The 144,179-nt window shown below is 36.7% G+C and overlaps 1 protein-coding gene across 2 annotated transcripts; it reads right to left on the minus strand.

Annotated features, from left to right (window-relative positions):
* Positions 1–24,367: 24,367 nt before the first annotated feature.
* Positions 24,368–80,531, minus strand: PRKX (protein kinase cAMP-dependent X-linked catalytic subunit). Of its 2 annotated transcripts, none has more exons than XM_059839711.1 (9): positions 80,103–80,531; positions 54,128–54,296; positions 49,826–50,089; positions 42,990–43,109; positions 37,140–37,235; positions 33,591–33,648; positions 31,452–31,529; positions 28,528–28,676; positions 24,368–28,114 (listed from the first exon to the last, which is right to left on the minus strand). In XM_059839711.1, exons 1-8 carry the CDS (start codon positions 80,284–80,286, stop codon positions 28,551–28,553), a joined length of 1,095 nt encoding a protein of 364 aa, XP_059695694.1. In that variant the 5' UTR covers positions 80,287–80,531; the 3' UTR covers positions 24,368–28,114; positions 28,528–28,550. The 2 variants fall into 2 exon arrangements, with proteins under 2 accessions (XP_059695694.1, XP_059695695.1); XM_059839712.1 differs by lacking the exon at positions 80,103–80,531 and adding an exon at positions 79,453–79,498.
* Positions 80,532–144,179: the final 63,648 nt, after the last annotated feature.

Below are 144,179 nucleotides of genomic sequence, written 5' to 3' on the forward strand. Positions count from 1 at the left end.
TACTTTCTGAGATATTGATCCTTTTAAAAACAACGAGAGAGAAAAGAAAACCCTCAGTTTAAAATTTTCAGAATCAGACAACCACTTCTGTCTCCTGTAATAATAATCTGAATTCAAAAAACTTCCTTCTGCTGAAGAAAGTCAGCACATAAACATACTAAGAAACATCCTGTAAAACAAGGTATTATGTTCATTGAGCATCACTCTCAGTAAAAACAACTTTAAACAAAGGCAGTACCAAATGGCAAAACCATCATAAACTCTGTCTAGCCACACTTTCTTAACCTGAAATACAAACCTTCAGTTTCCTCTAAAAACATCGGAACAATTTTATTTAATCCAATATCAGTAGAGGTGCTGTTGGTCCCTAACCACACACATAGTAAGGAGATTGGAAACTACAATGCAGCTTTTCAGAGAAAAGCACTGGTGTTTCTATGTTTATATGAACATCTACCCTCAGCCCTACCAAACTTAGTTTGAATAAGTTTAACTGGAAACATTTCAGTGCCTTCAGTGCAGTTCAGCATATTTGCAAGAGCAGAGGACTTGGTCATGGAATGCTGATCAACAACTTACGTGACAATATTTTTAACAACTCATGAAGAATAATTTTTATATGACACCTAAGACAATTAGAAAATCAAGAGTCCTTTTCCACAAATAAGAGAAAATTACTGCATAATGACAGTTCAGAGATCCTGGGTGGATGCCCTTATAGAAACTACTTAGGGAATACTCCCAGAAAATCAACAAATACACTGATCATCAGAGGTAATTTTATGAAAATTGCTGGATTTTGAAGACTGTAAATGTTCTCATTCCTTTTGTTATTCTTTTGGAGGCCTTGTTTCCTCTCTTTCCAATTTCCCAAGTTTCAATGAAGGGACATCAGAAGGTGAGGCAGTACTTTCTACTAAAATACCATTTTCTGGATGGCTTCATATAAAACAGGCAAGAACTTATTGCTAGCAACAATATCCTAACAACAGACTCTTGCACTTTCATTCCCCCAGCTTTCCCCTTGATGTAGACACATTCATCTGCCAACTGGTCATTCAAATGGGAAAATTCATTAGAATATGATTTATAGTGCATCCACTGAGATCACATTCATTACTATTCTTGGGAGTTATTTCAGCAGTATAAAGCAGGCATCATGCTGACTTACCCTACACCAGTATGTTTTGGGGTCTATTGTATTATTAAAGCAGTGGAATGTAGTAAAACCACACCTATTTTAATGTTCATATAAAATATTCATCTCTGTTGGATAAAGGTTTTCATTTTTAATGCTTTACATAACATTCCTAACTTTAGTGGCAGAGGCTATAACTCAGGTTGTTTGAATTTATTTATATTTTTTCAAATGAAAAGAGATTTTCTCTTTAGTTTCTGTAAAAACAAGCAAAACTATTGAGATGTCTACAGCTTCTGTGCTCAATAAGAGTCAGAATGTCTGTTTAATAAAAAGGCAGATTTGATTTAATATCTGGTTTATTAAAAGTACAGTTGTCAGTTCTCAGATACAGGAAGGTACCTTAGTTCTACTCTGGAAAAAATACAGACATATATCATTTCCCAAGAGCCTGACCTTTGTAGGAAGGTAAGTCAACATCTCTAAGAGATCTCCAGAATCAGGGGCTCAAGGCCGTACTGAATGCTAAGAGGTCACTTCATCCCATCAGGGACAGAGACCAGCTTCTCTGAGCACTGTACAAGTACCTGGGTAAGGAGCCCTCCCCTCTCTCTCTCCTCTCTGCTTGAAGCTGAGGACGCCTGGGCTTCTCTCACATAGCTTAAGGAGGGAATGAGTGCAAAAATCCCACTCAGCAACTGGACCACAGATGCAGAGAATCTGGAGAAGGGAATTAGAAAAATCCTCACCCTTTCAACTCATTCCCAAAATCCTGATCAGGATTTTGTAGCCTTTATGCATTACAGGCTCCCATTCAATCAACATCAGACAAACATCAGGAATCAAACTATAATGATGTTAAAATTAATTACTTTCTTTTACCCTGTAATTGAGTCTATCAATTACAGATCATGACAAGCAAGGATTTGAAGCTAATGTTTATGTAGAATTGGCCTCCTCTGTGTATTGTGTTTATTTTCTCCACTGGTATTTCCATATTTATGTGCTCCCTTTATGTGGCTTTCTTATCTGTGCATGAGTGTAGGCTGTGGACTTTCTAGGGTGACACTATTTTTATATGAAACTTAGCAGTAAGGGTATAAGCCAGGATTTGTAGTTCTACTGCAATGAAAATAAACATTATTAATAATAGAATTTAATGTTATTGATTTTTCTAACGTAAGAACCAAAAAATTGATTTCATAGACTATTCCTTTTACCAAATGTAGTATAACCACAGATTGGTTTAGTCTCTGACATGTATACTCTTGCATGTGCTGAGATTCCAGAAATATTACGGTAAAGGACAGGTTGTTTTTGATTTCTTCAAGTTATTTAATGTATTCAACCCAACAGGATAAAAGGAATTTTTAAATCCTGTAATGTACGTCTGGTTCTTTACATAAAACTCAACATCATACAACTGCATCTAAGGAATTTACGAGGTAAGAGGGAGTTTCAGAAACTTGTTCTGAGATAAAGCTGTCATGTTAGGAGAGAAAGATAGCTCAATACACACACATGTGGTGGAAATGTGGCAGTATATCTGGAATATGTCCTCATAAATACCATTCTGTACTGACTGGGTGAAAAACTCTATAACATCAAAGGATGCTTTGGGAGAACACGGTTTCTAGGAAAGAATAGATTACTGACTTTGGAGTTTAAGTCACAGAAAAAAATGTCAAGATGAGAAAGGAAATTCTTGATACCTTGCAATGTACTCAGATTACCTAAACATTCCTTCTATTTAAAAACAATTGCTCTTGAATAGGTTTGAGTTTCCAGTATTGCAGTATTGACTTCTGTACCTTTTCACTATGTATGCATTATCTTGGTCATTCTATTTAAAAAACAAATGACATGGAAGAGTCTGGTAACAATATGTCTAATTTGTATTTCATATTTTTTGCAATGTCCTTCTTGCAGAACATGATTTTGTAAAGGAGGCTGGTGGAGAGCAGGTCAGAAGCTCTGAGATGGGCCTGAGGAACTCTAGCACAATGGGGTCTCCTTGGGGGCGATGGTAATATAAATAATAATAAAATTATAACAATTCTGCCTGCCAGGCTTCCTTCTTCAGGATATTACTGCAGCGCATCTGAATGTGCTTTGACCTGCCTAATGCTTTTTGATTCCCTATTCTGGGAACTATTTGCTCCTTCATGCATATTTCTGACTTTCTTTTAGGAGAGACATTAAATGATTGAACAGATTTAACCCAATTTTTGGTCAGCAGCAGTCAATGAATTCGCTGAATATTTCTTTTTGCATCTTGGTTTTACAGAAGCTTCAAATCTGTCAAGATAAAATCCTATACAAAACTTTTCCTCTGAAATCTTGGGAAAGTCCTACTTTTAGTCACTTACCTAAGTATGATCCAGATGCAGCTTTTGTAATACTTATAACCAGAACCTACCTTTAATTAAAACCTTATTGCAACAACAGAGAAACAGTGGACTTTTCCACCCAGTCAAGTGGAATCTGCACATTTTGTTTCATAATTCAATTTTTACAGTGCCCTTTCCAGAAGAGACTCTTCTCTTTCCTGTCTGTCTTTGATTACTGCTGGGCTGGTGCCACCATCATGGTCTGTGCACCGCAAGACCAAATCTGAATTTTTGCAGCACAAAAGAGTGGGTCCAGCTCCTCAGTCACTCCAGACTTGTATCTGACAGCACTTTGGAAGCACAGACCTTGCACAAACTGCCAATAAAAGCCAACCTTCCCAACTACATTCCTTTGAAAGCCACTATTGTTCTCATTCATGATTGAACAGCTCAGCTTTCATTTCAAATGAAAAAAAAAAAGAAGTCCAGGCTGCATTGAACAACTTCCAGACATTTCCTATGCCCTCAGAGCATGTCAGTACTATTGTAAGGCTTTTGAGTGTAGCACCCCTGAAATGGTGATGGGTTTTTTTGCAATAGGACAAAATCTCTCTGATTAATGCCAGCACAATATTTCTATGGTCTTTTAAAAGAAATTTTCCGTATGTATTAACTTGCAGAATTGGAAAGGCAGAGCAGTAAATTCATGCAAGGCACAATTTTACTGGCAGACAAATAGATGATGGATTAAATCTGGTGTTACTTCAGCTTCTTCAGTAATGAGACATTTTCATTGTGATCCCAAATTGTTTTTCTAAGTCACATTCTGGGCTTCAAGACAATGCAAGCAGTTACAAATTATTTTCATTTTGCTCAGTGTTATGCTAGAAAAACAATGAGCTCTGGGAAGATGTCATGAATGGAAGTGTTTTTAACACAGACATCTTGGTAGCCTTTTTCATCTATTTCTTGATTATGTTTCTTAATTTATCCCTTTACTAGAATTACTACCTAAAAATAAACTACAAACTTCCAGTGGGCTAAACACCAAAAAGAGGGCATGGTCCTTGCCCAGGAGACATTATGTTGTAAAACACTAGGCAACTGGCCAGTCAAATTAGTGAGCTATAAAACAAACATCTGTATATTTTTAATATCGATATATTTTTAGAAAAGGTATAACTTGCCTCAACTCCTTTCATATTCTGACACATGTATTTTAGGGAAGGAAAAATAGGGGTAGAGATTATTTATATTACACACAGAATCACAGAATGGGTCAGGTTGGAAGGGACCACAGTGGGTCATCTCATCCAACTTCCTTGCTCAGCAGGCTCAGCCCAGAGCACAGGGCCCAGGATTGTGTCCAGATGGTTTTTAATCATCTCCAGTGAGGGAGACTCCATAAACTCTCTGGGCAACCTGCTCCAGTGCACGGTCACCCACACGGTAAGGAAGTTCTGCCTCATGTTCAGGTGGAACTTGCTGTGCCTCAGTTTCTGCCCATTGCCTCTTGTCCCGTTGCTTGGCACTTTGAGCAGAGCCTGGCTCCATCCTCTGACACCCTCCCTGCAAGTCCTGACAGACATTGATGAGTCCCCTCTCAGTTGTCCCTTCCTAAGACTGAACAGGCCCAGCTCCCTCAGCCTTTCCTTGTCCAACACCCTCAGTCTCTAAATCATTTGTGTTGCTCTCTGCTGGACCAGCTCCAGGAGCTCCTTGTCTCTCTTACCCTGAGGGGTCCAGAGCTGCTCACAGCACTCCAGATGTGGCTTTGCCAGGGCTGAGTAGAGGGGCAGGATCATCTCCCTCGACCAAATGCTCTTCCTGATGCACTCCAGGATTCTCTTGGCCTTCTTGGCCACAAGGGCTCACAGGTTCATGGACACCTTGTCGCCTGATGTTAATTTAGATTTTGTTCATATTAAGAAAACCCCAACTCACTGCTTTCTCTATGATGAAGTAGCAGAAGTGGAAATGCCCAGTATCTGTGGGCAGGTCAGAAAGTCTTTGGTGCTTTACTTTCTAGAGGAAAAGGGAGCAAAATACTAATGCTTCCCTCCATTGTGCAAGGGAAAAAAAAGTTAGATTGAAATAAAATTATTTTAAAAATCCAACCCAGTGAGTAGGAAAGTATTTACATGAAAATATTAAGTAGGAAGGTATCTTCAGTCCTGCTTCCTGGTGTTTAAGTGCCTTTTTTAATTTAAAAAAAAAAAAAAAAAAAAAAAAAAACCCAAAAAAAAAACCAATTAAAAAACAAAAGTCTCTTCTAAATGTGAGCCCAGGCCTAGTTTTTCATTAAGACTAGTCCAGGGAAGGTATAAAGAAAGAGTGCTTCTCTTGGGCACTTCTCTCTCTCCTGTACAGAATTTCCCTTGGTACTGGAGCAGTGAAAATCTCTGTCCACTTAGAGGGATTCAGACTCAAGGTTCCCATGAAGCTGGAGGAAGATGGGAATCCAGAGCACACTGATAGGACATTCACCTGGAAGGCAGGAGTCTAGCCAATGATTTATTTTTGTCCCAGATGACAAAGCCCAATCCATATCCCCAGCAAAGGTCACTCCTAAAAACACAGACCCTCAAGCAGGAGATCCAAAAGCCCTGTGGTGAACTAATTTAGCAACCCAGAAATCAATCCCAACACTTAGGAGGTCATTGGAAGCACCTGTCCCAGCTATCTCTGGGATTTCACCACCCCCCTCCCTTTTTTGATCTAATCAGCTGCTTGAGATAACAACTTTGTTACACAAAATGGAAAAAATTATCATGTCTGTTATCTAATGGTTTTGTTGTTCAGCATTTACATTGAAAGTCATAAAGAAGGATGTCCTTGTGGACCAGCTTTCTTCCATAAAAGCAAATAAACTGGACTACATGCCTCGTTTTCATTAATATGAAAGGATTTTATACCAAGTGAAAATAGCATAAATTTGACTTTCATTAATGGTTCATTTACTGGAAGAGAAGATACTGTTTGTTCGCATTTGACAAGAAGAGAAGAAACTGAGTGGATCCTGCACAAACTGGATGAATATTCTCTCTAAAGAAATACTAGGAAAGCCAGGACCCACTGTTTTGGGCACAGTCTTATTTAATCTAGACACTCAGCAAACATCTGTAAAATCAGTCCCTTGGACAGCATTAGCAAAAAGCATACTAATTACTGTGACTGCAGGGGCTGTGATGGACCAAATGTGCCTGCCCTGCCTAGGCAGTGGAAGTTACATGTCTGAGGTAAAGTGGCAGCTGAAGGAAAGTTTGTACAGCTCAAGAGCACGTGAAGCTGATGTAAGTTCTGTCATGGAAGGAGGTGCAAGTTGGCTGGGGAAATCTGTGTGCAATGGGATGAATAAGATCTGCTATCCTGATCTCTCCAGACAAATAATATAGTAAAGCATTGTCTAGATCCATCTAAATTTAACATGAGGGGTCCTTATTGTTTTTACTTTGTGGATTAGCAGTGACCATATCCAAACATCCTCTTCCCTCTCACTCTTTCCTTCCCTATTGCCTGTTTCTCTACTACAGCTGGGAGGAAACACCTCTTGGTCCCACAGGACTGTCCACTGGGTCACACTGCACTTGTCCAGGGCCCCTTGCCCCAGCTGAAGCTGAACACACACATCTTAGAGGTGTTAGAAGACTAAAATATATGGGCAATGGTAAATAAAGATCAGGCACCAGGAAGCAGGGACAGATGGAGGAAGTGTGTAATAAAATTCCTTTCCTGCCACCCACACCCAGCTCTCCTCTAGGTGCTGGAAGGGGATGAAGCCTCTCTTTCTTGTTCTCTTTCTCTCTTTCCCCCTCCTTACCTCCCCACCTGGACAGACATGCCCTGGCCACTCTCCCACCAGAGCAACCTTCAGCAGATCCTAGGAATCGTGCTCCCAGGTCACTGGCACATGTGAGGGACTGGCCTCTTTCAGAAAATCCTGCTGATATGTGGCCAGCCCTTCTACACATAAAACTCTGGAAGTTCCTAATGTGTTCAGCATGTGCAAACTGATTAAGTTCTGACTACAGGGAAACGTAATCGTCTGCATAGAGTTGGAGGTAGTAAGAGGAGAAGTTATTAAACATGGTTTGAGGGACTTTATTAGGGCCATAGGATGGAACTGAGAAGGCAAACACTTGAACATATGGAAAAGCTGCCAGACAATGAGATCAACCCAGTATGAAAGACTAGTTCAAGGAGGTGGAGGAAACCACATTTAAAATTAGACTTAACACTAGAAAATGTGCTGTGGGGAACACGCCTGCCTGGCAGAGATGTGCAGAGCCCTTTTCTCTCCACACATAGCACCCTTGGGTCTGAAAACAGCCCCGAGAACAACAGGTCCAGACTCCAAAATCTGAGGCTTCATGTCATCTCTCTGATGATCAGAAGAAAAATCTTTTTAACATATGTTATGAGCTGCTGGAAACTGCAGCTGAGTTGGTGACAAAGATGGGAAAACCAAACAAGGGATATGAGGCCATCTTTGCCCTGATAAAGGCCAAAGAAGATATTACAGGATTGTGATGTTTATTTTCAGACTTGACATCACCCCTGTCTTTGCCTAAAACTTCCTATGCATCCAGTATTTTCTGGGCAGAAAGGGGGTGAAAGGAAAGTAAGATGTGTGAGATAAAAAAAGAAAGTCCTTAGAATTATGTCCAGGGTGTGGGAAGTTCAAGAAATATATTTTGCTTTTCAGTGCAAGGGAAAGAGAGCTGTAGGGAATGTCTGGCATGGTTATTTTTACAGTTCCATGACTATTGCTAAACACAGTTTTGTAGACACCACTGGCTGGAAACACCCACCCACCAACTACATATTTATTGTGAAACCAAGGCAATAGCAGAAGGCACCAGGGCTGCTGTTATCAAGTCAGCTGGGAACACCAGCAGTTCTCATGTCCTCTCAGCAGCCAGGCAATCCTGGAGATCCAACTCAGCAGCAAAATCTTGCTTCTCAGCTGATACAACACTGCATATATGGGACTAAGAAGGCTTGAATTACTGTCAGACATTGCCTCAGGACACAAAGATGCATGGATTTTTCCATTCTCTTTTTATTTGCAATCTCTCTGCTTAATCCCACACAGCAGCTTCAGTGAAACCCAATAGGTCACTGGTGGGCTGCTTCCCACAGCTCCTGTTCTCTTCCTCTGCAGACAGTCTCAAAAGGAGCAGCTAAAACAGGTTTAAGTGTCTGACACACAAATACCAGAGAAGAGCAGAGGTTTGTGTGGATATATTAATGGGCACATTGATTTGCATGACTGAATAGTGCTTTTTAGGGGGTAAACACAGAAATGGCTACAGCTGTTGTTGCAGTTTGTTATTTTTGAAGGATATTCTGGTTTTAGAACTAAAGATTTTTATTTCTGAAAAAATATCTCTATGGCTCTATTCTATATGATATTGCAGTTTTACACCCTCATATGTGGTCCCTCGGGGGTGTCTTTACTCTTGCACAATTTTAATGTAAAAATCAAGAATATTTCATTGTATAAACACACACCCTAATGAGGCAAATTGAACTATTTCTGTTTCCAAGCAGCTGTTCTGTCTCAGAGTCCTTACAAAGCAATTACACAGTTGAATATAATGTCTTTGATGCTTTTTCATTAAAAAGTCTTGGCTAAAACATTCTGAGTTTGTATTTATCTTCATTATTGTTACAGACTTTGGCAGCAATACACGAGGAAATCAAATAAGGTCATTTTCATTATTTCATCCAAATGATAAACATTTTCATCATGTGGCTTGGATAAAATGCTGTAAGTACAAAGCTGTGGGGAGCTGATGAAATACTTATTAATCACAACATTGAAAAAAAAGACAGGTGGATACTAAAAAACATTCAGGATTGTGAAGCTGTGTAACTTCACAGTTGAAAAAAACCCCAATAATATTTCCATTAAATTCAAACTTTTTTTTTCTCAATTATACTTCATACTCAAATGCATAGTAAAAGAAAGTCAAGAAACACTACAAGTTTGTGTTTGTTTTTCTGTAAGGGAAAAAAAAAAGCCAGTGTGTGTTCACCCCAATCTTTTGAGTTACATTTTCAGACACCCTGTAAATGCAATGGATTTGTCTTCACTTTAAAAAAGTCTGAAATACTGTTACAACTGCAGAGCACCTTCTTAGAAGGCTGTTTTAGGAGAATTATCTCAGCTGTCCTGAAGCCTTTGTTAGCTCAACTCCATCATATTTCTTGCTTTTCATTATATCTTAGGTGGACATGAGCACAAGCTACACGGTGCCTTTTTTTTCTGCTGTGCTCCTGCATCATTTGTATTACCAAAGGATCAGTTAGAGAAAAAACAGGCTTTGGAGGTCTGGAGTCTTGGATGGCAGGCTGAATTTGACCATTTAAGTGACCCCTAGCAAGTAATTTAATTTTGCACATCAGTTTTCTGTTGTAACTGCCATTTTTAATATCCAGGACACTGAAATTTCTGGGTAAATGACACTTTTATTAATTGTTTGCATGACTCACATCTAAGAGGCCTGGTCACACAGTAAACTCATCTGCATTGACCACAGTACAAAACTGATAAACACACATACACAGGCTGTAAAATTGTGTGTTAGGGGCAGAGTAACAATAATCCATAATGGCAAATAACAGTAAGATTAGCTGTGTTTATGACTCTTGCCCATGATTCACAGAAAATCCTGATGGAAGCAGAGCTTTGAAAATTACACAAATTGATGAAACATCCACTAAAAATTACTTAGTCACAACAAGTTCCCCACTCACCAGCAGAATGTTTTGACAAGCTGCTATCTGGGATATCTGAGGCAAGGCAGCTGTTTCCAGTCATCCCCCTCCACAGTGAGCTGTGCATGGAAAGTCTTCAGTGAGTATGTGTGGAGGCAGTGAGTGCCTACATGATATCACCCTGAAGTGATCAAACCTCTGAGTTTTGTTCTATCTCATCAGCCTTTTTTCATTAACTAAGCCAAATGTCATATTCTGTTACCCTAGTCCTTCCCATAAAAGGATTATAGCTGTCAAGTTTATCAGGATTCATTTTTTTGCTAACAATGGGCAGATTTCCTTCTCTTTGCAATATAAGACATTAATCTTCATTTTTCTACTAATCAGTCCAAGGATTTTAACACTTAATACTTCATGCATGGAAAGCAAAAGAACTGTCAGCATGATGTAATTAAATTCTCTCTCATTGACCCTGAACATATTTAACAGCACCTCTTCCAGTGACATGATTACAGTAAATTGGAAAGAAAACTTCCAAATTCAGTTGGATCTTCTGAATTGTAACTGCATTCTTTATTCCTGAATCCACAGCTGTCAACACTCCTGTTGAGATGTATTTAAAGAACCTTCAAAGAGTAACAACTACATACCCATAACAATATTAGGTAGAAAATCCTACTTACATCATTGTTGATTTGTTAGATATCAAAGACCTTTCTGCAAAATGTCTGATTTTCCACTTAGAACACAGTATCCAGGATTTAATCAAAATAATTTAGTAGATGTCTCTCTGCTCTACATCCTCAAGGACCAAAAGTACACAAACAGATATCAATTGCAAACGTTTCTGATTAGAGATACTTAGGGGAGTATCCATGTCCCAGGCCATGGGCTTCAGAAAAATTAATACCATCTCAGGTCATTTAGAGGTAAGATTGAGGAACAGATATAGAAAAAAAAATACTGGTGCAAGTTTTAAGCCTTTCTGCCATCCTCTCACACACAGAGAAAGATTGTCTTGGTCCTGGGAGAGTCCACCCTTCAAGTTTGAGAGAAAGCCACATGGTATGACTGTCACAGAGATCCTAAATGAGGACTTTTCTTGATGCTATTTCCTTAATGTAACTAACTCTCAGTTTTAATCCCTACGTGTACAGGATTGCACAGACAATTTCAAACTGAAAAAACCCAAGCTTTTTTGTTTAGTCAAATGTTCTCTTTCACAAGGCAAATCTTCCATACAATGACAGCTGGAATCATTGTATACACCAAAAAACCCCCTGCCAATTTTGTCACTGAAAATAACTCCGAAAAGATGCTGGTTTGCCATCTGCATCCTCTGCAAGTCCACATCCTGACAATTGATTTATCAGAATTTCCTTCCTTCCATGAGCAGCACTGACCATGCACAGCTTATTCACCAAGCAAGTGAAACAGAGGACCTGCTCTTCAAGGGACCTCACAGCTGAGCAAGAGCAGCCACCCTTCTGATTCACACCAGCAAATCTCTGCTCTCCACAGAGGATTTCCCTAGACTTTTTCTGCTAATCAAAGTATTGCCCAGTGATAATGTGAAGCAGAAATGGAGGTTTCTTGGCTGCTGGAGGCAACCATGATAGCACTCAAGGTTAACATATGTTTTTGCTCTATCAGCAAATTATCTCAGTTTCCACCCCCTAAATTTCTTATGCCAAAGGAAAATCAGACAAAATCAATGTAGCAGATATTTGAGGAGTAGAGTTATGTTTTCTTTAACTTAGGCACCATCAAGAGCTCCATCCAGCTCTGGCACATCCATCTCCCCTTACTGCTGTGAGCTTTTTGGATGGGCAGAAGGCATTTTCCTCTCTGCCTCGCTCCACAGTGTGCTCAGGGCAGAGTTCAAGGCTGTTTTATGCTTCCCCAGCCAGACCTAGGAGCTGGGCCTGGGGCCAGGAGTCCGGCTCAGTGTCCAGAAATGTGATTCTGATTTGGACTTTGTGATGGGTGAGGGAGCTGTGCTGGCTTTCCTTGGGGAAGGAAGGAGTTTGGTCTTTGTAACACAGTACAAGTGTAAACCCCTGGAGAATGCCTTTTGAAAGAAGGGGCTTTGACCAGCCTCACTTGCAGCACTCCAGGACCTGCAGCTGTAGCAGAATTGTGTTGCATGTAAGTGCTGATCATCACTGTGCTCACAGCCATGGAAGGGCACAGCAACTCTTCCACATAGATCCGAGAGCAAATGATCCACGCTCACCTCACAGCTGTTTGCTCCTGCTTTGGGAGAGAATTAGAAATACGTGGAGAGCCAGGAAATGGGATTTGTGCTGGTATCTTGCTTTTCCTTCTCTCTTGGAAGCTATTGAGTGTGGAAGAGCAGAGAGGCAAGCAAGCCCCCTTCCCATGAGCACTGTCTCGTTGCAAACTCAGCTGGATGGAGACAGTCAAACTCACTAAGACAGAATGCCAAGCCTTGGCAACACAGCTGTAATTATTTGAGCTGTTTGCATTTTGTTTATTTACTTGATTGCTATATAATTACAAAAATAATCTGGTTTTCATTATTTATTCCTTATCCTTTCAGTTTCCTCAGGAAAGAAAGGAACAAAACAAATTTAATAAGCCAAGACAGGGACCCACAGTATTTCCAAGGTCTTCTATCCTACAGGCTCAGGAATAGAAAGAAAGCAAATTCCTAAGTGCTCAACCATGAATTATGACTACTACAAAAGTAGGTAGGATGTTGAGAAAGAAGAGATGTGTGCTTCCCAGACAGACTGGTTTACCTTGCACAGCAATAATCTCTGGTTTGGGGATGGAATGCTAGACTCCTTACCAGGCTGCAAAACCCCATCCATACTTGATCCTTGCCCCTATAGCATCACCTAGCTTCAAGAAAAAGCATGGTGAGAGATGAGAAAATAAACAGTTGTCTTTGAACTTCTGTTTTCTTTTTATATTCTGGTTAAATATCCACTACTTTACAAAAAATAACTTAATTGGGAGACCACATTTTCATAGTTGCCTTCTCAATCTGTAAGAGAAGATTTGAGGCTTTCACTCAATCAGACTGAGGCATCATTTGATCAGGTCTGTCTGCCTACCTAAGCTCAAGAAATGAGAGTAAGTTACTCCCCACTATTCCAGTTTAAAATCTATGCTATTTCACACAAAATTACCATAATAGATAAGTTTATTTAACTCACTATATGATAGAATAGTATTCACTAAAAACAAACAAACAAACAAAAAAAAACCAAACAAAAAAATCCAACCATACCCCCATCCCCCCCCCCAAAAAAAAAAAAAAAAAAAGAAAGTGAAAGGACTGCAAGGAGAGGACAAGAAACTGTGTATTTATATTTGCAGCCTCCAAAGCAATAGCCAGGGCTTCCCAGCAGGGCAATGAGCTTTGCTGAAACAGTGGCAGCAGCCCCCAGGAGCAGGAGCCCTGCCTGTGCAGTGAACAGGACTGCAGCTCTGCAAAGCTGCTTGAGGTGAGCCAGGTCTGTTTTCACTCCACAGTCCTCTCAGAAGAGGGAGATTTTTCTGCTGACTGACCCAGGCTTTAAGAACAAACTTATTACTAGGGAGCAACTTGCTAAAAACCCTTAAATATTTTTACTTTTTAAGGAGGATGCTTTTTCATCTGAGTGAAGGTGAATGCAAGGCAAATGAAAACTCTCCATTCAAGTTCTTTCAGCCTCATTCTTTTTTAAATTAATTTTGGCTGTGTGACAGCTTCCCTTTCCTCTCCTGTTGCTTTTTCAGATCTCATTTTTCCCCCCACAAGCTGCCAGAGCTCTGTTTTCACTCTCTGGCTGTTACTTCTTAGTGCAAACCCCAGATCACAGACTCTACCCCACAAGCTCTTTTTCCTTTCTTCCCCTTGGACTGTGCTTACAGACTCTCATCTTACTAAAACACAGTGGAAAAAGATCACTCCCCATTTTGACTCCTGTGTTTATGCTGCTGTTACAGAAAGTCTGTGGAGAGGCAGAGAAGTTGTGTGGCTGTTTGGATCTGCAGGTTGCACTCCAGGATGCTTTGACCCCTCCACCACACTCACAGAGATAAAAGTATCAAAGAATTTGAAGTACTCATTGTACGGATTTAAGGACTGATTTGACCCCAGAAGGTCATTTAGAGTGACTGTCCTGGATATCCACCTGGAAGGTACAAAGCCTTGGCTCAGGCTGAAATAGGTGACTCAGGCTCCCTGCACTCGTGTCTGACAACAAACAAAATTCCAGTGTACTGCAGGCCTTCAGAGTTTCTCCCACTATTTGGATGTGTCTGTAGGATACTATGGAAAGATCATACTGTGACAGGTCTGCAAAAGCTCTTTACTGGATCATGGCACACTTGTTGTACGTGAAGATGACACATTTCCAGCCTCTTGAATCACACCTTTTAAAGACTCCATGTGGGACCTGGATATGAAAATATTTTGGTGCATTAATAAAAGATTTTCTTGTCTGTGAAATCATGAGGCATTCTCATGAATCAAATCACTTGAATCACTTTGTCCTTAACTTCTCTACTTCTCTCCCAGCTACTTCTCTGTGAGACTATTTAAAGCAAAAAAAAAAAAATAGAAATTTTGATTCAACTTTGTTTTGGGTTTTTTTTTTTTTTTTTTTCCTTTACATTCTCTGGTGCTAGCCCACATAACCATACATTTTTCCCCTCAAAATACCTGACTTATACATTCAATTTAGTAATGACAGTTGAAATAAATTAAAACAGAAATATTATGATGTAACCCCCTATGACTGGCTTACAGGAGACAGACTTGTTGACATACAAAGAAATTGATGTTCTTTAAGTGTTTGGAAACTCCTAAACTATTATAGGAGAAATAATCTTTCCAATCTCATGACCATGTTCAAGTATTAGCCAAAATTCTAGACATTAATGTGATGACAAAACTATTTTTCAGAGAGTAAAGGCAACCAAAAAGGATAGCAGAGCATAGCAACATCACAGCCTTCTTAAATCACAACAGAGCTACTTTTATGACCTTGGCCGACCTGAATAGGGAGTCTTTAATGGTTACCAAGTTAAACAGTTGCATAGTTTTCATCTGGATAAACCTACAAGTGTCACTCTACGCTAGAACTTCTCAGAAAACACCTGAAAGAAAAAAATAAAAAGAAAAAAAAAGAAAAAAAGAAATAAAACCCCAAAGAAAAACAAAATTACCCTTGTTTTATAAAATAGTCCCATGAGATGCTTCCCAGTTCAATTCACTATGTTTTGTATTATTACCCTCACTGACCCAGTGAGGCTGTATTTGCAGACATAAATATCATAAACAATATATTTCAATTCTGTGATATTTTTCAGATCACAAGAACATGACAAAAACTCTTGAAACCCCCTATACTCCAAGTCTACATTTAATGTCCTAAGTCTGTGATACCTCAAGTGAGCAGACACAGCCCCTCCAGAACTGTGGAATCTCCTTTTGTCTAAGGACATTTTGAAGCTCCCTGGCCATTTATTTAAATTCTTGGGGCAGAGTTTCCATCTCCTGATCCAGTTACATCCCTTCTTTTAGAATCAGAACCATTGGGAGGAACCAGAGCCCTTGGTGTGTGTCAGTGGATGCTCTGCTATCTTGCTGTGATTTTGTTGCTGGGGATCACAGTTCCAGCACTGTGATCAGCAGCACTCGAGGGCAATGTATGACATATTCAACACACTGCAAGCTGGAAGTGCAATTGGTTCTGTGTCCAGTAGTACAAAACTACTGAAATGTTTTTAAGAGTTCATTTAAATAGCCTCATTTTAAAGACAAAAAAAATTTACATACTGGATTACAAATTCATGCTTTGTTTGTGAGAAGAGAACATTCTGTGATCCTTGACTAGAGGGGTTCATGGGGGAGCAATGCATGCCAACTAACTAAAGAGCCCAAATTCCCATCAATTCAAAGAGGAAATGGGAGAGGAAGAGAGTTTTGTTTTCCTGCACATCTTTTTAAGATCAATTCTTTTAACTCCAAATTTAGAACTGCTTGGAACTAAGCCCAGTTGAAACAATTAAATGATTTACTATTGTTTAAAAATAAATATGACTCCAGAGTATACTTTAAAAGTACTTCTGTGGTTATTTTATTCCTTTTTTTTTTTTTTTTAATTTAGAGGGAGAACAATTCTCCCTCTATACTTCTGTCACCAAAAGGACAAAGAACAACTCAGGCTTTGTTAATTAACAGTGGAAAAATATTTCTTGAGTTTGAAATGATTTATTAAACTATTACATGGTATTTCAAAAGAGGAGGATTAAAAAATATATGGTGTTACTAATGTATGTACATAAACTGATGCTTAAGTAAATGAGGAGTATATCAAAGAAAGGCATGACTTGGAAATGGCATCAGTTTCTCTCTGTTTTCAATTACATGTATTCCAGGCCAATTCCCATGGCACAGTTTTCAGGGGAGGAGAAAATAAGATGTACTCTGTGCATTAGCAAAAGCCAAAATATTAAAGGGAATTCTTTTGTTGACATGAGGGCCCCTGCATGAGCAACATGGAAGTTGTACATTTGGGGTGTTTGAATAAAACCAGGTGGGAGCAGGCAAGTCTGTGTCTTCAGACCTATGGCCCAACTCTGTCACCCAGCCCCAGGAACAGATGTGAGGCTGCTCCAGCCTTCGTCCTGAACACCCTTCCCTGACCCAGGAAACCTCTTTCCCAATAGGTCCTGCTGTGCTTCATTCCCATCTGCCTGGGATAAATGTTGGCTGGCAAGTCAAACAGGATCATGCTTGGGCTCTGTTTTGTGGAGACACATTCCCTTCCCACACTCCAGCCAGCCATGTAGGATCAGCATTTATTAATCAGACAGACTATGTCTGGTGAAAATACAAGCACAATGCCACAAGATGTGATCATTTGTCAGCTTGTCCCACCATGACAGAAAGAACTGGCTGCAAGTGAGTTTCTTGTGAAATTTCTCTGTCTGATAGAGGCGTGTTTTGCACAACAACCAGCACTCTTTGGGTTCAGTGCACACCCGCCAACTTGTGAGCACACCAGCTTTTGTCCCTCAGTCTGCAGAGAACCGAGTCCTGCGTTAACTTCAACCTGCCTCTGCAATCCACAGGAAGGCCACACTAGCTTTCAGACTTGAGAGAACAGAGGTTGAATGGCATGGCCATTTAGAACACCTCTGAGGTAAAAAGATTTATTGACTACTGGAAACTCTGGTTCTACACATGGAAGTCACTGAGGTAACAATTTTTTACCATGAACTTGCAGACCAACAAAATAATTTTTCTTCCAAATGAAAATTCAAAGCTGTCTATAGACAGCAATTTCAGCACCACCTTTAATCAGGACTTGCTTGTCATGAGCAACTAGCGTGCAGCAGCTGGCACCAACACATGGTCCTTTTCACAACTTCAGACCTCTGTAAAGTCCAGAGAGGTTAAACAATCCTTCTGTAGCATTTGAGAACACAAGGAACTGAACAAAATTCATACTTTGTCATTTTGACTCCATTGAAGTTTAAGTTGTGAGAACAATTAATTTTATTAGTAATAAATAATAACATTATTAGTGGCTGCTTAGAAAACTTTAAAATGGAAAAAATATTAATCTAAAAAATAAATACTTCATTTTTCAGTGAAATACAGAAAAAAAAGGAGCAGTGTATATTTTACTTTCTCAGCTTTTGAGGATGGTTCTAAGAGTGTCACTTAAGAAGAGTACAAAATACTGTTTTGTTGCTTTGGCTCCAGATGGCTCTGCCTGAGCAGGGGTGCCGGGCCAGCTGACCTCTGGAAAGCCTTTCCAACCTCAACCACCCTGTGCTTCTGTGAGATAGTCAAGTGAAAGTCAAAACTTTCCCTAAGTATTTCCTCCCCCTGTTCAAATTAATCCACCTAATTTGATCCTTGAAGTCCTGAGCTCCTCTGGTGTAACATAAGGTACTTGCATGAGATTCTGACAGAAAACTTCCAAACCCAAGGATATAACACTTCCTCTCCCATTCCCAAGACATTGCTGTTCTTCAGTTTCAAGTACTCTCTCCACCCCTAGAAACTGCATCTGCCTTAAATCAACTACTGCATGGGTGGTGGAGTTTTTTTAGTTGGTTTTGGTTTTATTCTCCTAGAAAGGGATACAGTATCAAAGGAAATAAGCACTGAAGATTTTTATTTCACATAGTCCTTTTTCCAACTTGAAAACATTTAACCCCTGAGCAAAGAAAGGCACACTGCCTAAATGTGCTGTGGTGATACCAGGCAATAAATGCAATGCAGATATATTTTTTTCCCCGCTTCTTACCACAGCTAAATATTTGCTCTGCAGTGTTACATTTCTATTAGGGCATTTTGTAGAAGGTAAGGTTTTCACATTACCCAGACACCCTGCTTTCCCAGACACTTACATACAGCCAGCCCTACTAACTTCCCACTATTCAAAACATGCAATCTGAGGTAACTTGGGTAAATGGAACTATTGACATTAATAGGAGAAATCTTACTTATTATTTTATTTATTATTCCTTAAACTTTGCATCTGTAAGGCCTTGTTTGAAAGCATTTTAATTTAAACCCTTTTAAATACTCTACCATGACAGGATGTGTTCTCTCTCTTTTGTTTGTCTCTTTCTCATTCATTGTCTTTCATGTTAATTCATTGTTTGAATCTGAAATGTATTGCTGCTATCATTCACAACACCTTGAGAAAAAAAGCAGGATCAGGGATTTTTTCAATAGAATAAACAGAAGTGAACTCCACTGAATGTCACCCTCGGGGCAACAGGGAAACAAGTATGAACACGAAGCAAGCACTTGCAAAACATCACAGGAAAATACAGCTATTGATTCCTTTAAAAGGAACTAGCTAAGAAAAGTAAATGCAAGAACTTTATTGGCAATATATGAAACTATATTGTAACTCAGAGCTGTGTCTCAAGGTGGCTTTTGTTTTAGCTTCCAATATATCATATGCATATGGCCCCATGCAGAGAAAAGAAACCAAAACCCAACAAAACCCTCACACTTTTGCACAACATATGTTCTAAATGTCATTGACTGTTTCTATATTCCTCTTGCAGATTTTCTTCCTTTAGTTGCTTGAAGTTATGCCAATCTCAGATCAACTAAAGAGATTTAGAGAGAAAACTTATGGAAGTAATTATTTCAAGTAGGATGACATCTCCACTCAATGTACAGAATACACTAGAAGCTTTAAGACAATATAAGGTAAATGACCCTTCATTTGCATTTTTTATTGTATTAATTACTATTCTTTTTGACAGTTTGAAAACAGAAAATGCAGCATACAGACCACAACAAATTAAGCAGCTTTCAGTACTGCTCATGGTTTTGGCACTGGCATGATAAGAAAGTCGATTTAGTTTTGATTTTTAATTACATTGACAAAAATAATCTCTTCACTGTTTGATCATTCAATCTTCTTATTTTATATTTGGAAATATAAAAAATATTCACTAAATCTTGTCTGTCACCACAAGCCCAACACAAGTTTGTTTCCTAGACTCATAAGTTATCTTACTGAAGGCTATTTCATTCCATGAATCAAAAGATTTTTACTCCACAGCAAACTCAGAAGCCGAGAACTGTCTTGTATTGGCACCTTCCATGTGTCACATAAATAGATCTAAATCGGTAAAAAGCCCCATCTTTTAAAGCTGCAAGGCCTCCTTTGCTTAAGAAATGTGACATCACATGTCAAAATTCAAACCATTTACTATTTCATTAAGATAGTGTAACAAAAAAAAAAAAAAAATAGGGCTAATAGTGTTACCTCAGCTGCTCCTTTTGAGGTGAACCTTGGTTTTGGGGGTAATATGCAAGATTTTATACTTCTATCAAACATACTTCAAAGTGATACAAGAGGCATTTAGAGTGACAACAACAATCTCTTCTCGGGAGGCGACTCCCAGCACACCCCAGTAAAACCTGATGCAGAAGAGAGGACAAGCTGCTTAGGATCACCACAAGCCAGAGAGCAGTTTTGAGAAATGTCCTGGACATATCCCAGCTTCACTCCTGAATACATTCCTGTAGTGCCATAGCTACACTTTTTCTACTACATAATTATTGACAGGTTGGAAGAGAGGAATTGAAGAAAACTTCCTCTTTTTATTCCTCATCCAGTAGCTTCAAGTGTTAATCCCCAGCTGAAGAATTGAAATCAGCCCACTTTCAGGATACTTGTTTATTCAGACAATACTACTCTATTTCCAACCTTAAAATAGTTTGCATCCTAAGCTTTGGTTAAATATCTTATTCCTAAACTGAATGTATAGTCTTTTCTTGTTTGGTTGCCAGTTCAGTGTATTAATTAAAATTTTAAACAAATTAATGCAATAATTTCAAATATGCCATATTTTGCATCTAAAGAATCGGGAGCCACATTAAAAGAAAAGACAAAAAAAAAAAACCAAAACAAAAACAAAAGACCCCCAGAAAATTACTGGCAAAATCTTGTCTCTAAACCAGACTTCAGATGTTTTCAAAATCCAAAACCAAGGGTCAGCAAAAAAACCTGACTCAAGAGGAATGGTCACTCATGTTCTGATAGACTACCTAGAAAATCTATTTAAAAATAATTATTAATTATTATAATTATTATAAATTTTCCTCAATAGCCAGATGGTAACATTAAACAATAGATTCAGTCTCTAACAACATTTGCTTAAGTGATTCACCACCACACTTTCCTTGTTGCATCATCAAGATTCTGCTGGGGACTACATGTGTCACAGGAACTTTATGTAAATATTTGAAGACAGGTCCAAAAGGCACTGTTAGAATTTTATTTTACAGAACATTGCAATAGTCTCACTCCCTGGTGGCAAGTACCTGCAGAGAATAGAAAGACTTCAGTCACACTCAGCTTTTGAAAACTCCTTTTCAGATAAAGTAGGTGGAAGCAGTGCTTTGATCCAAAGTTCAGGTGCCAGTGGGGAAACATTTCTGACAGATCAGCTGGGTTAGCAGGCTCACTTACAGCTGCTACATGGATGATGGCAGAGTGGCAGGAGGAGCAAGTGCCTTGGCACAGGGCTGCAGTGCTGCTTTAAGGCACAGCCCAGTAAGAATTCACAGAAAAATTAGAGAAAAATAAAAGAAAAATAAGAAAAACTCTAAATCTGAACACATTCAAAGAAGGAATTAATTAATCTGAAGAGGGTACTGTTTATGGATAACATATTTACATGAGATTGCTGTTCCTTGATAATGCATTTACATTATAAACTGAAAGCACAGCTTTATTAACAGGGAAAAAAAATTACCTGCTTCTGTTTACTTACCTGCTTATTTTTTTGCAAAACCTGCTAGTAGAATAGGTAAAAGCTTGATCAAAAACTAAGAACTAGAATAGGTAAAAGCTTGACCAAAACTAAGAACATGCATCAAAGGAAACTGGTTATCAATACAAATGGAAGACATGCCACTTGTGAAAGTTTTATTTACTCTAACACAGCATAGCAGAACTGCTTCACTTCAATGGTGCTTCACAGGCATCTTGATTTAGAAGAGAGCCCTAAATTCATCTGCATTTTCTCTGTAACTGATAAAATAAAAGCAGGCTGAAGAAGCTACTAGATATTATATATACAATATGAAACACTCCATATTTTTGGCATTTGTTCACCAAACTTCAGAAGCACATAATAGCACAGAATATTTTACTTTTGTATTCCAAATCAAAAACTGAGCTCTCTAATGCTTAACTTCTGAAGTGCTGCCATTGTAAAGTGTCATTTTTTCAAAGCTGCTCAAAGAAGAGACCTGGTCCTTCAAGGTGAAAATACTTAAGTTTAGGCTCTGCAGTCTCAAGCAAGCTGCTGTTTTCTTATGTGAATTGCAACAGTATTTGCAATGAAAGCATGGCTACCTCCTCTGCACAGCTTATACCTGGGCAGAAAATCAGGAGCATGATGATTGTAAAGACTGTCCTTCTCCAACCAAGGGATTTTAGTATCAAGGATTCTCTAAACTAGACTGATTACTGACTTAAATTGAAATAAACTCTGATTCCCAAAACCACAGTTTTTGATACAAGATTGAGAAAAACAGGAATTTTAGCTTAAAAGCCAGCATAAACCTAAGCAGGTACCATTTTTTCTACAACACTTAGTGATAGAACTACAACACTTAGTGATAGATTGCATTTGCAAGTATGTACTGGTCAGGCATATCAAGTTGTTTCTTGAATAAAAGTCCAAATCAAGCGTGGTTTTTTTTTTCCCCAAAATATTTTTCTCCCATTAATTCACCTGCTTTATTGCATTGTCCAGGATAGGGACAATAAACTGGAAAGACAAATTAAAACAAAAAACCCCCCAACAAACAAAAACTAAAAAAAAAAAAAAAAAAAAAAAATCTGAATTTGGTTAGTTGTTTAATCTGACACCAACTACACCAACTACACTTTTAAAGGTATCTATCTGTACTCTAATTATGTAAAAACCAGTACAGTAGAGATATACCTGCATGGCACTTTTGAGTTCTGCATACTAGAAGTAAGACAGTCCTACATTTTTGGTGCTTAAGGATGCATATCAGTTTTGGGATGTGCCTCAGTGGTCAGAGAATTCAGTGGCCTGAACTACAGATGCAGTAAGAGATGTTAGACTCTCAACAGCCCCAGCAACTCATCGGCATTGAAACAAGTGCAGTGAATCAGACAAACCTACCTTAAGTCAAAGCTGGTATAATAGCCCCACTGACCTGCACTTTCACAGGATAATAGTTTGAAATATGATTGCACAAAACTGGAATAGTATTTGGATACATGGAAAATTGTACAATTCAGCTTGTTAAAATTTTACAGTATTTCTGGTTTCAAGGATAAATACAAAGCTTGACATACATTCATATGGGATGTGATTTTTTTGAAGGTTAGATGTAAAGGGGGCATGGAAGACAGAATGGAGTTGTCTTCTACTGAGAGCAGCAGAAGAGCCTGTTACTTTCCCTGTGAAAAGCCACCTGAATTCTGCAGCTGAGATTGAAGCAGCTGGCAGGAGTTTGCATGAGGAAGGGCTTGATTTGTGAATTATATAAGAATTCACAAAGTACTGGGCAGGATCCAGATGTAACAATGTCAGCTGCTTTCTACCATTCTTTACAGTATCATACCTTTAGTGGTCAACAGTGGGTCACAGAACAGTGGGCTACTGTCAAATGCCATTTTAAGAGTGTTTTGCCCTAAAAAGGCCTAATGAAGCATGAAGTGAGAGATTTGGGGGTAGTGAACTAAAACTACCTGCCCTGGATGAGTGAAAACGTCTATTTTAAATGGCTTCTACGGAAAAGATAAAAGAGTTAAATGTGCATTCAAAAAAGATGTAGCACTCAGGACAAATGAACAAAAACTCAGCCACACGGCTGGGGTATGAACAAAATAGAATTTTGTTTGGTATCTTGTTGTCATTCAGAAATTTCCTGTGTTTTAACTGAAAAGTTGTTTTGATTCATGACAAAGACATGACTAAAAGCTTGCCAGGGCTCATTGCAGCCTTATTTCACTTTCCACTGGCAGTCTCTTGAAGCACATGACATAGTAGTTTACAAGGGAAAAACATCAATGCACAGAATTTAGAATGAAGTCAGCCAGAAAAAAAATCCACCTTTAAAAAGTGAACCCCTAACAAGCCCAAACTGCATCCAGTAGGTTCTATGACTATGTAATTAGCACCATATTATGATACCTAGGTGGTAAGAAATAAAATCCATTTGGCCCAAGATAAGGAATTTGAACAGCTAAACAAATTTTGTTAAAAATGAACTTTTCAAGTTTTGATGGAAGATGAAATAAAGGGTAAGTCAGGTAGACAATGTAAGAATATTTTTTTAATGCTTAAAGAAACTGATTGAACTGAGTGCTCCGGACAGCGTTCGGGTCATTGAGTTGTGAAAATGCCAAAGCAATTAGGTGCATATAATCAAAGTTTAATGAGAAGTTCAAATTAGCACTTTTGATTACTGGTGCACTACCTGAAATGGTTTTGAAAATGTACTTTTTGGTGCTTCTTCAACACCATCTGAAATCTGTTCCAATACTTGCATCTTCTTCTGGAAAGGCTTAAAAGGTGAAAAGAAGGAACAGTTGTTTTTCTGCTCCTCTCGTCTCCCCTTCACCATTTTCTTGGATGAAGAACCCAAATCTCCTTCCAGCATAAATGGAAGCAAACTAGGTTTAAACATTTGAAAAGATATAAAGGTTTATTAAATGAATCCAGATTTGACAGATATTACATTAAATTAAACAGCAATAAAGTTTTACTAGGGTTTATGTACAGATCACAGTGATTTTTCATTGTGCAATGAGGGCTGACTTTGTAACTTTAACAGTACTTACACGTGAGCTACAACAAGCAACCAGCAACACACAACATTAGCCCAAGTGAACCTCGCAAGTTGAGCAGTCCAAACTGATTATGCAGCACACAAATGCCTGCTACCACTATCACTACTTACTACACAGCAGAGTATTTATAAAGCAGTCAAAGTTTGCCATAGAAAAGTGCAAAACATGGGAAGTCTGTACACAGTACAGTACAAAAAGGAATCATGCTACAGTCATTGAAAGCTGAAAAATAATTCTATAGCATAGGAAGCACTGCATCACAACTCTTCTGAATGGCAAGCAGATGGGCTGAGGAACAGCCATATCTTCATTGCTTTCAAAACTGTAAAATCCCTGTTTATCCATTTAAACATAGTTTAGTACCTATATTTGATCCATAACAATGACTTTCTACAGTGGAAGATCACATTAGTTAAAGCTCAGTAGCACACATACTCATTGATCAAGCTCATTTACAGGAAAATCTACAGCATGTTCTTCATTGAAATCATGAAGCATTTATATCATTTGGTTACAAGGCAATTGAGTTTACAATTCATGTTTATCACTTAAGACCTCAGATTGGGCAATTAAAAATATATATATATATAAAACTCAAAAATAAAGGTTGTTTTTTTAACGTTTAACATTCTTGTTCACTGATGTAGATTATCAAAGGCCTATGGGCTCTCTTGCAAGACAACAGTCCTTATGCAACAGTCTAAATGCAAAAGAACACATTAACAGAAAGAATCAAAATAAAATGAACTTCAGAGAATACCCTACTTGAATAGGAACTAAAAAATCTTTAGTCTTCTTTAAAAAATCCATAAATCTAGAATTCCTAGTGAGTGTTTACCTGTATGAGCACTCAGACAGAACTACATTAGCGGCCATGAAGTCCCAGTAGAGACTCACTTGTGCAAATAAATAAAACAGCCAGGTAATAACACCTCATTAAGTCCAGGACGGTAGAGAAAATAACTGATCTCTTAAAATAACGCTTCAAAATGTTTTGGCTTTATGTTTTACTTCAGTATTTTAATTTTAAAAAATTAAAAGCAGTTTTGTACTAGAAAGCATGCTGACGAGGTCAGTAGTTAGCTGTATGTACACATGGCTCGGAAACAATGTAAAGTCAATGGATTATCATTATTAATAACATTGTATTCACTTCCTTAGTCTCCATCATAATGAGTGTCAGTGCATCCACTGCCAGCAATGGATAAGAGTCATAAAAAGAAAATTCACTATCTCCTGTTGTTCAAGCATTCAAAACTTCTAACTGCCACTGTGGCAAATTACTTAATTTCGATTTAATTTCCTCAGATCTGAAGACTCAAACACAGAGCAGCTTTGAAATTTCAAGAAAAATCCTATATTTAGCACACTTTCTTGCAGTATGTAAATTTTCAAATAATAAATTGATGTATGTAGAATTCAGAGTCCATAAAATACCATACACTTACACATTAAGAAAACTCCCCAACTGCTTGCTCCCCCTTACACAAAGTAAGCTGTGTTTTATGTGTTTCAGTTTTTCCAATTGATTCAGAATGACTAATTCCACAGATACAAATATAGTTGGCTGGGTTTTCCTGGAGAAAACCAGGAAAACCATTTTTCCAAGAGAATAAGGAACTTACACTAGGTTAAAACTGTAATTTCCTATGGATTGTTCTGTATTTCATTATACATTCCTACACAATATTCAGTGAGTGGCAGCTGGGGCCATCAACTTGCATAACATCAAGACAGCTTTGTGATATTTCAGAATTATCATTTTGAAATATCCTGATTTTATTACACATTGTGCATTTTTGACAAGAGTTACACAATCTCTTTTAGTAAGACTTGCTTTATGAAGAAATAATCTAATATCCAAGAAGTTACAGGTTCTCAATAGCACTTCTGTACTATTTAAACAAAAAAAATTGAGATCGCTTTTTCACAAGGAGACTACAGTAACAGATCTGCCATAAAATCATAAATATGGTAATTTCAGTAGCAATTACAGGATTTAGTTTAGAAAAACAAATCCTTGGCCTACATTTCTTATCACTTTCAGATCAAAAATGTGGAGAGTAATTTTTTGGGAAAAACTGTCTGTATGATCTAATTAAACAGTATTATGTAGAGCCATAAGTCATAGTAGAAGAACTCCAGCGAGCTGATATGTTCTGAGTAAAAAAAAAAGGGTCTAAATATGGTAATTTCACTAGAAGTTATCTAAACCAACAACATCCTAAAAAATATAATTGTGTTTTTTGTAATTGAAGCACTTCAAAATCAACTGCCTTATATTAAGACAAGTATCACAATATGTAACATGAAAAAAGCCCCTACCAAAAGAGATTCTGCCTAGTATTCAATCTACCTTTGTGTTTCTGTGCATTCATACATAAAGATATATACTTATGCACATACTGATATTTAGTGCTACTTAAAATTAAGTGATATTGCAAATACTTCCAAAAAAGTGTGCTCGAGCTGCTAGAAAGATGTTAACACAGGATGAAAAAAAAGACTGCATCTAAGGTTTGAACTCTGTTCATATGAAATTGCTGGCAGCAGGGACTAGGACATTTTCAAAGAGGAGGAACAGAAAAATAAGGCTGTACTATATATTCAGTCTTCCCTCTGATATTCTGAAGCATTCAGAATTCAGCAGTCAACAAAAACTATTTCACTAATGAAAAAGATCTGTTATGGCTTTACATTTGAAGAAGATAAGCTTGTGAGGGAAAAACTCCTGTCAGAGCCGGGTAAAGCCCTTTTATCAGGATAGACTGACTTGCATGTTTGCAGTGAGTTTTCATGTGAGGAATCTCATTTCAGACAGTATATAATCACACAAAACTTGGTTTTCAAAAAGACATAATTGTAACAGAACTTCATAAATTAGCCATTAAGATACATCTTGAACAACAATAAAACATGCCCTGGTCTTTCTGCTTTCAAGTACTATGGTTGTAACTGTGAGGCATTGGAAATTTTAGGTACAAATCTTTTTAAAATGTAATTATTTCTGTTTTTTACAAAGAATTATAAAATGTATATAAGATGATGAAAAACTCATTTATCCTTTTTTAAGACTTTTATTCCTAAAGAACTTCTTGAAAAACATTATTTGAAAAATAAAAATCATAGACTCTGCAAAGTACAAAAATTTACATCTTTGCACAATTCCTGTGCTTTAGTTGTACTGTATCCATTATATACATATATACTAATTTGTGCTTTTAATTACACAACTTTAGTATAAACTTATAAAATTAAGTCTATGAGTTAACTATGCAAAAAGGATCTGGGAATAGCAGGAAACTTAATTCAACCATAAGTTAAAAAAAAAAATCCTAAAAATATCATTTTAGTTAGTCTACTTCAGAGCAGACTATCATTATCACAATTTAATAAACTAAAGTCAAATGTTTACAGCAAAAAAATTATTCCTGCCTGCCTCCATCTTTTTTGACATTTACTAATACACATATCTGAATGCAGTATCATTCTTAGCCACAAAGAAAATCTTCCTTTATATTTGAACTCCATTGTTCTTCAGACTTGCTCTTAGCACTTCAATTTCCTTCCAGTTTCTAAGACAAAAAAAAAAGAACACAAAACTCAAGGTGGACTATTTGAACTCAGTAAAAGTATTAACCTACCACATTTAGAGAGACTATCCAGGGTACAGAATTAAACTGACAATCTTATTCCTCTAGAGTCTGCATTCTTAGCAGTAAAACACTTCAGTTAAGAACTATCACATTTCTGTACCTGTCAAATCAATCTAGGTATTTCTTTTTACATATTATTAAAAAAAAAATTAAGGACAGAAGGACTTAAATATTTGCATGCAAATAAACCTTCATGAATGTAGGAAACTAAATCCTGTGAGGTGATTTTTGTCACTTCAATCCATTATAAGTCAGAAAATGTAATTTCTGCATACGGTTCTCACTCACAGGTCTGCAATGTTTTCAAGGGCACTCTTGACATTTGGACATACCTTGTTGAGTGTAGATGTTACACTCAGAAGTTCTTGAAAATTTCTAGATCTTTAGGAGGTACCGGAGGTGTCTTGTTCCAGTCATCTTCAGGATAAGCTTCAAAATTGGAAGTATCCCCATCATTGGATACTTTGGGCACTATGGGAGGCTAGTTAGAAGAAGCACAACAACAATGTTAGTAGTTTTCTCAATTAGCTCCTCTCTATCATACTATTCTGTAAAAGATCTATTAAACAAATGGAGTACAGATTTACAGTTCACCTTTTCCCTAATAAGGAACAGCATGAGAGAGAGAAGCTTGTAGCAACACATACACATTCCAACTTTTTGTCAATTTTACACTTAAATAATGTGGTTAAACACACTTAGATAATTAATACACTTTATATAGATACCTATTTTATTGAGCACTAGCTTCTTTTCAACTAAGAATCTTCATAGCAGCATGGGAAACTGCTACCATATTGAAGGAAAAAAAAATAGATTGAAATTACTAACTTCTGTCTACCAACTGTGTTTTTTCTTAACCTAGCAATAAATTCAAGCAGGTAGAGAAACTGCTTCACCATAACTCATTTCACAAGGATGGTTATAAAAGCATCTTAATTCAAACAACTGTTTTGATGAAACTTGAAGGTGCCAAGAGAAGTATCAGTTTATGTTTGCTTTCACAGAGGACCCTTTCAGTTTCTAGTATTGCTCATCAGTTTCACAGTATCTGTAGTTTTAACTTGTCTGAAATCTAACATTAAGAATGCTCTGTGCTTCTGGCCACAGACTGAGATAAGAGATCCCTTCAGGAACATTTAATTAATTGCAAGTATTAATGAAGGGGAAACCCCTTTTGGTCTCTTAAAGGACATTAATCTCTCTGTCCTCTTCTCAGCAACTGAGAGCTTAACTATCATGCTGAATCCAACAGAACACTTTAGAATGAGAAAACTTTATGGATCATCACTAAACTGGCTCAAAGTTATACCATAGACAGAACTATAAAGTACAGCAAATTGCGATTCCGCATATCCTCAAAAAGAAAAGTCTGGCTTCCACTAGCTCATGAGAAATTATCTGATCTTTTGGGCTTTTCAAAATGATGTCATCATCAGTAGGTTTTCAATGGGAAAGACAGGTCCCTGTACGATAGTATTTCTAACCTTCAGCCAAAAGCAGGAGTCCTAATTTTGTGTCTGGAAGTCACAGTAATACTGCCCAGATGCTGAAGAAAATGTGCAGAATCTGCTCTGCCCCTGAGAAATGTCTGCCCCACTGTGTGTAGCACCTGGTATCCCTCCTCCCTATAAGCATTTTGGCAGAAAAAAACCAGTTTTGTAAAGTGGCACACACAAAGAAAAAAACAAGAGAGAAAGGATGATTAATGAAACAATTTTCTCCCTTTCAGCCATTGCTATTGTTTATATGATATTGATATTTAAGATCTTATTCGGATCATGAATCAATGCATAATTTATACAATAGACAAATTCACACTTTTTACCAGGAAAATGGAGCATTGTGTGCATTATTTCATATTTTCAATCTCTTCATCAGTATGAAATAATGAAAACAAATTCTGAAGAATATAGCTGCCTCCATAAATAACCAAGTAAAATTCTTCACATCCCTACTCTAAAGTTTAATTAAGTACCACCTCATCTTCTACCATCATAAAGATTAAGAAACAAGTTTTGTATTAATAATAATCCGAATGCTACAGTGACTCTTTTTAGATTAATTTCTAAAATATAAATGCCACACAAAGGATGTTTGGACCTGAGATATTTGATTGTACATCTAACAATAATTTTTAATACTATTTGTTTTTTATTGCTTTGCTCGTCATGAACTTCAGGGTTTATATATTATTAAACAGGTCGTCATCTAGTTTGTGTTCTTTGCAGGTTTCAGTAAATATAATACCTAGAAAAATGTGACTTCATTACAATGAATATACATAAAAATATCAACTGGTTGCAGTAATGATTAAAAATAAAACAAACTTACACATTTAAAACATATTTTTCTTAAAGAGAAAAGTCATCTACAGCTTTGTATTAGATATTGTTTACAAGAATACATCAAGAACATTTTAATTTTTTTTTTTTTTTTTTTGCGAGTGCTCAAGGTCTCTACCTGGAATTTAAGTGCAAGAAACTAAAGCAAAGAAAAGAAAAACAAATGTTTGATTGGTACTTGATTGACTGCATGTGATAACTTGACCTCTGCTACAGAAAAACACTGCTGTAAGAAATTGTACAAGTTAGAACTCTGAGGAAGGAAAGAAAGAAGGCAGTTTTACTTCCAAAGGACTTTAAAAAGCATTTTGTACTGTTGATAGCTTTTGCAAACATCTGCCATCATACAATATTAGAATTCAGTGCTATAAAAAAGTCTGTTGGAATTACATTCATAAATCCTTCTCTTTCACCTTCCCTAGCCCTCCTACTCCCATGTGCTTCACATTTTATTAAATCATTTACCTGAATTGAACTCGGCACAAAAATTTAAAGCCCAGAGTAAAATACTTCCATACACATACGGACAAGGGAAAAAAACCCCAAAAACAAACTAACAAATTAGCAATCCCCTCCACGTCTCCAAATAAAAAACCACTTACAACAAGTAATCACTTAAAAAACCCTAAACCTGAAAACTAAATTCTGTATTAACAAATCATCTTCAGCAATTTAAAGCATGGATTTTTTTAGACAGTTCGTATATAGACAAAAATGCAAACAGACATTCATACAATTAACTCCACATTGCAAAAAGGCAAATATGCATTTAATTACTAAGTGTGCATATAGACATGTGGTTATACACACACAAACACACAGATGCAACAGCCAACAAACCTTCAACAGATCAGCTTAAATGAACAATGATTTCTCCTTGTGATGTCCTATACAGTATTTGCAGAATGTACCTTTAGTCTCCTTTGAGGTACAGCATCCCAGTCTATAGACCTGAACCATCGATGTCTCTTCACATCATCTGCTCCATTCTTTAGGGAAAGAAATCAAAATAACTATTTTTCAACCTACAAATATGCCAAACCATGTATTTCATTATAAGGACTGGGATATCAGGTCTATCCTTTTTTTCTTTCTTTCAGGTGATAATCATTAAAAGATTCTAAAGGATAAATTCATAGTATTAATTCTCCAGTAGATCCTGAGTTCCAGCAATAAAACCCAAGTAATTTTGATTTGGGGTTTCTTTAGGCTTTTTTTAGCATTCTTCTGACACAATGGAGATCAAACACAGGCTTTAAAGTACCCACAAAACCATACATTACAGTCCTATTTACTTTTGCTTTCACCAACATTTTAGAGAATGCCTTTTATTCAGATATACTTTCTAATTCTTGCACTATAAAAAAATAACTGAGGGTTGATGGTGCTTTAAATAAAAATGTCTGGGGAGCACTTTTTTTTTTAAATATTACAGACATTTAATGCTGACAGCAAGAGGTTCTCAGTACTGTTACGAAAGTAAATATATTAAAACATTTCTTTTCATTCTAGATATACAGCTAAAGGTGTATTTGCCTTGTAATGATTATTCTCTCTGGGGTTCCTGTTTTATTTACGTACATAAGAAACAAAAATGTCTCTTTTTTTCATGATTAAGCTTGTTTCAAGCACAGACTTGTTCCCTATGCATTAACCACTGGGGAAAAACAGCTGGTTCTCTGCCTCAGGCCTGATCAAAGCACAGCACTTAAGACCATAACATGCACAGCTCCACAAAACCAAGCACTATCACACATTTGGTTTTTTCAGATTTACATGGAGTGAAACTATCCAAGCTCATAGCCAATGAGGCATCAAGGAGAGCAGTATCACGTAGTTCCCCCAAAAGCAGATTTGACTGAATGTTTCACCAGAAAATGTTTTGTGGGATTTACATATTTTCAAAACAATTATGACCATGGAAAAGGATCAGACACAAGTCTGACCTAGTGCTCCCATCCCAAAATCTGCTCTTAATTAGAACTGTTTTTGATTTAAGAATTTTAGTCAATTGTAGGGAAAACCCCAAAACAAACCTAAGCAACCATGGACTAAAAACATGCCCAGAAACAACACAAAACCCAGACAAACACATATACCAAAGTCCATGTTTGAACAAGTCAAGATTTGCTTTTGTTCTTGTTTACCTCAAAACTGTCCAAAGATATAAAAGTTTTCACTGGAAAATGAATTTAAAAATTTTCAGCTTAAGAAATCCTCCTGAAAAAGACTACAAAGGATTCTGAAGGATAAGAAAAAACATTATTTCCTGTTTTTTCTTACCAGTCTAACTTTGTGCCATAAAAAGGCTCCAAAAGAAAACACTGGACAGTTGGTTAAAGCATTTTTATTTATATTAATATGTTAAGAAAACCCTGGATAATTGTGCACCTTTTACCATCTTCACCTATGTTTACCATTCAATGTGCTTTGGGCCAAAAAAGCAAACCTCTAACATCCCTTCCCCAGAGAAAAATTTTAGATGCCTCCAAAGAGAAAGATTATACAAGCTAATTTCAGTATCTATTGTCTTCATAAATTTGTTTGGATCAGGTAAATAATTCTTCCTGGTGGAAGAGTATTTGACTGTGCTTAATCACTCCCACCAAGACCATGACCAGGTATCACAGAATTACAACAATCCTTATACTTTTAAAACAATTTTTAAACTTCAAGTTTGATTAGTGGTCCTTTTGGGATTAACACTGCCACAGAAAAAGAACCAAATGAGCCAGCACACTGCACTGCAGGACTGCATACCATGTTTCTGGTCCAATCTAGGTTTCCACATTAATGAACAGGATGGTGGTGAGGAGAGAGGAAAACCACCATGAAGAGTAGTATTAATCCAAATAGGGGAATGATTTTCAGAAACACAGAAATACACAGGTTAAACTTCACATTTAGGATTGCATAACCTAAGTAATGTATGGGGAAATGTATGTGTTTCATGCTTATAAAGCCAAAAGCTCTATGAAGAACTGGTCTGTGTCTTTCCTACAGAATTCTTTCAACCTTGTGCTGTGTTACACTAAAGATTTTACACTGACCTTCATATTTCCTAGTCGTCTTGTTCTGTCAACCACAAGCAGCTTCTTAATAAGGTCTCTGAAGTAGAGAAAACATGTTCTCTGTTAAACAGAAGTAATTTATATTTGACTTTCAAGTGTTACAGAATATAGACATGCTTCCCTTTGACCATTCATTTCCTCATATTTTAGGACATTTAAGAGCAAGCAATAAAAAAGAATCTAACAGAATTCTTGCAGATTTCTTTTAAACTCTTCCAAGAAACACATGAAAAAAACTCTCTCTCCTCCCCTGCCCCTTTGCCAAGTAGCACCATTCTGTTCTTTGTATTTTTGCATTTTGCTTGGCATTCCAAATCTCGAAATGGGTCTCCAATCTGTTTGTCAGAACTCAACACTAATATACATTAAAAAAGCAGATAAAGATGAATCCTCATCTTCATGCTAAATATCCAGGGAAACCATGGAAGAGCTAGTCATCTGCTTAAAACTAGTAACAACTAAAATTTAACTGAAAACTAAAAGCCTCACAGGCTCATTGAATAGTTCCATATAAAAATAAATCAACATTTTAAAAGATTAAAAGAAGTTTAGAGACAGAAAACTCTTCCATATTAATAGCAAAGTACTTCAAATATTAAGCCCCAAACAACTAAACCAAAAGTATCATAATTTATGGAATTAGCTTGATTACTTATGAATTGAAAGAAAAATATTGCTTCATATTTCTATAAGCAGTTACATTTTATCTCAAAGATTATTTTGCTATTTGATTTTAGAAAGCTGGCATTCTGGACTAATTGCATGAAGTACCAATGACAAGAAAGAACCAAAGTTTAACCATCCTTATTTCTACAATCTTAAATATTCCTGAGAGATGACATACAGCATGAAATGATGGAGATTAAAGAGTATGGCTAGTTCAATTTTTTAACAATATCAAAGGTCAAAAAAAGTCAACTATTTACAGAAAAGAACACAAACACAACAATGACACCTGCCTCTCTCCCTCCCTACCTGTAATGTCTGTCTCCCAAAAATAGCATTGTGTCACCTATCCTTGAAATCACAAAAGTGTGTGCAGAAAGAATATATTAACTGAATATGCTAGACTGTTTAAAAAGCTGTTGCATTTGGCAGGAATATAATTCTAAAATTCAACAGGAAAAAAATTAAATTACCAGATCTATGAATAAAAAAATCCAAGTAGAAAGCAGTTTTGAAAACTCTTGTGATTATTTCAGACAATAAATGTTTAAATTAGATTAAATCATATGACCAACTCCTTTCACAGTCACCTTTGCAGAAATATCCCTTTCTACTTCACAAAAAAAGACCATTCATTATGGAAGAGGCTACAAGGAGGACTATAAGCACATTTAAAACAGAAGTAGGACTGAAAAGAAATCCAGAAACCCAAGGAGAGATTCACAGAGTTTATGGCCAAAGACATTTCCCAATTCCTAAAATACCAGAAAAAATTTCATGGATGATTCTTGGCTTGCTTCAAAAATTCATCATAAAACAGTTAAAGGATGAGTTTACTTGCTGATATAGTGTTGTTACTAAATATGGTACTTGCTGCTTTGGACCACTGAAATATCCATTGAATTGAAACAAATAATAGTTAGTTTAGTAGTTCTTTGTTATATTGGTTCTAAAAAATCATTTAAAAATTATGTTAAAATTAATTCAATAGATATGCTGGTGTATGTTTTTGAGAATCAAATTGTACATGAAGGTCTCTGCAGAGCAATAATCAGTAAAATGCTTTAACATTTAAAATTTCTTTTGTAGGTTTCCAAAACTGGCTTTGCAAAGAAAAGTTTAAAAAAGCAGTAAGGAAGAGTGACATTCATGCATCAGGAGGGAAAGCAGAAGTGGTACAAATTCAGAAAGTAAAGAGTACAGGAGGGTGATAGGTGAGTAAAAAAAGGTAGATGCCTGTAAGCTCAGGCAGCACATATCCCTAGGGAGAGAAGCATTCTCAGAGTTCAGAAAGAGAAACAGTTTTTCTGCCTCAGAACAGAGAGTTAAAACATTGTATAGCGCTAATACCTCACAGTCTGGATCTGATAGGACTCAAGACAGCCTACTTTCTGGTTGAAATACTGACTTATTGTAAGAAGAGAGAGAAAACAGATGGGTTAGAAGGTAAGAAGTAGACTGCCTTCATTGGACAAAATAATCTTGGCACTTGTTTTAAAAGCTAATGATGCAGAGATGTTCAAGGACTATCCAGTTCTGCATGTCGTGCTTTAAAAGAAGGAAGAGGGGCTGACACCCAAGACATTGTGTTCACAACTCACTGCAGAAAGCAAGTGAAGCCACAGAAGTAGTGTGGCCAGCAGGGAAGAACAGTGATTGAGCCCCTCTACTTGTAAGTGCTGACCACACTTCATGTTCCTGTGTCCAGTTCTGGGCCACTCACTTCAAGAAAGACATTGAGATGCTGGAGTGAGTCCAGAGAAGGGCAATGGAGCTGGTGAAGGATCTGGAGGGTAAGTCCTACAAGGAGCGGCTCAGGGAGCTGGGATTGTTTAGCCTGGATGAAAGGAGGCTCAGGGGCAACCTTATTAGTCTCTGTAACTGCTTGCACTATATTGGATGGGTTGTCAGTGATGATAATCTAATTTGAGGTGTTCCCCCTTCTGATCACAATATTATAGTTCAGTGCACAGAATACTACAAGAGATCATCAGTTTTCTGTCCAAGACCAATTGGATTAGGAAGACCAGACAATGAGAGTACACTAAACAGTGTGGAGCTAGTAAGAGGAAACTGCTACAAAGACACAAAAATATGAGACACTAGTCAGCCTAAGGGGAAGCAGACATGCTTCATTCAGTGCATCCAGTGATTCAGTGGAGGCTTAAAAAAAAAAAAAAACCCAAAAAAACCAAACTTTCTCAAATGATCAGTTTTGCTTGTATCTGTTTACCCAGTAGTGAAAGTAAGCAAGAAAAAATTATTTCAGTTATGGAATTTTTGAATAGGAAAAAAATTTATTTCATCTGCAATACACTTTTAACAATTGCTAAATACTGAGAATTAAACCCACATTACATGTGTATGTAATAGTCCATATCGAATTGGGCCTCTGCTATCACAAATTTAAGTTGACTTTACACTAGAACTTCTGAAGTACCAGAGTTCGCTCAAGTAATTATGCTGAGAGTAATTTAAGTGGTATGTATCTACAGACAGAAACAGTTTAGTGCTCTCTTCCTGCTCTCCTAATATTTGCTCAGATTATCTTCTCATATTTCTCCTCCTGACCTTCTTACAGGACATGCCAATGGGGTTTCCACAAGGTGGAAAAGCATTTAATAACCCATAATACACAGAAAAGACAGTCAGATATTATCTTACAACTGTATTGCCACCTTGAAGTCTACCAAAGATGTAAGTTTATTTGGACTGAAAGTGTAAATGTAATATAAAATATTTTCCAACATGATGTTTCAGAAAATCAGAACCTGAAATCAGGTCTTCTAAAAATATTTTTCAGAAACAGTGCTCAGGAGGTATTTAGAATAGAAAAGACAGTGTTGGGAGTCATGGACTTACTTTACATATAAATCCAAATGCCTCGGGAAATCTATTTTGCCAGCAAGAATCTTCTGATATATACCAAATGGATTGTCATCAAAAAATGGAGGAAACCTATTTTAATACAGAAAATTTTCAGATGTTAGAAAAAGAAGTTCTAAAAATTTTATAAGCAATATTATGTTATAGCAATTCCCCTCAGAAATAATTGATTATGTTGTTCTTTTTGGTAGGACGCCATCAATCAACTACTATCTTGAAGAATAATTTAAGACTGCCATTGTAAAACAGAAAACATTTTTGTATGCAACACACTGAATGCAGAATTAAAATTTAAATCTAACAACAGAATAGAAAAATAAAATTGCTACACAATTGCAGTAAAAATATAATTTACGAAAAAAAATTCAATGTTAAAAGTAAAAAATGCTTTGCTTTTATCTCTAAAACCCAGGGATATACTCTCCAAAAGAGCATTACCATTTTTGATCTTGTCCTGTAACTGCCGGCACACCCTTATTTACCAGTTTCTTTCTAAAGTGTTAAAGGACCTTCACATGAATACATTATCCAGTTCAGTTATTTGTTGTATATCTTGAATTAAAGTATATGTTTTGCTAGATAAGGTTTTTGAAACAGTCAGACTGCTCACAACTCTCCAAGTGCAGCTGCCTTTCTGTGTGGGACAGATAAAGTTTTCATTTCATAATTTTCCCCATGATGAATAGTAAATTAACGTGTAATTAAAATTCTACATTTATGTCTTCTAGGAAGTTCTTCATGAAGTTATCAGCTAACAGAGAGACAACTTCTTGTTGTACAGCTACAGTAAGAATTGAGTTTTCTACTGTGCTTCCTTTACTAGTACAGTACATCCCTGATGGCTGCAAGAGGCGCATCAGTACAGACAGTACAGGCAGCAGAGCCCAAGCGCTGACAGCTTTCTGAGTGTCACTCATGCTCTTAAAAGTTACCACAGGAAACCTTCTAAGGGAATGGAGTAACTCATTCTGTAATCTCAGTCCTGCTCTGCCCTCCATAATATGACCAAAACAGCCCTCTTACTATGCTTCCACCTCAAAATCCCCACAGAATTTAAAAAACCTGCAGCTTTTAAGTGTTGACCATATTGAAAGCATCCAACCACTATTACAGTTTAATTAACATATTTTCATATCTCCCTAACATAATTACTTTCTCAGAGGACCTAACTGTGTGCATACATACAAAAATACAGTGCTTGTGGCTTTGCAAATCACTGATAGCACAAAAACAAGGATGAAAACAAAATTTCTTCACTTCAGCCTCTTTTTTTTACTTTATAGTAGTCAAACTAGCTTATTCTTCAACAAGTAATATACATTATTTCCACTATATTTTCAGAAGTATTGATTTATTTATTATTCAGCTGATGATCAAGTGGATTAGCGCTCCCTTTGAAATACTGTAAATTATTCAAATTCCATCAGAATAATTAAAGGTGTTTGTAGGCTTATGGTAAAAAAAACATAATAATTCAAAGCACTGAAAAGCATGACTAAACTATCTGGTTAGGGAAAGACTACAGGACATTTTTTGTTGGTGTTCAGAAAGTTAGAGTACTTTCTTCATGAAAAACAATTTCCCAGCCAACTGGAAAGTGGAAGAATCTCAGGAATAATACTTGTGCTATTAAAAATTTCTGCTTTGACACTAAAGAACGAGATAAACATGATTGCTATTTAATATGCACAAGTTTTTCCCACACAAGAAAGACTATCATATAGTGGTTTTTTTTTCGTCAAGCGACATAAATATCATTCACATTCTCCACAGCAAGTTGACAAATTTTCTACTTATTACCTATTAGAATCCATAAATGTATAAAGTAATTAAAATGATATTTTTAAACTATGTATTAAAAAGCTACCAGCTGCAGTAAGCAGATTACTGTACATTACTGAGATGTGAAATCAAGAAGAATAGAAGTACATATAATTTTTTTTCATATTTACATTGCATTGTTTTAATTTGCTTTCCCACACTGACAATCCAAAATTACTACGTCTAGAGTTCTTGTGAAAAATTAAAAATCACTGTTGGCTGTATAGTAATTTGATGGCAATTAAAGTGCATTTGAACTCTATGCAAAATGACAACAGCTTTAAAAGATTGCAGAGTTTTCTCATGGACAAACCAAGTAACTTGATTTGAAGGCTTTTTGTAAATGTCAGTCTTCAACACCGCACAGATTTCAGACAAAACAACACAAGTATTGTGCTGGAAGCTACCTAATAAATCAACAAAAATCCCCTCGAGTTTCAGACTTTCTTCACACCACAACACAAATACAAACAGCTGCCTTTTCACCAACTGAAAAGAAGCTACAAAATATCATCTCTGTAAACGGGAGAACAGCTGCAAACCATTCCTTTTGCTAACTGAAGCATAACAATGGCATGGACATAAGTTTCCAAGACAGTCTGAAGAACAGAAGTTGTAAAACCTCAAGGGAAAACACACAGGTCTGAGAATATGAAACTACAGACAGGAACTATTAACCTACCTAAAATGCCAGACCCGCACATTACATATAACAACCAAAGCAAAAATAAAAACCACAAATCCCATATTAATACACAAAATTCATGTTAGCTGCATATCTGATAACAGTACATTACAACCTAAATTATCTAATGTTAAATAACAAGTGTATTTTTCTTTGCATTAAATTGCAACAGAACTCATTTACTCAAAATAAATAGATGTTTTTGCCTATACAGTTTGTTTAGCTTGTTTAGATTAACTCAATGAATTTGGTATTATTCATCTGTTAAATTTTCTTCTCACCTTTGCTTCTCCCTGTTCCTTCCCCTTTCTATATCTTGCTATGTTAAACCTAAACAGGACCTTGCCTTAAACCTAGTTTGTGCAGAAGAAGAATTCGATGGGCCTCTGGAGATTAAGTTAGGGAAATAAGACACTGTGAAACAGGAAGGTGTGGGTTTGTTTGTTTGTTTTTAGAGAGGCCATTTCCTTACACACACACCTAACAATTCTTTTCAATTGCTTTTGGGTTTCAGAAAGACTAACTTCAGGAAATAACTATCAAATGTCTTACATTAATTTACTTGCAGACAACAACTTGGTCTTGAAGTCAGGTTTTGTTCACCTTCAAAATATTTTCAGATTTCTTATATCTTCTTTGAATTTCGAATGATAAAGTTAACTAGGACTGCTGCTGTAATAAAAGCCTTGATAGTAAATATCTAGCCAGATCTTGAGCTGGTGAGGAAAAGTTCTTCAAAACACTATTGCCAAGAACAGCAAAAAGTTGATAAAATGCTAAAAGCATTCATTCATTGTGACAACCTTCCCATCTAAAGGAAACACCTACAAGCCATAATCCCTGTCCTCCTTTAATCCCCTAAAAAAAAAAATCCTAAGAAAGTAGTATACTCCCATCTTAAACAGGCCCAAATCAAACAAAAAAACCCCCCAAAAAACAAGCCTCAAAACACAAATATCCCAAACAAACAAGCTTGTATGGAGTCCCTATTCCAGCTTTGGAAAATGACTGAATGCTGCTGTGTTTAATTTTTTAATGTTGGATACAGTCCCTATCCAAAGCAGCACTCAATCACTATGAAGAGCATGTCTATACAAGTACTGCAGTAAAAAAAACCTTAGCAAATCACACACAGCAGACAGCTGCTCTGTCAATCAGCCTATATAAAACCTCACTTGACTTTCAGGACAGTGTAAGCTATCTCTATTGGTTAAAAGCCCCTAAAAGCCAAAGTGTTCATATTAAGCCAACATCCTCCCATCCCCCCCACTCTGAAATCCAGGTCTCATCCTTTGAGCCAGACAGTGTCATGACACAGAAGATCCTACATAGAAACAACAGCAGCTGCTCCCTTTTTTAATGAACAATATATACCAGTCATGTTTCAGCAGAATATACAGAAGTCATACTTCAGCAGCCTGCGGTCTTGAGGTCTCAATGACTCCAAATATCTTGCTTGATTGCCACCTGTAGTCAGTATGTTAACTTTGCAAACCACATTTCCATTAGTGGTCTAGCGGAGAGAATCCTCCCAACATCTCTGTAAGGCATGCATATTAATAAGATCCAATATCCATTCAACACTGAGACCACACAGACCTAACAGAGAGTGGTCCCACTGAAACCCATGGCAGGAAGGTAAATCACAGCTGGGTGACTGCAGCACCAGCGCTCATATTACAGCCCAGACACTTTTATCTAGTCTTCCTGCTGTCTAAGACTAAGATTAGTGGCAACAAGCTTGCTGAGAATCTCTTTTTTCTCTCTGAGAAGGACTCTTTGGACCAACTTGGGCTGCTCACCTTACCAGAAAAAATGGAAAAAAGGTGAAGTCTGGTCTCTGTACAAATCAGCCTACATAAATAACAACTTCATATTGGATCAGTCAGCCAAGCCTGCTTGGGTCAGCCAGCAACTATCTTTATTGCTTTTCTGTCTACAAATTACCACGAGATTCAAAGTCAATGCATTTGCAAGCTTTAGGGACACTAAGAAAGCAAGCAGTGGGTAGCAATACTGTGCTCGGTAAAGTTGTGCTGCTTTTGAGTGAACTTCACAGCACTACCCGCAATGGATTCAGAGCTCTGTAAGTGACTACCCATTCATCAGGGGAGCTACTTGCTCACGCAAACTTACAAGGTCGTCCAAACAAAGTCACTTTGAAATTACAGAAATGCACAGAGAAAAGGATTAATAAATCCAAAAGCAAGGACACTGCTTTGATCATTCTACAAGACTGCAGATTTATAAGGAAAGGCCACAGAGGACACCTGATGCACCCGGGGACCAAGAAGGTGTAGAGTGCACTGAGCCAGGTACCAGGCAAAAGGTATGAAACTATGAAGAAGGTAGAACTATGAAATCAAACTGACGAAATATACTATGTTTCTTCAGAAGCTATGAAAGCCTTGCTTTCATCTGCATTTGTCCGATAGCACCCACCACACAAACCTTTTTTCAAGTACCCTCCACCAACACAGCCAAGACAAAAAAAAGGAAAAGGAAAACCATACAGATCCCTTGTGTAGCACACAAGCACAACTTCACATTCTACCTAAATCAGTTATTTATTTTACTAAAAAAAAAAAAAAATTGAAATCAGAGCAAATTGAGACAACTACTTTTATCTAACTAATACTAACAAGTAATGAACAGTTAATTATATTAATGCCAGAAACCGTTTCTTCAGTTTGAATTTGTATCTTCTGAAAATACTGCTTTATCAGAAAAAATCCAAAACAGCAAAAGCAGCATTTGAGCAAACTGATTTCAAACAGACCTTTAGAGCTTTTCACTGTTCTTCTTCCTCTGGTTTAAAGAAAACCAGTGCTCAGTTGTAATACAAATTGTATTAACAAAAGTCCTCTTACTTGCCACTGTGCATTTTTATAGACTAAAGCTCCCACTGCAACTAGGATTTCCCTATGCTGGAAATAATTTACAGAAGTAGTCCTGTTCTTTACCCTTTAAAAGTAAAGGACCTCGTGAATAAAAATCTCAACTTCAGCAAAACCTGAATTTCCAAAACACACAAGGAAAAGAGAAGCTGTTAAAGTTAAAAAAAAAAAAAAAAAACAAACTAAAAAACCCAAACCACACAGAAAACACAAACCCAAACCAAAAAAACCAAAATCAACAAACTCAAAGCCCTAAAACATTCCCACAACAAGTGATATATGTTGTTTTGTAAAGCTTACCAATTCCTTTCTTCAAAGGCATAAATTAAACCAGTAAATCAATAAGAAATTTAGCCCAAATATTGCAAACAGAACTAATTCTGTATTACATAATATTGCTGTGATATAGTAATTAACACTTACCCTGACAACATCTCAAATATAAGAATTCCTAGGGCCCACCAATCCACAGCTCTTCCATGGCCTTTACTTTGTATAACTTCTGGTGCAAGGTACTCAGGAGTGCCACAGAGAGTCCACGTTCTGGTTGTAAAAGAAGGAAAAAAAACCACAAAAACAACAAAAGCAGATCAATGTGGAACTGAAATAACAGTAATAGGAAAAACCAAACACACACATAAGAACTACCCAACATATACCTATGTATTTACTGTACAAAGAAACAGAGAAATAAGAAAGCCCTCTACGAGATCTAAACAGACTGCTTTGACGAGGTTCTCCAATTCTCCTGGAACAGAGATATATGCAAATTAAGAAACTTCCTCTCTCAGAAAATACATGTGCCCTGAGTTTCCCAGCAGGTGCTGTGATACTCTACCCATTAGACTATACATTGTTTTGAATTATTAACATTGTTTTTCATGGACTACTTCTAACCAGCCCAGCAGAAGATAAGCTTAATGGCCTTTTCCATCAAAACAAAGTTTCATGTATGAAAAAAAAAAAAAGGGAAGAAGGGAATTTTTAAAGCAGTAGTAGTTTAAAGCAGTAAATAATACCACATACATAAATATTTGTTTTACAATCTAAGTAAAGTTTTTCAAATAGTATTGAAATCTAACCTGTCATCACTTCCACAATATTCATTAAAAGGGAAACATTTTGCATTTTTCGTTATTTAAAATATTTAAACAGTGTAGTTAAGCATGCATGAGATAAGTAGGCAATACTTTTTGTGATCTATTTTAAAGTAATTTTTAGTCATAGCTTTCTATGGTAAGGTCAGAATAAAACTGTTATGCTGCTAACTAACTGAAGCTCAAGTTCTATAAAGACAAGAAACAAACCTAGGCTAAGCAGTTATGTTTAAAAAGACCAAATTACATTTGAAAAGAATATTCTGAAAAAATTTCTTCCAGAAATGTGAACTTTTCTTTGTAAAAATGCCCAAGTAGAATTTACCTGGCTTCACACCCTTGACTTAGGTTTAAATATACACTTGAGAAAAAAACGTGCTCTCATTTTGAATAAACTACCCTGCCCCAGCAGCAAGTCAGAAGATGAAATTCTGAAAATGTGCTCACCAATTCAAGAGAAATTGAAAACCCAGCACAGAATAAGAAAGAAAACTGTATCATATTTTAAAAGGAGCTCTAGTAAAAATATGACAAAGAATATAACCACAAATGGTCACTGCACATGATATCTAACTTGCACCAAAAAAACCTGAGTGTTTGTGAGAGGAAGAACTTTCTCCAATCAAACTAGTAACCCACTCCTGAACAAATGCATCAAGAAGAACAACAATCACCTTCAGAAGTAATACTAATTTAGCTTCTTTTTTTCTGAGAATGCAGGGAAGATGATTGTTCCACCCTACTCTGTGCTGATGTGGCCTCACCTTGAGCCTTGTGTGCAGTTTTGGGCATTGCAATGTAAAAAAGACATTAAGCTACTAGAGTGTCCTAAGGAGGGCAATGAAGATGGTGAAGGGTCTGGAGGAGAAGCCTTATGAGGAGGGGCTGAGGGCACTTGGTCTGTTCAGACTAGAAAAGAAGGGAGACCTCATTGTGGTCTTCAACATCCACAAAGGGAAGCAGAGCACTGATCTCTTCACTCTTGTGACCAGTGAGAGGACTCAAAGAAACATAATGAAGGCGAGTCAAGGGAGGTTTAGGTTGGATATCAGGAAAAGGTTCTTCACCCAGAGGGTGGTTGAGCACTGGAACAGGCTCTCCAAGGAAGTGATCACAGCACCAAGCCTAAGAAAGTCCAAAAAGCGATTGGAAAACGCTCTCAGGCACATGGTGTGACTCCTGGGGTTGTCCTGGGCCGGGCAAGGCCAGAAGTTGGATTTGAAGATTCTGATAGGTCCCTTCCAACCCAGCATATTCTATGACTCCTTGCAATATTTTAAAGGGAGCTTTTGGGTTTTTTGGTTTGGTTTTTTTTTTTTTTTTTGGTTGGTTGGTTTTTTTTGAGCCTTGAACATTTGATTCATAAAAATAAAATAAAGGAAGGGAAGCTGTATAGTTAGTTAAAGCTTTAGATGAAGAATTACAACTTGAATTTCTTAAAGCTTCAGTTTACTATGGCAAAAGCCAAATTATCCAGCTAAACTGTCAGAAGCATTAGGCACGCCTTGTATCCAATGTACTTCAAGGTTCCTGAAACTACATTTGTAAGTGTAAAGAATACATTTTTATTTTTATCATGAATTTACCTAAAAAATATAAACTCTTTTCCAAATCAAGCATACTGAATTTTTACATACAGTGCTGCTTTACACTACTGCCATCTAGCAGCTACCTAGATCAGGACTATGGAAATAAGACTAACAGCAAAGCTCTGTCATCTTTTAAAACAAAGTACTTTTCCCTCTCCCAGATTTAAAAAGCTGTATTTGTCATGTGACTTAATCACACTGATTTAGGCAGCTATGCAAATGAAGCAGCTGACAGTTTTACTGTGTTTTTATTCAAGCAAGAGGAAAACTGAATGTAACTTGCCAATGCATTTTGAAGTTTCCTAGCTGCACTAGGAAATAAAACTTATTATCACCACATTAACTAATTCCTTAATTTCAATCAAGAAATGTATGTTTACTAACTACACAAAAACTTGGAACTCCTGTTCTTTTTTATGATATGCATTTGTGCTGTAAGATCACAGCTTGTGTTTCCTCTTTTGTGGGGCATGAAACAGACTACTTAGTATTTTGGAAAACACACCAAGTAGATGCTACAAAAAGATAATATTTAAAATTATTTTTTATCATTACTATTTTATGGCTACTCCATATTTATCTGAAATTCCAGATAACTTATTTGAAAATAAATTACAATGAAAAAAGGTAAGAATAGACTGTTCCCCTCAAACTGCTACAAAATATTCACTCTTCTGAATTTCAAGATAAAAGCTGAAATACAAGAAAGTGCTAATTGATAAGCTTGAATATGTAATTTTCAGACATGAAATAGAGCATCTACTCTGGTTAAAAAGGTAAGCTACAAAATAATTTCATGAAACTATTGAAGAGTACTGTGTGAAGAAGTTCAGTCTCGATGGTTAATGTGTTTCCGCATTCTACACCATTCAGCATCCATCTCTGTGTACTTGACAAGCTTTCTGCATATGAGCCAGATTTGTTTAGGTATTCTGGCAGTTTCTCCATAATTATATTTAACAAAGATTGTTTTGCATGTAGCCAACAAAAATTTGTTCTGCAAGACATCCTTGCTTACTTCTACAGTGACAAAAGGAACACTTTACAAACCAGACTTACTGTGTCTTACACAGTCTCTCTTCATTCCACTGTGCAGAACAGTCCTGAGGTACATCCAAGCCTATGCAACAATGCAGAACTATTCCAAATATGTTTAAGATTAATCACTTCTCAAGTTTCTAGAAAGACTCACAGGTAATTTTTTTTTTTAGGAATGCAAACTGAATAAACTAAAATTAGCAGTGAATAACATTCTGGGGAAGAAAAAAAAGATCACTCAAGTCTTAATTTTACATATAACATTTACAGCTTTCTGAGTGAAATCTGTCCATAAAAAACCCCATAAAATTCCATGCAGATTAGTTTTGTTTCTCTGAAAGAACATGGGAGATAAACGCCAACTCCCCAAAAAATCCCAAAAACCCCAAACACCCAAAAAAACCCAACCAACCGAAAACCACACAAAAAAGGAAATTAGTACAGAAAAAAAATTTCAATAAAAATACTATACCCAAGAAGTGGTATAAGCATTTCAGAAAGAGAAAGGTCTGCCAATGCAACAGTTGTAAAGTTCAAAGGAAGCCCTTTTTACAGCCTTCAGGTAACAGTAATTTATAAAAACCCCCTCCCCAACTTTCTTCTTGACATTGCCCTTTTTTAGAAGTAGTGGCACATCTATTTTATATGAATGTACTTACAAGAAACTGAAAAGGTTATTAAGTCTTCAGTTAAGCAACATCAAGGTGGAAAAGAGAAGAAATAAACAGCAGCTGAGGCAAAGACACACTGTTTTGGAGAAAAATTTAGAATTTTTAAACGTACACTATGAGTGAAAAGGGAGGAACAAGGATAAACAGAAGGACATACCAACAAGGAACAGAAGGAGCAAAGAAAACCTTCTCTCTTTCCTCTGTCTCTAAAAAGAAAATTTAAGAGTCCAGCCCTTCAGAAATTGTACTAACAAGAAGGTACAGGTGCAGGCTGCTTTCCACATGGGAACATAAGCTTTGAGCCAGACACTCTTTCTGAAGAGCAGCTTAACTGTAGAGGGACATGGTGAATATTTCATCCCCTCACACACGGCAGTGGGAAGAAAGGAAAATGTCTACAGAAAAACTTCATTTAGTCAGCTACAGAATCATTCAGTGAAGTATTATGTATCTGGAATGTGGGATTATCCAAAGTCTTCTGCAGACCATGTTTTCATTTATGTGTTATGTCTTCTTTATAGGGATGTCTCTGCTAATCCTGAGAGCAGGTTACCTCACAATGTTTGAAGAGCATAAATACTTCATGTCTTCTTTATGCCATTCATGTGTGCTGTGCATATATTCACAACTATACACTCACTGACACCCATACACATAAGATGCATGTGTACAGACATTTGCCATGCATAAAAATGATAATATTTCCTATAAATTTTGATCAAATAGGCTATGCCATAAACAAAAGCACCTACTGGAGTGCACTAGTGAATAAAGGGCTGATAACTGTGTATTTTTACAGAGACAAAAACCAAAATTGTGAAGATGACTTCAGCTAGTGGGGAGAACAGTATGTAGTTTCAAAACAAAAAAAAAACCAAACCAGTAACACAAAAGACTAAACCAGATTTGCATAGGTGCAACCTGTGCAATCTTTGCCACCTGTGCTCTAATTGATAATGTTTTTGCTCATTTCAATTTTATGTTCTGCATTTATGTTACCTGTTGTACATTTGAAGGAAAATCAACTGTGAATATAAAACTACTATAATCCTGTATGATTCAACACAAACTGATCAACTCCACTGCCCCCCAGGCAATATGGAAAATACAAACCCAATTAAAACCAGTAGTGGTAACTAAGTTCGATATCCTAAAATATATTTGAACAAATTTACTCTTAGAGATTCATCTACCAGGTTGAAAAATATACTCTGATATGAACTATCACCTTATTTAATGAAGGGTTACTTCTCTTGTGCTTTAAACCCACAGAAACACAAAACAAGAACTACCACTAAGTGGCAGTATTTACATACAAGTAGTAAGTCAAGTACTTGCAAGTCATAAGTACTTGTATGAAAATGTCTTACAAAGACATTGTACTACTTTCTTACATGGAAGTATGCTAGCTCTTCTTGCAAAAAGGTTTTTTTGCTTTAAAAACAAAGTATTAAAATGACAGCCCAGCAGTTACAGGCCTTTTTGCTTGCCCAGTGAAACCTGAATTCATATACTCATAATAAAATTCTATGGTTTTAAAACAGATTTTCAGACCTTATAGGTGTCTAGAACTTTTGATTCTATTTTGTGATTTCATTGGTCTCATTTGACTTTTACTTCATAAGGGATGCATTAAGCAGCTTCCTCAGATCCACTCATGTTACCAATAAGTAAAACCTTACAAAAGGAAGGCCTTGTAAAATCATGGTTCAGGCCTGTTACTTTGGTTAACTAGAAAAGGATTGTGGGAAAGAGACTCAGCTGAATTAGGGGTAGAAAAACAAGTTATGTAACCATGGCATGTTCACATCGTGGTGTATGGTGGTTGAATTATGTTTGCTATGATTTAAAAGTATGTAGCTGATAAAGGGCTTAACTGCTCAAAAAGGCCTGGTTTTTGCAATAAAGCAGCTCTCCTTTGCACCTGTCTGGGGACTCTGTGTCACTATGGACCCTCACCCACACACTCTCCTTTCAAATTGACTTTGTAGAACTCTCCTCACACACAGACCCATTTGTTGCTAAAGCAGCATCAAACAAGATGATGATTGAAGAGGATGAGCACCTATGTAACACCTAACTCAGCACTGTGCTGCCTCAATCAGAACAATCAAATACAGTCTCCCTCAAGAGATTACTCAAATGCATAACATCAAGCCTTGCCACACCACTCTTCTGATACAACAGGCTGGTTTTTACCTCCCTCTTCTTGAATCCCAATGCTCTTGCTTACTCTTAAAAACATGTATTATGGTCATGGAAGAGTAGTCCAAACAGAGAAATCACTGGAGGGGGGAGCCTCTGCATTATCAAAACTTACATATGTAACTAAAGCTAGCAGTAATATAGAAGCTAGATTTAAATAAATCAGTTCTGCTGAAGCTGGCCTTATGGTTTCTGATAGATTTTCGAAGTTTCATTTTCGCCACAGCCTAGTGAAAACTCTGTATCCAGTTTTAAAATCACTGTTCAGAAATCTCTAAAAGGAAACTAGAAGGAAACATGAGTTATAAAACATATTCATTATGAATGGAGGATTAATCTATGTATCTTAGTATTTGTTCATATTATTTTCCTGAACTTGCTTTCTACAACATGACTGCTGAAAACTTAAGTATACAAAACCAGTCATATAAAAATATTTTTCTGTCATTGCTTACGTGTGATATTGCTCCTAGTTATACCTAAGGGGTAATACTGCTTTCCATACAGCCATTTAAAGATTATAATTTCCTTCACATTAAGGGATTTGATATGTGTGAACCACATGGAGTGTTAGATCAAATGCTGAGCACTGGAAATCAAACATTTTTTCTAACAGTTTAGCATGCAATATGTAATTACCAGAACAAAACCTGACTTACCTGTCCACCAGTTTTTTTGCAAATCCAAAGTCAGTAAGCTTGATGTGTCCTTCTTTGTCTAGTAATATATTTTCAGGTTTTAAGTCTCTGTAAACTATTTCTTTGGAGTGCAGGTATTCTATTGCACAAATAATTTCCGTGGAGTAAAACAGTCCTGTGCTGTTGTTGAAACGCCCCATGTTGCGCAGATAACTAAAAAGTTCCCCTCCTGGTACATATTCCATTAGCATATATAAAAAACGTTCATCGTGGTTGGTCCAAAATCTGTAACAAAAGTATTGTTTTACTAAATAAAGAAATTATGTCTTTGATTTGCTTTACAAGTAAATGTCTGTAAAATGGCCTCTGCCACCTCAACCATGTGCACAATTAATTTCTGATTCCTTGTCTTCAAACATTAAAACCCCCAAGAATCCAGCAGGATTATGTAAGGCATTCGAGTAACTGCCTTAACCGATAATACAAAACCAGATAGTTGAGGGTAAGTACAGCACAGGACAAGAAAAAAAACTAATTGATAGATTCTGTTTCATCATGCAAAACAGGTCTCTTCTAAAGACCAACTAAATGACCCGATATAAAGACATTTTTTACCCACCTTGCATTTTATATTATCAAACATTACCAAAGTGATGGGGGTGAGCAGGATCTGCTTTTGTAAAGACTTTCATGACAATAGGTTCAAAACCAGACACCTAAGAGTTATCCTCCTGTCCTATGCCTTCCTCCCTGGAGACACACAATCCCAACTAAAGCATCGGATGACAACACTTGATCTTCTATGGCATCTTTCACAAAAGCAAAAATGACAGCAGAACAAGATTCATTTCTGTATCTCAGAATTAATCCAAGGACAGGTACCTTCTATTCCTCAGACTACCACCTTGAATTTAAGAGCTATTTCTGTGGTAGCCAGAGAAACAAAGAACAGGTAAAGAGGAAAGAAAATAGTTATATGTGGCTTTAAAATGCTTCATTACAGAATATAGGAACCTTCTCTTCCACATTCCCCTAAATTATCTTGTATTTCATTCTATCTACATTAAACAAGTCACCACACCCCTAAATGTAGCTCAACAGTTAAGAAGAAAACAAATAGGTGGTAACATCTTGAAGAACACTGCCATTTAAAACAAAGAACTATCCCTAATTCCATAATAAAAGATAGAGAACACTGTATCCTTACCTACCTTATTGATACAGTGATACAAGAACAGAAGCTACCTCAGCTTCCAGTCAGTGCTTCTGCAGTATCACAAATACCTCATGGTTAATCAGAGCATAGAGCCTCAGCAAAGATAAGCAGAAACTGGGCTCCATATGAATGACTTTTACTCCAGAAGATTTTATTTTTGACAGTAGCACTGAGGAAACCAAGGAAACCAGACAGACTAACAGACACCAGCTACAGCTTTTTGATTGCCTCAGTGATGGAGAAAGCAAAGCTCAGGCTTGTCTTCTGCTTTTATGGAAGTTCTTCCCTATCACAGTCATTGATCGACATCATTAATTGGCTATGGATGATGTTCACAGTATCTTTACAGACTGAAAAACACTCTGAAAATGTATTTTACATAATTAGGCAAGGCTATACCTTCAATCAACAATGAAAGAAGAGCAGAAATGGGTGAAACAAAGCAAACCACATACATATGGCAGATGAAGAGCAAAATCTGACAATACAGAGGGGAAAAAACTGGAACTTCTACACCATTAAGCACAGCATTGTTACCAGAATAAATTTCTTAAAAAAATTACTCTTAAAGGTTTGCCTATCTACAGAAAAATGGATACATTAATTAGTATACATGAAAAAGAGCAAAATGAAGAATTTCTGTACTTGCAATTCAGACTGCTTTAAATGGTATGTAATACAAAAAGAAGAGAAAAAAAAATCATAGAAGCTGTGATGAGAATAACACGTGTGGTGCCATTAACTCTACAATTCAGCTTGCTACATAAACTTGAGATGGCATTGTGAACTCCTACAGACAATCTGCATAGCTCATACAACTACAGGATATAGTTGATTTATATTAATTCGTCCTCTCTTCAAAAACATTTCAACATTACATCTCACTATGAAGAGCTGCACCACAGTGAGTATGACACATTACTCAATTGTCAGTAAAGATCACCTAGGAACCCCCAGTGATTAGTTGCTGCAAAAGCACCTTATAAGTGCTTAGAAAAAAATAGTTTAAAAAAAGTACATAGATTAATAACTCCACTGTCTACAGCAAAACTCCCTATATTTAGAACAGGTATTTATTTCTAAAACGTAACAGGAAAAGGAAAAAAAATATCCCATTCTTCACACATAAGAAGACATATGGAATTTCCAAACACCAGAAAACAATTATGTGCAGCATTACTTTATAATTTTCCATCATAAAATCCTGAAATACTGTGCTGCACTGACACCAAAGGAGAATGCTATCTGTGTTAAAGATGGTGAAGCTAACTGAAAACATAAAAACCAGACCATGTAGATAACACACTTTAAAGGCATTGAAGCTGAACTATATAATTTTTTCCCGTTTTTGTTAAACACTTACAGTAAAACAATTAACAGATAAAAAAACAAACATATATTGGGCAGAAGGTGGCTGAAAAAACCTTTTAGTCACACAAAAAACTGCAGAAAATGTTATTTATTTGTCATACAATCTAGTGATAATCATCCACAAAGGCTTGTTTAACCTAAAGCACATAAATATCTTTGTGACCTAAATTTTAACTACCTCACTTCAGCAATGTTGCTTGGAGTCTCCTCTGACAAGGGAAAAAGGCATCACATGGACAATTACATGAGCATAGCTGATGCAGCATACCATTGGACATTTCAACAGAAAAAGCAGAGCTCTAGAAGACATGAAAACTGTTTGCTTTGCAAACAAAGAGAAGTATTTGAATTGTGTCCTTTGGCAACCTGAAAAATCTGATATTTTGTAAATAAGGTGTGAATGAAATCCAGGAAAACTCCCCTGGTTTGGATTTTTGATCACTTCTGTATGAACATGAATCCTCCCAGTCTCTGACACCTCACCCAAATTTCCCACTGTTCCTGACACACAGACCTACTGAGATGGGGTTTGTCTGGGAGTTTGCTTTTTGTTTTTGGTAGGGTTTTCTTTTCAAGAATTTCCAGATGTACATAGATACATACACAAAATTCTGTTCCCCCCATTCCATCCATACTTCAATCAGTTTAACCAGATGTACTTAGCTTCTCCATCTTGCTTTCTTCCATGAATCTCAATGTCTACATATTCTAGAACTTGTCTTACTGATACTGATATGCCACACACAGGATTTCTGAACGCTAGCTGGAAACTAATAGCATCATGATGCTGGAAAAAAGCCAACACCACACCAGGGAAAAAGCCTCCTCCCTGCAGGGCTCATTCCATCTTCTGAATGACTACCACACTGTTCTCTTCTTCTTTTCCCTCTGATACTTGCCTAACCCTGGCAGGAAGCTGCACTCCCTGCAGTTAGATTAACTAATGCTAATTTTGTCTAATTCCATGTAAAACTGATTAAAGCAGGTAAATGGAAACAAATCTTAGGTAATAGCCAGCCATGTATCCATGCATGAGAAAACATAAATGGAAATTAACCTGCAATTACCAGAGGTTTAGTTATGCCATTAATAGATACAGAATCAGATACACAAGAAGCACTGTGGTGCTGTGAACAGAAAAGTATGCTACCTTTTCTCTTTAACAATGGGACCATTGGAGTTACCTCAATTCAATGAAAAAAGAAATATTCTTTATGAACTGCTTAAATAATGCTTCTAAATAGGTTCCATCACTTAACAACCTCAAATACAGGAATACCAAGTCCAAAAAGTGCTGCAGTTATTTAAACTCTTTAAAAATAAAGTTTGCAAAAGTTCCCTTAAGTTCTTAAAAACTTAAGTCTAGGAATATCTTTCATCACAATTCTAACATCAAGAATCATTCTAGAAGTCATTTTGATGAGCCAATGCTAACAATTCTTCATAAGCATTTTCCTGTCACTTCAGAAAATGTCTCTTCTGCAGTGTGAAGATAAGAGAGAAAGCACCTTATAATAAATTATTGTTTGAATGTTTAAATAATGCCTCTTTATTTAAAATTCTTGATTCTTCTAAAATATGTACTTCATTCCAAAGTCTATTTTAATGTAAATTACATAGGAGAAATTAAATGCTCAGTGTTGGTTATGTACATAAAAACTTGCAATGAGACTCTGGAGTACTTTAACTGCACTTTCTGTGTGAGTGAAATGAATTTAAAAACTAAAACAACTTACAATCTGATCAAAAAAGGGTGGTTGACTTCTTTCAAGACAGACTTTTCATTGTGCACGTGTTGCTCTTGCTTCAGTCGAATGACATCAGGAATGCTCATTACTTTCAGTGCAAAGTAACGCTTGGCCATTTTTTCCTTCACCAGATGAACACGTCCAAAGGTACCTGTGCCTGAAAAGTTGGAGAAGAAACATCAACTTAGCATAAAAAGGGAAAAAGAGTGAAAACAATTTGCTAAATTAAAACCTACAGGAACTGCAATTATTCAGGTGAGGAGATTATAAGCTTATAAACTAAAATGTGCACAGAGATGTGAAGTCATTCAGTAGGATAAGAAAGTGATAGGAAAAAAGACATAATATTCGCTGATCCTCCTAAAAATTAATACATTTTTTAAAATTTGCTTATAGTGCTCAATGTTTTATCACTTGAACACAGCAGCTGTCTGGCACCTCATTTTTTTTTTTTTTACAGTTAATGTACTCCTTTTTGAACTCACTCTAAAAAAATAAAGAGGGAAAATAAAAATGTAGTGACTTTTAAATAAAGCATTAGGCATTTCTCTGTTCAATAGTCATTAAAGTTCCTTCTAAGTGCATTGCACTCAAGACAACAATATATAACTGAACTGAGTATCTCTTAGTTTGAAATCAAAGTTAAAACTGGCACACTAAGCCAGACTGCTATTTGTTGTGCGGCAGAGTTTTACACATTTGAAGACCAACACAAATTTCAGCTCATTGGGTGATTACTTATTGTTTTTTTGCTCATTAAACACTGGCACATAGGTTCCGTTACAACAGTGCACCTGCTATTTTTAATCCCGTTCTCAGACAGAAATATGTACCACTATAAAGGACACCTGGCATTCAAACCAAGCACCTAACTTGTGAAAGGTCCCTCTCTTCAGAAAAGCCAAAAGCTTATACTTCTGCTCACTATCAACCTCTTATTTGCACATACCCTAGGAAAGGCAGCACACAGACCTGTTATAGTATTATTAACTGCTTTGTTCTTGATTTCAGATTGTGTTGCTCAGTTATGGCCAATTTATAGTAAAGACAATTTCCTAAGATGTGCAACAGGTACAGGGAAAGGAGCACGTATGTGAAAGGAAATACATTTTTGAGAGATAGGTAGGAGCAAGAAACCAACCAATGAGCTTCTAAAATTGCATTATTAGGGAGATGAGAAAAAACAAGGGAATTTTTGCCTCTGCTAGCTTCAATTTATGTTTGAAGTACTTGTTTTCTGTATGGGGATTCTCAGCTAAAGATTTTTGTTATTTAACAGTTTTTCTTTCCAAACACTTAAAATGTTGTTTAAGACATCACATTTACTAAAAAACACTAAAAACTACTAAATCCAGCAATCCAGTTTAATGGAATTTGCAGCTCCACTACTAATACAGATTTCAAAGCCAGTTTTCAAGATAAAAGTTCTCACTACACAAACACATCAAGGATTACCATTGTCCAAGCAAAAAGATTCTATCAAATAAGTTTTACATTCCCACCTGTCCTGAGTTGCAGTTCTTTAACCATGAAAACTATATACAGGTCTCAGAAAAAGCCTGCTGTTATAGCAAAGTAAACCATCAGGTTACCCTGGAAATTTATCATGCAATGAAATCCTTTAACAATGTAGTCACATTACACAACTATACCTCCAATCAACTTTATTTGCTCAGGGATAGGCTTCTGCAGTAAAAAAACCCCAAACAAATAACATAAACCCAACAAACAAACAAATACCAAAAAAAGGCCCAAAAGATTCCAAACAGAGACATCTGTTCAAGCTACTTTAAATAGTGATTACTTACATTTACACTGCATGCACTGACAAAAAAAAAAAAAACAAAAAAAACCCCAAAAAACTCTGTTATTTCTGAATTAGGAGCTGAAATTTAAATTCTGAGTAAAAACATGGTGAAGAATCGTGATAGTCATATGGCACATTAAAACTAGAAACCATCTTTCCGTTTTGAGACCTCCAAATGTGGGATCAGGGAAATTAACAATACTAACCCCACAAGCAAATGAAGTTTTACATGCATTTTATACTTGTACAAACTAAGTGCTTCCACAGACATATCCAACAGGAAAGTCAAAAGTGAACACATATCTAATTGTTCCTAAACCTCTAGGGATTATATGCTTCAGGACTTGTTCTACTTGTTAAAGAAATTTGTATACTAGAATGCTTTACTTTTCCTTATGCTGTTAGCTTATCTTTACAAACCACTGGTCAGAAATAGCAACAATAATAATAATAGAAATCAAAAGTTCCACCTAATTTCAAAGAAGAACCTGTCAGGGACTTATTTAGCAATAGCTCTAACTTTGGAAACACTTCCTCTGTAAAAACATCTCTGCCAGGAACAGCAAAGCCTGGCAGGCTATTCCAGAATAGTGGCAAGGCCCTAATCTACAAAGCCTCTGGGAAAACCAGACGACCACACAGACAGGCAAGAACAGAGAACCTCCCTAACCAGTTTTATTGCTGAACTGATCCCAGGCAGTCTGTTTTCAAACGTATTTAGCACACTTGCAAGCATCTATGAAAATCAAGACTATATACACCACGAAGACATCTAACACTTGTTTTCAGACATCTCCTCTCAAAATATGCATTTTCTCCCCATCAAGTCTTCTCAGAAAATCCATTAAGCCTGCATTAGCTGGCAGTACCCACACACCCACCACTCTTCCATGGGACTAATTGCTATGCCTTTTTCTTATTTTGTTTTATGCTTAGCCAGTCTTCAAATAACCAGATAAAATTTGCATAAATTACTGCAATTAAGAATCTCACTTCAAACCTGTTCATACTTTTAGCCATTTCTGCTTACATTCTTTAAGTGTTCTTCCTTGCAATTGATAGGGAAGAGGGAGAAACAGGATATCAGTCAAGGTAGGAGGCTGCAATAACATGTTACTGTGGTTGTTTAGCATAGTCACATAAATCTTTTTATTAAGAAGAGATTGCTGTGTTGTGACTAGATGGAAATTCTGCCCCTCAGATTAATAAAAAAAATCCTAAAAACCTGAAGCAGTAAGTGGCACTGAGCAAAACGAAGGCCCAGCTCCATAAATTTGAGGGAAGATTTTTGGCAGAAGAAAACGCAGTGCTATTAGTCTTCCATCAAAGCACCACTCCAGGTGAGGAGACACCTAACTCATGGAACAATTTCTGTTAATCCCTATGAAAGAACTGTTCAACTTTTTCCCCTGATCACTTCAGAGTTCAGCTGTGTGAACCAAATGAAGCTGACCTTTTGTGACAGATAAGTAAACATTCCTTATGATTACCTTAAAATGGAAATATTCTATACTTGTCTGTAAGAATTAAGGGAAATAGCGTTCACAGATTTGCACTTTAGTCTACTCATGTTTATTTCATATTTGGTTCAAACCAAGAGAACTCAAGGGACATCGTACCATTCTGGATTAGCCCTGGGATTTTCCAAGTCCTATCCTGTGGTAGGAGGAGCAATGGCTTCATACACTCCCTACATACATATCCCTATCTGTCTGTTGAATTTAGTACATGTTACCAGAGTTTTAGAGCAAAACAAAGCACCTACACAATAAGATCCTACCTCAGGAAAACAGCTATTCTTACCAAGTCTGAAGGCAGAGTTGTAGTTTATTTGCACAGGCCCCTTCTCCCTGCTAAGGCGTATGGTAAGTGAAGGTCTCTGGCCCCCAGTAACAACAGCAAGAAGAGCGCCTGTGCTGTTTGCAACACAATTCAGGATTTTCAGGACTAAATGGGCAAACAGAATAAAATATGCAAAATGCCAACCACTAATCCATTATAATCTGTTTACAACAGAAACAATAAAATTCTTGGACCCCACTGCAAATTTTATGTCATTGCAGAGCTTGAAGGAATGCCTGTAATCTTCTCCATTAGATAACTTTCTCATCTTAAACACAAAGAGATGAGGCCAAAATCTGCAGAGGACCAACTTGGCCTTTGTATCAAACACAAGTAGGGTATTTTCAGTCCTACAAAACAAGCTGGATTCCCTAATGCCATTCAAAAAACACCATAGCCAGTTTCCATTTTGTTCTCTTTGAAGCCTGGCAGAAAAGAATAAAGAACGTGGGAACATTTCTGATGCAATTTCAGATACTTTTGATGCTAGGCAAAACAATCCTGCAACTTATGATCAGCTAAAACAATTTAGTGACTAGTCCTGAAGTGACTATTCTGCTATTGATATAGATGACTAATTTAGTGCTTAGATTGCCTCTTTATTTGCTCCCATTAATCAGACCCAGCTGTTTCAGCTTCCCATCCTTTTAATCCCCAGCTCTTTCTTAAAACCAAGTTTGCCTTGCGCAGATAGATACCATCTGTTTTAATGAAGAATAAACTAGGTCATGTGAGCTCTGTGACCCTGGGGGCTGCTTTCTGAGTCCCAGAAGGGCTGGCCCTGACTTCAACAGATGCCTACAAAAATCATCAGATGCATTCACTTTTATTTACAGTTCGAAGAAACATTTCCTACTATGACACATTAGTCTTTACTAATAGCCACAAGCACAACAGACTTTATTCTGTTAAATATCAGAGATTAACTAAGTGATATGTATCAGACTGCAAACTAACTACTGAATATCAAATTTTGACTGCCATTTAATCACTGTCTTATTTTGGGATTGAACTTCAACAGTCTAGACTAGGAAACAGGGGCAATCAGTTATTCTTGACAAAGAAGAGGAAAAGTGGCACAGCAAAGGAAAACCAGCCTGACCAAACAGACTGGTAATCAGAATATTAACACTTGGGAGAATGATTTAGGGAAACCACAAGGCACAAGCAGCTGTGGGCTTCTACAATAAAAGATGTGGTTGGCACATGAATAGGGCAACTCAAAATGAGGATGATGATGATTTTGGACATCACAGTAGCAAAGTTTAGATTTTCATTAATGTGTCAACCCATAAACTAATGTCACTGAAAATGCCAAATTCAGTGTCTTCACCGTTCTGCAAGCCAGTTGTGGATTGTTCACTGTAAATCTTAGATCACTGCTTTTATAGATCTTCATTACTCTAGAGGGTTCAGATTTAACACTAAAAAACATACCAGAGAAGCAACAAGTTAGAGGAGGTTTATAGGATGCCTTTTTGTCTAGAACTGTGCATCTCATACTGCTGAATCAACAAAAGAAATGTCTGATTAAAATTTTTGTAAAGCTTTTTTCGTATTCTTCAATGATACACACTGAAATCAGAGACAGTCTGATTAAGACCTTAACGGCATAGAAAACAGAGATGCATGTGTAGTGATCACCATGGGCAGCCCTGCCAGATGAGCTTGCTTCTATGCTTTTTATTCATCCATTGTGCTGTGATTCCATTTCCACCAAGCACCCCTTGAAGAGAGAAAATGACTTTCTATTTAGCAATAACGTGACAGAGTACACAGCAAGAACTATGCCCATCACATTCCAGGCAGGATCATTGGATTACCTGTTCCACAAATTTTATTGTCATTGGCATACCACTGGTTTTCTCTTCTGTTTTGGATGATAGCCACACCTCTCGTCAAACTAACTGAAAGCTCAGTATCATGAATTCTTTATCCCACCTCAGTTGAACTTAACAAGAAAATAGCAATGCATGGTCAAAGTACAGCCTACCTTCTGACTCAATGGGGATGCTGCAAAAAATTTCCAAAGATCCCAAAGACCTGGCAATTTTTAGGTTCCTTCTTACTTGGTATACAAGGAGCCTGTAACAACACACCGCTAAAACTACATTTAACCACCTGGAATTCAGTTAAGTCTCTTTTCAATTTCACATTAGATTCAGTACGCCAGAGAATACCAAGAAGTTGTGTCAACAACTCTTGTTGTTGACCCACTCATTTAAATCTTACTGAACTACAATCCTTAAGAACTAAGGACATAGTTCTTAAGGATTGTAGTAGGACACCTGGCTAATTAACACCCATCAGTAAAGTTTCCTGTTTTTCCACATAGTTCAGAGACACATTTCTGATTTCCAGAAAGTGCCAATCAACTGAACATCAATGATGCAAGTTCCTCTGTAATTTCAGGGTTTTGATTATTTTTTGCTCAAAAATTATTGTCTCTCCACAAAAGTATTGTGAATATCAGGGGGCCCTTTAGCAAAACATGCAGAATTCTTGCAAGTTTCTTGTCTCTTCATTGTTTTTTAATTTATTTTGAAATACTAGGGACCAATAAATAAATAAATGAAACCAGGAAGTAACCAGATTGCTGGTTATGATAGCCATAAATCCTCTCAGTTTATAAACAGCTATTAGAATACTGATTCTAAATGCATCTCCCTTCTCAAAACTTTTAATATCCACAATCTTCAGAACAAATCTCAAAATTAGTATTTCGCTACTTGGTTCTTCAATGATATTTTTGCAGCTCTTTCTATAAAGTCTTCCACAACCTGCAATTTGTGAAATTGACCAAAAAAAAGAACACTGATAAAAAGAAGATGAACAGATAAGTGGTTGATAAAGCTTTTCTTCCATAGTGAAACCAAGATATTGCAAAAATCATTATTTCTCCTACTTTTACCTATTTAAATATTACACTTGAAGTACAGATAGATCACAACTTCAAAATTGGGTTTTTAAATAAAAACTGCTGAAATAGAAACCTTTAATGATGAACTCCTTTTTCACCTAGAAACTAAGTTTTACACTACTTCCTCAACTAAATTAAGGATGCCTATTCAAATGGCTTATTTTAAATTATACCAAACACTTGCTAGAAATGAAGCTTATCAATCTGTATTAACATATTTTTTTAAAAACTTGGCCTACCATGTTTTAAAAGACAAGTATACTTAAGCTAAGAATCACGTACCTGTCTAGCTAGTAACACTTGCCAAGCTAAACACTGGAAAGCATTAAATTCTCTCTTCCATCCAATGAGAATTTCAGGTAATTAAAGCATTATCAAAAAGTGTCACATTTTAATAGCTGGAGAAGAATCTGTAAACTAGAAATTATATAAGACAGACCTTTTCTGGAATTTAAAAAGTTGTAACATTCAAATCCTACTCACAGAACTGATTCTTTCAGGTAGGGAGAGGTTAAAGTAAGCATATGAACTACTTCTCGGTATGTAAAAATTAAAGGGAAGAATTTTTAACCTATTGGTTTCTTTCCAAATGATTTCTCAAATAACAAAGGCATGTCAATCCCACACCTAGCCTCCTGCACATTAACTGATGTTTAAAATTCCCATCAAGTTTTGAGTATTCAGGACTCTTTCTAAATAAATGTGTTCAAAGTGACTCTTTTCTACTGGTGTTAATTATCTTTAAGTGTTTAAACCCACTACGAAACAGCTTCCTTAAAATGAAAACTAACTCAGACATTTAGCACAAAAGTTACTATATTTAATTCAAGTGTGTTACACTTCGAGTTACCACAAACAAAATGAGATACAAAATAACCCAGATTCCAGCAAAAAGAAGGGAAACCAACTAGATGAGTAAAGTACTACACCAGGTGTCATAAAACCCCAAATTTTAGTCTACAAGATTTGTCTTGATTGTTTAAAAGAAGTAATAAAAAATGTTATGACAGAAATATTTCCCAATACAATTCAAAGTAATGAATCCTGATCTTTCTTCAGATACTCTTTGATTTTGTGTCTGAATAGATGTGAGTTGTGAATACACAGCTCTTACTTCTTGAGCTGGGATTAGTAGTACACAGTATTTTGAATTGGATGTCCCAGAAATAGTCTAAGCCAAAAGGCTTCTAATTTTCTACAAGGATGAATAACTTGCAGTTTACCTCTGGTAGTACATAAAGAATCAATTCAAGCAAATCATTAACACACCGTTTTCCATGTATTCTGTCCAGTTAATGAGAAGGGTTTCTCATTAATTTTTTCCCCCTTCCAAAAAAGGTTAAGTAGGGAAAAAAAAAAAAAACCCTAAGCAGGGACATCTCATATGGGGGGGGTGGGTGGGGTGGGGAGGGGGGGGGTGGGGGGAAAGCTCTATTTCTAAGTTTTATTCTCATAATCAAATTTTTACCCATAAGGAGAGTAAAGCTCTCTCTCATAATTTATCAGCAGTTCTATCTTCATCTTCAATTTCCCTGGTGACAGGAAGTATTTACAGAACTGGTTTGGCTGGTTGCTTTACTCAAATTCAGCATGAAGAAATTTAGTTCATTTTCCACCCCCCCCCCCCCCCAAAATAAAACCCAAACAACAACAAAAAAACCAAGTCTCCAAAACAAAATAAAACAATCAAAGCTAAACAAATTTCCATGTCACAGCAATAACAAGTTTTAGCAGACTTAAATCCTTTTCAGGTAACTTCAACTATAGGAAAGAGCCATTACGGTCTAAGTTTAAAACAGAACCTCTCTGTAAGAGATACATGACTGTTCAGGTACTTGAAACATTGTTCCAACACCTTTTAGCCTTTCAGTTGCCACAGCTGAACTTACGAGGTTGCATATATCACCATCAATTATACACATAATCACTGTAAGCTTATAATTAAACCCCCCCAAAAATGAAAACTGGCCAGCCAAACAACTACAAAACACAGCTCAAAATTCACACTTTCATCCCAGAAAAATAGATAAAAATGAAATTTTGATGACTGAGAAGCAAATGTAACAATGTAATGTTAACCAATATCAACTAATGTAATAATCCATAAGGATTTAGAAGCACTTCGTTCCAAAAAAGTTCATGCTATATAGAGTCTAATAAAAATATCAAATCCATGCAACAGCACAGATAGAAACTTTAGCAGTAGCCCCCCTCTGAACTTGGTAAGTCTAAATAGGTGTATTTGGTATCTGATTAGCAACCTTTCTTTTCAAACCAGAAATATTTGTATCTACCTACTTGAATGATTTTACACAATCATCATCTTTTGGTTTGTCATGAAACTCAGCTTTTCCTAAACAGTTACTTGCTGCAAGTCAGTTCCATGTTAATGCAAAGAAAGCATGAGCTTAATACCCTTGATAGTGTCCTTTTAAAAAGCAAACAATAAAGTCTTGTGAAGTACAAAGGTTTATTATTGCTGACCCAAGGTAATAAAAGCCACATTGTTTGTACTTGACTGATTTCCTCCTTCACCAGTGCTGGACAGAAGCCTTTGAGGGACTAGTTCCTCTTATAATACATTCCTTTCAATTACATTTCACTTCCATCTTCACTGAAAGCAGTGCTAAATCAGACACAAATCAAGAGGAGGTATTCTACACAGTGCACAAAAACTGTATTTTTAAACACTTTTCAAACAGATTGTCTATTTATTACTTTGTATGTACTACAATGATTGTAAAGTATAAAACTGAAGTTATGTTGAAGGTCTTCTGCTTGAAGACATGTAAGACTTACATTTAAGACTTCATTTAAAGTCCTGCACTCAGGACATTTTATTTCTCTCATGTGTTTCAGGAAATGAGTAAATAGGCAACTAATAGAAAAGTGTTCCAGGATCACCTAACCCCTGATATGTGTTACCACACAGAAGGCCCTAGTCCAGAAACACACTTAGCACACACATACCGCCACAATTGAGAAAGCTGGAAAGGCCAGGTTGAAAACCTGATACACTAATATTAAGAAAGCAAAACAAAATCAAAGTTCAGCAGTGGTCAACAGCTATTTTTCAATATTTTTTTCCAATCAAACTTAACACTTTCATTTTTAAATTTTAAACTGACCTAGAGCTAACTCAGGATATGGAAAAACAGACCAAACAAAACCTCTGGACATTCCCACAGAAGACAAAGCCTGACCATAGTGTAGTAGTTAAAGACCTCAATTCATCAAAAAGTTCAGTCTTCACATTATATCTTAAAACCTTAGGACTGGTATTTTTGAAAATTGGAGTAAAACTTCCACTTTCAAAGATAGATTACCACAAAGCACCATGTAGCTCATACCATATTCTTCATGATTGCATATTAAAAGACACAGTAAGTGTATGCTTTGAAAGAAATATTATTCCTGGGCTGTTCCAATTTATGGTAGAAACTTATAAAAACTCTTTGTACAATACACAAAAATTAAAGTAGCAAAGTTGCAGGCTAAGAGTATGCAAGCTGTTATTGTACCCCAAACACAAGGTGAGAGACACAATTTCTCCCATCTTTTAGGCAAAGAATCAACAGGCTTCACAGACACCCAGAGCTGGAATGTCTTCACTTATTATACATCTTAACTTTGGACCAGCCAAGTGGAATTCCCTGCAATTTAACAGAGGAGAAAAAAGGCACTTCTGTATTCAACAGAGTGGTTTTACACATCCAATTTATGAACACAGAAGTACCTATTTCCCTCTGCTGACTCTACACACATAGGTTTGATAGTTATTCACAGTGCATAGGTCTACACTCAGACAGAAAAGACATATATCTCAAAGTTATATGGCCTGATAAGTGCATGACACTTATCATGGCAAAGAAACTATTGAAACAGAATACGCTAATCTGTGTAAGGAAATATAAAAATTTGTGAGGCTTGAAAAATAATTGTTGGCAACTCAGTGAATTCTTCAATCTCAATGTCATGAAACCTCTGCCAAATGAGGTCGCAGCATACACCACAGCATATGTATCAGCTGAGACAGCCACAATACACAGAATATTATCATGGAATTTCAGAAGGCTGCAACCTGTACAGAGTAACACCATACCAGTTCAGAAGGCTTCAAGTACATGCCCTTCTTGTCCTTTAGTCCAATTTTTATACCCCTTGTGTTCATGCATTGCACCTGTGTGCCCTCTGTTCCTTTCTGTGACTGATCAGTGCACCTGGGCCCTCCATGTCTCATTGCTTTCAATGTTCCCAAGGCTAATTGCTTTCAATGCTGTCCACCTGCTTTTCACAGCTGCAGCCCCATTGGGGATGAAGCTCACCTGCAGCCCCACTCCCAATTACCACAAACTGTGTGCCTGCAAAATGATACCTATACTTCTTTATAATCTTCAGTACTGTTACCTCACTTACTGACCCAGTGTCACAAATGTGGTATTCACAATGTCGGTTCATTCATTTTTTTTCCAAAATATTGATACAGTTTAACATTTCACACAGGAAAGGATATCGTGTATACAAATAATCATGATTCAAACTACGTCCAATTTGCAAGCTTGAATTTATCTTTACAGTCTGTAATTTTACATATGTTATTCAAATTTATATAGCACAATAGTCTTAGAAAGTATAGAAGGTTTTTAAAACATTACTAAAACACTTGAGCTATTATACTGACAATTATATCAGAAATATTTTTCTCTATGACCTTTTCTAAAAAATCTATTTTGTCAGATCTTTGTTTTGAATAGATTATAGTGAGTAGTAGAGATTTTATTATAACATCCACAAATGACTCAGCATTGTAACCACAGCAAAAGGAAAGCCTTTCCAAAAGATTCAAATAATTCCTTTCCATCTACAATTTATAAGCAACTGCAGTGCAACTACAACCCTGCATTCAACCGTCTGTAAATGAAATTTTACAAAAAAAAAAAAAAAAACAAAAAAAAAAAAACCACCAAAAAAACCAAAAAAATCAAACTACAAGCCCGCAAGAATTTTCTCCTACAACACTATGTCAATCTGGAAGAAGCACTGCAAATATATTTTTATTTGGTTAAAGGTCAACACACTGAGAACTCATGAGTGGAACAAAATATTCCTCAAAGGGAAGGCTTTGTTTATATTCAGAAGGCAGTATCAACTGATATTCCTAAGAGAGTACAGAATAACAATGCCTTAGGTATCTAGAATTTACTTCATGTGTTCCATTACCTTTCCAAATTCTCACATAGTATACCTTACAAAAATTAGTGTAACTCTGTACAAGATAAGGTGATGAAATCACCATTATTTGGCACTAGAATGAGTATCACCATATTCTCCACATAAAGAGCTATTATCCAAGTAAGAGGAAGTAAGTCTAGAATATCCAAATAAAGTTGTATTTGATATGGAACTGGAACAAAAACCCTAACACAAATATTAAGTTTCAAAATCCCAGTCTCCAAATTGCATTCTCAAATATCAATTAAACATATTGGAAAAAATCTTGATAGTGCCCAAGAATTACATTACTAATGGAATTAAAGACTGAAAATATCACTTGTATTAATACCTAGTGTTACTGAAGACATGCCAATGCCAATTTAACATTTAAATACCCTATCAGAAAAGGACCACGGTCTAAATTTTTCATGCTATTCAGGGTTGTATAGACCAGTCACTGCTCTTCCTTTAGAATGCAGAAAAGTAAGGCTAAACTTAAATCTTAACTTCATATCAGACAATTATGTGAGTGAAATATAGAATGGATGTAATAGTTCTTTCTATTTTTACTATGCAGTTCCTTAATAGGAAAGAAAAGCCACTCTACCAATCTCCCACAGTTTCACCTTCTCCCAAGTTTTATGCACACACTTTCCATTCCTTCCTGTATCCAAAACTGGGATCCAATCTCTCTCTGTTATTATACCTCTCAACATCATGGCCAAGGAACCCATCCAAATCAACAAATAAGACTTTAAATAGAACACTGTACATAACTGACATTATTTAAATGGACCAAGACAAGAATATTTGAGAATTTATGAAAAAGTACACCAAAACAAGCTACAAGTGAATTCCTTTCACAAAAACAACCCTGATTTTCCAAACTACTCTTAAGAAAGTAACTCTACAAGAAAAAGGAAATCAAGTCAATATGAGAGTAAGTTTCAGAGGCTATGGCATATATTGTAACAGTATCATTAATTTTGCAACAGTAAGGAAAGATATTTTGGCTGATACCCTGATGGAATTTCTGTGCTGGACACTGTTTCTATACAATCTTTCCTTTTGTTTTTCTTTAAGCATAACATCATCTGAGGTGCAATATTTATTTTTTAAAAATTTGTTTGCAAAATTTAAAATAAAGTTGGCAAACTTCATACATCTGAAGAGACAGGTGGAAAGATGCAATATGTCACAAACAGGTGAGGACAGAAGTGAACTCCCTACACAATACATTTTTTCCATGCAAAAGGAAGATTGACATACAAGATTATGAATAAAGCTCATTTGCAATGACTACCTGCCCTGAACAAATATATTTAAAGAGTAAATATATGTGATTAATAAAGAATTTATCAGATTTGAAATTATTAACAAGAAAAGCATGCTTGCAACCCAGAACAACAACCACATCCTGGGCTGCATCACAAGCAGGGTGGGTGAGCAGGTCAAGGGAGAGGATTCTGCTCCTCTAGTCTGCACTGGTAAGAACCCACTCGAGTACCCAGGTCTGGGGTTCTCAGCACAAGAGAGACACAGACCTGTTAGAGCAGGTCCAAAGGAAGGACACAAAGGTCATGAGAGGGCTGGACCGCCTCTCCTGGGAAGACAGGCTGAGAGAGCTGGGTTGCTCAGCCTGGAGAAAGCAAGGATCAGGGGAGACCTTATTGAGGCTTTTTGGCAGTTAAAAGAGAATTTTAAGAACCAAAATAAAGTGCTAATTTTTACATGGGCAGATAGTGACAGGACAAGGGGGAGTGGCTTCAAACTGAAAGAGGGTAGGTTTAGGCCAGATGTTAGATTAGATTACTCAGGCTGCCCAGAGAAGTTCTGGACACCTCATCCCTAGAAGTGTTTGAGGCCAGCTTGGATGGGGCTTTCAGCAACCTAGTGAAGAAACCTACCCAGAGCAGAGAGGTTGTAACTAGATGGTCTTTAAGCTCCCTTTCAATCATTTTAAAGCATTCTCTGATGCTATGACTACTCGAATCTTGAAAATAAAACCAAGTCCACTTTTTCCCTAAGAATCAACATTTCCTTTCAGATTTGCTGTTATTTCACTCTGTTATTTTACTCTTCATACTATGTATGTCTTCATCATACACTGAATTTCTCACATAAGTAACAGACATATGCACCCATTTACCAAAACTCAGGTTAATTTATTCTGTTGTTTACTGCCATAGTTGCTTCTTACTTCTACTTTCTACAATTCTTTCACCCCATACAACCTCAGAATAACCTGCACCTCGTCTGATACTTAAAAACAAGACCACAGTCAGTAGTAAAGGAAGTAACTTAATAGCAAATCCAACACCACTTTGATAGGATAGATTCAATTACAGCTAATTGAATTCATGAGCTATAGTTCACACACCAAGAGCAGTCAATGTGCCCTTTGTAGACTGTGTTTCTCCAAAATTGAAACATCATTGCTGAGGGTCACTCACTACTATAGCTGACACAGCACATAGCTCAACAGAAATATATCTGTTTTCAATTTAAAGAACAAACAGTTCAATATCATTTATAATTCAGTACATTTAAGGAAACAGAACACAAGCTCAAAGCTGCTAAACTTAGAAGGCAGGGACAGATTTAAGATCAGAAATAAACACAAAACCAATCTAACTGAACTTATCAGCTCATATTTAAACCAATTGTAACTGAAAGCTACTTGGTAATCTGGTTATTATATTATTATCCCTTAACACTTTTTACAAAAGGTGAAGCATGTTAAGTTTTTAGTAGCAAAGCTAAAAGGCATATTTCTTCCCTGAAGACAGATGAAATAGCCAAACAAGAAACATTATCAGGCATATTAAGTATTTACTCTTACGAAAGCTTGTTTCAGATGCTTGCAGATTTCCTAGGAACAAGTCTCAGGAGACAAAACAGAGACTGATGAAATTATTGTGTCATATATATGAGGTCCTCATACATTACTAACGGAAAAAGAAATTTGCACTGCACTATATAAAATACACCTCCTCACAAGGTACCAGAAGAAAGCTCTGACAATGACTAATAAAATTTCATACTTCTTGACATAAAAACTAAACATTATCCTTTGTAGAACATGCCAGTACACAAGCTAAGTATAATCAATGCTTAAAGAGTCCCTAAGCACCTGCTTTCACCAAAGTGCCCTTTTAAGTCAAGTTTACTTTCAAGTCTTTAAAATGAGGTCTGTGTAAAACATGCAAAACTTCTTAGAGATGACTGTACTTTATGGCAAATTATTCAATAGTTTCCACCCTTCCCCCTACAAAAAAAAAAAAAAATTGTCTGTTTACAAAACTTACAAAACTATGCTGTGGAAGGCTCTCCCAAGCAAAGTGACACAGTATGGCTTTTCTCCTTCTCTTTGTTCCCCCTTCCCTCAAGTGGCCTTACATTTCTAGGTGGTTTTTTTTCCTGTCCTATTATTACAACCATTGTTTAATTCTATATCAATATTCGTATTTCAGAGGCCAAGCAACAAAATTGTGTTTGTTCTCAAACAATGCAGCTCTTAACATTTTTATCAAAAATGAAAGCAAATTGGACTAGAAATCTCAACTATCATGGGAGGACCTGGAATTCTGAATCTCTCCATAGGATTGCCCCAAATTGCCAATAGGAGATTCCCCCCCTTGTACAAATATTTTAAATGCCAAAACTGTAATACAAAGATTATCTAGAAGTTTATTAATATATTTTATTACAGGACATAAACCATCCATATTTCATGCAGGAGGGTCCAACTTTAGCATATCAGAGAATCCATAAAATAAGCACCATAGCTCACTTACTTCCACACGAATAGATGAGACTGCACACCCAGTATCACCTAGCAAAAACTACACATTCAGATTCACTTATCAAATCAAGAACTAGTGACGTCAGTTTCTTCACTTACAATCATACAGAACACCCAACTGTGCTCCTAGTTACACTTTCACTCAGTTCTACTCTTTTTGCTCTGAAAAGAAGCAATTATCCGGGAAATACAAACCCACCCAAACAAAATGGAAACAATGTCTCAAAACAGCATTAAGCCCCCTTGTCCCTTCTTTTTCCAACACCATTTTTAGTAGGAACTCCAACATTCTGTACCAAAGGTATAGCCTCAGATATGCATTCATCTCCACAGCCTGCCAAGCTTCTCTTACTATTAATTTATTTTGGTACATCCCCATTTCACCAAGAACCCTCTTTTTAAAAATGCAAATACCAACCACACAAAGTCAGTACAATTCTAAAAGAATACCTAACACAGAAGTGTAAACTCTTGTCTCCAAATACTATGCCAAAGCTTTTCAACTGCAATTCAAAGACAAAATTATCTATATTTCAGGCTTTTATCATCCAGGTACATTCACAGGAAACTCTTAAAGCAATGTGAAACAGGCAGACATTAAGCTATGAAATTGATAATTATGAAAACAACTCCTGACTTATCCTTAAGTTAGCTGGGTTTACCTGCAAACCTGTCAGGCTAAAAAAAAAAAAAAAAAGAAAAGACTGATTGCTGAGACACAGGTTAATTAGTCACAAAACCATTTGTCTTTCTCATTTATCATTTCACAGTGCTGTCTCTACTTACGATTACCATGTATTCCAAGCTCTTCTTGACAGATGAAGAATTCACTGGTAAGAAACATCACTTGCAGACAGCAAAATCATACATATTTCATGTTCAAAAGTATTTTTAAAAAATTATTTTCACAGAATTATGTCAAATGAAACAAACAAGGCTGTACTCTACATAATCCTCGACCAACAGTAGTCTAGGAGCACTGAAAAATTTTAGGTCTGCCTATGAACCAAGGCAGCAAAAAAAATTATCACCACTGCCACCAAAATAAATCTTTTACCTAAATCTTTTAAGTCAAGTGTTGCAGATACAAAGAGTTAAGATAAATCTAGAAACTCTAGATTCACTTATTAGAAAAAAGAATATAATTTATTTTGCTAAAATACTTAAAATGGATGGATGTCATAACCTTTACAGCATCATGATTGGATGTGCCTCATTTTGTACCTACTTTTCAACTGATGAATGTATAAAACCTGAAGGAATGTGTAAAACTGAAATTAAAAAACTCTTCCCCCCCTCCCCCCATAAGAAATATATCTTCATGTTTTTGAAAATATTTTGCACCAACTGTTAGGGGTTTTTTTCAGATTATTTCCAATTCTCTTCCCAGTTACTTTGTTTTTTCCTTCTAATGGCTCTGTCTTGTAGGACACACTCTTTCTCACAGCTTCTTCCCAGCTGGCATTTGTAGCAGGAAAAAAAACCAAAACAAAACAAACCCAACTTTAATCAAGAGAAACTTTCCATAAACAAATCCAAGGAACCACAGCTACTCACTGTAAAAGTACTAGAAGAGATGTAGAAAATCTTTCAAACAAAATAATTTGAATTGAGGTGCAATACTCAAAATTTTAGAGATGTTTTGAAAATTTATTATAACCCAAATTCCACTATTTCCAAATATATGAAAGAATGAACAGTTTCTACAAATATGGGAATTGAACTGTGTTGGTTACTAAAAACAGAGGAAGAAAAATGTTGCAGCTTCACCATAAATTCTAAATTCATCACTTCTGAGCGTGACAACTGGCTGGCTTAAATAAAGACATACTGCCAAAGTTTTTAAAGGCCTTTGAAAGTAACAGAAGTCAGGGAGAATTTAATGGCTTCAGAACACAAACTCAACATAGTGACATGAAACCTGAAAAATTTTCATGAAAGGGGACAAGAATCCCAGTTTAGAATCAGACTAACCATCACTGTCCTCACTGCTCTCCAGGGACAGAAAAGTTACCCACTAATTTTCCTGAAAACAAACAAAAATTTTACAATGCATACTCTGAAGATACTTTTGGGAGGCCACGCAAATTAAAACTTACAGGCTATCATCTCCTGCACCCAAGAGCTGTAGGAAGCCACTCTAAGCTGGGAAGAAAGAGCTCTGAGGCTAGAAGTCTGTCATCAGTTTTGGGGCAGGTGGCTTACAATCATATAGAACAAGGAGTCTGCTATTATAGCACCCAGAAGTTGAATATGAACACAGTCAGCCACCAGCCCCTCCATTCTTCTATTTGCCATACATACAGCTATTACAGTGCATCCTCATTAGCAGATCAGCAAAGTAAAAATCTTATATCCAGTTTAGCCTGTTTTTGGAAGAGTCTGCTGAGGGATAGTTCCCTTAACATCTACCCAAAGCATTTCAGAGCATTTAATTTACTGACTGGAGTAATATCTGAGAGGCATAAAAAGCAGTACTAACTAGACATTTTGTTTCCATCCAGAGAGCACCCTGCACCTCCAACAATAATGGTAGAGTCATTTCTATTAATATTTCAAATTGCTCTGAGTCACCATATTCCCTTAAACAAACATAACAACACTTCAACAAATATCAAGAACACTCTGTAAGAAGCTACATTTTAGCAAAGAACAATTCCAAAACTCATAAAAAAGACAGCATAATGGACAACTCAAACTGACATTTTACAGGATTTTGGTAATCAGCCCTTACCTCCCTGGAAAGAATCATGCAATGAAGAAACAAAGAAGAAATCAACCAAACAGAAAACAAAACAAAACAAAAAAATCTCACACCTTGGCACCTTCACCTGATTTCCTCTTGTATTGCATAATGTCAGGGGTTCTATAATTGCATTTTCCAGGCAAAATAATTTACTGTATTGTTAGATTTAATGCTTTTAAAAATATGCCAGAGACAATATCAAGACTACATACAAAAAACAACAAGTCTAAATCACAGGTCACAACTGCTGATAATTGTTTATAATATACAGCTCTTCTGCTTTGAGTTCATTTTCTCCAGCACTTCAATAAATACAAAATATAAATAATTACATCTGAATATACAAATTGCATATTAGAATCAAATTAACAAATAACAGGTACATGAACTTTCATGCAAAATTAGCTCAGAACCAATCCTTTAAGGAAGTAAAAAATATACCAGCTTAAAAATTTAATAAAAAATCCACTCCTACATACTGTAGGTACTGTATGAATAGTTTCTAGAAACAAAGATCTGGTGTGATAGCCATTAAGAAGCCCAAATATGCTGACACAAAATGAACAGAAGAATTACACATTCTCCTTCTTCCTCTATCGAGCTGCAGAATAGTAAAATTTAAAATTTATGAGTTTGTGTAAACTTAAAATATATATACATGTTTGCATATATAATGTATATACATATATATCCAATATAGAAAGCTGTAGGTGATACTCAAACCAAATATCAAGGAAAGAAACAAGAGCAAAGATTTACGTAAAAATTTGTCTCTTGATATACAGACAAGATAGCTGGTTGGCATAGGGGCTATGAAATACTCTCCCTAACAAATAAAGAATCACAAGACTGGAAAATCAGATACTTTGGGAATGGCTCCACTGACCAGGTCAACCCAGTAGACAAGTCTCACATTCCATCACCGTCAGTAGCATACAGAAATAGGTAGTACCATACAGTTCAGTGACATGAAAAGGATGCTTCTTTTATTTATATTTAATGTGCCTCAGTTATCAATAAATAAATAACACATACACGATTTGTCTGATTTGAAATGTATCGAAGCAGAGCAATTGATTCCCTGAAGAAAAAGGACAACACATTTACACAAAAGTTACGGTCAATCCATTAACAGACCAGTTAGCAACTGCTCCAAGCTGAGATGTGAGTGAAGAAACTGGCCAGAAGAAACAGGGCAGCCAAGTGGAAAGTTTTCATGACCAAAAAAATATTCTACAGATCACCATCTTTGATACACTCCAGTATTAAAAATAAGGATTAAAAAAAAATCCATATTTTATACAAGAAACCGAACCAGTGCTCTAATGTGAAGTGCAAACAGTGCAGTTCACAAACTGAATATTATTAGCAAAGAATATTGTCTTAGATCTCTCCCTTCTTTATTTTTTAAAAAAAGAAATCAACACTTGTTCAGTCATTTGAAAGAGTCTTTCTATGGGAAAGCAAAAATAGTCTAATTTTGAGAATTGTTCTACCCTAAGTATCCCAGGTGCACACTTACACACAGTACTCAGCAAAATTTTACATACCAGTTTGAAGCTGCTAAAAAACCCTCTAAAATATTGCAGAGATGGAAGAATGCTTTCCCAAGTAAATATAACACACTGAATTACTCCTGAGTAGTACGAGCTAATACTGAAAATGTTTTACATTGTTAAGTGTCAACAGGAGGGGAATTACACTGGGCTAAATAATTTGGTTAAAAACAGCTTATGCCCAGACAAGACCTTGAAAGATAAACACAGGTTCCTATCTTTACAAAAAATCACTCTTCATTGCTGTATACACCTCTATGTCTCTGATAATAAACAAAATGGTATATAAATTTCACCACACTTGTTTTTTGGTTTTTTTTCTAGTTACACTGACTACTGCCCTTAAAAGTGGATCAAACCAAGATTAAACACACTTTGGGAAGGGATTTGTTTCACTAAATTTTCATTAAATGAAAGCCAAAATATCAATGCAGTCATCTCCAAAAGGCTGCTCTCTCTGTCCTCTACAAGCAGTCCAGACATGCATGCTCAAGAAGCTAAACTTAGAAAAAAATTGAATCAAGCCCTAAGAGCCTACATGCTTTCAACCCCTAGCACTTTCAAGTTCCTGTTTCTTCCCACTGAAAAAGGAAAAAGAAAAAAAAACCAGTTAAAATCTCCATTTCTCTGCAGGTTTCTTATCTTCTTCAGTTTGGGCTAAGACAACACGTAAAAGAGGAATTTTTCCAAAGTATTTTCACCTGGTACATCAGGGGTTTTATAAGTGTAAACTTGGCAGGGGAAAGGTATGGGGTTAGGTGCTTTTGATTTTGTGGGTAAGTTTTGCATGCTCCTTTTTTCTGAAATATTAATACTAGTTAGGTTTCAGATTATTTGATTATTTGCATTGCAAAACACACTTGTGGGCACCTCTGGGCTATTTATAGGACTTTACAAATTACTTATCTTTAAGAAGCATATCGGAGTGTCGAAGCCTATTCTAGAACACACTGTCAAATTCACAACAACAGAAAAAGAATACTGAATTTCTTTCTGCAATCAATTAAATATCTTAACTAGATTCAGACAAAAGAAACAGGTGACAGGCAAATACTAACAATTTACCTCAAGACTGATTTTAAACACTGAAGATAGAAAAGCAGAAAAGTGAACTTTCAATTTTCACATGTTCAGACTTCTTCCACACACTCTCACTTTTCTGACCTCTCTGAAAGATAAAAGAGAATACTTGTTTCAATCCATTTTTTTACATCCTAAAGAGGATGAGAAACATGGGAAAGAACCTGTTGCTGCCTAATCTACAATAAACATTATAGTATTGAAATTCACCTCAGCAGTGGATAATAGGAAAAGCAAGGAAAGAAAGCCGAGTCACACACCTGGTCATTTCTTTTTACAACAGCAGCTATAATAACCATGATTTATTTTGGGACAAGTGTCATTTTGTGGGAGGGAAAAATGAAGTAAGAAATACAGAGAGCGAAAACAAAATCCAGGTCATTTAGCTTTATGACTAAAGCCTCAAAGATGTACAAACGTAATGGTGAATTCAGGTCACCATTACAGTCACAACATTCAGACCATGTTTTCTTTCAAAACTTGTGGTATTCAAGAACATTGCCAAGTAAAATCATGGATTATTATTTATCATCTCAGTATCAAGAAAATGTTACAAAACAGGGAAAAAATGTTCATACGTCCCTTAGAAAATTTAAAATAGGTGACAACCTTGGTGGTGAAACCAAAAATAACACTTGGTAAAAAAGTGAACTAATTTAAGCCTTCCAAGAAGAGGAAAAAAGCCACCAGCATTCTTTTAATGTAAAGAACTTAGCTTCTCTGGGGCACAACTTCTTACTTAGACAATTCCCTGGCATTAGACTACAGCTGTATACCTACTGTCATGCTGATACAATGCCACTTGAAATATATTTGGCTAGCATATTTTGTGTGTGAACATAGAGAAGCTAAGTATTTGAAAATATGTAGCACCTCATTTTTCCCATGAACTTTTTTAAATTTTCCCATGTGCATAAAAATGAAAATACTGGTATGCCAAATTTTTTATTCTGCATTTGTTTAGTGTAAAGCACTTCATGGGAATAGTAGTTTAAAAGAATCTTTTTGCATAAAAATACTCTAATTAAAATATTTCAATCAATTGAACAGATCCACAAGTCCAAATTTACATTTACATAGTCTGCTATGGAATTCACTACACTCTGAAAAATGGACAAAAAACAGATCTCAATGGAGAGAGGGTAAGAAAAAATTTGTTCTCTCTCTCCACCTGGTGTTCTCTTCCTCCTCCTTTTTCCATCACTATGCACTTCAACTGGGAATGTAACACTTTTCCCACCTTTATGTACCCAAAAATGAAGAACTACCTTCTGGTTTTCCTGTATTACTTATTCTAGTTTACCTGAATTATTTTTTCATTATGGTACAATTAAAAATTTAGTATCTCTATCTCAACATACGTGTCAGGTGTCCAACTGCAGGCACTCAGGCTTCTGGAACAGGAAGTCTGCCCATATTAAATGCCCATCACAACAAAGGATGATTCAGAAACCATGCCATTAGTGTTCAGTCTCCCCTTTTCACTGACTTACAAGAAGTTTGAAATAGGTTCAGATAAGCACAGGCCACGAACACATGGTGGTCATGGCATATAATTTTTTTGGTTCTGTACAGCACAGAACTTACTCAATCTTGGCACAGTTAAGTACGTAAATTCACTGAGATTCACAGAGTATTTCAGCCTGGCCTGAACAGCAACTTCTGAGCGTGCTGAGCAAACATTTGTATGTCAACCTCCTTTGAAAGGAAAATTAATTCAAAACAAGATGAGGACAACCAGGCACCTTCAACAGCTCCAGAGCAAGAGTGTTCAACTTTCATACAAGGAGACTAGTTAAAAAAACCATACACTTCAAAGGTTCAAAGCCACATGTTCAACCCCTCAGGAAGTACCTTCAAAGAATTATTTTTCCTGTTTAACTTCTCTTAGTGCCAGAAACCAGTATGTGCCCCAATCCAGTGGCCTCCCCAAAGCCGTAACTTCACTTTATCAACTAAATATTAAAGCACTTCCCTCCAAAGCAAACTTGTATTCCAGACTCTGCTCCAATTGCCTTTTAACAAAGAACCCACAAACCCCCAACAAAGTTGAGTCCTGGGATGTTTGGGGGAGATAAATGTCCTCTGAATCATTACACTAAACTGTACTTCCCTTTTGCTCTTCTCACCTTTACATGAAGTTCTTTGCTAAACCAAGCAAAGCATCCCAACAGAAATCACAAAATACACGTCAGAAAATTCAGCCTGCATTATGGTGGTCAGGTTAACAGAGAGATTTTAATCCTCTGAGACTATAAAGGATACTTAAACCAGTAGCTGCTATATTTAAAGCAGGTATCGCATTCAACTTTTTTATTTTTAAGTGGGTTTTATTCCCTCCTCAGAGAGAAGTTGCATAAAGTCATGGATGACCACAATCTCACAGATACCAACACAATTCTGTTACCTTAAATATTAATCACAAATAGCTGCAACAGCTTGGAACTCACCTCCTTATTTTGACTTTCAGCTTTCTCAAGTTGATAGTTTCCAAGGCCATAACTATTTCTAAGCCTGGGTATATCTATAAGCAAAGATTCTAGTACAAAGGAAATACCAGAACTTCCTGTTATGTAATTTTTGGATATTTCCCCTCCCATCCCCAAACATCTCCAATTATCTCAGAGCATACAGCTTTCAAGAACATCAGCAGAAAGAAAATGGTTATCCTTATCAGAGCAGTCAAACTGCAGACTACTCTAAATTGCTGTAGTGAAACTGATGACATTAATGCCATCTATTTGTGCAGGGAGATCAAAATGGATGATAATACTGACTTAAACCACTGCTAAAAAGAACCATAGATATAGTCTTCCAGTACATGTGATATAAACCTACAGTGTACTTAACTAACTGAATTAAAAAAGGTCTAAGCCAGGCAAAAAATTTTTTCAAGATAAAATACAAATCTACTCTACTACCCTGCAGTATTTTGAACTAATTTAACTTGCAGCCCATTTAAATCAGGTCTCCAATGCTTCACGTTAGCAGGTGCACACAGAGCTGCCCAACCTCAGGCAGACTTAGATCTGACTCAGATCCCCGACTAATGCACGACAGAAGCATTAGTGGGGCACTGCATCTTTTATAAACTTGGCCACTCAGAGCAGGTATTCACGTGTTCAGTTTCAGTATCACTTTGAGGTTGCAACATTGCTTCCTAGTCAGGAGCAAGACACACAGACATGTCATAAATTCATTTTTTAACCAACTTAAAATAAGCCAGCTCAGTTTCTTCGACGCGGTAAGGCCTTATGTATTTATCTGTGTACAGTTTTATATCTTTCCAGTTTTATCTTTTTTTATCTTTATTTTTCCTATTAAATGACCAATGGCACAGTTCAAAAGAGATGCAGAGAATGGTCATCTTTTGAGACAGAGCTATTTGAGAAAAAAACAAGAAAAAATCAAGCTGGGGAAGACAGAGAATGGAGACTATATATTCTGGCAGTGTCTTGACAGGCAGCTATCTGTTCCTTTTACCTTTTATTTCTTTCTCTGTTTATTCATAACAGGCAGTGCCTCACTTTTTTTAAGTCTCTCTTTAAATCCTGTGGAATCACAATTTTCCCTTTCCTTAGCCTCTAAAGAGCATCTTCAAGAACATGCTAATAAAGGTATACTGTTTAAGGTTGACACCAGGATTATTTCCACATTTCTTCACTGGCCCCAAGAATATTTCCATGACTATCCTGCCTTCTTTAAAAAGTACTATTTTTCTGCAATCTGTGTTTCACTTGAAGTATTAATCCTCAGTGATGACTACTGTATCCATAGGGTCATGATGTAATGAAGAAAAGCAACCACTTCTGGAGGGAAAAAAACATTACAAACCTTTCAAGAAGTCTCTTAATAATCTCAAATAATTTATCAGTAAAATGTTTGTCCACATTTCAAATTGGACCATTATCTCAAAACACAACACAATTCAAGAGAAGATAATGCATTCTTCACTGACAACAACACTCCTGGGCCTTTCCAATTCCATGTTTAAAGTCATTAACTTCACTAAGAAAGGGTTTATATCACACCTTTTCAGCTGAAGAGAGCTTAGGGGAAATTAGGATTTACATCACATTACTTACTGGAACAAATCTATCCAAAATAATTTCACAGCCCTATAATGAAAAAGTGAATAAAACTTCCATGTAGTTTAACATACAAGCTTTCAAACCAGGTGCAAAACCATATGCAACTGTCAGTATATATGTTCAAATACAATGCAGAGAACATCACGGATATCTGAAATGCCTATTTATTAGGCACATACATTTACTCTGCAATGCCACCAATTACAGGCAGTTTTAGTAAGCGTGGTTGGTACTTGTGAGATGAGACCTTACCTTCTACCAAAATTCTACACACGCAAAGCATCTTTGCATCAATATTCAGGGCAACAGCGTGTCGGGGGTTTCACATACACTCAGCTGCATTCGGTAAACCTGTTTGATCTCTTCCCTGGCCCGACAGCAAATTTAAATGATGAATTTTTTATCATGATGCAGGTAAATGAAGTTAAACCAGATAAACCAGGTTTTATACTAAAAGGTCTTTCAGCTTCAGCAGTGGCAGTACTCATCCCAGAGACAAGCCAAACCCAGGCCGGGGTGCAGGCTCGCCCTACTGCAGATCCCGCAGCCGGAGCCGGTGACACGGCAGCAGCGGGGCCGTACAATGCCCACAGCCTCCCGCAGCTCGGCTCCCGAACTGCGCGGAGGCTGCAGCGCGTCCCCGTCAGCCGCCCACAGGCACCTACAGCCACCGCAGGCAGCCCAGCTGCCCTCACACCGGCCAGCGGTGGCGCGGCGGGAGAAAAGGGAGCGGAGCGGGGAGTGGGAGCGGTTCGGAGTGGGGGAGGCGGAGAGAAAAAAAAACACAAAAAAGACGGCGCTGGGGAAGGGGGCAGCCAGCTGTTCGGGAACCTCCTCTCGCCGGGCACGGTCGCAGACAGGCACCTCGGCACCTCCTTTGTTCCCCTCCTTCCCGCACTCACCCACGGTGGCCAGGGTCTCCAGGTCCTCCAGCCTGTAGGCAGCGGGCTCGAGCGCGGCGGGCGAGCCGGGACTGGCGGGGCTAGGGGCCGGCACGGCGGGCTGAGGCGCGGCCACTCCCGCCGCCACCGCCTCGCCGCCGCTCTTCGCCCCCATCTTGGCCTTGGCAGCGCTGAAGGCGTCCATGGGGCCGAGCGGGCGCCCCACGGCCGCTCAGAGCATGGAGAAGGGCGAAAGGAAGAGGGAGGAGAGGGAGCGGCGGCGACGCAAAGTTTCAGTCTTCAGCAGGCGGGGTGGCTGCTCCCCAGGGCTGGAGCCCGCTGCCGCGTCTGAAGGGGCGCGCAGCCCTTCAGCATCGCGGCCACAAGCGCCGCGCCGCCCGCCGGTGCCCGCAGCAGGCAAGGACCGCCGAGCAGACAATGGCGAGGGTGCGCCCAGCCGCGCCACACGCGGGGCGGAGGGCGGGGTTTGCCGCTGCCGCTGCGGCACCGTCCCGCTGAGGGCTGGCGGGGCAGGGAGGGGCCGGGGGAAGCGCGGCCCCGCCGCTCAGCGGGAGCGCGGCCCTCGCCCCTCGCCGCGGGCACGCGCCGGAACCGTGTGACAGCCCCGGTGCTCTCTGCTTGTCCTTCCCCACCCTGCGTCCCGCCCGAGGGGCTGCGCGGCTCGGCGGCGGGGAACGGGGTAGGGGGAGTGCCGGCGGCTGCCGCGCCTGCCCCGCGCTCCTTCAGTGTTGCAGGGACACTTGGGCCGGTCCCGTGCGCTCCCCGCAGAAAGTTAAAAATGAGCGGTGGGGACCCCTCGGCTGCACCGTAACAGCCCTGGGAGGAGCTGGTCTTTCCCTACGTGTGGGAGCGCGTTCGAGTAGCTCCCCCCGCACGTCCCAAAGGGTTTGTCACGCCTTATTTTTCTCCCCGTTTCCAAGCAGGTGTGAATTCCGCACCGGTCACAGCCCGTCTGCGTCCCCTGCTGCAGCCTGCAGAGTGTTCGTGTGGCTGGGGATGGCTGGGGGTAGTGCTGGGCTGCGCTCGGCCGAGGCGAGCGGACACCCGCCTCATGCAGCAGCAGCAGGGGAGTACCCAATATAGCTCCTTCCAGAGCAGCCAAGAAGCTGTTGATGATTATGCTGAAAGACAAGGCAAATTGGTGTGTGGATCAAGTCACTGTAAAACTGGGTACACATCAAAACTGGGAAGGAAATCCTAGTTTTTTCCATGCCTTGTTCTGGCCCAGTTTTACCCTATTCCCAGTTACTACCCTATGCTCCAGTGATCAGGGTATCTGCAAAGCTGGTGTGTAAATGAAGTCACAAGGGTGGCATTTGGCATCTCCTTGTTATTAAAAGGGACATCATGAGAATTTAAGGCTTATTAGTTTCTCTGTGGAGTAGGTTCAATAATATTGAGGAATAATTGTGTACATTAAAAAAATTAGTACAAATATATAAATTATTATTAAGAATTACAAATATATGTACATTTATCCTGAATTTTAAGGTACCCTTAGAGTCCAGTTTTTAGTCATAATATCAGAGGATATAAAATGCATTTTTATCTTGTAGTTTGTTGACATGAAGGGCTATGACTAACTCAAAAAAAATCATTAGGTCATCTCTGCTTCCTGTCAGCCTTTGAAAAGTCACCAGTCAAGGAGGATGACATCACTTTTGCTCCAAAATTTCAGATTTCATCTGTTAACTCTTTGGAATGCAAGTTTTGGCCTTCTATTTTGCTTTACTACTTTACTGCTTTACTTTCCTTCCTGCTTCTTTACTGCAAGGTTGACTGAGCACTAGAACAGGTCACCCAGAGAGGTTGTGGAATCTCCTCTCCCTGGAGATGTTCAGAAACCATCTGGATGCAATGCTGTGCCATGTGCTCTGGGATGACTCTGCTTGAGCAGGGAGGTTGAACCAGGTGACCCACTGTGGTCCTTTCCCACATTACCCAGTCTGTGACTATGTTCTGTGCATTCTATACCAGATTTACCATGGTTTAGGCCTTGAATGATACATTTTGAAGATTCCTTAAACTGCAAATTGTAAATGTTCTGGCAAGCTGTAGATTTAATTTGTTTGGTCAAAAGGTAAGCAAGCCAACAAAGCTCTTTTAACAATAGCCGAAATTTTTTTTAAGGTAGCAATTTGAAAAATACACATCAAAACATTTTAAAAAATCTAAAAATAGATTGTGTGTATAAAAATCTTATTTTGTTTTTCCAGCCAAATAATTGCAAATTGAGAAAAAATATATAAGCTGATTGTGCTAATTATTTTCAAGAGAGTACCTTAACTTCAGTCTAGCCAGGAAAATTCTTCCTGAAACCTTTCCTTTTTGATTAAAACTAAGAAATCATTCACTTCTCAGGTGTTAAAAAGGGCATAAAGTATTTTGCTTAAGGTGTTGATTATTTTCAACTGATATTTCCATTTATCCTGCAAATTTGACCTAATGTTTAAATGACTTTCATTCTGGACCATAAAACTTCCTGTTAAAGAGCCTCCTACTGCCATGCTTCAGTTGGTGGCCTGTATGACAGCACCCATTCAAAAGAGCTGTGATTCAGCAAGGCTGCTAAACACAGGATTACTTCCATTTGATGCAGTGTCTGTTCCTAAGATTTAAGTTTGCTTCCTTCCTTTGCATGCAAGGCATTTCCTAGTTGTAGTTGTAACAACATAATTGCAATGTTTATATTTAGAATGTCAACATATTATTAGTGTGTTTTGCCACCTCTCTATAACCATCTCAGAATTTATCTTGCAGATGCTGATTATTATCCACAATACTTCAGGGAAAGAAAATTTCATTCTTTCTACATACAATGAGGTTGAGAATTAAAGCTTCTGAATTCATAAATTGCAAGTGGAAGTAGAGCTGGCCACTAGATTGCAATAATGGATATGAAACATGGTTTCTTGCCCAATTTGGGCACAATTCATCGGCAAGCCTGCAGCCCTATATTCCTATTTTCTTTCTTCTTTGCCTTTATTTTAACTTGAAATGTTACCTTTTTGTCACAGCTACTTTTTGAATAATCTTGGCTTTTCCCTTGCTCTCGATAATTCATAGCTCTCAGTTTTTCACTTTCCCCACACAGGCATTAGGTGCCTACAGGCAGGTTCCTTTACCTTAAAACAATTTACCCCCTTTATGTTTCTAGTCCTTTACCTTACAGGTGCTTACACCAAGAAATAGTTCTATTTTCATTGTCTCTTAAAAGTACCAGATGTTAGAGATGAATCTTTCCAAAGAGAGTTAAGATCTTTTTAAAAGAGATTTTATGTAGAGAAAGCCCCCCAAAAACCAGAGAACAGTAGTATAAATGGTTTTCTCAGTTCATTATTTTTGTGAGGTCTTATTCTTCTATTTCAGTTGCAAAAAGTTTTCTCTGTACTTATATTCCTTTATAAACTCAGAATTTTCAGGGACCAGAAAGGTTTCAGGTGTCAATTTGGTTGATCCCTGTGGCCTTTCATATATGTGCATTTGCCAAACTTCAGCACATAAAGCCACACTGGTAGTTAAATGTTTATTTGGGTCCTAAATTACTAACTTTCCTCCCATTCCTTCCTTTTTATTTGTAGGTTTTTTTATTTTTCCCCAGGAAACCTTTGGTTAACAATATTAAACCAATGTAAAGGATACCAAAACCTTCTTCCTATCAATGAGTTGATATAGCAGATCATTTTTCTGTAATTTTGGGGGGATGTTGTGGTACACATTCCATGCAAATGGAATATGATTTAAGCACCTAACTCTCTGGGAAAGGAATCAGTCATTTAAATGTCTCCATGGCTGCAGACAAAAGTGTCTTTCCTGTAGTCTGAGGAGGTTTGCGTTTGTCTTCCTGAAAGCCTGCTTCTTTCTTCCCTGCAAATATGTAATTTTCCTTACAAATCTTGTTAAGGCATATATTTACCAGCACCATCACAGTAAAACTACTACAACAAGTTTGCAGGAGAACCTGTTCAAACCTGTAGGGAGGAAATGGAGAAGTCCTTCAGTGGTGGTTATTACTAATAAATAGCTCCATATCATCTCCTTTAGTCACATTACATACGGTGCCTAAAAACGTGGGACTGCTCTGAGGAGGAAGAATAACTAGTAAAGATAATTAGTACTGGTATGTGTTTTTCATTTGTTTTGTTTTCCTAAAGAAGTTCATGATCAGGCAAGTCCTATGATGTAAACCAGCACCCTTTCGTGCAAAAAATCCCAGCCTGTAACAAAGGAAGGGGGAAATTATTCCACCCATCTGAAGCAGTTCCTTCATAGTATGGAAATAAGCCTATCTGTGTAATGAGCAATCACACAGCATGTGAATGTATCTACACCTTCATAAAGCAACTATCACACTTTTATTTGAATATGATTATGTTTAACATTTTTTTAAAAGCGTTTAAATTATGATGAGTATAGTTGCAGTATCCAAATGAGAATTTAAACACAAAGAATTTAACATCATTGCCTACATCCAGAACCGTGTTTCTGATAATCTTGAGTTTATTCCTTGCTTCAGAAATGCATTGATGTAGCCAGTTCAAACATGGAAATGCTGTTACTAGGTTGTCTAGACTTTCTGCCCAGTCTGAGCAAGTTTGTGCCTAGCTTCTGCCAAAACTAGATTGAGATCTGGAAACAAGATGTTGCTTTGCCTACGTTTGCTGAGGAACTTGTTCTGTTAAACATTCTGAAGGTATATCTCACATACATGCAAAACTGCTACCCTCACAAAAGTAAGTTGTGGCCAATTTTTATACAAAAAAAAAAATGTTATAAGAACATTGTCTTAGCTGATAGAAGACCCTGAAGCGCCAGCATGCTGGACATGCTCTTTGAAGTCAAGTATATATTTGCTTCAGTTCAAAGATAGGATAAAGTACCAATGCACTAGGACATCTTTTTGTTCATTCTTTTTCCCAGACTACTAGTTATGTCCATTGACACTGGCATATCTCATTTTGAATACTCAGGATAGTATGCTGCTAAAAGCAGTCACCAGAAAATGAGATATCCAGAATTTTTGATCTTAATTGTGTGAGAAGAGCTCTCATTCTAGCCTCCCTTCTTTAAGCTACTGAATGCAATTGTTGGACCTATTCTCCCATACTGTGCATTGCTATTTCACAAATACTCAATATTTACTGTGTCAGTGAAAGGATTTGTTTGCTACATTGCTGTGTGGAATTCTGCAAAAGTTATATAAATCAAATATAATTCTATTTGCATTTATTTATACAATTTATAGTATGTAGCTGTAGTGTATTTTTACAAATTTTACCACATTTCTGCAAAAATTAGTAAAATAAATTCTACAAGCAAGTAAATTGGTTTGAGCTTTTGAGCTTTTTTTTTTTTCCCTAGCAAGACTTGTAATGTGAATTTTATTGCTTTCAGTGTAGTCAGACAGAATAATAAATTCTATCTGTTGCTACCAGCTTCAGGGAATTCGGCTAGCTCAACAAGGTGTTCTCATTTAGATAAATGTAAAATTTCTGTGACAAAATATTTTTCCCCTGTATTTAGATAATTAAAAGCCTTTTAAAGTGAAATTGCATATGTCTTTTTTAAGGCAGGTTTATCCAATGCATGAACAGAATAAAACTTTTAATTCAACATTTTTTTAAAATATTATTTGGTTTCATATTGGTATATTCATGTACAAGACTAAGGATTTGGTGAGAAAAAAAGAAACAGCTAAAATCTTCCTGTCATAGGCATCAAGGTGAGAATGTTGTCAGGCCTCAGAGTGTATCATATCTGCATTGATTTAGCATCAAATTTTCCCCGTGTCACAATTTATGTGGGCTTCAGGTGTGGTTGATTTTAACCTGATCCAAATCCAGGCTGCCACAATTCTGTTGTTCTCCTCCCTCTCTCTCATCAGCACCCACGCCCTTGCTTTTGCTTATGACACTCAGGTAGCTTCCTGGTGAGCCAGTTCAGGAATTCGTTGAGGGAATCATTTATTAAATGAAGTTATTGGGGTTTCTAGCCAAATCACTTCCCCAAACCCTTGCCATGCACAAGGTTTTAGGGCATTTACAACTGTGGGTAATTCTGAGCCAGACTGCATTTCTATCAAGCTGGTTCAGCTTTATACAACACTTTCTTTTGCTTACGCCTTTACTGTTTCGCACGCTGACCCTTGGAAAAAAAATCAGCACTTTGAATACTTCACACATAAACATGGCTGCAGCTGAGGTTCCCATTAATAGTTTTTAAAGATACCTTCATTCATAAATCTTTTGTAACTTAAACTATTTTATGCTCTGCATGACAAAATCACTTCTCAGTGGTGTTGGAACTGGCCATAAAATCAGAGGAAAGAGATGGACACCTCATTTAGATAGTCAGATGGTAGGTGGTATTCTGGATTCCTTTCTTCGAGTAGCTCTGTGAGAAAAAAAGCAGTTAGATTAAACTCACATGGGTCCCAGATGAGACTGTCATTCTCTTTTACGTCTATAGCACTTAAAATCAGCTAAGCAAAATCTATTTACTTCCAAAATTTATTTACTTCCAGCTTAGACAAATCTTTTCAGATCTTTGCAGTTTCTCTCTAAAACAAAGATGAAATTGGAGCCCCCAAACCTTTACAAATTGTATACAAAAATGTTCTATAAGTATTTATATTCATGTGTAAATGTAAGCATTTCTTGTTATTTTTTTTCATTGAAGGGAAAATGCTTGAATGCATGATAGCTGCATCTTTAAAATCAGAATTTAATAACAAAAAGGAAGAGCATTATCTTTTAAATACAACAATATGAATTATATGTTTATTATTTGTAACTGGTATCTTTTGCTGTGAAGCAATATTTTCTTAATCTGCCCTTCATGTAATTAAAATACTATAAAGGATAAATTCGTTCTGTATTGTCATGCTTACCACTTTAACACTTCAAGCTTGCCTAATTTATACTTTTATTGTCAATTAAAATCCTCACAGAAATATGGGCTAAAGCAGATAGAAAAGCCTTCCAAGTATTCCTAGTGATACTCTTACAATCTGATTGCTACCATAGCTGAAGAAATAGATTTTGGATTTCTTAGAATTAATTTTTGTATACTTACATATGAAAAAAAAAATTATGCATTATATTCAAACTCTTTTTCTGCTAAGCAAGTGTGTTTTCCTGAACAATTACAAAGTGATATTAACTGTGATTCATTCATCTGTTTACAGATCAGTTCATGAACTGTTCAGTACATGAGAGTCATTGCAGACTCATTAAGCAAAGTATTTAAGCACCTACTTAATTTCTGTTAGTTTTATGCAAGTGCCTAGATTCTCTTAAAGCCAATAGAATTAGTCATAAGGTGCAGTGATTCAATAACTGCTGTTGAGTTACATGCATGGTTAAAGTAATGCATACTCTTATCTGCTCTATGAATGGGAGCATAAACCAAAACATGAAACTGCTCAAGCACTGAAGCTGAGAAGGAATCATATTTCAAATATAAAATGAAAATAGAATAAAATCAAATTTCTTAGCCATCCTGCTGACTTAATTATGAACTTCCACCAAAAAAATAAAAAAGCATTGTGGCATTTAGGAAGAGTCAAAGGTGGATTTAAAATGGGATCATTATAGATCTGTGAAAAATCTTGGTTATGTCCAGGCATATATACTCCATAGCTAGTCACAATAACTCCTGAAGACGGAGGGCAATTTATCATCAATTTGCATGTGAATTCATTTAATGGTCTCACTTTTTTTCCTCCTTTATGGTACATTTAATTTTTTTTCCATTGTGTAATACTTTGATGTAGTATAAAATCTGCAAAGTAGTCAACATAAATACTAAATATTATGAATATTGGGCCATACAGAATATGAATGTAACTGAGTTCAGCAGCATATGAGCAATCCAATTGTTCATTGATCTTGCAAAACTAATTACATAACTTTCCTACTATACTTAGCAGCTGATCTCTGGCCTTTGAGTCAACTTTGTGTGTGTTGGAAGGAAATGGATAATTTCTTTAGATAGCTGGAATAGTTGACTCATTCATAGTTTTATTAAGGATGAAAATTTTTCTAAAGCCATGATTTGGCACACAGGCATTCTTCTTTTCAGGTTTCAGACTTAAGTAATTTTACAAGTGTTATACAGATGAAATTAGAACTATTTAATTAAATGTAAAATCCAAGAATTCAAATTCAAACCAATAGCATTTCAGGGGATAGGTTATTGCATCAATTGATACCATGTCAATGCCGTACCCTCCACATGTCTTGAATCAGAGAAAATATTGACTTAGGAAGAAAAGTTGCTTTAAGTAATCTTAAAATAATTGCAAGCATTCTTTTCCAGCTTTGTTTTTAGTATATCTAGAAATCATGTCTCATCATTAATAAATTCACTTTATTGAAGTTTATACCCAGTGTTTTGCAAAATTTCTCAATGTGTTTTTCTGTTTTTGCAATGATTATTTTTCATCATCCATTCATCTACTTCTCATAGTCACAGGAATGTTTCTGTGATGACAGAGGCTTTACATCAGGTATAATCTACATACACTTGGGATTGGTTTGTTTGTTTGTTTGTTTGCTGTGATAAGTTAACAGTGACATACTTGTAGTATTGGGAAAATGGTTGCTTAGATACTGATTCCAGCCTAGTGGAAATTAACAGAAATCATGCACTTGCTGATGTCTGAGATTAGTGGCTAATATATCAAAAAATATGTATTATTTTGTAGAAGAATATGTAATTTTGGGGAGTCTCAGATTACAGGAAAAGGATCTTTGTTGGTATTTCCCTCCAGTTCTAGTTTTTCTTTCTCTCTGTATGAAAGAGAGTCAGATATATACAATTAATTATACTAAAATATCTCTGACTATATATATTTTATTAAAAAGAAAAATAACTCAGTTTTTGACTTGGGCTCCATTTAACTACTTGGTAGGTCCTGTAATAGGGGGGTAAGGTTTTTATTTTTGCTACTCCTTTTTTGTGACTGTTATTATTCAGATACTTTACTCCCTTAACTCTTTTATCAGCAGTGCTGCTTTAATAAGAGTCATGTTTATGTATTGTAGGTTTCTTGTCTGTTTCTGTTTTTAGAAATGTTTTCATCAAGCAGCCAAGCAGTCTCATTGCTTTCAACAAGGTTCAAATCTCCCAATGACACCTGTACAGTTGCAAAGGTTACTACTCAAAAATTAATAGAAAACTCTGCCAGATGTCTTCACCTTTCTCATATTCTCAATTACAAATGGTTCCCAAATTCATTATAAGAAAATACAATATGTGAAAAATAAAATATGTAAATAATAATTAATAGCAGACATATAGGCCAAGGAGAAAGTAAGTTTTCTGTTGGAAAAGTGAGTGCCATGTGGGGTGGGCAGGATAGTGGGGGTTGGGGCAGCACTTCCAGGTGTCATGGCTAAGGATTAAGTCTGCTGAGGGTTTCTGAGCCTTGGGGAAAGCCTTTTGAAGGAGAGAGTTTGTAGAGTTTCCTTTTTCAGCTTCCTTCTGAACTTCTAGTTGGGGGAACAGCAGATTTACATTTCACTGGGGACTGAGAAACCAGTCTATAGAAACCACTGAAGACAGAAACTGTATTTGATCATACCATGGCTCGTGCCATGACTTTCCTGGGCAGCTCTGTTCTTTTCCAATCCCTTAGGAGAAATGGGTAATAAATGCACATGGTAGTGCATGACTATACAAATCTGTTTCTAAATCTAATGGGAAAAATGCAAAGTTCTTTAGCAATGATATAGCTAGCTTCATAGCTTCATCAGTTGTTTTTAGTATCTGCATTTGAAAAGCTGGAACTTGGGGAATATTGAAAGGAAGAAAATTACTGTAATTCAAAAAGAAATGTGGGTAAGGTGATATAGGGAATTCACAAAGGAATAATGAGGAGATTAAAGTGCTTCCCTAAAAATTCCAAGGTACAAGTTTTAGGGTACAGATGACTGTAACACTGGCTAGGTGTTTCTGAATGAGCATATGCTCTTTAGTCTGCATAGCTGATCACCTCATTTTTCTATCACTTGTAGTATTTGACTGCCCCAACCTGTGCCTCCAGGGACTGTTACATAGGAAGAGTGAGGAATTTAATGAAGGGGCATGCATGAGGTTTTCAGAAGTTAAGAATTTAAAAGCTGAAAATGTGAGAATCATGTTGTGACAGTGTTAGAGATAGCGGAGTAACAAGGCTACGTTGGATGATGAAGACATCAAATGTTTCTGCAGGTTTACTCAGTACTCTTCTACTCTGTTATTTGGGATGGAGTGAAAGTTACAATACTGCTGGTACCTTTTTCATTCATTATCTTTCATTCAAGATGTTTACTAGCGTAGTGGGCTATTAAAATAGTTTCGGTTTTAGTGTTTGATTGTGAAAAAAAGCCCAAAGTAGACTTGCACATTTGAGAAGAAATGTGAAAATATTCGATGATATTATTTTCAAGATTCAATGAGAAGTGGTTTTCACTAGATGATCTGAAGAGCACAGATAGCATTTATTTGGCAATATTACAAATAATGCATATCTTAATCTCATTACATAGAGGATCTTTATTTCTTAAAATCAGTAGTTATTTGCTGAATGTAACATGAAAACTTTGATACTTGTTCAAAGTTTTTTGAGAGAAAAGTTTTAACTTTAGATCAGGTTGAAAAGTTGAAAATTAAATCTCCCCAGCCATACCCAAAGACTTTAAGAAGGAAAAATCTTTACTGAATTGTTACGGAGTCAGATCACAGCTTTTCTTGAATAAGTCCATTTAAAATGTGTTTCACAGTTTGGTCTTGTTTTATGAAATCAATTATATGCATTTTCTTTTTAAGCTCATGTATGATTTGGAGTCAATAGGAACAAAAGAAACGTTAAAGCACTTTGTTGACTAACAAAAAAGTTAAGTGCATACTTAACAGTAAGTGCTTTACTAAATTGAAACTCTATGGGGGTGGTTCAGGCAGAAGTCAGCAGGGAATTAGCCCTGGCTGACCATGCAGAAGGCCTTAAGGCCTTAAGAAGCAGAATGCTAAGAAAGAAAACATCTAGATATGGTGAGAAGCACAGGATTATGGGTTACATTAATATAGGTTAAGTCTCAATATAAGGTTACATGTTAATAATTGGTTAGTTGGTTTTCCATATATAGTCACGTTGTTGTTCATAGGTTCTTCGTTCTGTTACCAAGGTTGTATAAGGTTCAGTTCCCTGTAATATTGGTCTTCTGTTGGCTGCCCCCACAAGGTGTTAGCTCCTAGGGCTACTGTGTTCGGCTTCTGTTTTTGTTATCCTCCTTAATAAATTACCTTTCGGGCAACCGCAGTCATAACCCCTCCTTTCACTTCACTGGTAGCCGCAGCAGACCCCCAGCAATGCTCCTCTTGGTCAAGCCGGCGATCCAGCGTTATCGCAAGACCGCGATGAAGCTGCCAACCCTGAATCAGGGTAAACCCTGCTCCTCAATCGGGTCAACCAGACCGTGACAAAACTCCTCTAATGTTTTGAGTTGTGATGAGAGTAGAGTGAAAGACAAAAAAAAGATTACCTGTGATCTCATTGAACCATTAAAAAAGAGGTATGGCTCTCTAGGTACCTGTTGTACCAAATCAGGCCAATTCAGCAGAATGAAGCTTCAAACTGCAGATTCTAATTACATGTAGCACTAATTTCACCGGGTGTGAAATTGTTTTTTGCTAATCCAAAAAGCATGAAAAAAGCACTGAGCAAGGAATATCTCATAGAAATAAAGTGCCACACTGGTGGTTTCTGGGAGTAAGTAATGATTAAGGAGAGGGAAAAGGTATTTTCATGACACAGGATGGCTGCAAACTAAAAAATTCCCTTGCACATCCCCAATTTATTATTTTCTGAATCTTGATTTTACAAAGCAATAAAAAAATTGTCAAACTATTGATGCAAAGCAAATATGATATTAGAAATTCATATTTTTGTGGGTTTATAGATTTGCTGAAAATAGGAATAAATGTCTTGCCAAATGAACCATACAGTGCAATGCAGAAATAAAATGCTGGCAAATGATGCATCACTGGCACATGTAGATCTCTGTGTTAAGGCCTCCCAAATATTTTCTATTAGTTCACACATCAATAAAGGCTAAAAGGACCAGGTTCCCTCTTATTACATATAAAATGTAATTTGTCGCTAGAAGTTACAATGCATCAGAATATCTCAGAATAAAACAGCAGTGATAAAAATATCCTGAAAAAATTCTTTGCATGAGATGAAGGTCTGTCTCAATTCTGAGAATTCTCAGTGTTTCTGCTGAAGCTGTGACAATCTGTCAAGACCATGAGAATATCTACTCTGTGGTAAAGCCTCATAAATCCTTAGTAGAGAATTATTTCAAGATGGGCAAAACTATGACCTCTGGAGCCCTTCAAAACCTCTTACTATATACCACAGAAAGATTTTTGTTAATTTCTGTTTGTCTTTATTTAGCAAAGCTTTATATCATTACAGTAAAGAAGTGTTCATATCATAGCTTTTATGAGACTCTTATACTTTCCTCCAAAAAATAACTCAAATTATTAACTCATGATTTTATTCTTAGATTTTTGCTTTTGTAAAATGTAAACACCAACATAAAATAGTATTACAATAATTTTATTCTAATTCAGTTTTCCTGGTTTTATCTCGGCGTGAGCTGGTGAAAATAAGACATTTTCTAAGTAGTTCATTTACCCAACCCAGGCAACTTTAAAACTAGATTAGAATCACAATTTATATTGTCATGTTGCAGTTTGAAACAAAATGTTTCAAATTTAAACCGAACATTTATTAAGGTCTAAAATTTTCCTTCTGAAGACATATTAGTTACTTGAATGTCTCTTTGAGTTATGCTTTCCACTTATAAAAAGTATCTAATTATGATCTAAAATGCCATGATGTATTTTTGTTTATCTTTTAGAAATCTCATAGAAAATTGAATTTTTTCACTGGGTTTTGAAAACAGGCACTTTTATTTCATATAGAAACCATTTTTCTGAGAAAACCCAAGTTTGTGAGTGCAAGTGAATTACCTGTTTTCTTGTTTTCCTCTGTAAAACTCTCTGTTTCTCCCTGAAGAACATGATTATTTCTGTGGCATAAAAAGAAGAAAGAGTTAGCACTGCTAACTACAGTAACATTATACTGAAAGCAGAGTTTCAGACCCCAGTGCACTGAGCAAGGAACTAGTAGTCATCTTTGAGGGAGTGTAGGTCAGAGAAGGCAAGGGCAAGTGTAGTGTGGACAAGGCTAAGAATTTACATTTGATTGGCGAATTATTAGTATACAAAGTCAAGATGGAAATGCAGGTGCCTTGTCATCTCAGCCATTGGGGTAAAATGAGATTCAGGCCAAGTTAAGCAGTCATCAGCTAATTGTTTCTTTTTCCCTCAGCCCCTTCTACTTGTCTCCTCAGCTGTGCAACCACACAGTGAAGAGTCCTGGCAAAGCCATCAGACTGAAAAGTGATGCCGTAGAAAGGGAAAGCTTTTTCCAGCCTTACCAGTTCCATGGTTTGGGACACCACACTTTTACAATAATAGCTCTCCCAGAAAGATGGAAGAGGTGATCAAGAAAAGAGGAGGTAGGTGAACCACATGTGACGGTGCTGCAGCTGAAGAAACCCACATAAGATAATCACCTAACAGACCATTTTTGTCAAAATATGTCTTGCTGTTGACTCGCTACAGGATATAGTGGAGTCAGAACACTTGTGTTCTAAGTCTAGATGTAATTCAAAGATGATTTTAAGATCCAGTGTTTTTAAAAACAGAACACCTTATGTTTGCTTATCGACAGTGGTTATGAAATTGGTTGTTGTACCAATTCATCAAAATTAATAAGAATAGTCAGAAAAGACACAAAGTTAGTGAAACTTGGTTTTAGTGATTTCTAGCATTCTTAGGACTGCATTCACAGTTGAATTGTAAACCAGAGTCTTTGACAATAAACTCCATTATTTCATTCCAAGTGATTTCACTTGTATTGTATTTTCTTTTGCATTACTCTGGGATATTATCCACCTTTTGCAACATAGTGTTTTTTTTTTTTTTCTTCTTTTTTTAGCCTTATTGTCGAAAGTATTTGCAAAGAGCCTGTCTTCACGTCATTGAAAAAGAAAGCTCACATTTTTGCATCTATTTATTTTGTTGGAGTCCTATTACAGCAGTATTTCAAATTTAACTCAAGATCTTGCTAATCTTGACTTATTTTTATTATTTATAGTTCTTTATTAACTTCCTTTGGAACACATTGTTACAAATATTGGACAGATATCCATATGAATTTCTCAACAGTCATTATCAAGGTGCTATTATACTTCCTGTGGGTTTTTTGACATTTTTCAATCTTCTTCTATTATTTAATATCTCTTTTTTTCTCTATTTAGCATCCTATTTTCTTCTGCAATTGCATGTTACTATTTATAATAACATAACATAACATAACATATGAAATCTATCGTGGTTGTTGGTTTGAAGCCTAAAGCCTGTGGTATACCCATCTGAACTTAACTGTGTTAGGTTATGTTCTTCCTCAGGACATATTTAGCATTTATATTTCTCTATATTTCTCCTTAACTTTAATCTATTTCATTATTCTGGAATATAAATATTTTGTTGCAGACCTGTCACTATTTGTTTTTAGTAGCCTAAAAACTTACTTATCCTGCATTCCAGCTATTTTTCAGTTCTGTAAACCCTTACAATTTCTGGCATATTTCATTCATTCCCACTCACAACTGTTTTTCCTTCTACTGATTTAGATTTATTTCACCTTCTGTAGTCACATTTGTACCAGTTTTTGTAATGCATATGTGTATTTAAAAGGTGTTGGTATAATGATAATTCAATATTTTAGTTATTTTGCAAGAATATAAATATTTAACAGAAGTTCTATACCCTGGTCCTCTTCTGTCCTCATCCATTTCACATATGAGTATATTATCAACTGAAACCTTATTTTTTTTCAAAACGTGTTTGGCAAAATTCTCTTTGCATGATTAATGAGTTGATTAATTATTGCTATGATTGATGATAAATGAGCATACAGTACAGCTGGGTCTTCCTAGAAAGTATAAAAAATACAGAAAAAGGTTTGTTTTTTTTTTTTCACTGTGAAGTATGAAAGAGAATCTATACTTATCCTTAATCAAGATTTTGGAAACAGTGAAGGCCTGCAAATACCCAACTGACAGGTCTTTTTAAAGTGTGGTGCAATGATGGATAGTGCAGCAATGCTGCTTCTGTGTTTCAACAGGTGAATTTAATCATTATTTAATTAAAGCTATATTAATTAAAAATTCAGCTGAAGAGTAGGAATATGCTGACAGAGTATGCTATAAGCTATGTAAGTTATTATAAAGTCAGCTGCTTTAAGTGCATGTTGCAGCCCAAGGTATCCATTTCCCCCTCTGGCCTCACTGTGTTCTTCACAAGACTGGAGTCACCTCATTACTAAGCTTTGTCTGGCAAAAGACCCTGAAGAAAAGCCCTGCACAGAAGATATGAAAAATTTAAAGAAAGAGCTTCAGGCTTCCTAATCTTCTTTTTATGTTGAGAACAAGCCTGGTTTTTGATCCCTGCATCACTAGTGCTCGAAAACAGACTACTCAATAATTATTTCTTCTTTTCTGCGGGATTCCTCTGACTATGACATTTTTGTACCAATTTAAGGAGGCTGGATGATGTCAGAGGAGCAACAAAGCCAGTATTGTGCTCTGCACAGAAGTAGAAATGTACATGTCAGGTCTCCTCCCAAGTTAACTCCCAAAAGAAATTAAGAAGTTGTAGAGTTTCAAAAATAATTCTTGCCTGGAGTAACGGAAGATTCACAGATCAAATTGTATATTTCCTGGTTCCATGAGTGCTCTTCACAGTTTTTGAGAAATGCTAATTGAAAAGCAGAATTCAGGTACAATTCAGGCACAATTTCTTACACATCTTCTGTAGGGCTTAGCAGCACTGGACAGTTTAGTGTTGTCTAGAACATTCCCAGGTCCTTATTAATAAAATAATGAATCCTCTGTCAAACTGTTTGCTTGAGAACAATTCTTTTGATCTTGTTTAGCATTTATAACTAGAACTTAAAAGTGAAGCTGGTTTAGGCATCTGCAAAAGTATTCTAGGCTTTTTTCATATTATTTCTAATTAGGTGTTCTTTCCCCCAGACCTGATTTTTTTTTTTTTTTACTAGCATTTAACTTTTATATTCTTCTGATTAAATTATGCTGAATGAACGCTGTGTCCCATTCCCTCTTTTGCTCTGTTTTCACTCTTGTTAGAGAGTCTTAATTGATTTTTAAGATCATTGTTCCTGCTTTGGATTGCAGTAGAAAGCAGACATTGATAAATGGAGTGGCTATGACAGTTGCTGAACAAATATTCTCCTCTAATGCCTAGACGTTATCTACTCTTCTGGTTTTTCCAGGAAATTAGTTATCCTTGTTTTAAAATAATTGTACTAAAATAGTGCTTTAAGGTAATTTCTTATGAGGATGGATTTTTGGGCTGCTATAGTTAAGACTGAAAGTTCACTTTAGGCTCCTAAATTAAGGTCTGAGTTTTATTAATGCTCAGTGTCTGTCAGTTCCACCCAAGACAGTTGCTGTATACTGTACAACACTAGAAAATCATATTAATCTTGTTCCTATGTGGACATAGGAGGCCAGTTTTAGATTTGATTAAATTAGAAAATCTCATACATTTTATTTTTGTATTTTCAGAAAGAATTCACATTAGGCTTAAATTTTTAAGGATGTGATCTCTTTTGAAAGGACAGAGATGGTCCTATGCAATGTTCATTGGAATTAAGTGGAAGTGACAGTTGCAAAAGCACCATGTTCATCATACCGCTTAGGCTTGAAAATTTTCACTGAATTGTCTTTTTTTCAAATTAACAGAACTAAAGCAGATATTTTTATCACAGTTATTCAATAATTCATGACTAGCATTTTATGCTAAAGCTTGTGTTGATGAGTTACTGTGTGTTTTTAAAAAATATTTAATTAATATTTAAATTATTTAGATGCCTTATGTTTGCCTTATTTAAGAGAAACAGATATATATATATATATTTAATACCCATGTCTGATCATGTATACAATTGTAGGACATGTTCTACCTTTAATTTAAGTACTTTTTGCCAGAAGATTGTATAGTCCTTGGCATGGAAGGCCTTCACATTGCTACTGTAATTAGTCACTATGTAATCTAGAGCCTAATAATCATATATAAATTCCCTACTAATTACCCTGTAATCTACTATTTGTTGATTAGAAGAGCCTGAGATGAGTATTTCTACTATTATTAATTTCAATTTACATGATAATTATAGGGCTGTAACGATTTTTCTTGTTTACTCGCTTGGCTATGCTGTGCGGCCTTTTGTTGTGTTAATAAAATACTGCCTTTTTATGTTCATCCATTTTAATCCATACCCAGCCAGCTTCTCCTTGCATGCACTTCTAGCCTGCATTGTTCTTGGGCTGGTACTCAGACAGGTCACTACAACAGGTCCTTCTTTGTTTTCCCTGAAAAGCACCCAGGCAGGTTTATGTGAAATAGTTACAATGCTCTCGTCTCGTTTAAATATAGGGTGAAACCCTGCCCGTGCTGAAGGAAAAACACAGGGGACTGTTGCTCTGTGGAGCAAGTATGTACACATACCTGCTCTGAAGTTCAGGAGGAGGCAGTGTGGTTGGATACTTGGGTGAAGATGAAAGGGAGAAAAAACAAGGTTAATTTAATGGTAAGGATATACTATAAACTGCCAAACAGAAGGAGTAGGTGTGGACGAAGCTATTTTTGTGTAGCTGTGTAATGCATCAAAAAGCAGGCTTGTGGGAGATGGTTTTAATTAAGCTTGTATCTGAAAGAGTGATTTTCCTTTTCACGCAAGGAATAATAACTAGTCAGATGGACACAATATTTTTATTTGAATAAATGGTTGGTACCAGCAGTTTTAGGTGTGATTCAAACTAGCCAGACAATACCACTTGAAAATCCAAAGACAGGAGACATGGTGATGTAAATGATTATGAGGTATTTGTGAATTTAGGAAGAAGCTGCATGTATGGAAGAGGAGGATAAAGATGGAAGCATACTTCAGCAAAGAAGATAGCAAATTTAGTGTTATTAGGTAGGGTCTCATGGGAAGATAGAATGAAAGAAGGATGACTATCAAGGTAGAAAGCTATAACTTTTAATTAATGAATTCATTAAATTTGCTACAGCAAAATATCTCAAATAAAGAAAAAAATGAGGAGTTTATGAATATGATAAATTAGAGAAATTATCTGAAGTCATTTAGATGTAATCCAATAAAGAAAAATGCATAGTAAGACACTAGAGTATCAAAAAAAAAATCAATCCAAAGACAAATAAATCACAAAGACAAAATAAGGAATCCCTTTTTAGGCAGAAGAATTGCAGAGAAGCATTTTGAAGAGATGCATATGCAGCATAATACATGCAAATCAATAGTTTGATGTGGCTAAAGAAAAAGCAAATTTCATTCTATGAGGTATTAGCAGCTGTGTTGTACATAATACAGATAGTAGTTTTTCTGCTTTTTCCTGATCTGGTGAGGCCTCAGCTAAAATATCATGTCTACTTTTAGGAATTATTCTCTGTGAATGATGTAGGCAAGTTAGAATAAGTTCAGAGTAGAGCTAGAAATGCCAAATGAATTAGACAGTATGATCTCAGAAGACAATTTGGAAACACTGAGTTAATTTGTGAAAATAAGACTATTTAAGGGTAAATTCTCCAGTATATACAGTTTGTTGCATTGTGGTTTTCATCTGACTTCCATGTCCAGCATAGGAAAAGGACAATATTGACTAAATTTGCAACTAGAGAGGGTTAAGTTAAATGGGAAAAGATAATATTTAAAACACATTGATAATTAATAATATGAACAAGCCACCTACTGTATAAATAGGGTTTCTATTATTAGAGGCTTTGAAAGAGAGTGTAGAAAAGCTTCCATTAACAGTGGTCCAGCCTTCTTCAGTAGAGGAAGATAAACTCTATACCTTTTTTGTTCTTACACCATTCTAATATTTCCAGGTTGGTTGTGGTGGGTTTTTTGGGGTTTTTTTTGTTGTCGTTTTGTTTTGTTTGGTTTGGTTTTTTGTTTGTTTTTGATTAATGGCAGTAACACTTTGGACTTTGAAAATTATTCTACCACCTTAGGAGGTTGATATGACTAAAAGTGGACCTACAAACTAGCTCAAATACATGGAAAATATAGTGGTGGAATACATGAGTGAATTTTATGCCTCCTTTGATCTTACAAGCTTTTCTATTAAATCATGGAATATAGTGTATAACCCCCAGAAACCACATAACCAGATGGAAAATACACTGAGTGTGTAGTATGAAAACAAATAGCTCAGTTGCATCATAGTATTTGAAAATTTTTGTAATTATGGGAGTTAACATTGATACTCACAAATTAAAATTAGGTAATTTCCACTTAAGTGCCTCCTTTCAGATTCAAATTATGAATGAATCATTAAAAAAAATTTCTTCTTGTGAGTGATGCATTATCAATCTTATATTAACCATGGTGATCAAATGTGAAAATTATCAGAAATAAATTTTAATTTATTTAAATATATGGCATTATTTCTTTGTTGATCAGATAATGTTCTAAATAAAAAACCTCACACACCTTTAATATCAAAGAGACACTGAATTTCATGAAAATTCTTGGAAAATCTGAACTCTAGAGCCTTATTTATCTTAAATATTTTCAAGAAATAAAAAGAAAAAAGAAGAAGAAGTAAAAGAAGTAAAAAGAAAATTTTACTTCTACTTTTTACTTTCAAGATGTAAAAAGAAAATTTTGCTTACATCTCCCTATCAAGTAAATATCAGTCATGAATTATTGAGACACCAACACTCAAGAGTTAACACTATACAATGGAAGCCACAGCACATAGCCAGGATTATAATTAATACAAGGCTCTAATTGTTGCTTTGCTCTGAATAAATGGAAAAATGATAGTTCTGTAAAGTGGAGGTCTTTATGGAGTAAGTGATATATTAGTGCACTCTTATTGTATAAGATATGGGGAAATATCACATTAAGATACATATTTAGGATAATTTTACCATTAACTTCTGTCATGCAGAAGAAAACATTAGGGACATTTACTTTTAAGATAAATAACTGATGTTTTAAAAGCATTACATTCATTAGTAATGAAAGGGTGTGAAAGTAATAAGAAGGGATTATCCTTAAAATGCTGTAAAATTTATTTCTTACAGGCACTTCACCTACAAGTATGGCTAATTGTTTAAATACAGTAGCAGTATTCACAATGTTCCTTTTTGAACATTTGCTTGTAAAAATAGAGGTAGTGCACTGTGCTAAATTTCCCTCATCTTTTGCTGTACATTTCAAAACCCAGCCATTTTAGGTTTTGAAGGACTGCTATATACAACCACTGGGTAGATTACCCTGATTTCATCAGTAAAAAACTTAAGGTTCTATCACAGGATAAAAAAGGGAACTCGCATCATTGCTCTCACTGCCCAGGCACCTAGATGATGCATTTCCCAGCTAGAATTAGGCTTGCAATATAAAAAGCCATTTAGTTGGAAGATTCTGTGAAGTTAATAAATATAGAAAGCTTCTGTATTTGGCCTCTTCTCTGAAACAGAGGATAGTCTTATGAAAACCTTTCTAAACTTCTGGCCTCAGATACAGAGGTGGAAAGTTCTGGACTGTCAGCTGGAAGAAAAGGAGGGGACTGTGATATTGAGCTCAGCAGACCTAGGCCAGGGGAGGGAGGAACCCAAACTTGTCAGCCAGGATCATCAGGGACAAATCAGGTTATTAGGGAAGTATTGAGACAAAATGAACAAATTGGGAGTGAGATTCTGGAAGAGGGAAATCATCATTATGGAATCAAGAAGAATTGAAAGGGAAAAAGCAGCTAACTCATGGGAAAAGGCTGGTGTGGAAAAGTTGGAGAAGGAGGAAAATAGTGGGTGAAGACTGCAAAAGACAACCTTTTACTGTTGACCTATACAGACCATCAGCATGATACAACAGTTTCTGTTTTATTTTGTGTTGCTTCAGGTAACATTTTAGGAAATACATGCAAACAATGACACATTAAGGAAATACAAAGTTTCCAAGTACTCAAAATTAAGAGGCACCAAGCAGAGGCTTGTGTCTTATGTTAAAGTATTACCTTTATTTTCATGACCCAGGACCTGGTCCCATGGGTCTGCTCCTGTAATGGAGGCGACTGTCATCACAGTGCCTTAAGTTTTATTTTAACTGCAGCTGGAGGCTTTGAAAAATCACTGCCTTTCTCTCTATTAAATAAACACAGTCTACACTATGTACTGCAATTATTCATTGTATGTAGCCAAAGAATAATGAACATGTAACAACATCAATGCTAATGCAGTTGATATGGTGGGGGACTGAATCAAGATGGCAGAGTAGACCTTAATTTAATTCTTTGGCCTTTTCTGACAACTTGATTTTTGTCCATTGAGTTCTTCTAGCCTGGACTATTTTTTGCCTTGACCTTAGATTGAGCAGTGTAAAATTGCCTGTGAAAAGTATGAATTATCATTGATAAATATCTCTCCGCAGTCTAACTGTTGTGTTTTTTATGCTGAAGAGGAAACTTTGTTTTACAAGCTGCTTTCTCATTCAAGTTTCACCAGAGCACTCTGTCTGGCAGAGTAATTTTGCCTTAGTGCCTGATTTGTATTGTTTTTACAGCTTTATTGCTGTAGTTACAGAGTTTTTACTAGTTTCACTTGAAATGTGCATCTTGATTGTATTCATGAATGCAAAACACATATTTTTAATCCAATTTGATTCAACTTACTTTTCCTTGATCTGCCCTCCTAGCATCATGGAACAGAGAAGCAGTCTATCTGTACATTTAGGGGGAAAAGTTCCTCATCATACCACCTCTGTTAAAAAGGAAAGGAAAAAAAAGAAAAATAAAGTATAATTGATTGAAGAAATATAGCAGAAATTCATGAAAATTTCATTTAAAATGTAAGAATAAGTAGAAAGTAAGAGTGCAGACGAGGAAAATAAAATGAAAGAAACCTAGTGAAAAGATGGTGTCTCTTGAAGAGGGGGAATAGAAGAGCTTTTCTGATATCTGGAGGCCTCAACATTTGCAGAATGCAACATTAATTCTTCCTGAACATTTCTTGTTTTCACAACTAGGGGAAAATATGTCATGATGTGTCCTTGGAGCTGTAGTGACAATACAGGTAAATCAGGAACACAGCCTAGCAAAAAAAAAAAAAAAAAAACAACTGTTCTCTGGAAGCTGTAAAAAGTTGTCCTATCCAAGACTTATTGCCTTCCTCTTTCATCTGAACATCGCTCTGCCTTTTGGGAATGCTGCTATCATGGGACTGGAACTGTAATCACAGAAGTCTGCTCCTATCATGAACCAGTACTTTATTTTGGTGACTATATTTAGCTTGTATACTACTTCATTCGATGCACCAAACACAAATATTAGGGTTGCAAAGGATGTGACGTAACAAATGATCAAAAATACTCTGTGTAAATGCAATTTCACTCATGTTACATAACTAGCTACATCAAAACCCTGTGGACAGTAGAAAAAAAAAAAAATAAAGTACTGGTAAATTTACTGTGTGGGAAGAAAGAAAATGATTGAATGTACCATGATAGCAAAACAACTGAACAGGAAAACCAATAAACAGACATAAGTTGACTTGCTAATTACCACTACTAAGAAATGTTTAGTGAGTTGTCTGTCTGCCAAGTATAACTTTCATAGGCTAGGTTACAGTTTATTCTACATTGCTTGCTCTGTCCTTTCCCCTCTCTTTTCCTTATGTTAAACAAATGAAACAAAATTATTTTCAAGAAGGTGGCAGCATCTGTTTTTAGTAAATAATACTATTTCTGTTTTTTCTTTTTTTCTCCCAACAACAGATTAATCTATTCAACTTTTCTTGAGGAAAGCATGGTCATAAATTTGTCAGAAAACAGAAAGATGACTGTGGCACATTGTCTTTAGGCTGCAGTATTCATTGCATATTAGAAAGCTGGAAAGCTTTCTGGGGAGGTGAGGAAGATTCATGTGCTGTCTCTCTGGAGCCAGCAGTAACCTCTTCTGGTGCAGTATAAACACATAGCTATCACTGACACTTTACAGCAGGTATACAGTGCCTTCTCACACAACTTGCATTCAAATTGTATGGTAGGCACCATGAAATGCAGTGAATATCTTTAAACTCACACAGCAAACATTTGCCAAAAGCTGTTGGTACATCCAGTGTGGGTCATTACCTAGTAGTGACATGGTAGAATTAGTAATGGAATAATCAATGTTAAGGGACTTGTCACCAGACTTCATCAATAATATCCCCCCAGGAAATACAAGGCAATTTGTGCTATTTCAAGCCATTGTTCCAGACTGTAAACTTGGACTGACATTGCTTCATTGATTCCACAGTCATTTTATGTTTCATCACTGTGGTATTAGAGGCATTTTAAATATAAATTTTAAATCTGGAAGATGACAGAGAAAAAAAATCTGACATAATACAGCAATGTGCTCAGGTCTGTAATCATATTATAAACTTTTGCTGGCACTAAGACTTAGGCAAAGTAGATAGGCTATATCTGGCAGTCATCACCCTTGGCTTTATGTGAACAATAGAAAGATTAATGTCATTATGACCAGCCTCTCTTGTACTAATGACATTGTGGATCTTGTGGCTAGTTATTGTCAGGCCACTGGTGACTTTTTTAATAAACTAAGTAATGTTTTGAAAAACTTTATATTTTGACAGTGCTCTGGAAGCCAGAACCAAAATCTTCAAAATCAGACACTTGGCTCTGTGGAGATCCTGTGACTTCAGTAACTGGTGATCAGATTGTTATGTGTATGAGCATGGGTCTAATCAACTGGTGTTAGGTGTATAAGTTTGACATTTTAGAACTGTTTTTTAAATTTATTTCTGGCCTTGCATTTCATTGTGGTATAATTTGTCTCTGGTGGATAAAAACAATAGTAGTGACCAAATATACAGTGACATTTTCATTCCATTAATTTTCTGCAACCAGGAGAGAGAAGGCCGTATACCAAAGCTTATTGTCACCTCTGAATACCCCTAAAATTATCTGTCCTGTAGAAAGATGTAATAGGAAGACTTACACTATTAAACAACTAATAGTTATATAAAAATCATGATAAATCCTTTATTGGGGTTTGTTGTTTACAGGTAGAGGAGAGACAGCATATACCATGCTGAAAGGAATTTTGGACTGGGAGCTCCCAGAGTGTTTTGTACACCAGGCCTGGAGTAAAATAAAATGAAGTCTGATAGATAATACCAAAGAACAGGAGGAACTGTATTTGGTTACATGTGACATGTCAATGTCACCTTTTCTGTCCCTTTGTTCTTGGAAGGAGCAAAAAGTGAGCTGCTTCCATATCTTTGCTGAACTAGTTCTCCTGGCCAAGGCAGAGGCAGAAAGAGCCAGTTTCCTGACCTTTATTTTTACATCCGTTTCTTTGTGACAAGGCTCTGGCTGTTTTCACTATTCACTTTAAATAAGCTTTATGAGTGGGAAATCAGCTTTGTATTCTGATGTCTATGTCTTTTATAGGATTGCTCTAACTTAGGTTTTTTTGTAAAGTTTATGACTTAAAACACTGACAATCTCAGAATCATGTGACAGAATTCAAAATTAAGGTATGTTGTCATTATTAGACATTTTTGTATTCTGTTGACTATGAGTATATTGTCTTTTGAGGCCGATGTTTACATTAAAACTCTTATTGGTGCCAACAAAAGCAAGGTTTGCCTGCTTAACAGTTGGAATACTGTTATTACATCTTGATGAGTGCTAAGAGAAAAATGTCTCCTTGCTGCCATTGCTCAATTAGGCTGGAACAAGTAGTGTGAAAGAAAAACATGGGACTCATCACAGCTTATTTGTGAATGTGGCCGTATCAAGAAGGTGGGGGTGTTTTTTTGCAGCCTGTGACACAGAAATATTCCAGCATCCCTGGCTATTGTTAAGGAGCTGTCAGCATCGTGATATCCTGGCTCCACTAGATGTCCGTCCAGAGAATGAAAGGGGTTAATGCAAAATAAGAGATTGAAATTAGAAGACAAGATGAAAGAAATGAAAGCAATTAATCAGCACAAATGGTGCTGAGCCTCTTTCCAAAAATAGCAGATTTATTATGAGCAAGAACAGAAGTATCTTAGTGACATTGGCTTTGCGGTAGGAGAAATATAAATAGAAGCAAGCAGTTATGAAAGCAGTTGAAAGGAGAACTAGAAAACACATGAAAGACATTGAAATTACTTAATCTGATTACAAAGAAGTAGGAACCTCAACATTAAAGCTCATGTTAATATTCTCAAAATTAATTAAGAAAATAAAAATGTTTAAGATGAACTAGGAAACAAGCATCCTCAGTAACCAACCGAATTTAGTTAGAGGAGTTTTTTTTTTGTTTTGTTGTTTCTCGGTTTTTTAAATTTACAAATTATGAAAGCCAGCAGGGTTGATGGACTTGACTTACTTTCTTTCTTCCTTTGGCTTATGTGGACTGTAAATGAATTGTCTGCTTACCCTTTCTCATTAGAATTACCTCTTTGTTTATTGGGAAAGGGTCTAAAAAACTCCTTCATTTTCCTTGTTTCCTAATGGATTGTATCATTGCAATTTTACTTGGGAAAAAAATAGAACAAGGGAGATGATGGTAGACACAATGCAGAGTCTTATTTTTAGATCCCTGTTTTGTTTTGGCACAGATCAAAACCGAGTTCTTGGATGTGAACCAGCCCTTTGAAACTTTTGATGAGGTTTAAATCTGATGAATTTCTCTTAAGCACTACCCACCTACCCTGTTCAGTTTGAGCCGGCATTTCTCCCATTATATCTTGAGGCAACCTCCAGTGACGTTCTGGGAGGAAAAGTCCTGCACATTGCTGCTACCTTCCCCTGCTTGTGAAGAGGTAATCCATTTTATAGTCATGTTTGAACATAGTCTGAGGTCTATGCAAATCAACAAAAACACTTAGAGTTGACGTGTTTGGTTGAATCTTTGGTCATACATTGCTTTGGCACTGCAGATGGCTCAGATACACCAATAAGGTTGTAAGGACAGTGATCAGCATTTGTAGATGTAGGTGTGGTATGTTCATAAGAGGTATGGTTTCAAGGTTTTTTAAGGTACTCTTGGGGTTTGTCTTAATAAATTATTCAAAAAAAAGGACTATGAGTACATCAGTTTTTAATGTAACAAATCCAGCCTCTTTGCCAACAATGGTAATAGTTAAAAATAGAAGAACCTAGTTAGTAGTATTAAAAACCCTGAAAAAAAATGTAGGGAAAAAGATACGTGTCTCAAACTCATTGAAGAAAGAAGTATTAATATCAGTAGCAGAGCAAGGAATGCTGAGATGTCCAATGGATAGAAAGCCACCATAGAAAAACAGCTCTAGTTTTCTCCAGTGATGAAGGACCAACAGACAAATGCAACCTTAGAAAGGAACCCCTAATACGAGGGGTTTCCCCCATGTATCATGTTGCAGAGAAGCCAAAATGTTCCACCATAGCCTAGATATACTGAGAGTCAGGCAAGCATCAGCCTAAGTACTAAAGCTCCTCAGAGCACAGGCAGCCAACCAGCTCCCTAAGAGGTTCTCATGGTTAGAAATGTGGGTGAAATGCAAGGGCTTACAGCTGCAGAGAGACTAAAAATAGTTAAATATTGATTAACTGAAATTATCAAGTACTTGCTAACTGATAAATTGTAGTAAGATGACTCAGAAAAAGTTCCAGTATTTTCCATTTAAAGTGCTGATTGTGATAGGCTAAAGGAAACAGGCAAATGTAGGCTCTGTATGTTTTCTCTTGGGTCATCCTCCTACTGCATCTTCTTCTGGATTTACAGTGCCTTCTAAATGCTCCAACCGAGTTTACAATTTGTGCTTGATCAGTGACACAGTTAAAACTCAATATTGGGGTAAGCCCTTGTGTTCAGAAGGGAAAACTTTTAGATGTCATGGTCCGTTTCCTGTCTTTCCATAGTAAACTCAGAAAAAATTACAGGCAAATGACTCATGACAGGGAAATCAGTTAACAAGTTGGTGTTTAGTAAGTTGATGTTCGTTTGAATGAAATGGAACAATTAGCCAATTAGTGTGATTTGCATTCAGCCTGTGGTCTAAAGTAATGGATTTTGGCTATTGACATAAAATTAATTCTGCTAAAATGAAATAGAATAGAACTACTAGGATATAATATTTTACATTTTCACATGCGGTTAATAAGCAATTTTCAGCTTCAAATAGGATAATCTTCACCATACCATAATTACACATTCATGGATATCTTTGATTGTTCTAATAGAGCTGCGATGTGGATTGCAAAGCTCACAGCCTATTTACAGTAAATATCTTGACATATTTACACTCTATTCAAATGGATCTTTCTTTGTATTCAGAGAAATGTGTGACTCCTAAACCAAGTGACAAGTAGTTTAACAAACTGAAGCCTTAAGTAAAAAAAAAAAAAAAGAGAAAACCAAGTATTTTTTTACTTTTGTCCCCTGTTTTCATTGCTAGAAATAGTCATTCAGCATCAGTACATGAAAAGCTACCTTTCAATCAAGGAATTATCAGTTCAAATCCAATTGCAAGTTTCTAAACCATTTTCCTGTTAAAAACTCTCCTGGCCATGTAATCGCGTTAGCTGTTGACTGGCTTCTATCTGGGCAAGGCAGAATGTCATGATTGATGCAGAAACTTGGCACATGCTGGCTCAGGCCAAAGAGCATTTCTAAAAGGATTATCCACAGAACAGCCCTTGATACAGGATCACAGAAGAATCCACAGCTGTGTTCGCCCATCTCTACACTTAATGCTTTTTGTGGCTACTCTATGGAGAATTACTGAAAAGCATTTTGTAGAGCTGTTCTCCATCTCTTGTGTATGTGTTTTGGCTTTAAGTTTTCTTTGTGGATGTACAGTGGATCTATACCACCAGATACTCTTTTTTAGTTCTAACTATTATTGCATGGATTAAAGCAGGAAGACCTAAGAAAGTGCACATTAAGAATATATAAAAATTTATGCAAAGAATACTCGAAAATAGAGGGAAGTTTGAATTCAGGATGTGTAGATTGTCATCTAGAAAATAGCTGCGTGGTATAGGCAGGTAGACCACATCAAAGGTACAAAATAGATCAGTTCATGGTCATCCTGTTAAGATATGAGGGTGACTGTTTAAGTACATACATATTTCCATGCATTATTCCTTCCAGTTTAGTACCAGAATAAACTCTATTAGCATAAATTTGCATACTCTGATCCACCTCTCCCAGTGTAAGTCTAACTTTTCTTTGTTATATCAGCATTTCCAGTGGGACTGAATCTTGATAGCATCAGTCACATTCTCTAATTTTTATAGTGGTGGCTTACCATTTGAGGGCATCTCCAAGCTTCCTTCTCCTTTTGGGGTTCTGCATTAGTGTTGGTTTTTTTGTGGTCTTCAAGGGGGTTAACCTGAATTGCATATCTTGATCCTGCCAGTGCCTGATACATTAACTTCCCAGACCACACCTACAGACCTGGAAATGTAATCAGAGCACTCCAGCCGCTCAATATTTTCTACAATGACTTGCCCTTCAGAAGTGGGTATGAGGAGAATCCCTGTTATTCAAAGGAACTCTAACAGGAATCAGAATGCAGCCTAACAGAGTAGATGACCCTCTCTTTTCCAAGGTGTGGCATGGAGAGGAAAGAAATTGCGCGGGAGACCCAAACAAACAGGAAAAAAGCAGCTCAGGAGAACTTGTGGAGCAGAGTAGCAGGCATACAGACCATAGCAGACACCCAGAAAGGCAGTGTGCTGGCAAGGGCTTGGCATTGCATTTATGTTTCAAGAGAAGGGAATTTTTAGCTCCTTTAGAAGTTTACTTATTGAAAGAGCCTTTATTATGCTAACTCTGTGATCACTGCCCTCTGAAAAATTACCCAAAGAATGTATTAGGAACTAGCCGGTGAACTTTGTTCTGTGTTGCCAGCATATTTTGTTTGAACTTCATGCACGAACATGCACATTTCTCAATATAACACTCTCAATTTTTTTTTTTTTCTTCTCATGTAATTTTGCAGCTGCCTGAGAGAAAAAGCACAAAGAACCACTTGGTCTTGACACTTCTAAACACCCTTTTCTAATCACAAAAAGAATAAAAAATCAGTGATGGGGTACTCAGAGTGTGTTTAAGTCATCCAAGTCTTTAACTATATCTTCACTAACATCAAAATTAAAGTGTGTTTATGTGAAGAATTTTCTTTACTTTGTGTGTGTATAAAAGAAAACACTTAAATCACTGAATATACTAGAATAGAAAACTGGTTTTCCATTAAACATTGCACTGACTCTAAGTATTTCTAGGTTTATAACTGGCATAAAAATCAGAGAACAAAATTAGGTGAAAGGATGAGAGAAACTTGACTCATGCAGTAATGTGGTTTTTCAAGGTTCAGCATGTGGATGCACTGCCAGACAGAATTGGATTAAGTTTGTCTTTTGAAATGCTTTCCAAAATATTTTCAAAACATTTGTGTTACAATATAATACAAATCCAGCTAATTCTGAAATAGATGATAAACATGATTAACTTTGTATTGGAAGCTATTCAGAAAGCTTTAGGCAAAGACTCTTGCCATCCTGATGAATTAAGAAGGGATAATATCACTCTAATAGATATTTTTGTACTAGTGTATGTCATAAGGCTTTGTAATTAAATAGTCCCTGATCAAATTACATATGCCAGTTTTGACAGTGTGTTGTTTTAAAAATAAATTCCCTTTCATCATGGTCTTTAGACACCTACACACTGATAATGTGTAGATAAATTTCCACTCTGCCCCTTCAAAGAGACCATGCAAACCCCAAGTTTTCTGGATCAAGATCATATTCAACCCCCCCCAATTTTATTTTATATAACTTTTCTGGGTTTTATTTTAATTATTTTCCCTTATTTCTGTTTTCTTTTACTGTGCACACAAATAGACTGATGGGCAATTTGAACAAAAATAGCCTCAATTTAAGCCATGAATGTGAATCCAGAGTGTTAGACTGTCCCGGAGTGTTTTTGTGTATATCTGGACTATTGCTACAGATTGCAGCTAGTATTGCAGGGACTTCTTTAGCTCAGAGGAACATGGATTTCAAGGTGCCCTTGTGATACTGGAGACCAGCTTTACAATGAGTGTGATATTACACAGTGCTAGATAAAAAGAGCTGATTACAAAGCTTTCATTCTTGTCCGTACCTGGGAAAATATCAATACCATCTCCTGTGGTCAAATCATTGCTCTCTTAACTACAGAAATAAAGATTTTCCTATATAATGTCTATTAGTTTCTTCAGTTTGTATCACAGGGAGTTAACTACTCTCTATATAAATAAACAATGCATTATAAAGCAAATACCCATGACAACAGTGATGGTTTTTCTTTGCCATAAAGGTCTTATACTTCAATAACAGATGAATAATAAGTACATGTCTGTAGATTCAGAGAGGTTAAGAACATAAGACCAGACCTGCTGCCTAGAGAGATTCTGAACTCTCCACCCATGAAGCTGTACTAACCTGAGCTGGATGAAACCAGAGCAACCACACCCACTTCAGAACTTCATTGATTTGGGACCTCCAGATTTCCTTTCCATTCTACATTCATGCTTACATTTATATGCTTTTATATATATGTGTGTGTGTATATATCGGGACATTTAAATGCAGGTTTAATACAGGTGGGTTTTTTTGTGGTTTGGTTTTGTTTTGTTTTGTTTTTGTTTTTGTTTGGGGTTTTGGTTTTTTGGGGGAGGTGTTTTTTTGTTTGTTTCTTTGTTTGGGTTTTGGTTTTTTGTCTACTTCTGTATTTGCTCTTCATTGCTATCCAACTAGCATTTTAGTCTTCTAAAAAATATTGTTCTGCTACTTTTGGTGATCATTCTTTCCAACTATTTCTACATCTTTAAGAATGGTGCTGCCTTTATTCAGTCATGCATGACCACAGACAGGGACACTTTGGCTATGTAGTTCAAAAGACTATTTCAAAGAAGTTGTACTTGGGGACTTAACTGTGTAGCACGGGAATTCCTCTTACAGAACTTAGTAATTGAACAATAATATGCTGCCACTCCTGAGCTCTGTAACAAGACTGCCATAAGACCATTCTTTAAACCTGTGTATGTAACAGGAATCATCCCAAGCTGTTATATAGTTTTTGTACATGCCCTTTTGCCAAGCTGATAATTGATCTCTTTTTTCTGTTTTGGTGAAAGGTGACTGATTTATGGTATAAGGGATAACTGTCTTTCTGGATTCTAAGATTTTAGCCTGCTGATTTGGCAATCACAGAAAGAGATTTATTTAAAGGAAAGAAATTATGTCTGTGTGGCAAGAAGTCCTCGGGTAAAAGAGGACTGTTTCATTACTGTGTCACCTCTTAGGAGATGATGTTTGATTTATATTGCTTCTCCAAATTGCTTTCAGCACAGAGTAAACTGGATGTAGCAGCATTCCATGTTGATTAAAAAAAAAAAAAAAAAAGAAAATTAATTGTCAGAGAACAACAAGTGAAAATAAATCCCCAAAGTAGAAAAGGCGGTGATGAAGGTAGGCTGCTGTAACTTCAATTTTCTACCTGCTTGTGAATTATAATACTGTCTCTAATTAAAAAGCAAAGAGCTGTATTTCTAAACAAGGTAAATCCTAATTCTGTTTTATTGCAAAGTTTAATGGAGAGGTCTTCCCCCTCACTCCTTCCTCCATTCTTCCCCCTGCTCTCCTAAGTAAATAGTGCCAGAGATGTGTTACATCTCCACAAGTTACTAGTTGTAGTGACCTTGACATGCACAAACTAGGTGGGAAAAATGGCATATTAAAGTTTTTGGCTATTGAATAAAAGCTCTGCTTTTTATTTTTATATTGAAGAAATTTAAAAAAAACCACTGTGGCTTAAAAGTAAACTTCTTTAATAAAAGTAAAAGGTGAAATTTAAGACTGGGACAGTACGTAACAGGTGAGAAGAAGCAGTTGTTGGACTTGCTGTCATTCATCAGCAGTTGGAACCTCCATGGATAGGTATTGGCTGATGTTACATAAGTAGCATTGCATTATTTTGGACATTGCATTAAAAAAAAGTATGCCCTCAGCCTAATATTTAAGGATGAATGTAGATCTTACTTGAAATTTAAGCTAAAATTATGCAGACTGTTGCATTCATTAGAGGACAATTACATCCCAGTGGGATATTTCAGTTACAGTAATAGTGTGGTATTGTTTATTTGGTGCATTTATTTGAATTTCCTGCATTCTTGCTTTATCTTTCTCTGAAGATATTTAAGAAAAGTATTTCATACTGTTAGTCTTTATTTTGAAATACAGCAAAATCTGATAAATTTTCTACAATACTGCTGACTAAATTGAGATATTCTCTCCTCTAATGGTAAAAACAATGCCAGATAAAATGGGCAATAATCTGTGATTACCATATTAAATGACACTTACAGAAGCAAAGCAGAATTATAAATTTCCATCTATTTCAAAGAAATTTTTCAGAGGAAAAGGCATAATAATCAGCACCTTTCTTGCTTCTGTAAATGGGTAAATTCACACTTCAATAATTTTGGAGGAAATTAATATTGAATATTCTTACTTGTCAGTCTGCATGCACTTGAGTACTATTCCTTTATTTCACTGCTTCAGAAATCTTAATTCAATGACATTTGTGTGAAGTGAGAGCAAGAATCCATTTGACCAATCCAAGTATAAAATATGATGCATAGTGCATGCCAGAGCCTGCTCTATTTTTCAGTCTTCTGTGCTTTGAAATAGGTTTTGTTTTTCATTTGGCAAACTGGCAGCACAACTCCTTACAGCTGTTACAACATTTTCATGGCAGTGCATATTATTATGGACTCACAGTCTGTGCCTCTTATGCATGACAGATGTTTTTTTAAAATCCTCAATCAGCAGGATTTTTTTCTTCTTTAAAAAACAGAACACCTCTAATCCATGTGCAGTAGGTATTAACATACATAGCATTTTAATGAAAAATGTGTAGTAATCCTATTGTTTCTTTTTAGCACCAAAAAAATTCTACACTTGGATTTTAATGTATAAGAAATTCAGCTCTGCTGACTCTCCTCCTTATGTTAATTTTCCACATAATTTAATGGAATTGCATCATTTAGAATAGGATTGTTAAACCATGCCACAATTTTTTTTTTGCCTGAAACAGTTATCTACTAAATCTGAACTGATTTAATAACTGCTATAAAATGTGTTTAGCATTCATAAAACACATATACTTAATTTCTAAGACATTTTTATCAGGCTTTGCTCTAAGGCACAGTACACTAAGGAATAAACAAACAAATAAATTGGGTTATTTATAAACAATAAAGTCCAAAGCAAGCACCTAAATGAAACACTGATTAATTCTTGCATTCCACATATTCTAAGAAGCTGCCATAGGAATATATGCAGCTGGGAGGCATTTCTTGACAGCGACATGCAAATGATTGTTTGGGTTTTCTGTTTGTTTATTTGGCTGCTTTGTAGTCAAAAAGCTCATTTCAGCCTCTGTGCTGCTCCAGTAGACCCTTCTGTGTTTCTTTGTTTTTCATAGAAACAAAATGGTGGCCTTCTCATTTCAAAATATTTTTCAACTAGCCTACTCCCAAAAACTACCCTTTCTATATCTGTTCAGCTCTTCTTGTGGTAATATGTAAATTCATTTTCTTAGGAGATTCCTTGAAATAATTGATATGGCCTTTTTCTGACTAGAGCTATATTTCAGGAACAATAAAATCCCACAAACAGACCTCTAGGAGGGAACAACGGCCACAATTATTTTGGCTTAGCAGATACTAATTCAAGTACTTTGTCTTGTGCATGATCTATTAATCTGGCACATTGAAAAAATAAAGATTTCAGCAGCAGAAATATGTATCCATAAGGCTGTCTGACATAAATGTGTGCAGCAGTGATTATTCTTGTTTGCTCATCCATGAAACTTCATAGGTGGAAACTTGAAATACGGAAATACTTTGCTCTTCAGGAGACACAATGCATCTTACACTTCCCCAGCACACACTGGTGTGTAGAGAACATGACTCTACAGTGTTACAAGGCCAGTGAAGCTATAATTAATTTTCCTTAAATAAAAAAGTCCTAAACATTTGGAAGATCTGTACACTATGCAATTATATATTTAGCTGACCCAATAGATGTTAATACCACTAATTTAAATGAGGAGAGATGAAATATGTTCTGCCTGACTAAGCAATTAATTTCATAGATGAGGAAATACTCTAAGATAAAATCTATTTTTTGTTTTGTTTGCCCCTTTCTTCTTGTCAAAATAGTTTTTCACTGTAAGAACAGTAAGAAAATAATGAAAGAAAAGAATGGTCCTCCCAGGCAGTAAAATCTTAGAAACTCTTATATTTTAATTAAATATTTGCCCATCATCAGTCTTAGTGGAGATTAGGAGATGAGTTTTTTACACATTTGGAATGCTACTTACGGACTTCTATGGATTTTTTTTCTCATTGTGTGACTCCATGTTCCTTTGGCCAAAGTAACTGGTTTAAAACTGCTTTCATACTGAGAGCATGTAAGTAAACCATTTGGTGTGGCTGAAACTTGGGAGAACCATACCCAATTTTTGCTAGCCACAGCAGTCAGCTCTGCTACTGACTGGCAGAAAGTTTGTAGGAATACGTCCATAATCCATGGATTTTTACATTATCATTTTCCCTTCTGTATTTATGACTCTGCAGAACTAAAATATGAAGAACACCCAGAAAACACTTCACAGAGAATCCGTAAAACACCAGCCTAAAAACTAGAACAGCCCAAACTTAATTTATTTTTAAGGTGAGCTTGGATATACCAGTACATTTTCAGACCTACTGGAGCCATATTGAGGCTGAAGGAACAAGGAAAAGTGCCTGTAAAAAATTTTGTAATTCATAGGTTCTGTAGAGCACAGTCTGTTATATCAAAAACACCACAGCTGCTAGACATATTTTCTTACACAAGTTTTTCAGAGATATCAGAAAAACTTGAATGACATTTTAAAATTATGAGTTCATTCAATAGATTCAAGTGTTACTGTGCTAGAGATTGGTTTGCTGTGTTTTTGACAGAAAAATTCTCATCTTTGTGTGTGTGAGTATCTTGTAGTCAATTCTGGTTGCCATAAATTGTGAAATTATTTGCACTGCTGTTCAAGGCATCTTTTTTCATGCCTGAAGGTGTAAGAATTCAATCAAACAGGGACTATTAAATCTTCCATTTACAATGCAGAAACCAAATTGCGTGACCAAAAGACGTAACAGATTGAACACAATTATTCCTCAGAAGTTTTCATTGTCAGCTCTGAGTCAGAAAGATCTAATCCTCACCCTTGCCCCCCCTCATCTGGGGTGATAGAGGGTAATAAAGCATTTGAGAAAAAGCATATTTTGAGAATGTATTGGAATACATGTGGCATGTATTTCATTAGCAGAATAGTTCTTTTGAGAAATAGTTTATTAGCTAGTGTCCCAGTTTTCTTGCTAATATATTTTATATAGATACCATGTGTTAATTTTCAGAGTACAGGTCTTGACCAATTACTGGGACATGATTTTTAATCAATCAAGTCCAGTCAAAATGCTAAATTCTCTGTGTATCTGAGCCTGTAAGTCATATAAATATAAATGACATATATCATTGTGTTTTATTTGGCTAGTGGTCAGAACAGTGCAGATTATTTTTCTTTATATAGATTGTAATTTATTGTATTCTTTTCTCTGATTGATGATAACTGATGCTGTTATTCCCAAGGCTGTATGCAAAAATTACAGGACTTACTTGCATTGCCACTGCAAAATAAACACATTCATTTCAGTATTTATGTGTGTGTGATACTTTTCATAATCTATGTCTTCTATAGGATTAATTTATTTGACATATGAGAAGCAATTTTTCTCAGACTGCATATAAACATTTCAGAATGTATTTGTTGAAGAAAGAACAAAGAATAGAGGTAGATTGACAAGTAGATTTATTTAATTATATGTGATTAGTATAAATAAAATATTTATTTTATTAAGAATAATAATAGAATGATATAGAAGAAATATTTGTGAAGAAAATATGATCTCTTGGCTATATAGTTATCCAACTATAAGACAAAGGCAAAGTGTGCTCTCTCTCTGTCAATACTATATTTGGGTTGCTGGACACTTCCCTAGAAGAAGACATCACTGATTAAAGACAAAAATCTCATCAAAGTATTCTAACTGTTGGGGTATTGAAAAGGTGAATGGTTACGTGCATGCCAAAATTACACCCTCCTACTTTTTACAAAACATGATCCCATGCTAGTTTTGGGGCAAAGACCAAGAGATGACTCTGGTTTGGGTTCACCAAATGGGATGGGCTTAATATATCCTACCAGGTAGCTTCAGGCAGTTTCATTGTTAGTGTTTCCTTGTCAGGGTGCATAACTGCTGAAGTGCCTCATCAGAGACATTCAACTTGTTATGTGTATTGTGCCTAACTGTGTTTGAAGTCTTGACAATATGGGAGATTACACATATATAAGCTACTTTGTTCCTTCTCTGGGGTGTCTGGAAACACACAGGGAGAGGTCCATGTTTAAACTGGTACTGAGCTTTCCTACTGACTAACCAAGAAGGCAGGTAGAGGGCCTGTCAGGGTGATTTGGAGTGTTAAAAAAAAGGTTTAAAAAGTCCCACCTGTTAAACTGCATCAGGACTCACCTTCCTATGGACAGATGCCCATGCTTTAGGTATTGCAATAGTTGTCTGTGCCTTACTCCAGCCTTTAAATGTCAGTCAAGTGATGAAGCAGGTTTGAGCTAAACTTTGTGATACATGAAGTTGAACTGGCACTTTGGGAGCTCTTGTTCGTGTGTATAAGTATGTGAAGGGAGGTTATAAAGAAGAATGAAACAAGCTGTTTTTCAGAGGTGCCCAGTGACAGAGAAAGAGCCAATTGACACAACATGAAACAAGGAGGTTCCCTCTGAACATCAGGAAACACTTGTCACTGTGATGGTCACTGAGCATTGGCACAGACTGACAGGCTGTGGAGTCTCCATTCTTGTAGATATTTATAATTTGTTTGGACATGGTCCTGAATATGGGCCAACTCTAGATGGCCCTGCATGGGCAGAGGGATTAGACCAGATGACCACAAGATGTCCCTTTCAAACCCAGCCATTCTGTGGCTCTGTGACCACATGATGTGTGTTTTCTCAACAGGATTTTAGAGTTCTGGCTTCTCTCGCTGATTCATTGTTACAGAGATTGATATCTAGGTCTTAATACCATAGGGTATGGAGAAAAAATAAGCACATGGTACTATTTTTATCTTATAATTTAAATAAAGATTTAATCTCAACACTTGGCTGGGTTTCTTGGGCAGGAATGTATGTGCTAAGTAGTGCAATCATTAGAACAAAATATTCTGTGCAAGTTAGAACAAGAATTAGGACAAGAAATGGAATGGAGTTTTCCCATTCTAAAGGTATTGTTTTCAACTGGGAAATTCCAAATTCATGAAATTATTCACTCTACATTTATTTTCTTTTAATATTAAAAATAGTATTTTAAATGGAATCATTAGACATATTTATGTTGCATGACCAACTTGAGCTTTAACTAAGTGTACTTCATTGACAGAAATCCTTTAATGCTCATCCACAGAAATGTTATTAGAAGAAGCATGCTGTGAAACTAGTATTTGACTATTGTTGAGTTGCAAACATGGAACATCATCTCTACTTTGCAAATGTCTGTGGATTTTGCATATAAATATATGGCAGTTAACTTTTATGGCATACTTACACCCCTCAACAGGCTTTTTAATTATTGAAGGATTCTTCAGTGCTGAAAGCTCTGATCTTAAATATTCAGCAATTTCCTTGATGTCTTTGCTCTTAAATTGCTTGTATATTTTCTTAGTCTTAACTCTGTTTTCCCATTAGAGTAAATGAATTATGACTTTCATTCTACAAGGATCAGTTGCACAGTCCTTTCTTAAAAATATTAATAAATAGCATAGAATTTATCTGATATATCAGTGATGTACCACTGTACCACAAACACACCCTTCTAAGGGAAGGATGTGGCTCAGGTAAAAAAAAAAGTCATTCCACATAAACCTTGCTCCTTGTTTTTTTTTTTTTTTGTAAGTATATTCATTTTAGTAATTTTGATCACAGTTTCTTCCCCACCATACTTTTCCCTTACTGTGTTTTGTAATCTTATATTTTGTGAGGACTGCAATACTCTGATTTTAAGAGTATATGACTGCCTAAGAAGTCCTTGGTAGCTTTGATGAAATTATTTACAACTCTGTAACCTGACCACAAAATGATAGTGATACATGATAGTTTTTCTTGGGTAGCACTTAGCATCCCATCCTGCTTGCTTCAAAGAGACATAGGTGATCACTTGGAAACAGAATTACAGACCATAGGGAATTAAGAAAATCACAGAATATTCAGTATTTTTACTTAACTAAGACATACCAAATAAGTGAGAGGAAAAATAAAACCACTGTGACATTTTTTAAAAGTTTCATTTTGCATGTAATTTATCATTTATAATCACAGTGATTTAAATAGTATTAGGGCAGGTTATCATTCTCTGCATTTCCTGCAGACATACACTCACAAATGTACATGTGCACACCTGTATGGGAGTCTGAGGAAAACACACTCTGTGACAGGATGTTTGTCATATGGCAGAGGCTCAGAGGAGCACAGTTCTCCCACTGTGAGAAAATGCATAAGAAAACAGCGTTCCTTACTGCAGTTCAAAATGTGACCAAGCATCAGACTCCCCTGAAATTCACAAGGTTTTTGAGGTTTGCTGAACTGCTTCTCAGTTAAGTTACTCATGAGCATCTGGGCTTATGGGTGAGTGTGACATGTGTTTGTATGTGCATGTGATTTACACAAAATGTGATGCAACACAGAAAAGTAAAAGAACCCCTCATCAGCAGCAACCAGCCCAACAGAACAGGGACGGTGTGACTTTACAAGAAATACACCTAATGCAAAATTATATGTTTCAGCAGTGGGAACATTTCAAAACCTTTGGCTCTAGTTTGGCATGTGTGCTAATGAGATCCAAAGAAAAAAACTCTCTGTTTCTGTTTTGGATTTTTGTTTTCAACCCCTTACACTGATCTTAACAGTTGCAAAACTGATATTGGATACACAAGATTTTTATGTGAAAAAGTTTAATGTTTTTAAAAAGAAAATTAATAGCTCTCATTCCTAAGGAATAACATCATTATAAGCAGGTGACTTTTGCTGGGATTCCCTAAAAGGGACGGAGGTGTAATGATGTAGTGACAAAATTATTTCTGCGTAGGGTGTGCTGTGGAAACATAATGGGCAATGTGCACTGAGGTGGGAACAGAGCTGCTGCAGGTGTGCAGATTTGCAAGATGCTAATTAAAAAGCAGGTGAACACAAGTAAGGAACAGAGTTGGCACTTATAGAGGTGGTGGGGAATGAAGTTATAGTGCAAACTCCATGTCTTGTAATGGACAATGATGAAAGGTCCTGATTCTTGTTTTGCCTGATGTAGCTACAGCTGAACAAATTTAGTCCAGAGTAAATGTTCAATTCTATGTCTTAAAAACAACAATCCTACTCTGTTATAAAATGCTGACGAGAAATAGAGAAAGACTTCTCTTGTTAACTCGCATGTGTTAAATTTTAAGATCTGTTGTGGGAAATGGAACATTGACAAAGGTAGACATGCTTTTCCAAAAATTTGTGCAATAGGCGGCTGAATTTAGACTGCCTTTTGAATGCCAGCTGCCAAATAAATCAGACCTGGTATTTCCTAGTGAAAAAAACAAAACATCAATTTCAACTGTTATTAGGAAGGGAAAGTAGGAAGAAAATCTCTCCCATACTTCAAGTCTGAAATAACTATTTCCACCAAGACAATAAATCAGATTTCCAAGAATTTGCATGATCCAGTAATCAATCAGAAAATTGTAATTGACCAATACAATATTTCATTTTGATTGTTTGAAAGTCCTGAATTCCAATTTTGTTAGGTATTTACATTTTTTCCTAAATATAAAACTGAAATTTAAAAATTGTATTCTGAATCTGAAAAAGGAAGTTTTTACCAAAGATATGAACTGTGAATTATAAGGTTCAAAAAAATGTGGAAACATGAGGTTATGTCTACTTTTAAACATCATGGTTTTCAACATCTCTAACACTTTTTCCAAAGACTAATTTTGAAAAGAACATAATTGCTGTGCATTGATGAGTAGACAAGAGTATATTTGTTTTGGGGTGTATATTTAGCATTTAGGATTTTCACATTCAACCGCTGTGACACGAGTTTGTAAAGACAATCAAATAAAGCTGAATAAAATAAGTTAATTAGTCCTTTTCTATCATAAAAATTCTATGGAGTAATATATTCTATTGTATTTTGAAAAAATGTATTTGTTGCCATCGACAGAATTTGATTTATTCAAAAACCTCTACTACTTGGCTTTGCTTGAATGTTTCAGATAGTTACTTTATGTAGACTGTTTGAAATTTCATGAATTTTAGTTTTTAGTTGTGATTAGTTATTCACATAAGCTCTTCAAATATGAAGTATATTGATTTCAGCACTTAAACTTGATTAACATAAATTTCTCAGATGGAAGTGCTTTCATTCTTGCAACAGTTTAGTTAAAGTCGTGCCATTTTCAAAGTGAATAAATAAAGCATGGAAGATCTTAGTTCTGATACACAGAAATGAGGATTTAAGAATAAGTAAGTAGTAGAATAAGGTTTTGAAAGAAATGAGCTTTGTATGAAAGAAGATCAAGCAGGTGGCAATACTAAGGAGACATTTGTAAGTAATGCTATAGATATAGATGGTCTTTTTAAGTGGGATAGGGAATATTGTGAGATATCAAACACCCTTGGTTATTTTCATAGGGCTATTTTTACTTCTTTGATTTAGGCATCTGACTGAGATTAAACAAGATTTTAACAGCAGGATCTGGGTATATATGATTCACACATAGTCACAGAGGAGATGCCTGGAAAAGCAGGGAGCTGAGCTGCAGTCTCCTGAGGCCCAGATTAATGCTCCCTCCATTCAACAGCCTTCCCTTCTTCAGGTAAATGAACAGAACTGGTCATGTTCCCAATTAGAGGGACATTAAATCTTTGCTGTGTGATTGCATAACTGTACATTTCACCTTCAAGGTCTTGTATATAAAAACTTGAAATACAAAACTGCAATTTTTTTTCTATTACATCTGTTCTCTATAGTTAGAGTCTCATTTAGATATGTGTTGCAAGTGATCTCAAAAGATCATGGTTGAGTTAAACTCGTATTTAAGGGACAATTATTTTGCAATTCATCATACTAGATAACAGTACACTATGCTAACATAGAGTTTTTTGCTACAGGACCTTGCAGATTTAATGCTAATTAGTTATTTTAATAACTGAGAAAATCAAGGCAGAGTTTGGTGCTCCATCTTAAAATCAGGAGAACCACATAGTAAGGGGGAACATGAACGAGGCCCAGAGAGCAGGAAGCTCTACTTGAACAGCTGTTGCATCTGATGGAAAGACCACTGAGAAATCCCAAGTCTTTCTATGGACTCCCAGGGAAATTAGTTTGGGGTCATGAAAAACTGGATTTGCCTTCTAGTGCTGGCTGAATGATAGGAGCAATACTTTGGGGGTGTTTTTCACGTGATTTTTCCTCATAACAAGTAGCATGATCACATATATAAGCAAGGCAGAGCTGCCCTGAAATGAGAGAACGTTCCTGAAGTCAGTTTCAGTTGTATGTGTTCCATAAGAAAAGATTCACAACTCTCCTAAGACAATAAAAAGAGCATGAAAATAAGAGATTTTGAATCAAGACTTATTTTCTAAAACAGGAATATTCTTTATCTCTTATGAGCACAGATATTTTCTTCTTACTTTAGAGATTTAAACCAGAATGATTTTGGTATAAATGGATGAGTATCCATAAAGGCAATGCAAATTTGTCATCAAAAGATAACATTTCATCCTGCAGTGACTTAAAGGGAATTAAAATGCAAGAAATTGAAAAAAAAAAAGCAGCAAAGGTAGGGCACACAAACCAGCAGAACTGCTCTTCTTGTGCTTTTGAAATTTCAGTATTTACAAGATACAATAATTTTGCACAAAAAAATCAAGCCAGCCCCACTGATATGTAACTTGTTTTTATAAAATACATGATAAATGAACCAAACATACAAATGTGATTTTCCTACTAAGGTAAATTTCTCACGGATATTTTGATTCTGCGGAGCCTCAGTTCTGCTTTTTCTGATGACACAGTGGGGATCAGTAAGTTGTATTCCACTGTCATTAGTTAAACATACGTTAGCTACCATTTATTTGTGAAGTTTGTGAAATAAAGTCGCACGTTTTTAATTATTATTCTTGTAGCCTGTACAACATGTCATTTTGTAATCTGTGCAGGCTAAGAATTCTCTTGTATTTTACTCTAATTTCACCTTCTCAGGTATGTTTGTATCTTTAAGAACACAAGTCTGTAAGGTGCTTCATTTTAATAGATTAGCAGTTGAAGAGAAATAAAGGACTACATTGCAGAGATTCATCCAGGTGGTCCACCAGGTGAATGCAAATTGTATATATTGTGAAATATGGATGAATTTATGTGCTGCTCCTAGAGGAGGGTCAGTATTGTGCAGCATTCCTCCTAGCTGGAATGGGAATACGTACCTCTGATCTAAATTAATATTTAATTCTCAAAAGTAATGTACCATGCAGTAGTGGAGCCTTTGGTTACTGTGGTAATAAAAAGAAGCTTAATTGGAAATTCTTTTGAGAACTTGCATGTACTTTATTAGCCTGGGGTAGGTAATTCTCACCTCTGTTAGTTTTCTGACTGATAGAACACATACACATTCTCCAATCTCTGTTAAGTACAGAATATTCCCCCCCCCCCCATTTTCCTCAATAGCCTTCCAATATTTTCCTGCTCCAATAAAACAGGCTGATGTAACAATTTGGTATGTATTGCTTAAAGCTACTTCCATTGTCTTTGGACAGGTTGGCCGCCAGTTCAAATGGATTTGTTGAAACAACGTGCTTTTACCAGGCTACATTTGCTTCTTCTCTTAGCAACAAGAGGTTCTGACGTTAGCAAGCTTATTTTGGAAAGCTCTGCTCTGCTCAGTGTGGGACCAGAGCACCCCAAGGGCTTGAAGTCAAACTTTGTAACTTCTAGTTTAATCAACAAGCTGCAGGAACATCCTAGAAACAAAGAAAATATTTGCTTTAAAAAAAAAATAAATCTGAGAATGTGGTAAATAATTGCTTAGGCTAACAATGAAGATGCCATAATGGCTCAAATATTCAATTGGCTATTGATTTACACTGACACATTAAAATCAAAATAGTATTAAATAGGCTAATGACATTGAGAAGCATGTAGCTGAAATTAGGCAGTTTATATTGAAAAATCAGTAGGATATTCTGGTAAAAATAGACTATAGCAGTTCTAGAAAATTAATTGATATTAAAAAAAATAAGGAAAACCTAAAGAAAAAAGTGGAAAACCTTATCTTGGCACTTTACTGACCCTCTTTTTCCCCTTGAAAATAAACTGAACAATGTTTTATTTGTAAAAATGTTTACAGGATGGATGAGGCTAGAAATGCAGATGAATATTCCTGAGAATTCTCAGCCCAGGGAAGCTCCTGAGGGCTTTCCAAGATTATTCTGTGGGTCTCAGGCAAGTGGAGGAGAATTTGGCTATGAAAAGACAGAGGAGAGAATGAATCTTAATAATACAGTAATACTACCCATTTCAGCGTTATTTAAGTATGAGTATTCACACTCCTAACTTTAGGTACTTGTCTCAAGTGTTTTGCTGAGCTAGAGGCTGAGGAGAGCCTTGAGGAGCTAAGAACTGGCAGATTGAGCATGAAGGAAAACACTCCTACTCCGTGTCTGAAAGTGTGCTTCGTTTGCACTTCCACATTTCATAGAGATGGCTCCTGTCTCCGTGTCTGCAATGACACTGACCATCAGGACAGGTGTCCCTTGGACCAGGCTTTGATCACTCTTAGAAGAGAAGTGCACTTCACTTCCCACTGACTTCAGCAGGGCTGGAGAGCACTGAGCGTTTTAAAGGTATCAACCCAGGCAGTACTTGTGTAAGAGGTGGTTCCCAAGAATTGGAAAGAAATCTTTGGGACTTTTTTTGGGAAAAGAAGTTTGACACAATGAAACGTTGCCTCTGGTGTGCCATCAGATGTGTTTCCCTTTTATCTCCTGAGTGTGAACACGTAAGCATCAGCACTAGGGGGAGAGCAGACTTATAAACCCTTGAGGGCTCTATACCCACAGGACAGATATTGCTATGGAGAAGTGCTGTCACTGACTGCAAACAAAGCAAATTCAAGGAGAAAACCCCTCTGAGCTAACATTTTTCAAGTAATCCTTTTATGATTTAGTGTTACTTCTGTATTACTCAATTTCTTTTCTTTAAACATGTAAGGGCATAATTCCAAGAAAGTTATTTTATAATAAAATACACTGGTATTTTCAGGGTTGTTAATGTGTGAGCTACTGCATAAAGCTACAGCTCCAGCTGCTGGCAGATTTTTCTGGCTTTTCTCAGCCATAAGAGGTAAAGCAGCTCTAAGAAAAGCATCTTTTTCCACATAGAAAAAAAAATAGTAATAAATATTCATATATTTTCCTAAACCCACACATGTTTTAAGACCTTCCAATTCTCTTTTCAAGCCCAGCCTTGCATTGTGTAACAAACAGATACACAGGATACATTACTAACATGGCACAAATCACAGGCTAGGTGAATACACTGAGTCACTAAGTCACAAGGCTAAGATACATATATATACATATATATGTATATGTATGATTGATCTAGATAGCATTAAACTCTCCTGTGCCTGACTGTCAAGAGATATTAGTGGATTGTAGGTTTCAAACTAAAGGATAAAATGAAGCTTCTAATTTAGATAGAAGCCATTGCTTTTATTGTCTCTTGACAAATTAAGAATACAAAGAAATTCTTGCATATGGGAAGACTGCACTCAAGCCATGTTATCCAAATGATAAACCAAACCCACAATTAAATTATTGTTAAGTAGTTAAAGATAACAAGGGAAGTGACAAAGAGTAAAATGCCTTCATTGAGGAATAAATTAGCATAAAATGCAGCAGGATCTTGCACTTGTTATATTTTTAGGCCAGGTTCTGGAGTACACAGCGATTGCTTAGTGGATCTGACAATATGAAAGATAAGGATTTTTCTCTTTTTCTCTTTTTTTTTTTCCCCTTAAAGGGATTAGTAGAACTGTTTTCATGAAACTTTACTATAAGCATAAGCAAATCATAGGAGACATGTTGTAAGAAGCTCATAATGTATCTGATCAGCAGAGGTGCAAGTTCAACATCAAGGGTCATATTTGGGAGACTGAGTAAATCAATGAAGTCTCTTCAAACTGAACTTATCTGAGCCTCTAATGCTGTAGAATCCCCATGAAACCTGCTGATGAAACAGTGTCTCTAAAAACTCAACCACCAGAAAAACCTCAAACCCCCCCCACCAAAAACCAATCAAACAGCCAAAACACTCATCATGCCCCTCTCAGATAATGCTACTGCTTCAGGTTGTGGTTCCATATTACCTATCTGCTGTGAGTGCTCATTGATCCAGAAAAGAAACTTCAGTTGTTTTCCTCTCAGATTTATTTTGGGTAGGAGCAGATGGGTCTAGACCTCTGCAGAAGCACAGCCTGGGGCAGGCACATGTTGTAGGGCCTCTACTGTGAGGTCTAAGAACTCAGACCCTTCTGATGACTCACATGAAAGTCAGGATAATGAAATTTCCTTTTTCCTTATTTTGTGGGGTATAAATCCTACAATTTCCAAATATTAACCAGATTAAAATGCGTAATTAAGGACCATAAATTTAGCTTGAAAGATTATGAAATATCAGAATTACCTCTGCTTGAATAAGGCTCTTTTGACTCTATCAGGCACTTGTGGTATGACTTAGTTTTTAATTACACGATCACATGCTATTTTTCAACAGTATCCCTACCTCATTTAGTGAATAGGTCATCTCTGCTCCAAGAATGGTCCCAGCTTGTGTAGTTAAAGATGCTCATAGCTTACACGTGGAACCACAGTTCCTCATACCTTAGTTCTCCACATGTATATTAGGTATAATAATAGCATGCTGTCTCACTGGTATGTTGTGAAAATATCTTAATTGTTGTTTGTGCATCACTTGGTGACTACAGCAGGCTACAGGAAAGCCCAGGAGGAAAATAATAATTTTGTATCTAGAGAAAACCTTGAGTCACATGCATTATACAGGGTGTGGGACACATTTTGGACAATGAATAACAAACATGATGTGGAAAGAGAACAGATCACCAGTGGCATCAGCTATCACATGTTGGCTGCACTTGATTTTAGCAGGTTAAGTGCATCCTGGCTCAGCTGCTTGAAAGGTAAAGGAGAGGAAGGAGCAGGAGCACAAGAACTAGTAGAATTCAGTCTGCACACTGAAGAGGGTATTTACTGGTGGGAAAAGAAAAGAGTATGTGGCCAGGGAAATAGAAACTGCAGTGTAATCCAAGGCTTGCACAGGACACATTACTTTGCTCTTCTTTAGCTTTTGAGTGCTGGAGCTTATAACTTAATCACACTCCTCTGAACATATATGTCTATCTTTTGGTGTATCTACTTAGATTCCATCTCCTCAAAGAAACATCCTAACTGCTCTAGACTCTTCTCTGGCAGTCCTTAAAGAAACATTCATGGAATACAAACCTCATTCCACAGAAACCACTGATAAATGAAAGCATTCAAGATCTGTATCCTGATCCATCCCTGCTAACGGAAACCTATCTGGTCTTGCAGCAGCCCTGGTAGTTCCTCAGCTGAGTCTTTAATCAGTCATGCTGATGGGATGGCTGATGAAAGAAAGCCTCTGCAAAAATGGAAAACCCTACAAGAGATTATGCTGTCAAACTGAGACATCTTCGAGATCATAACTGGCAGGATGGTTTCAGATGAGTCTCATTTTTAGGGAGTTTAGAACTTTAGAAGACAAAACAAATCCCTAAATATCCACTCAGTTTTTTTTTTCAGAAAGCCAAAGGCAAAGCCAAGTTCTGTATCAAAAATAATACCCTAAAATTCTGGTAATAAAATATGACAAGGAAAGCAGTTAAATCTTTCACCTCTTTTAGGTATCAGTTCATGTATTCATTGAGCAGAGAACCTGTTCCAGCAGTCCAAATGCAGTTCTATAAAAAAAAAAAAATAAATCACAGTTCTCAATCTAGAAATGTAAAGTATATATAAAATTACAGCTGTAAATTCTGAATTGTAAGGAAACTGATAATGTTAAATGTTATTATCAATTTCATCTTGGTTCTGTCTGTATTCTTATGTAACCCTTCTTCAACTAAATTTAATCCTATTAATGCTTAAAATTTCTGAGATTATTATCTAAAAGATAGGAACCTTATTTCATCCCTTCACTGTATTCTTATCCAAATTTACAGTGAATTCTATACTCTGCATATTTCTTACACAAAACCACAGCATACGAAGCTACTTAGAAATGAAAGTCTTAGATGACCTTTGCTGCCTGCTGTTAGAGGTCCTTTGATAATTATTTGTAGCAATTCTGTCATGCCATGATGCTGCCAGAGGCTGGAGCAGATTCAGTATACAGTATTTTCTTGTAATCAGTACCAGAGCCTACATCAACTCCATCAAGCTCTTTTGTTGTCAAAGGAGCAAATTCCATATTTCACAGCTGTATATGTCTGCAAGAATGACCAACACCCCCTTGACCCTGAACTTGTGCAGGATCTGCTGCTCCAGCTGGATCCCTACAAATCTATAGGACCTGATGGGAATCATACAAGAATCCTCAAAGAGCTGGCTGATGTCACCACAAAACCTCTGCTGAACATTTTTGAACTGTCTTGGGAACCTGGAGAGGTCTCAGCTACTGGAAAGTGGTTGTTCTGACTTTCAAGAAAGGCAAGAAGGATGACCCTGGACTACTGGCCTGTCAGTGTCACTTGAGTGCCTGATAAAAGCATGGAAAAGACATTCTGAGAAATATGAAGAAAACCTGGAGGGCAATGCAGCTGTCAGTCACAGCCAGCATGGATTCATGAAAGTCCTGCTTGTCAAACCTGACTTCCTTCCACGACAGGGTAGCCCACCTGGCTGACCAAGGGCAGCAAGCTGATGTAATCACTTTGGACTTCAGCAAAGCTTTGAAAACTGTCTCTCACAGCTTCTTCCTGGATTCAGTGGTCCTGATGGGTCCCTTCCAAGTTAGTTATCATTTTCTATGATTCTATGAACCCATATGAAAGGAACGACTTAGCAGTAGCTGGAATGAAATGCTCTCAAAAGCTCACCCAAAGCAGGGAGGTTGGATTGGCTTTCCACATGGCTGGAAGCCATGCAGCAGCCTTAGCTTTGTAGTTCTGGGCATATCAAATGTGTTTCTGTATCTTTCCTGACAATTCGTGACTGTTTCTTGTTCTCAGCAGTAAACAGAAGGGAGCATTTGTAATATGATATAGTGATCCTCTACCTCTGATAACACTTTGCTCTGTTGTGAAAAGGATTATTTTGAATGTTTTTGCAGTGAATAGAAGTGACATTCTCCAAAAGCACCAGATGCAAAAAATTATTTTTAAAAATACAATGAGAAAAAATATTAAGAAAACAACCTTCCCCCCATTTAACAATATAGGCAAAACTTCATAAACTTTTTAAAATATATTTCTATTCTCAGAGAATATTTTAAGAAAGTATTCTAGTGAAGATTGCCCCAAAGCAAAACATTTAATTAAAAACTATAGAAATATTTTGAGATGTGCTCATAAAGTTTCTATATTCAGCTGAGTGAAACTGAGTGAAAAAATCACGGGTTTGTATGTTTAAAAGTAAATTTTCTCATGCAACAATTGACTAATATAATTCATCCATTATTATCAAAAAGTTAATGCAAATACTGCGATAGAGTGCTGACATGGAGGTAAACTACATTGTTTAAAACCCTACCCTACACCTCCTACAAGTCAAAAAACCAAGACAAAGCTAATGGAACACTATATGTTGAAAGAGCAAGCCAAAATAAAAAAAAAATATTTTCAATTACCCCAGATTTTATTCTGTCCTGAATTCCTTTCAAACAATTTTTTAAAAAATAAATGAAATAACGAAAACAAAATGCAGAAACCACAAGTGAAATGTTTAGGCTTCTCACAATTAACCATTACTTCTGTAGTCCCAAATCTGTGAATAATAATTTCAATCAGTCCAAATCCATCTGTCTGGATTTTTCTTTTTCTTTTTTTATAAAAAAAATAAATGAAATATTTGTAACAAAGCACAGAGTTTCAAACAGTGCTCCCATGCACAGATGATTATTAAATTCTTCCCCAGTGTGGTCAGCGAGGATTCAGACGATTTGTGTTAGCCCCCCGCACTTATGGTTCTGAAGTAAGTGAAGCAGCAAGTCTCTGCTCCAAAACCGTGTTGACAGCACGTGCTAAAAGAGGATCTGCTTTGGGGAGTGAGATTTGAGCGGGTCAAAAGGCCAAGCAGCTGTCAGACTTGCAGGAAGAGGAAAAAGAGGACCCAGTAAAAGGCCTGGTATCAGACAAAAATCCCCATAATGTATTTTTCAGGGGAATTTTCATCTGCTGACTGGTTTTGCTACAGTGGTTTCTCATTTTGAGGAACTTGTCACACAGGAATGGGGAAATGGCATTGCACTGGCTCTTCAGTACAACAGCAAGGACCCAGCTCTGGTGTAGCTGAGATCTGCTGAGCTGGAGAGCACTGAATAAGTCGGTAAAGATACTGGAGAGTGCAGCTGAACCCTCTGATCCCATCACAGCTTTCCATCCCTTGCACCTGGATACTTACCAGCCAGCACACCCCTTTTGCAGAGTGCCAAGACTGAACTTATTTTGCTCTTTCAGCTGGCATGGACACACTTCCTTGGAATAATTTGAGCCACTGAACACCAAGTGTATCACCTGGATGAATATTTCATCGTAGCCCCACCCAAGTTACACAACTCTGAACATAACCTTTTGTTTTGTAAGGAGAACTACCACCAACTGCATTGCCTGGAGTTTCACAACAAGGACTTTACATTTGCATAGTTTTCCCCATAATCTATCCTGCATAATCAGGAACTCTAGTCATGTCATAGTAAATATGGCAATGCTTTTGTCCCAGAAAACCCTGTTACAGGCTAAACAAATCAATATGATTTATTTAATATTTTTGAAGAAGGTGGGAATTTTCATGTGCCTTTATGCCCTATGGTCTTGAAATCAATGTAACACATATATAGCTGTTCCTTAAATCATGTTTATTTCTTTTGTAATCTAATTGTAAGTTCGTCCTGGATCAACAGGAATTTGTAAAAGAAAAAAACTGATTTTTTTCTTCCTTTTGGAGAACCATTGCTACTGTCCCCAGATGAAAATGAGTTTCTCCAGGGAATTAATTATCAAAACAATCTTCAAGGTCCTTCCTTGATTCACTTGTACAGCACAATTCTTACAGAGAAGTACCTGCTGATGTGAGTGTATGGTTTTATTGCTTGCTCAGCCAAGAGTTTGAGTCAATTCTTAAGTATAGATGATGTCTTTATTTTGGTAACAACACACAATAGTGCTTTGCAAATGCAGAAGTAAGAAAAGTAAGGGAGGAGTTTTGTGTGGTGGGTGGTGTGGTGGTGGGGACAGGCACTGAAAGGAATAACACCTTAAAGGGTTGAGACTGGGAAAGTTCTCTGAATTTCATGGCATAATGTAACAATTGTGTAATGGTAGTGAAATACTAAAATATTAATGAAGAGTGTCTGAAAGACACCAATCTTTCAATGTTGCTTCTTTTTGGACATAGTTACTGCTTTTGTTTTGATACCAGAATCAATGGTAAGTCAAAGAGGCTGCAGAGAGTGACTAATTGAGGCTGTAGCATTCTTCTTGCTGCCAATTAAATATTTTGTCCATGAGAAGCCAAGATCTTAATATATGGAGTTTCAAGAAAAAAAAATAAAATATCAGAATATGGAAAAGGAGAAACAAATCCAAAAAAGCCATCTACTCTGTTGTGCTCTTTCTTTCAATAATAAACGCTGGATATTTTATGACAAGGCAAAAATAAGAGAAAAGCAACTTCTCCCAACACATAAATAGGCTAATAATCTCTTCACTATTTTACTACAGGGGTTTTCTTAAAATCCAGTGATTTAGGTCAACATGATGTTAAGAGTGGTATGAGTAAAATGAAAAGAGATTTGAATCTGCTGTTTGATATCCAGAGACAACAAATGTGATAAAACTACTTGTGAGTCAGAAGTTGTGTAAGCAAGCAAAATAGTTGAGACATCTTTCTCCCTATTGATTATAGGGGAGGTATTTGCTGTTCTGGTAACTGCAGTACAGCATTAGCATATTTGACAGCAAATTTAACACAAACAAAGGAAGTAGTTTTTCTTTTGACAGATAATTAACTGATTGAACTTAGTGCCACAGGATGTTGTGGAGTCCAGAAACAGATTAAAAATGGTTAGAAAATTTTGCTGAGAATACATCATCAATGACCGTTTAATAGCCTAGTTGACTTGCACACTCAGAATTCCTTGAACAGCTGGCTGCTGAAAAGTAGTGTTGAAAGTGGCAAAGTGTGAGACTGTATGTTCTGAGATTTGATACCTTTAATGTTGTGGCATCTGCTTCTGTTAATCTGTGGAAAAATTATTCTGGGATAGATTGAATTTTGGTCTGACATAGTCCTGTGAATAACTTTTGTGCTCCTGTTAAGAAATGAGAGAATATAGAGCTGAAAAATCTCATCTGACTGACAATATTGTTTGGCCCAAGCTTATTGAATTTTAAAGTCTCTGAGTTATGAGCTAAAATATTTTATCAGCCTTCTTGGTGTTGGATTTAGAAGGATTTAATGCATTTCTACCCTAACAGCAGCTTGATGAGTAACTGATAGGTGTTTTTCATCTTTGTATCTCAGCTTCTCAATATCATCTGAGGAATGCTGACCTGCAATTAGAGATCTTGTTAAAAGCACCTGCAACCGCCCCACCCCTAATTTTTGCTGTTACATTAGTGTGAACTGTTTGCAATAAATTATTTACTTTTGGTAAAATTCATGCTTGTCTAGAAAACTCTCATTTATTTTGAGCTTTAAACCCACCATACATTCACAAATACTTTATTTTAGTGCCCACACTGAATCGCTGGGATCGCATCTGTAGAAATGTGGACCACAAAGGCACCGAGACACCTCTATTGTCTGTAATCTGGTTGATTACAGAAAACACAATCTTATATCTAATAGGTGAGATTTCTTGTCGCTTTTGCAGCAGGTGCTGCTCCACCGGGCCGTGCCGGGGGAGCCGGCGCTGTCCGCGGAATGCCGTCGGCGCTGGGCAGTCGGAGCAGCAGCACCCTCTGCTGGGACCGGCTCCGGCTCTGGGTACGCAGCCGGGGAAACCTCCTTCGAGGGGGGCGCTTTCTCGTCCGTGCATTCCTCCTCTCTGTCTCTTATAGAAATAGCGAATCCCGAGCCCTTTTCCGCCACTTAAAATAGAGCTGGAGTGCTGTGCCGAGTTGGGCTTCACGGGCTTCTTCTGGGTTACATCCCTGCTGCACACTCCAAGGTTTTTCCGATTTTCTGTAGGAAGACTCAGAGAAAGAAGCAACGAACATCAAAGAAATCGGCGGTGTAAGACTGAATTAGGGAGTACTGCTATCTTTTTCTAAGCATCTTTTGGAAATTATGTGAAAATATTTTCCCACATTAAGAGAAAATCAAGCAGCATAGAAATGTGTCCAAGAGGTTATTTGTCTGTATAATACTAAACACTGGATCTGCACAGAGGTTTTTAAAAATGAATATGGGTCCAGCTGAAGCAGAGATAAAGCTCTTAAGAATCCTAAAGAAATTATTCAATTAAAAATGTGAATTGAAAAACACACAGTAAGCCTTGCAAGTGCCCTTTTTTTAAGCAATTAGATAAGGAGTGTTTTGTGAGTTGCAGAGGTTAAAACAGTAAAGTGTGGTATAACTTAGGATATCAGAAAACTAGTTCTATTGCATGCACACTTTGTTTTTCTTAGTATCAGAAAAAAACTCTCCCTGCCATCTCCATGGTAAGAGCCCCAAGAAGGGCTCAAAGACTCAGAATGCTTTTCTACTAACATGGTAGAGCAGTTTGTTTTGCAGGAAGAGTAAGTGTCAGCCAGGACAGCCAGGAGAAGGGAGGAGAAGAGGAAATCAAGATTAAAGACTTAGTAATGAGTTCTCTCAGTCTTGGCAGAGATGCTTCTCCTGTGGTGTCCAGAGGCCAGACCTGGGGCTGGAATGAGGAATGAAGATAAATGGTGTGGCTGAAGAGGAAAGTATTAAATGGAAAAGGACTAGAAAATTACGACGTGAAAAGTGACGGACCAGCGGCTTAAAATAGCTTTTAAGCAGCTTTTATTTGTGAGAAAGTACCAGATCTTATACGTGGTGGTTTGAGACATTGCCAAGAAACCTTTTTTCAGGGACTGACAGAGATGCTGAATCCCCACAGCTTCTAGTGGCTTTTGTAGGACCTTTGAGCCTTCACTATCTGAAAATCAGTTACAACCCATGTTCTTAGTCCCAAAATACCTTGAGAAGGGGAAATAAGTTCTGTAAAACTGAATATTCATAAAAAAAGTGATGTGTAGCTTTTAAAATCTGACTCCAAGAAATTATGTTTAGACTAGGCATGAATATAATTTATTAGCACTATGGAAAAGACAAAAAACCCCAAAGACATCACTTGTGCAGAATAGTGAGTCTGACATGAACAGCAGGAGTTAGACAAGTGTTAAAGGAGGAAAGTCTGAGCGTTGCAAAAATTCTTCAGGGGCCAGACAGGGTTTGATACTAGAACAATGCATACTATTGTGTGAAGGCAAGAAAAAATGCATCAAGAAAAGCAAGTTAAGTAGAAACACAGGTACTAAATAAAGTTCCCAAAATATCACAAATACAAAAGAATTCATACTTGGGATTATTACAGCCTATCCAGGAAAAACAAAACAAAACAAAACAAAAACAAAACCAAACACAGCAACCTATTAACCAAAAAAACCCCCACAAAACAAAACAACAGACCCCGGCCAACCAACCAAGTAACCAGGAAAACAATCAAAAATCCTAATACATTATAAAAAACTGTAAATATTTGCAGAACTTAAGTTTAATGGGGAAGAAAAAAAGTTAACAGGATTATCTAAATAATGTTTTTAGAATTTGTGTTTTCTCACATCTCTCTTGGAGTACCCTTGTTCTTTCAGTTTCTTCTAGAAAGTAATTTCAGATAATTGTGCTAGTTTGATTTCTAAAAAGACCTTTTGGACTGCTGTAACATGGCTGTTGGAGTTGGATTGGAATGTTCTATCTAAATGCAGTTTCTGAAAAAAATGCATTGAAAGGAAGGAAAATGTATTTCCAATTCTGATAGCTGTTTTATTCTAAACCCATTAAAAAACTTTCTGCAAATTTTGATACAACACCTGAGGGAGCTGTATCTGGAATGCTTCATTTACCTTTGGAAGGACGTTCCAAAGCTGGGAAGGAGAGAACTTCAACCAGGGACACCTTTTTCATCTTGATTATGTGCTTAATAAAAAAGCCCAAAAATGTCATAGTGTTTCATAGAATAGTTGGCTGGTTATTTATCTCCACTAAGCTACATACCATTCATCATGAGGCATAAATTTTGTCTCTCTCTTCTTAATAAATATGAGCTTCAAAGATTCAGAATTATGCATTGTTTTCAGACTTGCTGTGTCCAGTGACTTGGAAATAACAATTTTGCCATTTCCTTCTAGAGAGTGTTTTATTTTTTAGCAGATGAGAACAGAATAGAGCATCTTGACAGAGCACACAGCTGCAGAGCTCTGTAAACTGCCCCTGCTGCTGGGAGAGCTGTGACTCACCAGGGTTTCTCTGTGTCTGGATCCCCAAGAGAGAAATGCTCTGGGTGTTTCAGGCATGAACTGTGAAACCTCTTACCATTCTTGAAGCAATTCTCCAGCTTAGAAACCACAGTGCTGTTGTCAATGGGGCTGATGTAAGGGAAAGGAAAATGCATTCTGGGAAGAGCAACTTCATTGGGCTAGCAGCATAATTCATAGGGTAGGTCATCTCAGAAGCTGGAAGCAAACAGAGATGTTAATTTAGAGAGATTGGTTTATGCTGAGTGCTCTGGGGGCCCCTGGCCATAATATAAAGTGTCTAAGTGCCATCCATAGTCTTTTGGCAGTTGCAATGGCAAGACCAAATGGATTAATCTAAAGCAGATGTTATATGTCCCATCCTGCCCCCAACATTATTGCCATTTCAAAGGTTTTGCCACTTGAGTTTATTATATCTATTTTTGCCACCATAGATCATTATCTAGTATGAAAGCTTAATATTACTGACACACAAAGCCTTCTGCTGAACAAAGTATCAGGGACATGGAATTTTTCTCCCAGGACAGTCCATAAAAGATGGTAAGTGGCAAAATAATTTAGTCATTTTTATGCTGAAAGGACATAACTTTTTGTATCTGAAAACATCAGGATAGTTCATCCACAGATCATAGGGCACAAGAGAGCTTTAAAGGAAACCTTCAGATGTTCTGTACAAAAGATAAAAAGGACCAAAGAGTTTGAATTTCTTAAATTTTCCTGTGTCAGGGAATTTTCTCTGATAGTCAAGAAACTTGTGATTCCTGTATAATTGACAGGACTCCTCCCAGACCATACCAGCTTTTCAAGGTAAGCATCTTATGGAGATAAGAAGATGAAGCTTCTTATAATGTCATCACTCAGACAGCAAGCACTTTCATTTATGCAGATTTAAAGGAATGAGCTATCAGCAGGAAACAGAAACTAGTTAAGATGAGTAACAAGTATGTGGAGCTCATGTAGTACCCAGTTGATGCATGGCCAGGTTCTATTAAGACTGAAATAAAAGATCATGGGTATCAGTGAGCTCTGTGACCTGTGCCTTAAGAGATTTAGAACCTGAACATCTGTCTGTGCTGTCTGTCCACCTTGTGCCATCATGAATTGTGGTCAGTTGTGAAGAAAGGAGAGTTCACGTGCCTTTACCAATCCATCATTTTTTATTTGATCTGGTGAGTGGGGGTGGGAAACCCTGCTTTTTGTAGAGAAAAGCTCTTATCCGAGGCAATTGCCATTCTGAGCCTATGCCAAGCCTGTTAGAGTGGCACAGACTCGTCCCCTTTCTTCCCCTATATTTCTTTTGCTGTTTCTTGGCTAGACTCCAAAAAAGAAAAAGACTCAGCAAAATGTTTTTCCAAGAGCTGTGACTTGAAGGGAGAAGATAATATTAATCATCTTGAGCAGTATTGTGAGTTCCCTCAGGGAGGTTGCAGAAACCTTAGCAAGGAGTTGCACGCTCCTAGAAGAGACTTGTACTGTGTAGCTTGTTCAGTGTGAGACCACGAAAGCAGGCTCCAGTTACTGGCTACAGGTTAAAACCCCACTTTCCTCTGGCACAAATGTATCCCTGCCAGAAATAAAATATAATTAGTAACACATTTAGACAGAGCTGTGGCTGTTTTCACTTCTCTGTCCTGAGCAATGTGAACTGATGAAGATGATGAGGTCAAGGTCTCTTTAAACCAAAAGTACTGTATTACAGCTCATCCAGGAGACCCAAGTTCAGGTTCATCCCTTTTTCAGGCTGTTGTTTACACACTGAAAATATCTATTGGTGTTTGGTCTGCAGGATTCATTATTACACTGCTCCTCAAAGAGCTGTATCCTTAGTGAAAGCAAAAGGCAAATCTATGCTGAAAAAAACGACATCCTTTTTTCTTCAGGAAAATTGCTGGTGTCATGGACTATCCTCATGCATACAGAACTGGATAGTTGATTTCTCTTTCAGATTCTTTCTTTATACTGCTCAGAATTAGCAGAATTCTCTCTCTGACCACCATGAAGATTTCTGCATTTCAGGTTGACAAGGTTTATTTGAGAAATTTTTGTTACTTCTGGGAGGGCTGAGTTTGCTAAGCATGTAGGAGATGTTAGTCTGCTGCATAGTCCTTTATCTGTGCTGTTTTATCTAACCAATCTGCCCTCTCCTTCTTGTGTTGTTCAAGTTAGACACAGACTTTGTTCACCCTGTTACTGCTTGCACTCATGTTGAGCAATATCTTCCTGAATCAATTCTTGCTGTGATTCACAAATATCAGTTCTGATTTCTTACAATCCTACCCATGTTCTAATAGTTCTAACCTTAGCTTTGCTTATCCATGAACACAAGGAATCTGCTTTTATTTAGGAAGGCTTGGGTTTTAGTTCCATTATTGCTAGTAACTCATTGGCTATCTCATAAATAGATGGCAAAAAAAGCTTTGTATTTGTGCTCTTTTGTATTTCTAGGCCCACTTGCTGGTTAGACCCACACTTGCTCATCTGTGTATAGCCTCTGATACTTCCTTTTTCTCTCCCAGTTAGAGGAAACTGCTACTCTGGATCATTTTAAGTGCTTCTCAGTCTTGCCTTTTGCTGCTCTGCTGGTCTGGTTTGCCTGGGTGGCAGACACAAATCCTTCAGTCAGCTCAGTGCTGTGCTACTGCTGGCCCTGGCAAGATAGAGCAGAGTGGCCAACCATCACCAGTGATGCAGTGTCTTGTTTTACCCATCATCTTTTGTCTGTTTACAGAGGTGACACTGTGCTCCTGAATGAGCAGCAAAGGAAGGTTCTCCCCTAAAATAAAGATACCTTATTTACCGTGCAGTGACATTATCATGTTGCTTAATTATTTTGGTTCTATTGCAGCACTGATAGATATCCAGTTACCTGAGAGGAGTGTATTACAACAGTATATTTTTCAAAATTTGTCTTTTGTTTCCAACTGTCACCTAACTATCCTTCAGAAAACCTGCCTAATGCAAAGCAGTGTATAGAAAAGTGCTAATTTACTGTCATACAGTTCCTCTCATTAAACATTTTCCAGTGTTTAGCTCTTACATCAGTTTCAGAAACTAGAACAATGAATCTGTTAGATTCCATTGGTTTGTTTGGGTGTTTTGTTTAGGTTTTTCTGTTTGTTTCAGTTTGGTTTTGGGTTTTTGTTTGTTTGTGTTTTGCTTTGTTGTTTGTTTTTCTAAACTGCACTTGGCTTGGCTCTCTTGGCTTGCTTTAGAAAAGCCTTTTTTTTTCCAAAATGCAATCTCATGGGGTAGAACTGACTTAGTCAGATGCAGATGTCTTGAATGTAGACTTGTGTGTCTGAGCAACTCACCCAAGATTCCTTTAATATCTCTTTAAGAAAAATGCACTTTCAGGGTGCTCCTTGTCTCCTGTCACATAGGGAATAAAGTTAGCTGGTGTCCATCCAGGGATTTTCTCTGAGGCTGGCCAAGTGTGGCAGGACATCTGTCCCTCTCTCCTCCCTACCACAGATGGTTGGTGCACAAAAAGAGATAACCTAGGGTTAAAAAGCCCAGCAAGGGGTCATCTCTGGCACCAAAAGGGCTCAGGCCTCAGCTAAGAATCAACACCTTAGTCTGGAGAGCAGATGTGGGAAGAGATAAAGGAAATATTCTCGACTGAGAGATACTGTTTTACAAACTATAAAACAAACATGAGTCATCACAGAGGCAGAAACCTTCTACACATACACACTGAAAGTGTGGGAGACCTCTCCCCAGAGCCTGGACACAGGTTCCGTGGTTGCTTCTCTGGGGATTGAGGGAAAGACTATCCCTGTTTGCTGCACCAACAATTGGATAGTAAGAAACATTGAATCATGTTATATCATTTTTACTCTATCTGTAACATTAACAGGTACCTTTAACCTCGTGCTGTGTTTATCTACTAGTAGTTTCTCTTTTCTTTTTATCTTTGTTCCTGTGTAGTATTAGTTTGTTTTAAGACTCATGTCTGCTAGTTTTCTGTCTATAAAATAAATAATTCCTTCTATAATAGATCGAATCAGACTTTATTAAAGAGTTTGTGAATGAGAGTGAGTTTTGGGGTGATGGCTGCCTCAATAAAGCTACTGCCTGCTGCCAGAGGCCTGGGCAAAAGGTCTTTTCTAACCCTAACATCCATTTGTAACACTAGGGCACATATTTTCTCAAGCAGGATTTTACCACATTGAACTGAGCAGATTTTGGTAGTGAATCATGTATCTTTCTATTCCCACAATACAGGACAAGCAGGTTAACTAGGCAGCCTGACTCAGGAGGGGCAAAGCTAGTATCCATTGTGGCAAAGGAGGAGAAATACCACAGAATATGGTATACAGAAATACAGAATAATGATGAAATAAGCAATATGGTTTGAATAGTCACCACTGGATGAACTACCTACACCAGATGGTAGAATGAGCTCCTTACACAGAAGGGTAGGTAAGTCATAGGCAGTGATGAATGCTATATATATATATATATAAATGACTACTAAAATTCTTGCTTCAGGTTTGTAGAAATATGAGATATAAAAAATGAGGAAGAGATCAGTTCTATGCAGCAAGTTTATTTCTGTAACTATGGAGATAATAAATGGAGGAGCAGAATATTAGTTAGGCTATAATATGTTCACACTACTGCTAATGAAATAAATTTGAATGCTGTGCTGCTGTGCTTCTTCTCCACCTGAGACTGTCACTAGGGTAAATTAATTTTACTGTGTGATGCTAGTTTTAGGGACTTTTTAACATTAAATATTCTCTAAAGAATGTTTGGATAGATTGAGTGCATATGAAGATATCTTACTCAATGGCAGGACAGAGTGAGCTATTGTTGGTGGAAGATAAAAAGGTAGAGACTGCTGCAGGGCTCAGTGTCCCAGGAGATTTCTGTGTTGGCAAAGGCACTGCTTGCATTAGTGCTACATCCAAAGTGAAAATCCTCCCAACTTTGAAACAACTTAGCAGAAGCCAGTGTGAGGGCAGTACAAAGCACTGAGCACATGGGAGAGACACAAGCATTTGTTTCACATAAAGCACCTGCTTATGTACCCAGAGGGCAGATGAAGCCTGTAACAACTCTTCTTTCCAACTTCCAGAGCCAGCAAGAGCACTTCTGTGACTCAGTGCATTGCAAGGCTCACCTTTTAAGTTTGTACTCTTTTTGTGCAATGTGCTGATGTCTTAATGAAGGAATTAAAGACAATGAGACATCCCTGCATGGCTCACTGGAAGTCTGGATCTTTCTAATTCTTCTTGAAGTAGCTTGGATTCTTGCCTGTCAAGGAAGCTTATGTTCTGAATGCTCCTTCATAGTATGATAGAAAATGCTGCAGTGAAGCAGTGAAGCAGAGATTATTGTTTTTAAATTATTATTATTTTTAGCAGAAAAAGCCAGAAGACCTGAGACATCTGAGAGGGAGATAACCATGGCTGAATGAGATGGAAGTGTTCAGGAGTGTGCTGAATTAATTAATTGCATGATGAGTAAGCTTGTCAGGGTCAGACTTCACCAACTATGAAGTCTTTACTATTTATTGCTTGCTGTACACTGACCATTGCCTCCACAATGATGATATCTCTTCTGTAAAGAATGTGCAGCCATTTCTGATCAGCTCTTCTGTGCCATCTCATTTTTCTTTCTTAAGGGAATACAGTGATAATTTGAGGGAATTAGGTATACTGATTATTTTACTGCTACTGATGATTTTACTGTCAAAAGTGAATAGTATTCTCTTTTTTCAGAGTTACAACTCCTAGTTAAATTTAAAGCCAATAATTATCATCACTCTTTGCCAACTACCACAGGCTGTTATAATGAAGAAAAAAATTAAACTCCCAGTCAGAAAAATGACCTTCTTCTTCCCATAAGCCATGGGAACTTAATCACTCTTTTTACCCTGAATGATCAAACAATAAAATAATTATTATGGTAAAATAATTAAATAAGAGAAGGTGATTTTCTGATACTCAACCCAAGATCCTCAGGGTCTATCTTCACTGAAGCACAGATGAAAGAAAAATACTTTCTGCCTCTGGAAAGAAATAGAAACTTGAGGAATAGGAGAGCAGGAAGGAGAAGGAGTCAAAGAGAGTAGGGAAGAGGAGAAGTTGTCACAGACAGAGAATATAAGGAAAGATCTGTGATTTCTAATCAACGAATTTGTGGGAGACTGCATAATTTATACCCCTGTTATGTGGACATGAATGTTCACAGTCCAGCTAGTGCTAAAATGAGATAAAAATGCACATGGTACTATGACAGTGTACTTGATGGCTGTTTTTTTAAAGGTGGACTTCCTTAGAAAATAGCATAGTTTATCCTGGTAAAGAAAAATCCATTTAGAAAACTTGAACATGGTGTTTTGCAACATTACATTTTTGAAAAACTGGGGACCAGCAGAATTTTTTCATTCTTTTTTATGTGTTTGAACTTGTTTTGTCATTACATATGCTAATAATTCTGCCGTGGGAATTTTTCTTGTTAGCTTGCCCACTTCTTATAAAGAATAATTTGTGCTCACTTTTCAGTTTAAGCAGGTTCAAAATTAGAAGGTGGCATATGGATTTTGGAATTGTAAAGTAAAGAGGCGACGGGTGGTAATTTGGTAACGTTGCATTGCAGTCTTTCCTGCAAATAGGTGCAGAACACATATTTTCATTCAGAAGACCTGCACATGTAACCTTGTCCACTAGAGGTCATTAAATACTAAGAAATTTCTTTTAAAAAGAACATCTGCTTCAAACTAAAATAGCCCTTAGAATCTTTCAATTTCTTTTTTTTTCTCAGTTTCTGCCACTTTATTGTTACAAACACCAAATAGTGCCTGATGCTATCTCAAGGCTAGTATTAAGCTGGGCAAAGCTGCTCCTTTTCTTGACCATATCCTGTGATCCAATGACTCAGCTCCACACGCTGAAAGCCGCAGCTCGCTCTCTTCGACCCTTCTTGAGTGTGTGATGATATCAGGAGATTTGATTCATACAGGAGTTCCTTGCTCTGTCTGATCACATTATTTTCAGGAAATCTTGTTCTCTGCAGGAGGCACATAATGCATCTGATTTAAGCCCCAGCCTGTCAGCAGCACACAGGTGTGCACTCCCCTGGGTTCAGCTCTCTTACAGCACAGCTGGCACTGACAAGGAGCCCAGGGAGCCCCTTCTCACCCGCACAAACTCTGATCATACTGATAAGAGCTGGAAGCCATAAGGGGCTCCATTGAACTTTATTCTTACAACACCTACCTTCTGTTTCCAAACCAACAAAACAGGGGCTGTGGAGACCTGTCAAACAGTTTTCTCTGGCTTTCATAGTTACCTTTCCTCTCTAGGAGAGAAAATTGCAATAAGCAGTAATGAGAAACAAGAATTTAGGTTGCTAGTTTTTGTGGTTTCAGTGGTGTTAAAGAAAAAATGAAATTACTGTCATTTTCATACCCTCTTCATGAATAGAGGCTATAGTAGTATTATCAGGCCAATTTTTTTTTTTTTTTTTAAGAAAAGTTGGTTTCATTTTTAATTGTTTCTACTGAATCATGACTTGACTGTTGCTAACTTTGAAGGGATGGCTGGGGCTGGCAGGCACTTCTGGAGGTCTCCACTGCCTCTCCCTGCTCAGAGCAGGGTCTGCTGGGGAGGTTGCTCAGGGCTGTGTTCAGATGGGGTTTGACTTCAGTCACAAAATTGGAGACTCCACAATCTCCCAGCTCAACCTGTGTTTGACCACTCTTTACAGTAAGAGAGTCTTTCTGCTGTTTAAAAGGCATTTCTCTTACTTCTCTTTGTGCCCACTGTCTCTAATAAAAGCATGCCTTTATTATTTACTTTTGTGAGTTTAACCTGAAATAATAACACGGTCTTTGAATATACAGATTTAGATTATTTTTCTTCCTTTCAATAAACCTGTTAAGAAGCTGATACTTAGTGGAAAACCACACAACATAGCCTGATTTCTGTAAAATGGCCCCAAGTTACTCTCATTGTTAATAATAATGCAATTTACCAGTCTGAAGGAAATTTTAATTCTCTGAAAAACTTAAAAAAACTTTCCTGAGTAGTATTCTTCATGTTTTTTTTGTAGTAGGTTAGACTGCCTACAGCAACCAAATGAAAAGAAGTTGCAGCAGCCTCCTGCACGAGACTGAAAGGCTGCAGTTTGGTCCACAGCCCTGAGCCACAGGGAATTAGCATTGGCTATTTCAGACAGCTGTACATAAATGATAAAAAATTAAAAATATTATTTTTAATTTAAAAAATTAAAAAGTCTACCTGACCACTTTTTAGGAAGTTCACCAGTACAGAAACATATATGTCCAATATGTTTATTCTTTCCTGGGGAGAAGTCAGACTTTCACTAAGATCTCCTTGAATTTAAAACAACAAAAGATGTATTTATCTGATTATCAAAGCTGAAGTCCATTGATGCATCAGCTTCTACTACACTGCTAAAAGGAAACTTAGCTAGAATATTGCAGGACTTCGATATGGAGTTTTTCTCACTTTTTTTAATGGGTATTTTCTTACATTGAAAAAAATACTTCCAAGAAAAGTATGGAGAAAGAAAAAACCTTATTATGCAAATTCAACATACTTCTTTTCAGAAGACTTTTGCATCTGTACAAACGAAACTGATTTTTTGATGTTCAGTATTCAGCTAAATTTGAAGGAAAAGCTATAAACTAGTGAAGATTATGAAAATCCTTAAGTATTCCAAATCTAAAAACACTGGTTCAAGATATATTTCAAATGTATAGCTTCTTATTTTAGACAAGATCCACTGATTACTCAGCTTCCTCTCTTGCAAACTAACTGTCATACTGCAAAAAATCATTGACGTCAGTGAAATTAGTTTTCTCAGCAAAACCTAACTTCTGCAGTTTCTTTGGAAAGGTTGAGCTGATAGAAATG

Source organism: Haemorhous mexicanus, chromosome 2 (genome assembly GCF_027477595.1).
Source record: "Haemorhous mexicanus isolate bHaeMex1 chromosome 2, bHaeMex1.pri, whole genome shotgun sequence".
Lineage (NCBI taxonomy): Eukaryota > Metazoa > Chordata > Aves > Passeriformes > Fringillidae > Haemorhous > Haemorhous mexicanus.

Excerpts from the sequence above, each read along its gene's own strand:
- PRKX (XM_059839711.1), bottom strand. The coding sequence starts at position 80,286 with ATGGACGCCTTCAGCGCTGCCAAGGCCAAGATGGGGGCGAAGAGCGGC. Across the intron at positions 31,530-33,590 it reads GACGACTAGGAAATATGAAG|AATGGAGCAGATGATGTGAA; the intron begins GTCAGTGTAAAA and ends CTTTCCCTAAAG. Across the intron at positions 28,677-31,451 it reads TACCTCAAAGGAGACTAAAG|CCTCCCATAGTGCCCAAAGT; the intron begins GTACATTCTGCA and ends TCTTCTAACTAG.